This window comes from Mus caroli, unplaced genomic scaffold (assembly GCF_978045245.1).
Source record: "Mus caroli unplaced genomic scaffold, Mus_caroli_1 scaffold_17, whole genome shotgun sequence".
Classification (NCBI taxonomy): Eukaryota; Metazoa; Chordata; class Mammalia; order Rodentia; family Muridae; genus Mus; species Mus caroli.
In genome coordinates this window covers 1,109,263-1,247,977 of record NW_028227272.1, presented here as the reverse complement: position 1 = coordinate 1,247,977, position 138,715 = coordinate 1,109,263, and the positions used below count along the sequence as shown (strand labels likewise).

Below are 138,715 nucleotides of genomic sequence, written 5' to 3'. Positions count from 1 at the left end.
GAAGAACAGTCAGTGCTCTTAACCACTGAGCCATCTCTTAAGCCCCTGAGTTTTTCTAACCACTAGCACACTCTTTTTGCTGTCCATTCCTGACATCAGACTCCTCTAGCAGGGAAAGGAACAATGGTTCCATCAGGTTCATCTACCATGGACTCTTGGCTGAGGAACGATTTACTGTGTCATACCCTAAAATATGGGATAAACAGACTAAAGCTATGCTGTCTGCCTTGAGGAAACTTTTGTCCTTTGTGTGTGTGTGTGTGTGTGTGTGTAGCCGTGGCTGCCCTGGAACTTGCCCTGTAGGCCAGGATGGCCTTGAACTCTGAGAACTGCCTGCCTCTCTCCACAGTGCTGGTACTAAAGGTGTGCTCCACGACCATCCAGCTGAGGGAGTTATTTAGTAGGAAAGCCACAACAATATACATAGATATTAAAGACCTCAAGGTGCAAAGAGCAGATAGAAATAAATAGCAGGTGCCTGGTATGATGGGTTAGGGCTGTGTATGAAATTAAGATGTAGAGTGTGAATGCACAAGACCATAGGTTTCATCCCCAGCGCGCACACACACACTAAAGAAAAAGAAAGAAAAACTTAGAAATCAAGGGAGAAGACCGATCGATCGATCAGTGAGGAGGACAAGAAGCAATAACGATGCTGAAATCTGAGGGCAGGCAGGAGCTGTCTCAGAGGAATAGAGGGAAAATACAATAAGAAGTGAGGACTTCTGAACCCACTGGGTCAGGAAAACGCAGCAGGTTGTCTTAATGCCAGCATCACCTAACCCTGGAAAAAGCCACCAAAATCGAGGTCCAGAGTGGACGCCACCACCTGTCAGCTCCTCATCAGCATGTGGTGTAGCCCTGGCTGTCCTTGAAATCAGAGATCCACTTGCCTCTGCTGTTCAAGGGCTAGGATTAAAGGTATGCACTACCGCCCCGGCTGCTTGATCATTTAAGTACCTTGCACCCCAATTCCAGCTTAGATGCCACAAAGAAGTCTAAGATCAAACACCTCAGGAGCTATGTGTAGAAATGAATGCAAACTACGTCTGGAAATGAGCCTTCCCTTTCTAGATGCCACGTGACCAAGGCCTCAGCATGGTAATAATTAGTCCCAGCCAACAGACCCACGTTCCTTTCCCAAGCCTCCTCCCAGCCTGAGACCTATGCCTTCCTGAGAAAAGTGTCTACCCTCACTGCAGCTGCATCCTGTGTCTGTTTATTACCTTGTCCATTCTGCAGACAGCAATAGACATTTTATTGAAAAGAAATGTTGGTAAGTGTTCCAGGTAACAATGTTACCCGAGTCTTTTTTCCTCATCAGCTTTCCTCTAATCTCTTCCCCACTCAGCCCAATGAATCATGCTCATCTCAAAGCCTAATGGCTCTGCTGGGAGCCTGGGCTAGTTAAAAATACAAGAAGCAGAACCACATGTACTTTTTAATATGCAGTTTGGGTATATAGCCCTGGCTGGTCTGAAATTTGCTATGTCAACCTGGCTGGCCTCAAGCTCACAGATCTGCCCCATTCTGCCTTCAAGTACTAGGATTAAAGGCATGCACCATCACACTCAGATAACAATAAGCAAAAACAAACCTACAAGAATTAGGTCTCTCTTTCCACATTGGGTCATAGCTCATGGCTTGCTAGTACTGCTTCCCACTGAGCCATTCTGCCATGTCCAATTTTGGGAGGTTTTTGTTTTTCAAGCCTGGGTTTCTCTATGTAGCCCTGGCCATCCAGGAACTTACTCTACATCAGGCTGGCCTTGAACTCACAGAGATCTGCCTGACTCTGCCTCCCAAGTGCTGGGATTCATGGTGTTGTGCACCACTACCTCCCAACTCAAAATTGTTAATATGGGGGCTGATGAGATGGCTCAACAGTTACAAACATTTTGCTGCTCTTGCAGAGGACTTGGCTTGGTGGCTAGCACCCACATGGTAGCTAATAAGCCTTTATAAGTTCAGTTCCAGTCAACCCCTCTGGTCTCTATGGGTACTACATGCAAATGGTGCACAGATGTGTGCAGACAAAATACCATACATATTGTCTTTTAAGTGTAATATAGGAAAATGCAGCTGAGGAAGCATAGCTCAGTGGCAGAATACATGCCTACCATGCCTGAGGTCTTGGGTTCATTTCCAGCTACTACCTTTACAAAAACTTACAAAGAATGTTTTTAGAGACATGGTGGCTTATAACTGTGGTCCTAGTACTTGTGCGGGGTGTGTGTGTGTGTGTTTGAAGGCAAGGGATCAGGAGTTCCATCCTGGGCTACATAGCAAAACAAAGACTGAAAACTTATTAGGGGAAACAGAACAGTCACCAAAGGGCACAGGGAGCACGTGTACATGTCTCAGCTGGGCTCAAGCTCACATAGAAGCACTGTCTCAGGGGAAGGACCTGCTCTGGAAATGAGAGTAGGGGTCTGCACTGGCAGATGCTGCCAGCTGACTCCTGTTGCCCTCAGCTGGGCAGCCTACAGAAGCTAATTTGAACTCTCAAAGAAGAAATGACCACAATGTTGATTTTTAAATATCTTTTGTAAGTAGATCATCTTATTTACATTGATACAGAATCACTTTACATTCTTAAATCAGACACTAATAAATGCTTTACTTTTGTAAATTATAAGTGAAAAGAAAGAAACTACAGAGAAAGTGTTCTTCCTGTCTTACACGAGCTCCAGAGGACCTTTAACACAGAAGCTGCAGCATGCTACCAGCAGAGGCTGGAAAGGAAGTTGTTCTGTCCACTGTGGAGGGCCTTCACTGATGGTATTATTATTTAACATTTACACAGGAAAAGACAATGAACCTTACCAGGGAGTAATTTAAATACACTGGAAATCAAATGTCAGCAGTGGAAATGGAGAACCAAGCCCCGGCAGGCAAAGCTCTGGGTCTCCAGAGGTTGAAGGCTATCCCACAGGACCATGGTAACTGGTCCAACAGGGCAGGAAACCCCACATACATCAGACTAGAACACTCTAAGTCCACTGCCAGGCAAGCTGCCATCTGAGGTGAAATGGAACCTGCTGTTGCTAGGTGTCCTCCCAGGGCCCTAGGTCCCACTTTCTAGCTATTTGGTACCAAAAACAAAAACAAAAACAAAAACAAAACAAAACAAAAAAACAAAAACAAAAACTCCAAGGGGAGTGACAGACACCTCACTCTGTACAGGAAGATGGCGCTGGTGGGATGTGCTGCCCTGGTCCTAGACAAGAGCCATGTCAGGACGGACATACTGTAGAACTTCCATGAGGTTTATAGAAAGGGAATTAATCACTTCACAACACTGTGCAGCTTAAAGCTTCATTTTAAGCTGTAAGCCGGGTCTTTAATTCTTTCAGCTCTACTACATGCGATTCCAGGTTAGTTTTAGTGCTGCAAGAAGAGTCCAAGTGTTCTCCCTGCCTGAACCAGAAGAAGCAAGACACCTACCAATGGCCAGGGTATTTTCACCTGTCTCGGTGTCCAGCCTGAGGCCATATGTCACTGCCTAGGGCACCATAACCTTTATGCAGAGAAGTGTTGTCACATAGTTTTGCTGTTGCTAGGCGGTTCAGAGGGATCTGTAAGCAGGGGCTCAGTGCTGCCGTTCCGGGATCCTCCTGTGTCTGATGCCCTGGCCACAGAGAGGAGCTGCTGCTCCATCTAGTTTCCAGTTGACCGCTTTCCTGAGCCAAGAAGACAAACAGTTACATTCCACATCTCAGAACACATCCCTGTGGAAGAGGCTCTGTTAATCCCTGGAGAATAGCTGAGCTTTGAGGGTCGAGAGCCCCAGGACCTGGGGGGAACATAAAACAACAGTGTGTTTCCAGACATACAAAATGTCCATCATTCCTCAGTGGTCCAAACGTGCACAGCGCCATGTTGCCTGGGCAGAACAGTGTGCTGAAAAGCAGGTGGGAGGTGGAGAAGATCTGAGTTCTAGGCATGGCTCCACCACAATTTGCCCTCTGGACTTCGGGCAAGCTGGTCCCACCACAGAGGGACAGAGTCCTTGGGAAATGACAATGAGGACTGTAAGGTACCTCTAAATCTAACCTCTTTAGGAAGGAATCTAAATTGAATTAAAATGAAGAGGCTGGCCACTGAAGCCTGCTCAACCCTGTGCTGGCTAAGTACCACATGCTCTGCCCCAAGGATTGAACGGAAACCATATTTACTACGCTCTCCCACCTCCTGCGATAGGGTAGGGTGAGGTGGGATCTGATGTTGGTTAAAGTGACCAGAAGAGAGATTAGTTCAGAGGTTTACACGAAAGCAAGCTCACAGGTTTTCCTACCTCAGCAGGGGTATCAGGAAGTAAATATTTTCTTAAGTTTGGAAAGGAATCCCTCATTGTCCTCCCCAGCCTCTCGCCTATCCTTGCTTCCTGCGGAGCTATCCATGGTTCTGCCACCTGGGCACAAACAACAGAAAGAACCGAGGTCAAGAGCACATACCTCCATGCAGCAAATGCCAGCCCCACCTACCCACCTAACTGCCCAAAGGCTGAGGAGTAGCCAAGGGCCACTCCAGGAACATAAGGGCCACTCTCAGGCTGGCAAGGGGTACCTCAGGTATTAGACTGAAGCAAATGGGACACTCAGAGCCTTAGGAGTCACAGACCCACAGAAGGCAAACAAGAAAAAAGGGAGGGGAAGGGACTGTCTATAATCTGAACAGTGACAACAACGGCAACACTAAGTGCCAGAGGCCTCAGAGCCAAGACACAAAGGCTATGCAGTAGCTCATCTTAGCATACTCTACTGTACAAGTTCACATCTCAGCTTCATGTACACAGAAGCAATGCTGTCAGGTCCACCTAGAGTCCCAAAGCCCACTAGAAAGAGGCAGACCCTAACTCAACCCCAGCCCAGACTCTTAACCACCAGACTATTGGCTACAATGTAAGCAATGGACCTCAAGAAAAGATCCAATTCCTAACCCACTGCCACATTTCACACTGCCTATGTTGTATACATGTCTAAGATAATCCAGGAGTGAGCTGCTCTCACCCAGGATCCTCTGCTGTACACCCCATCTTGTCTCTTCTCACAAGACCAGTGACATGTGTTGTACACGGGCGTCTTGAGAGAGAAGCAGGAGAATCAAGACTTCAAGGTTATGCTCCACTACATAGTGAGTTCCCTGTCTCAAAAAACAAAATATATAGGGCCTCTATGCAATTTGGTGAGACCAAGTGGTAAAGTACAGCCAGTGGCATGGTACCTGGCATGAATTAGAAGTGCCACCAGTGGTGACTTACAGTGTCAACACATTATGTCTGTCATCATTTACCAAAGAAATGAAATGTATTTTATCTTACAAGACTCAGGAGGTATAGGAAGCCCATGGTTTATAGATGTGTTGTGTTGTGTTAAGAGTCCTTTATGTTACTTAAACCTTTACATATTACAAAAGGAAATGCTCAGAACTGAGCAGAGAGCTGTGCAGGCTCTGGAGCTCAGCTGTTTCCTGGCAGTTTTGTCCACCACCCAGACTGTTTTAAAGCAATTTTTTTTTTTGAAAAAGAGAAATGTGTGTGTGTGTGTGTGTGTGTGTGTGTGTGTGTGTGTATGTGTGTGTATGTGTGTGTGTGTAGCCTTGGCTATCCTGGAACCAGCTCTGTAGACCAGGCTGGCCTAAAACTCACACATCCGCCTGCCTCTGCCTCCTGAGTGCTGGGATTAAAGGTGTGTACCATCACTGCCTGGCTACATTTTTCTTTTTCCTTAAAGATTATAATTACTTTTTATGTGTATAGCTATTTTGTCTGCATGTACATATGTGCATCACGTGCTTGCCTGGTGCCCATGGAGAAGACCATAATAAGTCATTGAATTCCCTGGAACTTGAGTTAGAAATGGTTCTAAGCCTCCCAAGTGGGTGTCGGAAACCAAATCCAGGTCCTCTGTAAGAGCAGCAATGTCTCTGAGTCACCTCTGCAGCTCCCGATAGCACCGACCTCACTCAGCACGTTGCTTAAACCACTCCTTTCCGCATGCCCACTCTGTCTGTCCTGCATCTAGATGCTGCATCAACTATCCCAGGGAGATGGATGTGAACAATGTCTACTCACCCCAGAGAGGGGACAGACACAGAAGAAGCAGTTCCAACTATGTCTGGCCTGAGGGAACCAGTGTGACTTTTGGGTTTACTTGCAGACATGGATGAGGGTTGCTTACAGGAACATTGGTGATGCCCAAATGTTCTCAATGCAGAAAAGTCCTACACGTGGTCAACGACCTAACAGATGCATCATGGAGTCCCCTGTCAGTTAACCTTCCAGAGAACACATGCTATGGAGTAGAATTAGATACAGCTAGCAGGAGGTGCTGGAGGGAGGGACAGAGAGAGCCTCATGACCCTCTCCCCAACCCATCTTTGCAAGATTATCAAAAAGCCCATTGGTTTTTGTTTTTGAGACCTCAGGGATTTTAGGCTAACACTTTATCAACTGAGCTGCTTTACAAAATCAAATCTGGGAGTCAAATTCCCAAAGAGATGCAATTTTGAAAACAATGACAACAGAGGTTAATGGAAGAAAATAGTAGAGACATTCTAAAAAGGATGGACTCTTCCTGTCCCCACCTGAGCCCCGCCCTGCAGAACAGAAGCTCCCTGGCAGGAGAGGAAAACACTGTGTACAGAGCAAATCTCGTGTATTATGAAACCTTGGGGACTTGTCATGAAGTTATAGGCACACAACCAGAGTTCTATGGAATAACTTGTCCCACTTCCTATTTAGCTTAAAAGAGAACACAAGAACTGGTATGGTGGACCAAGCCTTAATCACAGCTCTCAGAAGCCTAAGCAGTAGGATCTCAAGTTCCATGCCACCAAGACCATCTCAAACAAGCGAACATGAGTGAAAAACAAAGAGAAAAGTTTATGCATTATGCATCTAAACACTAAAATAAATATCATTTGGTGTTTGGTCAAGCTATAAACAGGGCTCTTGTTCTTAACAGGAGCTCAACAAAACTTCCAGGGAAGGCTGCTGGGATTTCCACTTCCACTACTGTCTCTTCCTTCTGAGAACTCCAAATCTTCCCTCTAATCTGCTGGAAAAGCTGCCCTAGCTCTGAATACTGGCTATAAACCACCACACACTAATATAAGGCCACTCCAGATCTGAGAACTCCGTTCAGGTTCCCACAAAAACAAAATGATGCAATGAGGTAGAAACACGTGCAGCTGGGCACAGCCTGTCCTGTCCTGTCCTGTCCTGTCCTGTCCTGACCTGTCCTGACCTGTCCTGACCTGTCCTGACCTATCTCAATCAACAGAAGCTTCACCTGAGAAACAGCCTCAGGGGCACAGGAAAGCTCCAGCCCAGACATCAACCACTTGTGTCTGAGTTCATGACATCTGAGCCTAGGTAGCAAATCTGTTCATGAAGTGGGAGATAGTATCTTTATACTGTTGTTACCACTGTTTACTTTGGAATCCTAGTAAAGTGTCTATAGTCAGGAAGGCTAAGATCTGTTCAATTCATGTCCCCCTTAAACTATTACAAAGATTTCTTGGAGATAATTGCCCGAAGTCACAGGGCAAGTGGCAGAACCAAGGCTAGAACTCAGGAAACACCTCTTAGGCACAGCTGCCGGGCAGCAAGTGCTCCTGGACTTTCTTAAATACATGGATGCAGTGAACATCCAAGGAGACGCACCCATGAGAGATGGCTGTATACCCACGAGTCCCCTCTTCCAATGACTTTTGGGGGCCTATGAAAACTCAAGTTCTGAAATATCTGTCAATAGAGACTCAAGGTCCCTCACAGCGCCATGTCAGTCCCAGGCCCCTTACCAGTGCTTGTGTGGGTGACTCCATTAACCGTCCCCTCCACGTCAGTCTCATCCTCAGCATAGCTCAGGATCAGGTTCTGCTGCCTACTGCTCAGCCTCCTGTGGACCAACAACAATTAGTGGCCAAGCACTTCCTCCAGGCAGCTCTTGAAAGCACATAAGGCACCTACATGTCTGACTCATGCAGAGGCACACACTGAGCCAGTGGTGAGAAACTGACGGCCAAGTCAAAGTTTCAGAAAAGGGCTCTAGCCAGCCTACACATGGCATGTGTGGCTCTGGCAGGCCTTACCCTTCACTATTCTCTCTTCCTTGCAAAACTGTTAGATCACATTCCTAAAGCTAGCCATCAAGGCCTATTCCCTTATCTGGCCACTTCCTCCTCCCGACGCTGACCACCAAGGTTTAACTATCAAAGTATTGGAGTCCAGCAATCAAAACTTCCCTTTTGGCTCCCTAATAAACATGTTCAATCAAAATTAAACACCTCATCCTAACACGGGGGGGGGGGGTCCCCTTTACCTTTATAGACAGCCATTTGCCTATGGCATGTCTGCCTCTATCCATGCCCCTCACCCTTATTCCCTTCCCTTTCTCTCAAGTCCTCTATCTCCTATCTTTGTCTTGTATTCCCTACCCTCTGTTTCTTTGGGACAGATAAACATCCTCTGTCCTGAGAACCTGGTCTTGGGGTGTCTTGTGCTAATGCTGGTCCTCTGAGCTTCTCTCTGAAGCCCTGAGTTGTTTAAGCTGTCATCACTGCTAAGCCAGATGCTCACAGGCTGGGGTGCACATGCTCTGTGTGTTTGTCAGGCAACAGGTGAGAAACTAATCTCACAAAGGGACAAGAGCTGACACTGGCTTCCTGAGAGGAGCAGGCACAGCACATGCTGGATGCCACAGCATTAAGCCCACAACACATCAGGAGTTCAGCAGCTCCTGTGTCATTCATTCCACAACTCAATGAGACCAACTTACTATAGCCAATGCTCAGATGGGAATCAGGTCAGACAAAAATGGTTCAAAGGAAGAAAAAACTTGCCCAAGCCAAGAGCTCAAAGGGCAACTGAACTGCTGGGTGCTGGGCCTGGCAGCTAAAAGGCTCAAAGGATACCTGTTTGCTGGAACAGTTTTGGCCATAGTCTTACTGAATACTTACTTTGGAACTCTGACCTTGATGTGAATGTAGTGGTCACCATAGCCATAGCTATTAATCCGGGGGATGCCTTTCCCAGTCAAGCGAATCTTCTGGTCTGTCTGAATCCCTGCAGGGATCTGTTGAGTAAGAAATATGCTGAGCCAGGCGTGGTGGCACACGCCTTTAAACCCAGCACTTGGGAGGCAGAGGCAGGCGGATTTCTGAGTTCGAGGCCAACCTGGTCTACAGAGTGAGTTCCAGGACAGCCAGGGCTACACAGAGAAACCCTGTCTCAAAAAAGAAACCAAAAAAAAATATATATATATGCTGATGTTTCCTGGTTCCCACTATTCAAAATAAAACATCTCACTATACAGAGATAATCCTGAGATGTCTTCAAAAAAGGACTTCCACCAGGTGTGCAGAACTAACTAGCCACACAGTTGTAGGACAGCTGAGAGCTGACCCTAGAAACAGATGTGAGAAGTGAAGCAAAGGCTTTAGAAGCAAACCATTGAGAGCAGGTGTGAGACTAAGATTGCTCTGTTGCTCTCAAGAGCTGGATAGCAAGGACCCTAGAGAAGCAGAGATTCCAGGTGGTCTCTAGGAGGAGGTGGAAGATACTCCCCAGTGACCATTGCCACAGCCTAAGGTATGCCCAAAGTCTCTGTACCCAGAGGCTGGAGAAGGCCCTGAGACAAATATAGTGGTATAAGTGTGGGTACAGGAAGCATCCATTTACAGCTGCAATTAAAAACTAGAGATGGTTGACAGAAAGTGGTAGCTCACATCTTTAATCCCAGCACTTGGAAGGCAGAGGTAGACCAATCGAGTTCCAGGCCAGTCTGGTCAACACACAAAAAACCCTGTCTCAAGTCCCCCCTCCCGCAAAAAACAACAAATACAAACCCCCAAACTAGAGGTGGTCACCAGAGTAGCACATAGTAGCCCCAGAGCCCCTGCTCTCCAGACATCCCTGAGTGGGAGTGTGTTGAACAAACAGCACCTTTTCCAAAGCATTAGTGATGCTGTTAGTCCCCGGGACACTGACATAGGAAGAGGAGGCACAGACCAGGGAGCAGAAAGGCATGGAGTTGTAATTACTCCTCACGGAACAGCCTGCAGCCCCCGGTGTCACAGGCTCCAGTGCCTCTTCTATTCAGAGTTCCTGACAGGCTGGACACTCAGATTTAGACCACCTCAGCTATTTCCCAATTTCCCATTAAAAAAAAATAAATAAACAACTGGGCACGGTGGAACATGCACACAAACCTAACACAGGGAAGGCAACTGGATTACAAGTCCAAGATCAACTGAGGATACATAATAGCCATCTCAAAAAATAAATAAGTAAAACAGAAGGGAGGGAGGGAGGGGAAGGGAAGAAAAAGGATCAACAAGCTGCCAGGGCAGCAGAAACAGCTGTCCTCATGCCCTCTTACCGTCACGTTGATTGTCTCATACAGGCCCTGGGCTTTGGCTGTGCCCCCAAGAATAGCTTGAGCTATTGAAATAAAGAGGTCCGAGTGGATGTCTGCACCGTCCCTCCGGAACACAGGGCTTTTCTGCACCTAATGCCAGAGAGAAGACAGGTGTAAACATGGTGGAAGTGCTGCCTGAGGCTAGACACCAGTCATGTGTCTTGTCAGACCTGACCTTGGAACCTAACACACTTTAACCTCTTTGCACTTAACTAGCACCGAGAGACCTACACCTCTCATCAATAGGAGACAGCACCGCAAGGCTCTGGAGGGACACAGCCTCCACGCACACTGCACTGCAGAGCAATGTCTGCACTGCTTCAGCCTCCATCACTACTTTTAATTACAGAAGAAAGAATGCGATTGGGCTTTTAAATGTTTTCCCCAAATCTTACTAAACCACAGACCAATACATCTACAGAGGTAAACGTGATCTGCAGAAGACGTGGAGGTGCCTGCCACACAAGATGAAGATCCACAGCACTCATGTAAAAACTGGGCATGGCAGTACACTGCTGGGAAGTGTGTGTGTGTGCACGCGTGTGAGTCTCTGAGCTTACTGCCCAGAAACCTGAGATGAATCACTGAGCGCCAGGTTCAGCCAGAAACGATCTCAGAAACTAAGGGACAAGGAATGAGAAAGGAGCCACACCAACCTGCCTTCCACATGCACAGACACAGGCTTACACACGGCTTTCCGTTGCTCACCTAACACAAGCTGCCTTCAGGACAACAGTCAGGACAGGAATTTATTTGGCTTACAAATACTGTTTTTCATATCTCAAAAATATCCTCTGCCTTTGACTTCTTTTTTTATTATAAAATGGAAAGTGCAGTTGGATCCGCTACCAAATTCTTATAAAATGCCCTCCAGGTTTCTGCCTTTATGTGGTTTTTAAATTTTATTTATTTTGCAGTACTGGGGAAAAAACCCAGGGCTTTGCACATATCAGACACACCACCACTAAGCTACAGCTCAGCACATCCCTTCATCTGTGAATTCTCCAGCTAGAAGATCTACCCCCCCACACTATTTTTATTTACTGTGCTATCTTTGGCTTCAGAGAAGATGTCACTATGTTGTCCAGGTAGACTCCAACTTCAGACTTATGTAAACCTGCTGCTTCAGCTTTTCCTGTACAGGTAGTGCCACTATAGCCAGCTTTCCTACTATTACTGGGGCCTTGCTTCAAATCCTCTGTGGGGTCCCCAGCCTCTGCCTCCCAAACACTGAGATTACAGGTATGCACCACCACCATGGCCAGTCACTCAAGGAACTTTACCTACATCCTCAGTCCTATTTCTTTTTTCCTTTTTTTTTGGTTTTTCGAGACAGGGTTTTTCTGTGTAGCCCTGGCTGTCCTGGAACTCACTCTGTAGACCAGACTGGCCTTGAGCTCAGAAATCTGCCTGCCTCTGCCTCCCGAGTGCTGGGATTAAAGGCGTACGCCACCACGTCTGGCTGAGTCCTATTTCTTGTTTTTGTTTTCAGTCTTGTTTTTAAAGACGGGGTTTTACTGTATAGCCCAGGCTGGCTCTGAACTCAGGATCCTCCTGTCTCCATACCCCACATGCTAGGATTGTGGGCACGTGCCACTTACTATCTCTAGTACTCGATTCCACATAGAAAAACCCTGTCTCGAAAAACCAAAAAAAAAAAAAAAAAAAAAAAAAAAAGGTTTTGCTCTCTAACCAACAATTTATACAGAAACAACAACAACAACACACATCAGATGTTCTGGGATTTGTGTTCTATGTTTCTTTCTTTTTTTTGTTTGTTTTTTTTTTCCTCCCCAAGATGGAGTTTCTTGGTGTAGCCTTGGCTGTACTGGAACTCTCAGTGTAGACCAGGCTGGCCTCAAACTCAGCCTCTCTCTTTGTAGTGCTGGGATTACAGGCATGCATACCACTGCCTGGCTGTGTTTTTAACTTGTCAGTGTTGTGAGAAAGCTTCATTCTCTACACATAAGCATGAAAGCAATTAATAATCATGCCAGGCAGCCTTTCCTTAACTGGAACAGCAACACCTGTGCCCATGAACTGTCCACCTTACTACAATGAACAATCTCAGCTGCACCCACTCCAAGACAACAAGACCCAACATAAGCTGACAGGCAGGCACCTACCCTGAATGTGACAAAAATTTCTCGTTTTCCCACTGGCATCCTTACAGTCTGACCATCTTCAACTCCTAGAACAAAAGTTCCAAATAGCAGTTATGGTAGGGGTCTCCCACAGCAATTTCACCCCAGGAAAAGCCACTTGTGCAGGTTTCTTCTTGTTTGGCTATGAGGGCCTCACTCTGGACCTCAGGCTGACCACAAACCTGTGCTCCCCTGCCTTAGTCACCTGAGTGCTGAGGTTAACAGTTTCACTATGTAGTAGCCTGCTTCCTGTTCATCGTGGTCCTCACTGAGTGAAGACAGAAGAGACAGAGGTCAGAAAACTGGGACAGGAGCTGCAGCACCCCAAGACGAGAACAGAGTGGGCACATTGTAAAGTTGACTGGTACACAGAAAACTTGAGTCTAGCTCTTGGGGGCTGCCAAGATGGCTCAGCGGGTAAGAGCATTGACTGCTCTTCTGAAGGTCCTGAGTTCAAATCCCAGCAATCACAGGGTGGTTCACAACCACCTGTAATGAGATCTTACACCCTGCCCCAGAGCTAGCAGGGTTAATCAGAGTGAGTAGAGGTCCTAAAAATTCAATTCCCAACAAGCACACGAAGGCTCACAACCATCTGTTCAGCTACAGTGTACTCATATACATAAAATAAATAAATAAATCTTTAAAAAAAAAAAAGGAGTCTAGCTCTTCCTTCAACCAGGGCGTTGGGGCTTTATCTCTAGCTGTACAATCATGCATACAACAGGCACACATGCTGGCCCGTCTTCGAGACAGTGGCCCACCTGCAGGCACAGGGATTGTCACGCGCTTCTTCTGCTTGGCTTGTCCTGCTCCCCTGCAAACCACACAGGGATTTGTAATGATGGAGCCCCGGCCACCACATCTCCGACATGTAGAACGCATCACAAAAGGCCCTGTATTGATAGTTTCCTGAAGAAGAGAAAAATGCTAAGGACGTAGATACATTGTTTTATCAAAAAACTGTTTCATTAAGACTTTATATAGCACAGGTCTATTATCTTAAAATATGGAGGGTAGAGACAGATCAGGAGTTCAATCAAGGCTAGCCTAGGTTACATGAGACTCTGCCCACACCCTACCCCCATTGGGGGGCGGGTGTGAATAACAATTTAAATACATTATATAAACACATAAAAACTTCAAAGAAGGGCTGGTGAGATGGCTCAGTGGGTAAGAGCACCCGACTGCTCTTCCAAAGGTCCGAAGTTCAAATCCCAGCAACCACATGGTGGCTCACAACCACCCGTAATGAGATCTGATGCCCTCTTCTGGTGCATCTGAAGACAAAGACAGCTACAGTGTACTTACATATAATAAATAAATAAATCTTAAAAAAAAGAAAAAAAAAATAAAAAACTAGAAAAACTTCAAAGAATAGAAATCTTAAATCTTAAGTGGGAGAGACAAGGGTATGAAGAAAGGGAGGGAGCATGGATGGACTGATTTTTTTCTCCTTATATGCTGTTCTAGAACACACTTCTTTTAGAAAACAGGGACAGGACCTCATACTGCTAATCTGAACTACTTTTTCTGGTGGAGGAAGAAAGATGATATCTCATGTAGCCAAAGCTGAAGAATAAACTCGACCTTCTGATGTTTCTGACTCCACCTCCTACCAAGTGCCCCATGGGAGTACAAGTACCTACAACCACACCTAGCACAGAAGTCAATTCCCCACCCTGACCCCCGCCCCTGGCTGTCCTGGATCCTGTTTTATAGACCATAGAGATCCACCAGCCTCTGCAAATGCTGGAATCAAAGGTGTACGCCAACACTCAAATATTTTAAATGAATATATGTATATGTGTGTGTGTGCATATGTACGTGCTGAGGACTGACTTCAAGGTTGGGCATGACGGCTCACACTTGTTTGGATAGCACTAATGAGACTGACAAATGAAGACTAACTCATACTCAAAGGCCGCCTGAGGTATATATTGAGTTCCAAGTCAGCCTAGATTAGAGTTAAAGCCTATCTCAAACAAAACAAAATATGAATTCAGAGCTCTGAGCATGCTAAGAACATGTTCACCAATTAGAAACAGCCCTATACAAGAACTCTAAATATAGAATGCCTGCACATGATATAGAAGAACAATTCTGAATTTGAAGCTAATATGGTCTAAACAGCAAACTCCTGCGCAGCCAGAACTATACACTGAGACTCGGTCTCAAGGAATAAAATTAAAAAAATATATATAAAATGGATGGCAAGATGGCCAGCAGGTAAAGGCACTTAAAGCCATCAAGCAAAGTGTCTTGAGTTCATCCCCAGGGTCTCATATGATGAAAGAGAAAAGAGTCCCACAAATTGTCCTTTGAATGCCGCATGTGGGCACGCATGGCACACATGAGCATACAATAAATAAATAAATAAAGTAATAATAATTAAAAAAGACTTTTAAGAACTATAACCAGGCATGATGACACATGCTTATAATTCCAGTATCCAAGAGCCTGAGGCTAGAGAGTTGATATAAATTCAAGGTCTGCCTGAAATAAAGAGTGAGACCCTGTCCTTCCTCTAATCCCCACTCCCTAGAAGAGCCAGGGTGGGACAGTAGCACTTGGAAGATAAAGGAAGGGGGATTACATGTTCAAGATCATCCTCACACATATAGGTAGTTGGAGAGCAGCCTGGTACAGTGCTAGGGGACCCAGCCCAAGCTCCAGGACTATCTAAATAAAGGATCTCTTGGAACAGGAAAGAAAAGGTTGGAGAGCAGCACAGGCAGGTGGGTAACAGCAAATCATTTCCAGGAGAAGTAGGGACAGGGCCCCAAAGCATCCATCCTTACCATGCCCGAGCCGCCACAGTAGTGGCAATGCTGCACTTTGGTTCCAGGCTCGTTCCCCTTGCCGTCACAGCGCTCACAGGTATCCATAATGTTCACAGTGAACTCTTTGTTGACACCCTTGGCAGCTTGATTGAATGTCAATTCCATGATGTACTGAAAGAGTGAGGCATGGCCTGTCACTTAGCTTTACAATGACTACAGTGATGCTCTGTTTCAGGTCAGGAGGGCACTGGCCAGTAGCTGGAGTTACCTCTGAAGTACCAAACATGTGTATATGTACACTTTTCAGGGGAAGAATGGGCAGTATTTACTTAGTTGGTCAATACATATAAAATACAGATTCTAAAATGTTTTAGGTAAAAATTTTCTCTTCAACTGAAGACATGAATAATGTCTGCATTTAACACTTGTTTTGGCCTAAATCTAGATTATCTCCCAAAGGCCCAACACTTGGTTTTCAACTTAGTACTAATGGGAGGTAGAGGACCTTGAAGAGGTGGAGTCTGGTGAGAGGTTTTATGACACTGGGGATGTGTCCTCTTTATTTTATTTTTAGAAATCAGTGGCTCTCAGCCTTCCTAATGCTGAGATCCTTTAATACAGGTGTGGTGACCCCCAACCATAAAATTATTTCATAGCTGTAATTTTGCTACTGTTATAAATCATAATAAAAATAGCTGGTTCGAAGGATATCTCATATTCAAGCCTTACCCGAGGAAGCCACAATCCATAGCTTCAGAAGCCCTGCTCTAGATGAATCCACCTACTGAGTAAGCAGCTATGGATAATGACATCACAGTGTACATGTTCATTACTACCTAAAGATTTCCAAGTATTCCTTCCTGTCAAATGGATGACACAAAAACTAAAAAAGACCCCTGTGTTGCACTTGAACCTAAAAGTTGATCCTTTAAAATAACAAACATTGGGTATGATGGCACATGTCTTTAATCCTGGCACTTGGGAGGCAGAGGCAGGCAGATCTCTGAGTTCAAGGCCAACCTGGTCTGCATAGTGAGTTCTAAGACAGCCAAGACTAGAATGTAAGACCCTCTCTCAAAAAATACAAAAATAAATAATAAGAAACGTACTTCCTGAGGCTGATCAAACACATTCTGGAAATCACCAAAAGGAGAAGATGAGAACTCCCCAAAGATCTTCCTGAACAGCTCCTCGGGGTCAACAGAGGGTCCTCCTCTCCAGTAGCCCTGCCCAGAGCTGCTGGTCCCAGGGTCAAAGCCAGCAGAGCCGTAAGCGTCATACTGCTTCCGCTTCACTTCATCACTCAACACCTGTGATGAAAGAGAGCACAGCAATCAGAGAGGTCTGAGTCGTCTAAGACTCAGGGATTCAGGCAACACAGCTCATGACAAGCAAGTCTGTCGACTTACTAAGTGCAAAACATTCTATAAAAGTCGGGCATGGTGGTGAAATCCCACCAGTGAGAAGGCTAAGGCAAGAGGATGAGTTTGAAGACAGCTTGAGCTGCACAGTGACAACCTGTTTCAACAAACACCACAATCACATTAGAGATCAGTGCTGGAGCATTCATTAAGCCTCTGCACATCCTTGGGTTCAGTTTTTTGTTTTGTTTTGTTTTTGAGGGGTTTTTTTGATTTTTTTTTTCAAGACAGGGTTCTCTGTATAGCCCTGCCTGTCCCGTAACTTACTCTGTAAACCAGGCTGGCCTCGAACTCACAAATCCTCCTGCCTCTGCCTCCCAAGTGCTGGGATCAAAGGTGTGCGCCATAAATGTAAAATAGCCAGGTGGTGGTGCACACTTTAGATCTCAGCACTAAGGAGGCAGAGGTGGGCGGTTCTGAGTTCGAGGCCAGCCTGGTCTACAAAGTGAGTTCCAGGACAGCCAGGGCTACACAGAGAAACCCTCCATGTCTCTAAGAAAAGAAAAGAAAGGAGAGGACAAGACTGGTAAAGCACTGTACTTTTTTGGTGTTTTGATACAGGATTTCTTTCTCTGTGTAGCTCAGACTGTCCTAGAAAAAAATGTGGAAAAGAAATATTTATTTTATTTGGTGTTTTGCCTGTATGTATATCTGTGTGAAGGTGTTGGATCCTCTAAAACTGGACTTAGAGATGGTTATAAGCTTCCAGGTGGTTGCTGGGAATTGAATCTAGGTCCTCTGGAAGAGCAGACAGTGCTCTTAACCACTGAGCCATCTCTCTGACTCCTTTCTTCAGCTTTCAAACGTACACTCTCATCAGGCCCTCTCAGGGTCCACAGGCTGCAGCTCCAGACTGGGCTACTGCCACTGCTTCCAGCTTTAGACTGAGCAGCTACCAGTTGCTCTGATGCTACAACCTGTAGGTGCCACCATGGGCTCTTGAGCAGCACCTTTCTTTTACAAATAATTTTTTTTTATTATTTGGTTTTTCGAGACAGGGTTTCTCTGTATAGCCCTGGCTGTCCTGGAACTCACTTTGTAGACCAGGCTGGCCTCGAACTCAGAAATCCGCCTGCCTCTGCCTCCCGAGTGCTGGGATTAAAGGCGTGTGCCACCATGCCCAGCACAAATAATTTTTATAAGCCTGGCATGGTGGTTCTTATTTTTAATCCTAGCATTTGGGAGGCAAAGGCAAGCAAATCTCTTAGTTTCAGCCATCCGGGGTACAAAGACACCCTGTTTTAAAAAAAACAGTAATAATTTTATGTGTATGGGTATTTTGCTTGTATTGATGTCTGTCTACCACTTGTGTACCTGGTGCTCTCAGAAGCCAGAAAATCATCAGGTGTGGTGTTGCATGTTATTAATCCCAGCACTGAGAGGAAAGGGCTGGTGAATCTCTGTGAGTTCGAGGCCAGCCTGGTCTACAGAGCAAGTTCCAGGACACCAGAGAAACCCTGTCTCAGAAAGAGGAAAAAAAAAAGCCAGAGGAGGGCACTGGATCCCTTGAAACTGGAGGTATAGATGGTTGTAAGTTACCAATTGGGTGCTGGGAATTGAACCTGGGTCCTCTAGAATGCTTGTAACTAATGAGTCATCTCTCCAGTCCCTCAGCAGCTGATCTTATGATCCAATTAATAAATCTCTGATTGCCTATATCCTATAGGTTCTACTTCTCTAGAAAGCTCTAGCACAGATTAGCTATGGCTGACAGGTAATAAAACCTTCATACTTACTGAACTGTGACCATACATGTTGCTATCTCGGCCCTTGAACACATAAACACATGCAGAACCCATTAGGGATAGTCAAGTCCAAGAGGAATGCTATGGTAATTTGAATGAAAATGGCCCCCACAGACTCACAGGTAGTGACACTATTAGAAGGTGCGGACTTATTGGAGGAAGTGTGTCACTAAGAGTGAGTTTTGGGGTTTCAGAAGCCAGCCCCAGTGTTGCTTTCTCTTCCTGCTGTCTGCTGATCCAGATGCAGAACGTGAAGCTACCCTTCTAGCACCGTTAAAAAAAAACTTGCTGTGGCCATGGTCTCTCTTCACAGAAATAAAACCCTAACTAAGGGGCTGCAGAGATGGCTTACTGGTTAAAAGCACTGACTATTCTTCCAGAGTTCAATTCTCAGCAACCACATGGTGGCTCACAACCATCTGTAATGGGATCTGATGCCCTCTTCTGGAGTGTCTGAGGAGAGCGACAGTGTACCTGTAAACATAATATTAAATAAATAAATAAATAAATAATAAAACAGAAACAAGAACAAAAAACAAAAACAAAAAACCTAGCTAAGACACATGGTCATTCTCCAATAATTCTGTAACTGGTCAATGGTTCCTTCACAGATATTTGGTTTCTTCCTATGTGCTTTACGGTCTATTTTTACAATTGCTAACTTAAGTCATCAAATAAGGACTGATTTGATCAGTCTAACTGGGATTTCCCGAAATCAGCTATCAATATGAATTACCTGAGGACATTTATTGATCAAATGTTCTTGTTTTGTTTTGTATTAAGGCAGACTATATAGCCCTGCTTAGCCTTAAACTTACAGAAATTCTCTTGCCCTCAGCCTCACCAGTGCTAAATTACATTTATGCTACCACTTCAGGTCTCTTTTCTTTTTAAAAAATTACACCTATTCCTTTTGTGTACATATGTGAGTGTTCAAATGCTATGGAACTCAGTAGGGGTCAGAGGACGATTTATGGAAGTTGCTGAGGATTGAACTTGTCATCAGGCCTGGCAGCAGATAGATCGCACCAGCCTATTTTCTTCATTTAGAGTCTAAGTTAGCAGAACTAGCAGGGATACAACACCACATTGGACTGTATGATATGCCAAGCTATCTTGTGCAGTACAGACTCTGATGTGTGCACAGAGAGCTGAATGGCCAGTGAATGCACCCACACAAGTCACATTACCTCATAAGCTTCTGCCAGCTGGGAAAACTTCTCCTTGGCTTTGGGATCATCCTTATTTGTGTCTGGATGATATTTCTTGGCAAGCTAAGGGGAAAAAAAGTAAATTACTATAGATATGGATAGTCACTAAAACAGAACCCAAATACTTGCTACAATTATGCCTCTTTATAACATCTGTCTCTCTTAAGACAGCAACAAATTCTTTTTTTTTATTATTTGTTTTTTTCCAGACAGGGTTTCTCTGTATAGTCCTGGCTGACCTGGAACTTACTCTGTAGACCAGGCTGTCCTGAACTCAGAAATCCACCTGCCTCTGCCTCCCAAGTGCTGGGATTAAAGGCGTGCGCCACCACGCCCGGCCAAGACAGCAACAAATTCTTAAGCAAGATTTAAAATTTGAAAATAAATCATTCCTTCACAGATGTCTTAGGGGCTAGAGAGATGACTCAGCAGTTAAGAGCACTGGCTACTCTCCCAGAGGTCCTGAGTTCAAATCCCAGCAACCACATAGTGGTTACCTATAATGAGATCTGACACCCTCTTCTGGTGTGTCTACAGTGTACTTATATATAGTAATAAATAAATCTTTGAGGCGGAGCAAGCAGAGGTCCTAAAATTCAATTCCCAACAACCACATGAAGGCTCACAACCATCTGCACAGCTACAGTGTACTCATATATATAAAAATAAATCTTTAAAAAACAGTAATAAGTAAATACTTGACTAGCCCTTTAGCATGCAGGCACTCATGGAAAGCCGAGAGTAAAACAGCATCCTGGTACTCTGAACCTATGCAACAGCGGAAGCAAATAACCTGCACAATTTTGGTTGGTTGGTTGGTTTGGTTTTACAAGTCAGGGTTTCTGTAGCCCTGGCTGTCACAGAATGAGCTCTGTAGACTAGGATGGCCTTAAACTTATAGAGATCCCCTTGTTTTTGCCTCTCTGAGTGCTGGGATTAAAGGCAGGTGCCAAACTGCCTGGCTTTGGGTTTTGTGATTTTGGTTTTTGGTTTCGTTTTGTTTTGGTTTTGAGACAAGCTGGCCTTAAACTCACAGAGCTTCGATTGCCTCTGTCTCCCAATGCTGGGATAAAAAGGCAGCACAAGCACACCTGGCCTGCCTGCTGTGCACGTTTTTGAAGAATTATGTAATAAATGTATGATAGTTACTGCTATAAAAAATAAAAAAATTAAGAATTAAGAAAGAATCATGAGGAGCTGGAGAGATGGCTCTGCGGTAAGAGCACTGACTGCACTTCCAGAGCTCCTGAGTTCAATTCCCAGCAGCCACATGGTGGCTCAAAAACATCCGTAATGGGATCTAATGCCCTCTTCTGGTGTGTCTGAAGACAGCTACAGTGTACCCCTATATATAAAATACATAGTAATAAAACTGCTTTAAAAAAAGAGTAATGATGTTTACCTATATAATTTCTATTTATTTATATATCTCATAATTGTGTGGACAGCATGGTGTACGTGTGAAATCAGTTCTCTCCTGACTTTAAATGGTTTTGGAGGAATTGAACTCAGGTCACTAGGCTTGATGTCAAATGCCTTTACCCACTGGGCCATCTTACCTGCCTCTTCTCTTCTTTCTTAAAACAACGTTAACTGATTGGTATCACATTCATTGCCCACCAAAGGCACCCCAAACTCCATCTTTCCCAGATCATTCCATAGGCTCAGCTGCTTGTGACCTGCCTTAGCAGGCTATACACCAAGGCAGTAAGGACCAGACAACATCAGCACCAATCTGGGTTGAAGAGATGGTTCAGTGGCTAAGAGCACATACCCGTTTTCCAAAAGACCTGAACTCAATTCTCAGCCATATTAGATGGTTCACAGCTGCCTGTAACTATAGTCCCAAGGGGATCCGTTACCCCTGTCCTCTGTGAACATCTGCAGTCACATGCATCATGTGCATATTCCACAGATGCACAATTTTAAAAACTAAAATAAAAGCCGGGCGTGTTGGCGCATGCCTTTAATCCCAGCACTTGGGAGGCAGAAGCAGGCAGATTTCTGAGTTCGAGGCCAGCCTGGTCTACAAAGTGAGTTCCAGGACAGCCAAGGCTACACAGAGAAACCCTGTCTTAAAAAGCAAAAAAAAAAAAAAAAAAAAAAAAATTAAAACAAAACACACACACACACACGTGACCAGCAATCTTTCTACAGTCTCATCAGTAAACCTAAGACCAATACAGACCTGATAATAGGCTTTCTTGATATCTTTCTGGCTGGCATTTCGGGGCACTCCCAGTATCTGGTAATAATCGTCTTTGGCCAAAGAAGCACTTGTGTGGAAGGAGGTGGTACAAACAAACGGGAAACTTTTTGTTCCTATAAATGAAACAAGAAAGTAAGTTAGTCTGGGAGTTTATCCAAAAAGAAGAAATTATAACTAAGTGACCAGCTACGAAATATCTGTAAAAAAAGCAAACAAGCCCCAGCTACAGGGCCTATTCCCACTGAGTACACTAGAGGCCAAATGCAATGTTCTTCAAATGTGGGCAAAGCTCAGGGACATAGTTCAGTAGGTACACTGCTTACCAGGTATGCATAAGGCCCTGAGTTTGATTCCCTGCACTGAACAAACCCAGCATAATCCTAACATGGGGAGAAGGATGCAGAAGATCAAAAATTCAAGCTCCATTCATAGCTACACAGGAAGTTCTAGGCCAGCCTGGAACATAGAACACCCTGTTTCCAAACTAAAAACAAAAACAAACAAACAATCAGCCAGAGAAGTTGAAAGTGTATAGAAAGGAATTAAAAAAAAGAAGGAGCAGGAATAGTCAGAATGAGATTGCGGTTGATTCTTCAGTCACTCCCAGAGAGACATTAGACCTCCATTCTTGGTGATCCTATATTGGATCTCTTTACTGCTACCTGCCTGGCTGTATTCCTGCACTCCTCACTCCTTCCAGTATCAGGAGCATGAGTCTATTAGTGGCAAAAGTTTGTCAGCTGTACCAGCTTCTACAACATCAGCAGACAGCCCAAGGAAACTGTGAATAACCCGCAGGTAACTATTACACAGCGGATGGATGCTTTTTTCTATTCTAAAGGCCAATGATTAGCAACTACTAGGAAATATCTGGGTTTTTTCTCTACAAAGTATGTCCAGTACATATCTTGCTTTTTGAACCCAGAATAGGATTAGTCTTCATGTTGTTCTAAGAATGCCTAATCCAGTAGCTAGTTGCTGATTTCTTTTTTATGATTTCTTTTTAGTTCCTATGTTTTGGTATTTTGACTGTAAAGAGGTGTCAGATCCCTGGAACTACAGCCACAGTCAGCTGAGAACTACCATATGGGTGCTGGGAATTGAAATTGAACCTGGGTCCTCTGGAAAAGCAGTCAGCATTCTGAACAGCTGAGCCATCTCTCCAGCCCCTGCTTGGGACTTGAGGAATGATCACAGACTAAAGTTTGGGGCCAAACTGATGACCTTAGATGTGGTGTCAGGATACACCACTACAGGATGCCATGTCCACATATATCGTCACTTGAGATAAAATATGCCCACTGTAGCCTATGGGCTGACTTGAGGAAAGCCAACTGCAGTTCTTCAGTTATGCTTTCACACAGAAGTAATACTTAGTAACTGTGTACATTCACCTCCATATCTCTCTCACACAAGGATACATAATTTAAAACCACTCTAAGGCAAGCATGAGGCCCTATGCTTGATCCCTAGAACTACCCAAAATAAAGTTCAGTGCTTGCTTCCTTCATTCTCACTGAAGATGAAGTGATAACACAGTATAAGGCACTATGATGACGGAAAGATGGCTCAGCAATTAAAAGCACATACTGCTCTTGTAGAGGACACAAGTTCAGTTCCTAGTCCCTAAGTCTAGCAGCTCATAACTTCAGGGGATCAGATGCCTCTGGCCCCTTTGGGCACCTGTACTTAAGAGCACATACCCACACACAGACACACATATACAGAACTCAAAATAACTTAAAAAATATTTTTTAAAGAGAAAGACAAGGGGCTGGCGAGATGGCTCAGTGGGTAAGAGCACCCGACTGCTCTTCCGAAGGTCCAGAGTTCAAATCCCAGCAACCACATGGTGGCTCACAACCATCCGTAACGAGATCTGTCGCCCTCTTCTGGAGTGTCTGAAGACAGCTACACAGTGTACTTACATATAATAAATAAATAAATTTAAAAAAAAAAAAAAGAGAGAGAAAGACAAGATCGTGGCTAAAACACTTCAAGGCTTAATGCACAATAACTTGACACCCACTTCAGCTATAAGGAAGGTAGGTACCATACCAAGACTACCAGTCTTTAGCTTTGTGACTTTTTCAAGTTTTTTAACATCTAAACCTGTTTCTCCATAAAATGGAATGGTTAACAATGCCTGTCACATTGAAACATTCTCCAAGGAGTGAAATCATCATCCTTCCTACACAATGTTTAATTAAATGTTAGACTCCATTATTACATTCACTGACTTAAGGATTCTAAAAGACTGATAAATGCCCTTCCATTACACCACGTGATATTTAGGATGAACGCTATGAAATGACAATTCATCACACTCTAACCTTAATGAGGGCAAGCACCTGCACCTCCCTTGATTTATGGGTGCCTAGCACTCACTAAATGGCAGTTACATCTTCCACTACAAGCTAGAACGTGAAGAAAAAGAGAAGGGCTATGACAAGGGGACAGCAGCCTGGACAGAGAGGTGAACTGTTGACAGAGGTGAAGGTTCATGGCGTTCGGAGCTCCACGCAGCTCTTTCCCCTCGACGGCTTCTGGGTAGCCAGCACCTTGGCCTCTCTGCCTCCTGCTTGCCTGTGTCCCCAGAAATTCCTCTCTTGGGCCGGAAGACCGCTCCATCCCGCTACCCTGGTCATCAGATGGAGCCGAGTCGCCCTTTCTAATCCCAGGAGCCTCTACTCCAGAGCTGGAAGCCTCCCTCACCTGTGAGGCGGACACCGGGTCTCAATGTCAGCAGCGCCCGGGGGCCGTGAGCGCCCATGGAAAGCCCGAAGGCAGAGACGCACAGCTTGCGACACAGGGATGTTGCCACTACGCCCCCCTGGGGCTGCTGGACCCCTCTCCCCGCTGCAGCCGGCAGCCGGGGAGTCCCCACTGCCACCCTCAACCAGCGTGGGGAACACCACGCAGCCATTTTGGCCCGGGGACACTGCGCCTGCGCAGACCGTCGCTGGTCCGCCTAGCCGGTCGCGTCTTCCGGAGGCAAGGCATCGGTAGCACGCAGAGCGTAAGCATTGCGCACGCGCCTCGGTCTCCGAACCGTAGAACCTAGGCTAACATGTACAAGTGCTAGACTATGAGGATGTCAGTTTGTAACTTTTGCCTGTATTGGAATTTTGTGATGTAGGAACGAGTGCTGCACTTTACTTGTGAATGTTGTCGCTGAGTGCAGCAGCCATAATCTAGCGAGCCTTGCCCTGGCAGGGACTACAAACCCCAGCAGACAACGCGGATTCAGTATCAGATTCCGGTATGCCCCGTGTGGATGCCCTCCCTTGACCCTGAAAATTACATCTTATTACACGTTCTCTCAGAAAGGCTCCACCCCGGTTGTTGGCTGCAGTTTTTCCGTGTCTGATTCCTTCGCAGCAAAACTTGAAACACTCAGGTCCGTCTTAAACACGTTAGCCTTCTCCAAACTTTAGCGAAAATTCAATGAGCCTATTATGTATTGTGCGCCTGCTGTTTGTTTTTTGTTTGTTTGTTTGTTTTTTTGGTTTTTCGAGACAGGGTTTCTCTGTGTAGCCCTGGCTGTCCTGGCACTCACTTTGTAGACCAGGCTGGCCTCGAACTCAGAAATCCGCCTGCCTCTGCCTCCCGAGTGCTGGGATTAAAGGCGTGCGCCACCACGCCCGGCTTGCCTGCTGTTTGTTATCCATGTTCTAGAATATAATGTTAGAGGAAACCCGCTCCAGGGGAGCAAACTCGCCTTACAGGGACAGACTTCTTATTAAGTAACAACGGTAAGAGCTACCAAAGGTGCACAGTTACGAGCATACTAGTGTACTCGATCTGTTTCTTACGAAATGTTTCTTACACGCATAAGGCTTGGCAGTTGGGGGTGGGGGGTGGGCTGTAAAACTTTCTGAGTCATAATGTCCATAATTGAACTTTGATGAAAAGTGCATCGAGTACAGATGTAGTATTCCAAGTGACGAAAACACCAAAAGCTGCCATACTAGACTGAGATAGGATGATCAGGAGTTCAAGATCATTTTCCGCTATAGAGCAAATTCGAGATAGTCTGGGCTACATGAGACCCCATCTTCGAGTTCGGCCCGAAGGAAAATCCAATTCCCCAAACTCCAAAAGGCAGTCCAAATATCCAGAAATAAGACTCAACCTGGAGTACAGGAGGATTTCTAGTGGTTAGATAAAAAACAGCAAGTCAGGCAATGGTTTCTCACAAATTTAATCCCAACACATGGGAGGTAGAGATAGGCAGATCTCTGAGATTGAGGCCAGCCTGGACTACAGAGCAAGTTCCAGGATAGTTGGGGCTACCTGGAGAAACCCTGTTTAAAAAAAAAAAAATTGTGAAGCTGGTTCCTATATCAAAAGGAGTCATTTTCTTTATCCCTGGCTGATGGGACAAGTGGCTATCTGTGGTGACTATTAGCATACCAAAGCACATCAGGCCTTCAGGCTCCCTTGTACCACAAGTACCTGTTTCAAATTTCAAAGTTCATGCTAGCACCCTAGCTCTTCTCACTTCTCCCCCTACTCCAAACTCTGCAGCTCATGGGTCCCCCTTCCCCAAGCTTATAACCCTGCAATTCTCTTTCTCTTTCTCTTTCTCTTTCTCTTTCTCTTTCTCTTTCTCTTTCTCTTTCTCTTTCTCTTTCTCTTTCTCTTTCTCTTTCTCTTTCTCTTTCTCTTTCTCTTTCTCTTTTTCTTTCTCTCCTCTCCTCCCCTCCCCTCCCCTCCCCTCCCCTCCCCTCCCCTCCCCTCCCCTCCCCTCCCCTCCCCCCCTCAAATTACCAGGTCTAGCATACTATGGAGCAGTTATGTCATCAGTTTATTACAAAAAAATTTTTAAAAAGCTATAAAAGCTGGTGTCTAAATGTGTAAAAGTATGTGCTTAAACCTTAAATTTAGTGTACATAACTGAAAATGAAGCCAGAAAGCTAGCCTGGGGCTGGTTAGTTAGGAAAGTGAAAATTTTCACCACCCTCCCAAATAAAAGGAAGAGAATCTGAGGGCTTATGAATGGGTTTAGGATGATCAATCTACATTGACACCACACACACACACACACACACACACACACGAGTGCACAAGAGAGAGTACACTGGCACTTTCTTTCTTTCTTTTTTTTTTTTTTTTTTTTTTTTGGTTTTTCAAGACAGGGTTTCTCTGTGTAGCCCTGGCTGTCCTGGAACTCACTTTGTAGACCAGGACACTGGCACTTTCTAACCCCCAGTTTTGTACACAAAATGTGTGTGCATGTTACCCTGGGTAGATATCCATAACCTTCACCAACCAAATTCTCAGTGGATTCTGAGACTCGAAGGTCAAAAACTACCAATCAAGCAGAAAGTAGTTATGGAGCTAGTGTAAAGTGCAAGGGCAGCTGGAGAGCTTGTGCATAGGTGTCAGTGATGGGAATAAGGAACATTTCAGTGAAACAAGGAGGAAGGCAAGGCACAGGGAATGAGAGGGGAGAGTTCTATAACGCATCCAGCAGCAAATGCATTCAAATATCTCCAGCACAATGACTAAGAGTATGAACTAAAAAAACAAAACAAAACAAAACAAACAACAACAACAAAACGTTGGAGCTCCTACTGCTCAAATCTCAGGCTCTGCTGTACGCGCTATAGCAACGTCATCAATCCTTATAGTGCCCAGGCTAGTCTCAAACTTGTGGGCTCAAGCCAGCCTCCCACTCACTCTTGAAATTTTCTAAGAATACAGATAGGCACCGCTGAGCCCTGCAAGAATCATTTTTATTGGAGCTAGAGAGAGAATCAGCAGTTAAGAGCTCTTGCTGTGCTTCCAGAGAGCCTACCTTTGATAGTCGACCGTTACAAGGAAACCTTGTCATAAGTGTCTGCTGTCACCAGTAGACTTTCTAAGGCCAAGACTGACTACATATTCTGTCATGTTCTGTGTCCCTGGAAATCAATCACCATAGAAGTCAGTAGAACGGCTTTGTATAGTTACCCACAATAAGCTTGGACCCGAACCAACCACCCAGCAGCACTTCCTGCACCTGCGTTTGAGCTTTTATGATATAAGCTGTCCCTGGGATGGACCCCAACATAAGAGAGACACCTTCACCAATATAAGAAACTATTTGGAATAAGACTTCCATTTAGAGTAGTGGTCTAGTAAAGTTTAAGTTCCCAAGACCTCCTTAGGAACTGACATCCTACTTGGCAGAAAAAGACATCCTGGTTGGCAAGTAAAGACATGAATGTTAGACAAGACCCATCCTGATTGACAAGTTAGGACATGAATATTATTAGACAAGGCAAGTCCCCTGCCTGCCACAGCTGACTACCCCAACCAATGGAGCAGGATAAGTGTACAACAAAGACACGTTCCTAAGGAAATCCCCTGTCTTTAAATCCGGATTGATGAAATAACTTGGCACAAATGTTTGTAGATCTTGGGCTTAAAAGCCCTGTAGTTCAGGGTAGTGGCTCAGTTCTGAAATCCTGACCATGGCCCTGGTCAACCAGTCCTGGAGCGTATGCTCAATAAACCATCCTTGTCTGACCGAGATCAATGCCTGTGTGGTTTGTGAGGCAATTCCTGGACCCCAACATTGTATGCACACAGATGAGTAGGCAGGAATAGACAGGTGAACAAAAGTAAATGTCCCAGCAGTCAAGAGTACTTGTTCCTCCTTATTCTCGAAGAAGACCCAAGTCTGATTCTCAGCACCCATGTGGTTTAAGACCCTTCACAAGGCCAGGGGATCCAACAAGTCTAACCAAGAGCAAGCACAATTACCCACTGAGCCATTTTCCCAGCCCTGCCTTCTTTCTCCCTTTCTTTCTTTCTTTTCTTATTTTGGGGGGCAGGGTCTCACTATGTAAACTATGTAAACCAAGCTGACCTTGAACTTCTGATCTTCCTCCTGAATGCTGGGACTATAGGACTATGTCACTGTGCTGGGGATGGCACCCAGGGCTTCATACATGCCTGGCAAACACTCTACCAACTGAGCTACATCCACAGCTAAAATCATTTTTAAGGGAAAAATGATGCTCACAGATATTGAGAATAAAGCTATATATCACTTGGTTATTATCATCATACACTTTAGTATGAAAAAAATTGCATTATAAAAGGTGTATTTTTGGCTGGGCAGTGGTGGTGCACATCTTTAGTCCCAGCACTTGGGAGGGAGAGGCAGGGGGATTTCTGAGTTTGAGGCCAGCCTGGTCTACAGAGTGTATTCCAGGACAGCCAGGACTACACAGAGAAACCCCGTCTCAAAAAACCAAAAATAAATAAAAATAAAAATAAAACTCAAAACAAAAGGGTAGAAAGGGAGGGAAGGAGAGAGAAGGGGGGTGAGGGAGAGAGAGAGAGAATTGAGTCTCAGTGGTCCTTATCCTTTATGGGTCGCGGGGATTATTCTCAGTTTTAGTCTAGTTAATTCTGTCCTGCTATTTCTCAGGTCATTGTAAAACCTCAGGGACCAGTATTGCAAGTCTAATCTTGCAGCAATTGAAGTGTGGTTCCTTCAGTAGGACAGCTGCGGCTCACATGACCTCCGACCAGTGTTGTAGTCCCCAGGCATCAGGGCGTGACTTCTCAGGTCGTCCTGGCATCTGAAGAAGGCGGGGCTGAAGGCCCTCGCGCTGAAGAAGGGCGACGTGGGGGCGTGCCTAGGCAGGCCGCAGGAGCTTCCGATTGGTTGTCATCAATAAGGGCGTGGCATCAGGCGACAAGCTGCTGAGGCGGCAGGCTGCGAGAGTCCAGGGCGGCTTCTCTTCATTCACCTAAGACCTGACGACCCTCGTTCTCCAGCCTGAGCTCGCTCTGTCCCAGCTGCCATGAATCGCTTCAAGGTGTCCAAGTTTCGGCATATGGAGGCCCGGCCATCCCGCCGAGAGGTGAGCCCGGCCAGTGGACCCCACTCCCTGGCTTCTGGTCCCGGATGACTGCCATTCCCAGTGCCTGCCTGTGCAGTGCACACTCTGGGTTGTGAAGACCCTCACCCCACCTCGCCCCATCTGTCCACCCGGAACTTCTCCCTTTAGATGAACCCTAGAGTCCAGGCCACCCCTTCACTGCTCAGAGGACAGAGTCCGGAGCTCTGATGACGCGCCCTAGTAGTTGGGTGATCCCGGAGGTCCGCCTGGCCGGTTCGCCCCCCCCCCCCCCGCCTCACCCACCCCCGTTACCCCAGGAGGCCTCGCAGCACTCCCAGACGCGAACAGGCCTCTGTTTCCGGTCGGCCTTGCTGGGAGCCTGGCTGGGAAACTGTCGACGCCGGTCTCCCCCTTCCAGCAGTTTAGGATCACCCCTGCTCCGGGCCGGGCTGGGGAGAGATGCATCTCTTTCTTGTGGTCTCAGTGAGAGGGAAGGTATCATCTGGAGAGGGAGCCCCTGGGGCCAGGCAGGCTTCCTCCCTCGGGTTTCTGCCACTCTTCCTTCTCTACTGGTGCAAGCTCTTCCTTTACTGGGGTGATGATACTAGCGGTTGTTGGGGCCCGGAGAAGCCTAGAGCAGGTGGATCCCAGATGGAGTGTCAAGAAGGACACTCCACTCGATGAGGCACTGGCCTTTCTCCCCCTGTGTTATTTGGACCTCTAGTGTCCCAAAGCAAGGTAGGACAACCGTGCTCCATTTTCATTCTCTGGACAGTCAGCCTTTTTGTACCTATTGTGTGCTGCTCAGCCTCTCTAAAACAGTGAACATTGTGACATTTCCCCTTCTCTGTGGAACTTAACAGCCAGCAAGCACAATCTAAATCCACTGAAGAACCAGAACACTCGGGGGGTATGTGGTGGGCTGTGATGTAAAGTATGAAGTAGAGTTGAACTTAATAGTATTGTGGAGGACAGTGCCCAGGTGGGTGGGCTTCAACAGAGGCTAGAAGAGTGACAAGAAAAAAAGCCAGTAAAGAAAAAGAAAGTGGCCGGGCAGTGGTGGCGTAGGCCTTTAATCCTAGCACTTGGGAGGCAGAGGCAGGTGGATTTCTGAGTTCAAGGCCAGCCTGGTCTACAAAGTGAGTTCCAGGGCAGCCAGGGCTACACAGAGAATCCCTGTCTTGAAAAACCAAAAAAGAAAAAGAAAGTGAACCCAGGGTGGACAGAGGCCATTAGCCAGGCAAAGCCTGGTGACAGATGAGTTACAGGGCAGCCCTTCAGAGGAAGAAGTTGAGTTTTGTTATGAGTATAGTATGGAGCCATTGAAAGCTTGAGAGGAAGTATACAGTGCTGAGATTTGGATGCAGACTATTACTAAGAGTGCAGTAATGATTAGTGGACGGATCTGGAGAGGCCTTTAGGGCTCTGTGGCTTCTCCCTGTATGGACCTCCTTCTAGTAAGTTAACAGACAGGCCCACAGAACCAGGGCCTCGGGAGTGCTTGTTACTGAGGCAAGAAGGATTGCAGATCCGTGCTTTGACACCAACAGAGGGAATGGGGTCCTTGATCTCAGTTGCAGGGCGAGCGCTCTTCTTTCCCACATGTGGGGTGTCACCATTACTGCCTTCACTCATCCAGAGAGGAGCAAGCTCTGAGGAAGCCAGATCTTTATCTTCTCTCTACTGAGTGTGACGTTCACAAGGGGTCTGTGGGCCCTGGCTTCAGCAGAGAGTAGCCACAGAAGCCACACCCATCTTCTGTTAGATTGTCACTTCTTTGCCACCTTCATACTCTTTTTTTGTTTTTTTGTTGTTTTTTTTTTTTTGTTTTTGTTTTTGAGGCAGGGTTTCTCTGTGTAGCCCTGGCTCTCCTGGAACTCACTCTGTAGACCAGACTGGCCTCAAACTCAGAAATCCACCTGCCTCTGCCTCCCAAATGCTGAGACTAAAGGCGTGCGCCACCACTGCCTGGCTCCTTCCCACTCTTTGAACTGACATATTCCCCCCAGAGACACAGGCACTTCCTCTGACAGCCGCCTCCTCATCTTATTAGGGAACTGATTTGTTAAATAGAATCACCCTCTGAGCTACTTAGATTATTTCAAGAACATTTGCTATTTTTTTAAGGGACTGAGTGGGACAGACCCCCCCCAAAAATCCAAATATCTATCCCAAAAAATACTGCTCTAATGGTGCAGCTTTAAGGGCTGAAGAAACAACTTTATTAGTAACATGTTTGCTATGCATGCATGAAGACATAACTTTGATGTCCAGAACCTAAGTGATGATGTGTGCTTACAATCATCACACACCCGCACAGACAGGAGGATGGCTGGAGCTCACTAACCAGCCAGCCTAGCAGAATTTGTGAGTTCTAGATTCAGGGAAAGACCCTGTCTCAAAAAACAAAGTGGGTGATTCCCGTGGATGACACCAGACACACACACACAGTTTCCTGGATTATGGCCGTGTCTAGGCATGAGGAGAGACCTGACACTAACCATGTTATTCCTCATTTGCAGGCCTGGATCAGTGATATTCGTGCTGTAACCACCCCCACATGCGGGAACCACATCAAATCAAGCTGCAGCTTGATCGCTTTCAACTCTGACCGCCCAGGTAGGGAGGTAGACATAGAAGAAAAGGTTCAGACATTATCATCATAGATAGGGTTAGGGAGAGGGCAAACTCCATTCATAGTGGGGAGTTGGAATGGCCTGGGCTGTGGGGAGGGGCAGGCCTTAGACCCCTATACACTGGTCAACATATAGCAGTCAGATCTTGCTTATATGTAAACTATGGTGGTGGTTCTAGCCAGGGAGGAAAGAAAATGGTGTTTCTCTTTTCAGCCATCCCTACAGACAATCCCCCTCCTTGTATTTGGACATTGGGCTGGGATTGATCACAATGAAGATTTGAAAAATCCTTGTGCAGCGTTGTGTTGCTATTTCTGCACTCCAGGAGGCTGAATCTGGAAGATTGTGAGATGCAAGCCAGCCTGAGCTACTCAGACTCCATCTCAAAGAAAACAAAAAACAGAAAAAAAGAAAAAAAAAAACCCAAAAAACAAAAACTTAAAAAAAACAAAAAACCAAAATGAGTTTTTGTGTTAGTTGAATTCCCTTGGCTGCTTGTGACAACATCGATAGACCAAGCTAGCACAGGATAAATGCCTCTTTCCTTACCAGGGCCTCTAGGCGGAGTTGGATCCAAAGCTGCTCAAGTTCTCTCCACTTGCACTCTCTAACCCCACCCCCATCCTATTGCTTTCCGATAGCATCTCACTTTATAGCCCAAGATGGCCTCCAACTTGCAGGATTTCTCTAGCCCTGTGACTGTGACTATAGGTGTAAACCACCTCACCTGTTCCCAGTTTTTCTCTTGGTCCCTCAACCCTGCTGCCTTGAGGTGCTGGCTTCCTTCTCTGGTGAGGATGGTGGGAGTGCCAGCTGATAGCCCAAAGCTGACCTCGTCCATGGTCTGTGTGAGAAAAAGAGCACCTCCTTTTCTAGTGTTCTATACATTAAGTGCAGATGGTTCAAGCTGGGGAAGACCCTAGATCACTTCAGTGTCAGGAAAAAAAGGGACAACTGGGAGAGGCTTTCAGGAGGTCACATGGCTTGGGGTCTGGAGTCCTTTGAAGGGAGATAAATGGCCACCATTAAGCTCAAAGTGAGAACCTCTGTGTTTGTTTAACAGGTGTATTGGGTGTCATATCTCTGGAAGGCCATGAGGAAAACAAGAGGCATGTGACCTACCTTGGCTGTCATTCAGGTGAGTGATGCCTGAGTCAGGAAACCTGTGACCAGGGATTCATTCTTGGTCCTGTCGCCTATGGCTTCTTGTCCTCACTGTATGTTCTGCAAAGTCCTTGGGGTCAGAAGCTGCATCTGGTTTGGGACTCTAGCCTGCAGAAAGGAAGGTAGATGTTCCAGCCCATCAGGGTGGCAGAAGGAAGTCCTGGGCCCCTGGATTTCCTTCCTGAGGACCAGACACACACCCTTATGGCTCTCAGCCGTACATGTTCTCTGGAGTCTAGCAGGGCACCTCTCATTTCTAAGCCCCCTTCCCAGCCATGCTGCTAAAAGCTACTCCAGGGAGTGGCTATGCTGAGCTGCAGGGTGGAGATGAACCCTTACAAAGGACTTTTGTCTGCTCCAGCTGCTTCGGGGGTCCTCAGCAGCCTGTGTGGCAGAATGCCCACTTTGGGGAACATTTATTATACTCTAGGCATTGGCCTAGTTGGCTTAGTCTCCGTAGCTGTAGTTTCTATGAGCTAGATCTCTTATTGAAGACCTGGGGTAAAGGAAGAGGATAAATTCTTACTCCTTAGGTAGGGTGGGTTGAAGGAGATCTGAAAGTAGGGTTCTGCTCATTGTCTGATGATGATGATTAGGTTGTTAACAACAAAAGCCAAGCTTTATGTAGAGTATGCTGAATGTTTTCTATCTAAATGTGCTTGTTTCTTGTTTTACAAGATAGGGTTTTTCTTTTTTCTTATTTTTTTTTTAAGATTTATTTATTTATTATATGTAAGTACACTGTAGCTGTCTTCAGACACTCCAGAAGAGGGCGCCAGATCTCGTTACGGATGGTTGTGAGCCACCATGTGGTTGCTGGGATTTGAACTCTGAACCTTCGGAAGAGCAGTCGGGTGCTCTTACCCACTGAGCCATCTCACCAGTCCCAAGATAGGGTTTTTCTGGGTAGCCCTGGCTGTCTTGGAACTTGCTTTGTAGACCAGGCTAGCTTTGAACTCAGAAATCCCCCTGCCTCTCCAGAGCTCCCAAGTGCTGGAACTAAAGGTGTGCACCAATATGCCTAGCCCAATCTAAATTTTGTATCAATTTCTTTATGTATGAATGTTTTACCTGCGTGTATGTCTGTGTATAACATGCATGCCAGTGCCAAGGAGGCCAGAAGAAGGCTGGGGTTGGTGTTACAGATGGCTGTGAGTGCCATGTGGACTGGGACTGAATCTGGGTCCTCTGAGAGAGCAACCTGTGCTCTTAACTGCTGAACCATCTCTCTAGCCCACTGATGCAAACTTTGAAAAAGAGTGTTGTGATGTCATTTGGATACCATATATAGACTTTGTTATAAGTGGATCATTGATCATTGTTTTTGTTTGTTTGTTTATGTGTATGGTTGTTTTGCCTGCATGTTTGTCCCACATTCATGCAGTGCCCTCAGAGGTCAGAAACTGGTGTTGGCTCTTCTGGAACTGAGGTACAGACGGCTGTTGGCTGCCTGTTTTTTACAGTTACAGGGTTGTGGGCTCCAGCGTCCTGTTTCAGAGCATTTCTGTTTATCAGGATCCCTTATGTTTAGTAGGAAGCATCATCACAGAGTCCTAGGCAGCAGTCATTTTATTCTTTACTTCTAAAACAAAGAACTGCACATGATTTTCATGGGCATAACCATCTGAGGTTGGCAGGAAAGCAGGCAGGAAACGGTTGGACCACAACCACCCAACCCAGTTCCTCTTAAGGTAACATATCCGGCCGTACCTCCAATTGTGGAAGGCTGCTGGGATTCACCCCACAAATGTCATTTTGGCTTAAGCAGCTGATCTCTCTCTCTCTCTCTCTCTCTCTCTCTCTCTCTCTCTCTCTCTCTCTCGTTTAACTGGGGAGAATATGGTGGTGCAGGATGAACCAATGCTAAGGGGATATCAGGGCTGGAGGAATGCAGTGGAGAGGAAACATGGAGGGTAGCGGGTTAAAGATGGGGCTGTGGCTGGGGCAACAAACTAGCATCACCACAGCAAGAGATGGCACTGCTGCCCTAGTGTCAGAGGAAGCAAGGAAAGTGAGATGGATGTGGAGAGGGACGCTTCCAGTGACTCATCTGGATTTCTAGCCAGCATGATAAGGCCGTAGAGCAGGCAGCTGGCATCTAAAAAGGAATTAACCTGAGTCACGGGAGTGTACCTTTACCAAGTCCTTGCACACACAGGCCTCCCTGAATCCCCATGACAACCCAGCAGTTAGTGCTGCAGTATCATCCCGACTAGAAAAATGAGGGTACCAAAACCCAAAGGGTAAGAAACATACTCAGAAGCACACAGCTGAAAAGGAGTGGGCTGACAGCTAGCTGCAGCCAGTCTTGCTTCAGAACCCGTGCTTGCCAGTGTGGTATCCTGCTGTCTTTTGTATGGTTGGAACTGTAGACGCCCCTATTACTCCATTCCTCTGGCTGCTGGGTGGTCCAAGCAGGTGTGCCCCAAGATGAATAGGCTGGAGGGCAGGTAGCTTCCAAAGAAAGAGGCTGGAGGGCAGGTAGCTTCCAAAGAAAGAGGCTAGAGGGCAGGTAGCTTCCAAAGAAAGAGGCTGGAGGGCAGGTAGCTTCCAAAGAGGCTGGAGGGCAGGTAGCTTCCAAAGTCAGGGCAGTGGCCAGGTCTTGTGTGCCCAGGGTCTCCCTGTATTGGTGTCTATGTGGGCCAGATAACACTTAGTATCTCTAGGGCAGACATTGCCCTCTGTATCTCACTGAGTTATATCCTTAACCTTTTTTATATTTTCATCACTGTTTATTTTTGAGACAGCCTCTCACTGGGTTGCCCACGCAGACTTTGAACTTTTTTATTCTTTCTGTTCCAATCTCCCAAGTAGCTAAAATTAACGGACTTAAAAGATCTATGCTACCAACCTCAACTTAGGGAGGGCTCGGGGGAGCCAGAGCTTAGTTACATGAAAGGGCAGCCTGACAGCAGGGATCCTGCAAAGAAAAACTCTAAAGTCACCACTGCACCAGAGCTACCAACTGACCCCACACACTGTTCTGGCTTCTGATTAGAGTGCTCTATTGACGGGGTTACTACTCTCCAGACATTAACAACTTGGAGTGGTTCCCTCATAAGTAAAAAGCATCAAGAAGCAAACATGAGATCAGGCACATCTAGATCCTGATTCTAGTTCTGAACCTCAGGGGTTTTTTTTAACCCAAAATGTGGGTTATTTTTCTATCTGTCTGTCTGTCTATCTGTCTGTCTATCTACCTAGCCATCTATCTATCATCTGTGATCTATGTATCTAGCTAGCTACTATTTGGGGCTTGGGGGACAGGGTTTCTATGTGTTTGTAGCCCTGGCTGTCCTGGAATTCTCTCTCTGTAGACCAGGCTGGTCTCAAACTCAGAGATCCATCTGCCTTTGCCTCCCAAATTCTGGTATGGGTTATTAGTGTTGTTGTTGTTGTGTTATTGGTGTTGGGGTGTGTGTGTGTGTGTGTGTGTGTGAAGGAGAGATACAAGAGTCAATGTTGAGGTGCACGTATGTCACAGCATGTATGGAGAACACAGCATGTATGGAAGAACAGATGACAGCTCAGGAGTTGGATCTCCTCCATTAGGAGTTCTAGGGATCAAAGCTAAGTCATCAGGCTTTGCATGGCAAATGCTTTTACCTGCAAAGGCATCTCACAGGCCCAATGTGGGCTATTTTAACACTCCTGCTGGGCTGGGGAGATGGCTGACCAGGCCGAGGCACTGTGTGCAGGCTTGACGGTATGAGTTTAGTCCTTGGGTCTCATCAAGGAACAGTAGTGAATTTACTCAATGGAGTTGACCTCTGACCTTCACATGCTGCCATGACATATGTATGCCTGCACATACATACACATACACTAACTACAATAAAATAATTAAAACACCAATATGTATACTTAACCACAACAATGTTTAAAATCAGATGAAAAAACAAGCTAGATTGGTGGCACATACTTTTAATCCTAGCACTTGAGAAAAAGACTCAGGAGTTCAAAGTCACTCCCATCAAAATAGTAATAATAATAATAATAATAACAATAATAATAGAAAAAGAGAGAGAGGGAGAGAGAGAGAGAAACTTGTTTTTTACATGTCACATCACAATGGATCTCAAAAATATAAGAAAGAAAGTCTGGAGAGAGTTAAGAGCACTGACTGCTCTTGCAGAGGATCCAGGATCAGTTCCCAATACCCATATGACTGCTCACAAGCATCTGGAACTCTAGTTCCAGGGAACCTAACATCTTCTGTCCTCTGTGGCAATCAGTCATGCAAGTGGTGTACAAACATACATGTAGGCAAAACACCCACGTGCCAGACAAAATGAATTAAGAAAGAAAGAAACAGGCCATCACTGGGAAGAGAGGCCCTTGGTCTTGCAAACTTTATCTGCCCCAGTGCAGGGGAGCACCAGGGCCAAGAAGTGGGAGTGGGGGGGTAGGGGAGCAGGGGCGGGGGGTATAGGGAACTTTCGGGATAGCATTTGAAATGTAAATGAAGAAAATATCTAATAAAAATTGAAAGAAAGAAAGACAGAAAGAGAGGGAGGGAGAGAGAGAAAGAGAAAGAGAAGGAAAGAGAGAAAGAAAGGGCTGGAGAGATGGCTTACTGGTTAAGAGCACTGACTGCTCTTCTGAAGGTCCTGAGTTCAAATTCCAGGAACCACATGGTGGCTCACAACCATCCATAACGAGATCTGACTCCATCCTCTGGAGTGTCTGAAGACAGCTACAGTGTACTTACATAGAATAAATAAATAAATATTTTTTAAAAAGAAAGAAAGAGAGAGAGAGAAACAAACTGGTCAGAAAGACTCTGTACTATACTGTGTGATTCTGCATGAAGGCACAGAGTAGGGCCATCAAACGTTTTCTATAAAGTTCAAGGGAGTTTGTATGTTAGTCTGCCAAGATTTCTGCCCCAAGTACTCAACTCTGGGTAGCAGTTGCATGGAAGTAGTAGAGGGTGTGCTTAGCACACACAATGCCCTGGGTTTGATCCTCAACACTTAAAAAAAAAAGAAAAGAAGCTGGGTAGTAGTGGTGCACACTTTTATCTCAGTACCCAGGAGGCAGAGGCAGATGGATCTCTCTGAGTTTGAAGCCAGCCTAGTCTACTGAACAAGTTCCAGGACAGCCAGGGATACACAGTGAAACCCCATCTCAAAAAACAAACAACAACAGCAAAACCTCCAAAGGTACGTAACGTGCAGTTTGTTGCTAGAAGCAACACAGACCACACACATGGTAGAGCTATACTCTAATATAATTACAGAAAGAGCAGCCAAAGGACTCACCAGGATATATGTTGTAGGAAGAGACCTAGATGTGTCTAGAAAGAATGTGGCTTATTAATGTGGGTGAAAGTGATGCCGGGCAGTGGTGGCACACGCCTTTAATCCCAGCACTTGGGAGGCAGAGGCAGGTGGATTTCTGAGTTCGAGGCCAGCCTGGTCTACAGAGTGAGTTCCAGGACAGCCAGGGCTATACAGAGAAACCCTGACTAGGAAAAAACAAAAAAGAAAGTGACAGTACTGGAACTCTGTAGGGAGCGCATTGGGTCTGAAAGGGATATTCAGCACGTCTGATTGCTTCTCCCACACAGACCTGGTCACTGACCTGGACTTCTCACCCTTTGATGACTTCCTCCTGGCCTCCGGTTCAGCTGATAGGACGGTGAGTGGGGCTGGTTCCAAGAGCTGCCTATGACCCACCCCTTACACCCTGGGGTCTCCAAGCAGCCCTGGCTTCTGTTTATGCCCTTGCTCGCCACAAGTGCCTTCTCAGAGCTGCTGCTGTGATCTGCCCTTACAGTAGATGATTGCCCTGGGGGGAGCAGGCTAGGGTGGTGTGTGAGGCCAAAGGGGAGTTCAGAACCCATGCCCTGACTCACAGCCCATCCTTGCTGTTCTCTGATCACGTCCTATGCTTCCTGAGTTGGGCTCTCTCCCTCTCCATGGCAAGATATGTGGTTACCTAACTCCAGCAGCTAAGGCAGGTGAGACACCTTGTCCTCTTGTGGACAGGCCTTGTTTCAGCATGGGACCTTTCTGCTAGGACCAGGATAGCTTTGGGCAGGTCTGGCTATTGTAGTGTCTCTCAGCACCTGGATCGTAAACTCGATCTTTCTTTCAGATAAAGCTCTGGCGTCTGTCTGGCACTGGAGAAGGGCTTCCCTCTGTGCCTGGAGTGGTGCTGGGTCCTGAGGAGCTGCCCGTGGAGGTACTGCAGTTCCACCCCACTGTAGACGGTGTTCTGGTGAGCACAGCTGGCAAGACTGTGAAGGTCTGGGATGTAGCCAAGCAGCAGCCCCTGACAGGTACGGTCGGTCACTCTGGAAGGGCTCCCCTTCTCTGGCAGCCCCTGTCTAGACAGCCCTCCCTTCTCTATTGGTGTTTTTGGTAGTGTTTAAAAAAAAAAGTAATCCCAGCACTTGGGAGGCAGAGGCAGGCGGATTTCTGAGTTCAAGGCCAGCCTGGTCTACAGAGTGAGTTCCAGGACAGCCAGGGCTACACAGAGAAACCCTGTCTTGAAAAACCAAAAAAAAAAAAAAATCAAGGATGGGGTACAACTCAATGGTGAGTGCTTGCTTGCCTTGCATTTCTGAGGTCCTGGGTTCCATCCCCAACCACCTACAAAAGATGACTAGCATAGGGTATACATTCTAAAGCCTTATAATGAGTAGTATATCACTGTCCGCTTCCAGCAGGCATCTATTGTACTCCAAACCCCCAAACTACAGAAGGAGGAGGGAGCTGGAAAGCAGTGGTGGTGGCAGTGCCGGGGTTGGGGATGTGTTAGAGCCAGCAAATGTACCTGGGAAATGAGAGCCACGCTGGGGAGCAGGGAATCTCGGAAGCTTTTTCCTGAGGGGGTGGGAGACCAGGCTGGCCTTTGCCCACTGAGTACTGGGATTAAAGGTATGCAGCAGCCTCGGAGGGTTATCAAATAGAGGCATATCCTGGTGAGGGCAGGCTTAAAGAAGGAAGCCTATAGATGCATCTGTAGCATGTCTGGATAAAGCTGCTGTCCCCACCCCCTGCAGGCTGAAAGACCATCATTGCTGCTGACTTTGCAACTGGGGTTGCCCCAAGGCAGGCCTCCCCTCACCTACTCCCCTGATGCTGCCCTCACCCCCTGGTGCTTAACCTTGGCTGTTTTCCTGCAGAGTTGGAGGCCCACACGGACCTGGTGCAGAGTGCTGCTTGGAGCCGGGATGGAGCCATTGTGGGCACAGCATGTAAGGTAAGCAGGCAGCAAGCAGTCTTTTTTTTTTTTTTTTTAAAGATTTATTTATTTATTATATGTAAGTACACTGTAGCTGTCTTCAGACACTCCAGAGGAGGGAGTCAGATCTCGTTATGGATGGTTGTGAGCCATCATGTGGTTGCTGGGATTTGAACTCTAGACCTTCGGAACAGCAGTCGGGTGCTCTTACCCACTGAGCCATCTCATCAGCCCGCAAGCAGTCTTAAAACGTCATGTGGGGCTGGTGTGATCAGCCTTGTATGCTTAACAATATGGGCTGAAGAGCCAAGTCAGGATTGGCATTTTGTTTTGTTTTGTTTTGTTTTGTTTTTTCGAGACAGGGTTTCTCTGTGTAGTCCTGGCTGTCCTGGAACTCACTTTGTGGACCAGGCTGGCCTTAAACTTAGAAATCTGCCTGCCTCTGCTTCCCGAGTGCTGGGACTAAAGGCGTGGCGCCACCACCTAGGTCCTAGGGATTGGCATTTTTGAGCTCCCTGCTCCATCAGAGGCCCCACTAGAGGGGCTTGAGGAAAGTTCATGCTGCCTCCTGCTGGCCTGTGCCGTTTGGTTTGACTTTGCCTATGAGCAAAGCCATATCAGCTGCCCGAATAGTTTATCCAAATAGCCTTCTGTAACATCCAACTTGCTTCAAGGACAGTACAGATAACTGGGCAGATATGACCTGTAACTTAACCTCTGAAAGGGACATAGTGCTTTGAACTGATCAGATTGGTCATAGGGATATGGCCTCAGCCAGAGGCAGAGGATGAAAACCCTGGAGAGTTCATTCCCGGGGCAGGAATGGCAGAGTGAGCGTGTGTCTGTGGAACATTTGGAGACACTGCCGAGCCTTCAGGAGTAAGAGCTGGTGGTCTTGCGGTGGCAGTGAACAGGAAGGAAGGTTAGGGCCTGAGGGGTGGGTAGCCTGCTGTATCTTGCAAGGCAAAGTTAGATGGAGAGCTTCCTCTTCAGGAAAACACCAAATGGCGGATTACGCCGGTGCAGTGGGAGGGCCAGGAGGACCCGGGGGCCCAGGATTAGGAGGCCACAGCGGCGGCTTCTGTGGAGGATTCGGCAGCGGTCTTAGGGGCCTCGGTCATGGCCGAGGCCGTGGCCGTGGTCGAGGCCGCGGGGCTCGTAGAGGTAAAGCTGAAGACAAGGAGTGGATCCCCGTCACCAAGCTGGGCCGCCTGGTTAAGGACATGAAGATCAAGTCCTTGGAGGAGATCTACCTGTTCTCCCTGCCCTTAATTAAGGAGTCTGAGATCATTGACTTCTTCCTGGGTGCATCCCTAAAGGATAAGGTTCTGAAAACCATGCCAGTGCAGAAGCAGACTCGGGCTGGCCAGCGGACCAGGTTCAAGGCATTCATCTCTATTGGGGACTACAATGGTCACGTTGGTCTTGGTGTTAAGTGCTCCAAGGAGGTTGCCACTGCCATCTGAGGGACCATCATCTTGGCCAAGCTTTCCATCGTCCCTGTGTGGAGAGGCTACTGGGGGAATAAGATTTGCAAGCCCCACACTGTTCCATGCAAGGTGATAGGCCGCTGTGGCTCTGTGCTAGTGCGTCTCATCCCTGCCCCCAGGGGGCACTGGCATTGTCTCTGCTCCTGTGCCCAAGAAGCTCCAGATGATGGCTGGCATAGATGACTGCTACACTTCAGCCAGAGGCTGCACTGCCACCCTGGGCAACTTTGCTAAGGCTACCTTTGATGCCATCTCCAAGACTTACAGCTACCTGACCCCCGACCTCTGGAAAGAGATTGTGTTCACCAAGTCTCCTTATCAGGAATTCACTGATCATCTTGTGAAAACCCACACCAGAGTCTCTGTTCAGAGGACCCAGGCTCCAGCTGTGGCTACTACATAAGGATTTTGTACAAGAAAAATAAAAGAATTAAGTCTGCTAAACAAAAAAAGTTAGATGGAGAAAGCCAAGCCCAGGAGACTCACGCTAGTTCCCCACAGGAAGACATTTCCTCTCTGTACCCAGAGCTCATAGCTGTTTCCCAGGCAGAAGGCACAGTAAAGTTATGAGCTTATAAAGTGACCCGTGCTCCTTCCCCTCTTTTCCAGACCTAGGTGTGCTACCTGTGGGGATGTACCATCTCTTCCAGGCTGGCCCCTAGCACATGCTAGGACTAGAAGGTACCTTGATCATGTGCCACTTCTGCTTTCCTTTGCTGGAAAGGTGTCTTGAGACCCTGGGAGGAAGTATTAGCTTTACTGATATAGTACTGATAGCAGGAGGCTGCCCCTTATGACCACAGGCTGGGTGGAGATGCCCAGAGTGGTAGGTAAGCTCACCCCATGAGACAGAGTCAGAGCCCCTCTTTGCCAGCAGTTGTAGACTAGGCTTTGGCCCAACAGCTTTTTGCTGTTGCTGCTTGTGCTGCCAAAATGGCATGACATTTTCCATCAGGGGTATCTGAGTCCTGTCTTACCACTGCTAAAGCAGGGCAGCTCAGCCTCCTCTCTGAGCACTCAGGCCAATCCTAATGACTGAGAGAAGAAAACAGAGCCACTAGAGGGCGCACAACCATCACACATGGCAGGCTTGGCTGCTGTGAGCGCAAGGCCAGCCTGCTCTGAACCTGGTTTGCACCCAGCCTTAAACTGTTAGACTTAGTGGTTCTCTGTGGAGTTTGTTGCCTCCCTCTGAGGGAAGCTGCTGGGACCTGGTCATTGCTCAGTGGACCTTGTTTGCACAGGTCACAAAGCTGGTCAGTGGTGGGGTTAGCATTTGAATGTATGCATGCAGCTCTCCTCAGCAGTTGTAGCCCTGCTGAGTGAGAAGTGTTTTCTCTCCAGTTTAGGAACTTTCCATCTCCCATCCTGTTCGTCCTTGTGGCTGTTTCCCCCATTCTGAATCTCTAACATTCTTCTCTGCCCTCTGCTGTCACTGTTGTGCTCACCCTTACTCTGCCTCTCCTCCTCGTCCTCCTCCTCCTCCTCTTCGTGGCTGATCCCATGTCGCATGGCCCCAGGAGCCCTGACTGTTGGGGGCAATGCTGCTCAGGACCCAAGCCCCAAACTGTGCTTGGTGCAGAACAAAGTGCAGTTGCGAAATCTTTTCCAGAAGACCTTGGGCCTCCCTGACTGCCCTAGCAGACCTAGGTACCCAGCCCTGTCTAGCCACTATGTGCCTCCTGCAGCTCAGTTTTGCCCTCTGCTCCTCCATCTCCCCTATCTGCTTCACTGTGTGTCTTCCCCTCACACCACGCACCAGCAAGCCTGTCTCAGCATCTTGATGGGATTTTCCACCTTGTCTCGTACTTGTCTTTTGAGCTTCAACTAAGGTTTCTTCCAGGCTTTTTTGTGAGTCTCCGGCTGGAGACCACAGCCCTTTGCTGTGAACTTCGTCCTTACTGGAACTGGCTGTTCACTGTTCCATCTCAAGCACAGACGCCAGCTGTGCACAGAGCAAGCATTAACTCGGCTTCCCTTATATTTGACCTTTTATTCATTTATTGATATGTTTTAAGATCTGGTTTTGTTAGGCTGGGCGTGGTGGTGCACGCCTTTAATCCCAGCATTCGGGAGGCAGAGGCAGGCGGATTTCTGAGTTCGAGGCCAGCCTGGTCTACAATGTGAGTTCCAGGACAGCCAGGACTATACAGAGAAACCCTGTCTCGAAAAACCAAAAAAAAAAAAAAAAAAAAAAAAATCTGTTTTTGTTTGCATATTTTGGTTTTTTATGTGTATATGTGTTTTGTCTGTATGTGTGTCTGTGTACCTTATAGGTGCCTGGTGCCCATGGATCCCTGGAACTGGAGTTACAGATGGTTGTAAACAGATATGTGTGTGCTGGGAATTGAACTTGAGTCCTCTGGAATAATATCCAGTGCTCTAAACTGCTGAGCCATCTCTCTAGCACCCTCAAAATATATTCTGAGGCAGGGTCTCAGGTTATAGTTTAAGCCTTAGTCTGTAGCTCAAGCTGCCCTGTAACTTCACTTACATAATCCAAGTTGGTACCAGAGTCCAAGTGATCTGCTTCCACTTTCTGACCACCAGGATTATAGGTGCGAGTCACCCTTCTTGGCAGTTTTAGTTTTATTTAACAGACTGTTTTGTAGAGGAGATATAGCAGGAAATACAGAAAGTTCATATGCTTCCCCCCCACACCAACTTCCTTTGTCACCTTGTTGTGTGGGATGAATCGTTTGAGTTGGGTTCTTACCACACACCCCTGACTGACCTGGAGCTGGCTCCATAGCGCATCAGATGGACCTCATGGGCAGCCGCCTGCCTCTGACCTGGAGCTGGCTCCAGAGATCAGACAGACCTCATGGGCAGCCGCCTGCCTCTGACCTGGAGCTGGCTCCATAGATCACACTGACCTCATGGGGCAGCCGCCTGCCTCTGACCTGGAGCTGGCTCCAGAGATCAGACGGACCTCATGGGCAGCCGCCTGCCTCTGACCTGGAGCTGGCTCTAGAGATCACACTGACCTCATGGGCAGCTGCCTGCCTCTGACCTGGAGCTGGCTCCATCGATCACACTGACCTCACGGACAGCCGCCTGCCTCTGCCTCCTGAGTGTTGGGGTTAAAGGTGTGTGCCTCCATGCTCAGATCTGTTACTGTAGTTTATATAACCCAGGCCGACCTTGAATTTGGAAACCTACTGCCTCAGCCTCGCAAGTGCTGGGATCACCAAAGTATCTCAGGCCTGCTTCTCCTTACTACCTTGTGCATTAGTTAGATACATTGTTACAATTATATAAACATTGATGAATTATTAGAAGCTGAAGTCCAGTTTTCATGAGGTTGTTTGCTGATGTGTTTCCATGTTGGAGAGGGGTGTGCAGTACATGTAGACCGGACATTGGTGACTTTCTCTATCACTGTCCACCTTTCCCCCAGTATATATTCATTTTCTTATTTTCTTTTCTGTGTAAGAGTTTTGCCTGCATATTTGTATGCTCAGCAGTGCATGCTTGGTGCTCATGGAGGTCAGAAGAGGGCAATGGACCCCTGCAGTTGGAGTCAGCAATGGTTGTGAACTACCATGAGAGCTGGGGATTGTTGAACCTGGTCCTCTTTGACATCGATAAGAGCACTTAACTACTGAGTCAGCATTTCACGCCCCCAAACCGGGCATGATGCATGCTTTTATTCCCAGCAGTCCTGAGGCAGAGGCAGGGAGGTCTCTCCAAGTTCAAAGCCAGCCTGGTCTACATAGTGAATCCCAGGACAATTAGGGCTAATATAGAGAGACCTTGTCTTTAAAAACTGAAAAGAAAGAAGTTATTTTGTGCTTGTGCCACGGTACACAAGTTGGGTAGGTCAGAGGATGACTTTATGGAGTCAGTTTCCTCCTCCCACCTGTACTATGGTTCCAGGATTCAAACTCAGATCTTCAGGCTTACACGGTATCTTAGTTAGGGTTGCTATTGCTGAGATAGAATACCGCCTTCAAAAGCGACCTGGGAGGACACTCATTACATCTCACTTGTAGGTCACACGCATCACTAAGGGGAGTCAGGAGTAACTCAGGGCAGGGACTATCACAGAAGCCATGGAGGGTGCTGCTTGCTTCCTGACTTGCTCTTCATGGCTTGTTCAGACTGCTTTCTTACACCATCCAGGACGATGTACCCAGAGGAGGCACCACCCCCAGTGAGTTGGGCCCTCCCATGAGAATCATTAGTCAAGAGAATTACCTACAGGAAATCTGATGGGAGACTTTTCTCAAATGAGGTAGTTCTTCCCATGTAACTCTTGCTTGTGTTGAGTTGACTAAAAACCCAACCAGGATCCATAGCAAGTACCTTTATCAGCATGCTGAGCCATCTCACCAACCCCTCTACCCCATTTTATTTATTTAGGTGGGGTCTCACTCTGTAGCCTTGGCTGGTGTCTTAGTTAGGGTTTTACTGCTGTGAACAGACACTATGACCAAGGCAAGTCTTATAAAGGACTACATTTAATTGGGGCTGGCTTACAGGCTCAGAGATTCAGTCCATTATCATCAAGGTGGGAACATGGTGACATTTAGGCAGGCATGGTGCAAGAGGAGCTGAAAGTTCTACATCTTCATCTAAAGGCTACTAGCAACAGACTGACTTCCAGGCAGCTAGGATAAGGGTCTTAAAGCCCATTCCCACAGTGACACACCTACTCCAATAAGGCCACACCTCCAAATAGTGCCACTCCCTGAGCCAAGCATATGCAAACCATCCCAGCTGGTCTGGGGCTCACTGTGTAGAACCACTGTGCCCAGCCCATCCATCACTGTCTGTCTCAGTGAACCTAAAGCTTACCAATTGGCTAACCTGGATCTTTCTGCCTCCATCTTCTGGTGCTTGGATTATAGATGTGCATTGCTGTGCCTGGTTTCCTATGGGGTACTAGTGACCTAAACTCGGAGCCTCAAGCTTGGACAGCAATAGCTTTACTCATCCAAACTGATTTTATATCCATAAAAATGGACTATCCAATCGTTAGTTTCTATCTTTGGTTTCTTTCATCGGTGTTTGTAGCTCACCTCATGTTTTGTGGATACTTACTTTGTAAGATTTATAAATAAGCATTTCATTTCCTTGCTGCTGATGCAAGTGGTGATGTTTTAAATTTGTAAGTCTGAGTATCATTTTTCAAAATATGAAAACAGGCATCTGTGTTGATGGAAACAAAGCTGAACTGTACTAAAATATAGAAAGGAAATGCGGCTGGCCTCCACTTCCTTACCCCTCACACCCAGCATTAACTCACTGGTCTGAGTTCAGTCTTTTCTCTCTGCTTAACTCCAAAAGTGTCTAAGAGCATGATCACTCAAATGGAGATTTATATTTATTATAACCATAGTAGACTCACACCATGGCATGTTATCTTCAACTCCCTCTTTGCACCTAACAATTCACTATGGCCAAACCTATGAATAGTGAGTAGAAACTCTACTGAATTGTTTTTTCTTTGAGTTGTTGATCCCAGGATCTTTTGTATGTTTGCATGCTAGGTCTGGGCTTTATTACTGAGCTTCACGGCCAGGCATACATGCCAGCTTTTATGCATTTGTGCTTGGGCGTGTTGATAGCATGTAGACACCCAGATCATCTTGCAGAAATAGGACCTGTATATAGGGCATGAGCATTTGTCTTTTTTCATCTGAGCCCTCAGGTAATCATGATCGGTTGGTGCACTGAAAGAATGGTTAGGAAAGATTAGCTTTTTTAATGTTTAATAATCCTTTAGGGCTGGTGAGATGGCTCAGTAGGTAAGAGCACCCGACTGCTCTTCCGAAGGTCCAAAGTTCAAATCCCAGCAACCACATGGTGGCTCACAACCACCTGTAATGAGATCTGATGGCCTCTTCTGGTGCATCTGAAGACAGCTACAGTGTACTTACATATAATAAATAAATTTTAAAAAATCCTTTAATCTGGGCTGAAGAGATGGTTTAGCAGTTAAGAGCACTGACTGCTCTTCCAGAGGTCCTGAGTTCAATTCCCAGCAACCACATGGTGGCTCACAACCATCTGTAATGGGATTGATACCCTCTTCTGGTGTGTCTGAAGACGCAGTGCCTTCAGAGGCCAGTTGGATGGTTATAAATGGTTGTTAGCCACTATGTGGATGCTGGAAATTAAACCCAGGTCCTCTGGTAAAGGAGCCATTACTTTTAACCACTGAGCCATGTCTCTAGCCCTCCCCTACTTTATTTTGTGAGATAGTGTCTCTTACCGAACCTGGGTCTCTTTGTTTTGGGTAGGCTGGCTAGCAGTGAAAGCTGAGTGCCCTTCTGTTCATGCTCCATGGCTAGGCTTACTGATGCACACCTCGTTTTATGTAAGCACTGGGACTAAACTCAGGTCCACATGCTTGCATGGCACACAGTATCAACTGAACCATCTCTCCAGTCTCAGGATGAAGTTCTTCAAGTGCAGAAGTAACATCTTTGCATAGGACCTGTCTCAAAGAAGAAAGAAAAAGCGAAAGAAAGAAAGAAAGAAAGAAAGAAAGAAAGAAAGAAAGAAAGAAAGAAAGAAAGAAAGAAAGAAAGAAAAGGCAAAAGAAAGAAAGAGAACAGAAAGGCTGTGGAGAGGGCATACATGTGATTTGTCTGATAGATAATAATGATTAAGAAGGTGGAGGATAAGCTGGGCAGTGGTGGTGCACACCTTAATTCCCAGCACTTGGGAGGCAGAGGCAGGTGGATTTCTGAGTTCAAGGCCAGCCTGGTCTACAGAGTGAGTTCCAAGACAGCCAGAGCTACACAGAGAAACCCTGTCTCAAAAACCTAAATAAATAAATAAATAAATTTTTAAAAAGGTGGAGTGTTGTTGTTGAATATAATCTTCTGGGAGTCTGGGCAGGAGGGGACCTTCCAGGTAAGAAGGAAGTAAGCTCTGTTCTTTGGAGCGCGTCTGTGTAATACAGGACTCACTGAGAGCCTGTAGTGTGAAGGCAGGCTGCCCCCCCGCCCCCCCCAGCAACCCTCCGGTTAACTGTATCATTTGGTTCTTTCTCTCTTCTTCATTTAGGACAAGCAGCTTCGGATCTTTGACCCCAGAGCAAGAACCCAGGCTTCTCAGGTGAGTTGTGTGCACAGTGCTGCGTAAACACCCTACCCAGGATGAGGACCACACAGTCCAGCATGTGAGAGACCTGGCAGTGGCAACAGCTGCTGCCGGAGTTCAGGGTGCAGAGGCCTGATGTCTGGGTCCTTGTAAGGGCCTAGCTTTGATCACAGGGTGGGACCCAGCCAGGCTGCCCACAGACAGTCATTCCCTGACTGCAGAATGTAATTTGAGATTTCAGTTTCCTCCCCTCCTTTGATACCCATCTTTCCTTTCTCAGCATGGTCAGCAGAGACCAGCTACTTAGGAGTCAGAAAGAATCTTCAATTCATCACTTTCTGTATCTAGGTCTTTTAGTAAGCCATGGGATGGACTCATGTCCCATTCCTACTAAACCTGGGGACTGTAGGTATTTTGTTATTCTCTGTTTACTTGGTGCCTGGAGGCCACATTGTCATGATTTCCAAATGAGGCAACAGGCATAGGGCCACTGGAGAGTCATTTATTTCTCAGACTGAGACCCCTGTAGACAGCAATCAGCTAGCCACACATCTGGCCTTGCCCCTGATGTTGCTGAAGGTTCTCTGTTCGGGAGGGCTTGGTGTTTGTCCTGAGAAACTGGCTTACAGATTAGGACTCAGTTTTCCATGAGGCCCTAAGCAGAGGGACTGTGGTGGGAAGACTGTTCTAGAAGTCATTGGAGGGGATCGAGGGAAGGCGAGAGCTGGCTCTAGAAACCATCTGGAAGGTCCAGAGGAGAGGCAGGCGTTTACACAAAAGTCCCCTGGGCTGTGGGGACGCTAGAGAGTGGTAGGCAAGGAGGGAGACCAGTGAATTTCTATTTCTAGTTCCTCTCTCTTTCAAGAGTTTTTTTTTTCAAGGATTTATTTATTTATCTTGTATATGTGAGTACACTGTCTTCAGACACACTAGAAGAGGGCATCAGATCTCATTACAGATGGTTGTGAGCCACCATGTGGTTGCTGGGAATTGAACTCAGGACCTCTAAAAGAACAGCCAGTGCTCTTAACCACTGAGCCATCTCTCCAGCCCCTCTCTTTCAAGATTTATTTATTTTTGTGTGTTGGGGGGGTAGGGGGAGGGAGAGAGAGGGAGAAGGGAAGAGGGACGGGGAGAGAGAGAGGGAAGGAGAGGGAGGGGAAGAGGGGGGCAGACTGTGTGTACACATATATACATGGGTGCCCACTGAAGACAGACAGGAGATTGGCTGCCTAGAGCTGGAGTTGCAGGTGGTTGTGCGACACCTGTTGTGGGTGCTGGGAACTCTGCCCAGACCCTCCGGGGCTGAGCCATCTTTTCTGGCCTCTCTCTTTTGCTCTCTCGCATGTTGCCCCAGCTGGTATTCTATGTACACCATGAACTTAGGCAATCCACCTGCTTCTGCCTCCTGGTGCTGGAATTAAAGGTGTGCACCACCATACTTGGTAGTTTTATATTTCTTTTCTTTTTAAAAAAATTATTGTCACATATATGTATATATAACTAAAACAGTTATATATATGTATATATATAAAACACACACACACATGTGAGCTGTCTAACATGAGTACTGCAAGCCAAATTGGGATCCTCTGCAAGACAATCATGCACATTTAACCCCGAACCGTCTCTAACTCTAAGATTTCTATTTTTTTTTTTTTTTTTTTTTTTTTTTTTTTTTTTGGTTTTTTCGAGACCGGGTTTCTCTGTATAGTCCTGGCTGTCCTGGAACTCACTTTGTAGACCAGGCTGGCCTCGAACTCAGAAATCCGCCTGCCTCTGCCTCCCAAGTGCTGGGATTAAAGGCGTGCGCCACCACGCCCGGCTCTATTTTTTTTGAAAAAGGATAGTTTAAGAAAAAAAAAAAACTTTTATTTTATTTTATTTTTTGTTTTTGTTTTTCTCGAGACAGGGTTTCTCTGTAGTCCTGTCTGTCCTGGCTGTCCTGGAACTCACTCTGTAGACCAGGCTGGCCTGGAACTCAGTGCTGGGATTAAAGGCGTGAGCCACCATGCTCAGCACACTTTTATCTTATGGGTATGAGTATTGTCCACATATGTCTGTGGCACCCCATGCATACCTGATTCCCTCCTAGGCCAGAAGAGAGCATCAGACCCTCTGGGATTGAATACAGAGAGTTAGGAGCCACCATGTAGATGCTGGGAATCCAATCCCTGTGGGGTCCTCTAGATAAGTAGCCAGTGCTCTAGACAGCTAAGCCATCTCTTCAGCCCTAAGAGATGAACCAGAATGTGATGAGGCTTTGCCCACCCCCCACCCCCGGGGAGGTGTAGTACAAGCTCTTGTTTCCTAGTAAAGACCTAGGCCCATCGTAATCGGCTTCCTCTTGTTCTGAGGACTGGTTCCCCATGGGAAGTTAAGGATAGCCTGGGGCATCCCTTCATCCTCAAAAATCTGTTCACATGGTACATTGTGCCAAAAGAGGCCCCACTGGATAGAATTGCAGAGAGCCAAAGTTGGCCACACCTTAGCCCCATGTCCCTGCTGATCCCATCCCAGGGTTATTTGAATCTCAGGGTGATGTAGGCTTTCTCTGATCTCTAAGCTTTAGATGTCCCCAGATTTGTTTTAAGGTAAGATAGAAGCCCCTTTAAGGGTGACTTGCCCAGGGTTTGGGGGCACAACACCTGTACTCACGCCTACCCGGCCAAATCCTTTAGTTTTTTTCCTTCTCCATTCTCCTTCCTTTCCAGTGGCCTCTTTCCAGCCTGCCTTCTCCCCCATTCCCCTCCCCTTTCCCTTCCCTCCTACGCCTCCCTAACACCCCACAGAGGTGGTCTGTGAGTGAGGCTGAGGTGGAGCTGCTGTGGCTGCTAGCCAAGGGGCTCCAAGTTGTTGAAGAAAACAGGCAGGCGTTGAGGACTGGGGGGACTGGGGGGGGGGCTGCAGGAGCCCCCTGGAGGGGCTTTAGCCAGGAGATCTGGGAAGAGCGTGGGCAGCTCCACTGGCCGCCAGGATGGTGCCTGTGCTTGGCTCTATGGGATGCGGGGGCAGCAGCAGGCCTGGAATGCTGCCCTCCAACCGTCCCTGCACACACCCCCCCCAACTTCCGCCCAGGGCATCTGGCCCACACCTGGCTTCTATTAGGAAAACCACGGCTGTCGGCCAGGGTGGTGAGAGCTGAGGGGCCAGCTCAGCAAGACTCCTTCTGAATGTGCTTTCTTTGAGTTCCCCCTTCCTGTCTAACAGGAGTCAAGGTGGGGGGGTGGATACAGTGTACTGCCCTGCATCCTCCTACCTGTGCCTGTTCTGGGCCTCTCCTCATCTGAACCCCATTGTCCCCAGAGATTGGAGGCTGTACATACCACTAGAGTTGTACTCAACTTTGCCCTGTTCCTCTAGGCACTTGGTCTTGGAGCAAATGACCCTTGGGTGGCTCCCTACTGGTTTTTGTTTTTGTTTTTGTTTTGTTTTTTTGAGACAGGGTTTCTCTGTGTAGCCCTGGCTGTCCTGGAACTCACTTTGTAGACCAGGCTGGCCTCAAACTCAGAAATCCGCCTGCCTCTGCCTCCCAAGTGCTGGGATTAAAGGCATGTGCCACCACCGCCCAGCTCCCTACTGTATTTTATACCCCTACTTAGTTTTAACTTTTTTCAAGATAGGGTTTCTCTGTTTAGCTCTGTCCTGGAACTGGCTCTCTGTCCAGGCTGGCCTTTGACTCATAGATCCACCTGCCTCTGCCTCCTGAGTAGTAGGATTAAAGAAAGGCAAGCACCACCGCTAAGCTGGTTTTTGTGTTTGAGACAGGGCCTCATGTAGCCTAGGCTTGTCTTGAACTTACTACACAGCTGAGTCTGGTCTTGAACTTCTGATCTTCCTGCCTTTGGCTTAATTTTATTTTTGAGATGAAGAAGTCCCCACTGTCACTGGCCTAGGACCCAGAAGTCTCTCTGAGTGCCCCTTAGACTCTCTGCTGTTCCTTAAGACAGAGCTTAGGGTAGAGGCGAGCAAGGCCCTGAAGCCATTGCCAATCCAGAGAAGCAGCAGCTCTTATTTTTAAAGTATTTATTTGTATATATATGAATGTTCTGCGTGTATGTAAGTGGGACTGGATTACGGATGGCTGTGAGCTGCCATGTGGGTTCTGGGACCCAGGCTTGTGTCCTCTGGAGAAGCAGTAGTACCCTTAACCTCTGAGCAATGTCATGCTCTTGAGTTTGAACAATGATGGCTGTCAGTGGTGAGGACTCAAGACCTGAATTAGGGGCAGGAAAGGTCAGGACAAGCCCTCTTATATGCCTTTTGGACGATGCTTTCTAACTACCTCCTAATGTCAAGATGCTGGCTAAAGAGGAAGGTGGTGGTAGTGTCATCGTGGCTTATATAGTGATTCCCTATTTCAAAACTAGAGCTGAGGAGAAGGAGGAGAGTCAGCCAAGAACCACGTAGGTATCTGCCGGTAGTTGTAGTTGCTGAAGAAATCACCCCCACCCCCCACCCCGGGAGAAGTTCCCTTCCAGTCTCTGCAGTGCTAGCTCTGTGCAAACAAAACATCATTTATAGTGTTTTCAGATACATTCTGTGCCCTGTTACCTTGTAAAATGCATATCTGTAGCTGAATGTGGTGGTGCACATCTGAAAACAAGTAAATCCAGCACTTAGGAGGCTGTAGCAGAAAATCAAGTGTTCAAGATCAGCCTGGACTAGACTTGGCAAGACCCTGTCTCAAAAAATGTGTGCCCCCCCCCCATTCAAACAGCAAAATATAGGTTCAGTGCTGGGCATTTAGGAGATTTTAATACTTAGTCCTTGAAGTAAATGTCCAGGGATGATGTCTTTGTGCTTCTCACAACCTTCATTTTCTCTGTGGCACTTAATAGCCGCAGCAGTGGAGTTACCCCGTTTAGTCTTCTTGGCCTCCTGGTGTGTAAATGTCCCATGGACTTAGGAACTGGACCTGCTTTGTCTCCTGTGTCTCCTGCTCCTAGCACAGCATATTCACATTGCTTGTCTTTGAAACCTGTCCTACCCCACTGTGAGCTCCTAGCACAGCTTTTGCCATGGCAAGCCTCACGTGCTTGTTAAATGTGAGCGAGTGAGTGAGATGCAAACCAGTTACAAACCATCCAGTTTCCACCTCACAAGGGATTCTGCACACTCGTGAGGAACAAGAGCTCACACACCACTTCTGACCCATAATAGTGAGTGTGTCAGCTGTGGGGCTGGCCAATGGCTTCACCTTTGTCCTGACCCTTAAGCCCCTCTTACATGGAGAGAGAAGTGTGGGGCCTTAGTTCTCAGGCTCTAACTCCAACTTCCTGTGTCACTGCGGCTGGGTGGGCGGGAATAGTGGGAAAAGCCCCTTGAAGGACAGGCAGAGCATTCCCAGTGGTCTCCCACGCTGGGGTCAGCCTCTGTGTGCTGGGGAGGGGGCCCAGGGACAGCTTCTCCAAGATGCTTCCGTCCCTCGTTCATTCCCAAGGACAAGATCGTGGGAAGTTTGGAGGAGGCTGGCCACATTTGGGTGAGCTATTTTTGGTAACAGGGTCCTTGTCTCAGGCTCTAGGGGCCAGGGTGACTGGGAGAGAGCTGTTTGCATTTCCTCTGGCCCCTGGATTCCCTCCTGCCAGGGCCCAAGGGGGACAGGACCATTTGCTCTGCCTGTTATGTGAACTTCTTCCTTTCTTGAGGCCTCTAGCCTTCCTGTCTGTCAGATGCTCCAACACCCTGAAGGGCCACCAGGGGCACTGCTTTACCCTTCCCAGGATGCTACCCTGAGCTTGGCCCCAGGCCCTCCCTCTGGCCTACTGACAGGAGGCAGAAATAATCCCTCTAATCCTATGATTTGCACGGGGCTTTTCTCAAGGCCCAGTCCTTCTGTGTATGCTCTCAGTTGATCCTCTAGGCAGCCCCAAGGAGTGGGTGGCACGGGCACTGTAAGCCTCATTTACAAGTGAGAAGATGAGCTCAGTAGAGGGTGTGCATTCCCCAGGTTCATACAGCTCCCAAATGAGGACCCTCAGCCATCAGCTTCCTTGGGGTACCTACAGAGGTGGCCCCACCACACCAGCCCTCTCAGAAGGAGGGAGAATGAAGCTGAGCCTGCTGTCCCCTGCATGCAGGGACCCTCAAGGCTCTTCCTGTGATTCCTGTGGCCTTCAGGACCTCCCCTGTTCTCTGTGGGTGCTCAGACAAGTAGGCACAGAACATCTGAGCTCCCAGCCACTCAAGAGATCCTTGTCCCCAACAGGGGGCCCTGGTGGCTCAGTGCTGTCTCTTGTCTTTTGCAGAGCACACAGGCCCATGAGAACAACAGAGACATCCGGTTGGCGTGGACAGGCATTCAAGAGCACCTTGTATCCACTGGATTCAACCAGGTAGTGGTTCCTCAAGCACTCATGGTACTGCCAGCCAGGAGCTTGTCTAGTCCTTTAGGCCCTTGCTTCAAGAACGTTGGGTGAGGCCATTGGGAGGTGAGGTGCAGACAGCCAGTTATAGGCCTGTCCATATACGGCCTGACTGCAGCTGGGTCTCAGGGCCCCAGGGAACTGAGGGCTTTAGAAAACTGGCAGATTCCATTTGCAGTAGCTAAGCTTGACCTCTGGAGCCATGGCGGGCCCCATAGGGACCAGAGTCCATGGAGGGAAACGCCCCTTGTCCTTGGTCACCTAAAAGTTCTTAAAGGGGCAGGGCAGGAAATGAAACCCAAACTCTCCTTCCTTGCCATGACTCCCTTGTGCTCTGGGGCAGTGGCTATGCCAGGCTGCACCCTCGGGCACTAGGTTCCCGAAGTAGGGAGACCCCTCTGAGCCTTGCTCTGGCTTCCCCACAGATGCGTGAGCGAGAAGCGAAGCTCTGGGATACCCGGCTCTTCAGCAGTGCCTTGGCCTCCGTCACCCTGGACACCTCTCCTGGGTAGGACTTTTGACAGACTGGGAGCTGGGAGCCTAGTGTTTAGAAGGTGTCCCAAGTGACCACTAGTGGTGGCCCCCTGACATTGAGGCTGGCTGATCCCTAGAGAGTGACAGATGCTGAGCCTGGGCTGGTCCTGGGCCCAACCCTCCAGGATCCCCAGCTTCTCCAGCAGGTGGTGCTGAGGCAGTCCTAAATGGGCCAGTACATGAACTCTGTCAGGCATGTAGTCTCCTGGCCGTGGGCACACTTCACTCTCTAGGGGTTCATTTAAGTGTGTTTTTAAATTTAGGGTAGGGGTTATGACCTTGAAAATGTGGGGGGGGGGGGCGGGTGACAGGAATGAGCGTGGTTTTTGCTGTGGATGTTTTCATGGAGCTGAGGGCTCCATGAAGGATACTTGAGGTTGTGGTAGGAAGAGAGACACTAATAGATATGAGATCTGAGATGCTGTTTGCCCGTGTGTGTGGCAGCTACAGGTGGGCTTGCAGTCTACTGACATATGTGTAAGAAGCTTGCTTGAGACCTGCCTCACATATGTTCCCAGACAGCACAGGAGGGTAATGTGTGCTTATGCTCTCATTCTTCCCTCCCTGCCTCCCAGAAGAGCGTGGAAGAGAGTTTATGACTCTTCCTGGTGGGATCCCTGGTCAGGCTGAGCAACTTTGTGGAGAAATGGCCTTGGTCTGTAATGGCTTATAAACCAGTCACTAGCAAGCTGGCACTTAGGATAAGCATTATATTCACAGTCTGCATGGCCGTCAAGAATAGCTGAGGAGAGGAAGCTTCTAAGAGGATCAGAGACTCTGACAGGCCAGGCATGGCTGCTGGGGACGGAGGGAGGGACTCAGTTCCAGCTCTGAAGCCATAGCTGTGACTAATGGAAGGGCTGTCCAGAGACCCGTCTAGATCCAGGGAATACTAGATCCAAGAAAGGCGTCCTGCCCTTCGCTATGTTGTCCAGCACATCCTTTGTAGGATGTCTCAGAACTGAAGAACCTGAATCACGAGGGACAAGGACTTCTCAAAGGCCCAGAAACAAGAGCACCATATGTGGGGTCAGGAAATGCTTGGGAAAGAAGTATTGTTTATGCCCTCAGAGAATGAGGTGTGGTCAGGGAGATCCTACCCTCTAATGGATGAGGAGAAGACAGGATGTTTGTTTTGTTTTTCGAGACAGGGTTTCTCTGGGTAGCCCTGGCTGTCCTGGAACTCACTCTGTAGACCAGGCTGGCCTCAAACTCAGAGATCCACCTGCCTCTGCCTCCCAAGTGCTGGGATTAAAGGAGTGTGCCACCACGCCTGACTTGGTGATATCTATTTAGAGTGAAGAAGGCAAAGCTGAGGCATATTCAGGGTCAGGAGCTAGGTCTCAAGAAAAAGGTATCATCAAGATGGCCATGCCCTGGAGGAGACAGAGGTGCTGGCCTTGGGGCTGCACAACCAGAGTTTGTCTTGTCCATCCACCCCAGGCCTGGCACTGTCCTTCCTAGCATCTTATCTTCCAGACACTCAAGCCAGATGACCTGTTTTCAGGCCTCCAGCAGAGGTGCTGTGGGGCCCCTGGCACCTTCAGTCCAGTATTCTTCACCTGCTACTTCCAGCCGATCAGCCTGTAGTGATGAGACTATTCCCTCCCCCACAGGGCATCTCCTGCCTAGCCTTAAGATGGCCCTTGGAAGAGTTAACCATGCCCAGACCCCATGGTGCCACTGGCCAGGGCTGACCCTGTAATTACAGCAGTTAAGAATAGCCTCGAAGGACCAACAAGGACTGGAATTTGTCAAATTACTCCCAGATGGGCTGTCAGGCCAGCATTCCTTCCCTCAGTCCCCCAGTTCTGGCCTATGCCCTGGCAAGCTGACACCCTTGGCAAGGGAGCTAGGACTCTCCAGCCTCCACAAACCTGGTAGACATTGGCACACGCCAGTATCCAGACTGTTGAGAGAGGTGGTAGGTCCCTATGTCCTCCTAGGCCTATCATAAAGCAGATCCCCTCCCCCATTTGTGAAGATGGAAGGTTTACAGAGTGCCAACTCTGGACACAGCCATAGGGGAGTTTGGCAGCTGTGTCTCCTTGCCACCCTTGATCTCTCTGTTATAGACTTTCCATCTTAGTTTAGGCAGAACAGTGTGTACTCACAAGAGCTACAGGGCTCAAGGGTCAGGCACGTGCCTTTCCCCACCAATCTCTGCCAAGGCCTTTGCATGGTTCCTGTCTCTGCACTTTCCTGGTCATTTCTAGAGTGTCTGTGAGGATCCTTGCACCGTGCAGAGTGGCAGAGCATTGCCAGGCTTCCTCATGCCTTGTGGAGGGCTCAGGCTGACATTTAGAGGATGTCTCAGCATTTCCCATGTACCAGATCCCAGGTTCAACATGGGGGGGGGGGTGCATGAGAGCAGAAAGTTCAGCAAAGCCCCTACTAAAGAGCAGCTTTGGTCCAAGAGGTGAGGAGAAATGCCTGCTTCATGTTCCTTGCTCCTGGGTGCACTGAGGTGCTGTATCTGTGAAGAATGTATGGAAGTGTGGGTGAACTACAAGTCCTGCTTTTTATAGCAAGAGAGTGAAGGCTCTCCCTGCAGCTGCTCACCTCGCCTTGCTGGAGACCAGGAAGCAGGTGTTAGGACCCCATCCATCTTGCCACTCACTATGAGCTGTTACTGTTGTCTCCCATGGGATATTCTTCTCCTCTTCCCTAAAGGAGATTGTGGCTTGGAACTTGAGTTTCCAAAGCTCTAAGGAACTGTGCTCCTGGTGAGAAGAGCCCAGATTTCCTCCCCACATCCGTCTGGTCTCACGCTGGGAGAATTACCTTCAGTGGAGGCTGGCATCTTGGTCTGGACCCCACCAGGGATGACATGATCTGGATATCTTTCTTGGAGGGCTCCTCCCCCTTCTCTAGGTCTTGCCATCCTACCCTGCCATCCCTCTAAGCCAGGTTTGCTTTGCAGCAAAAACATTTACTCGGCAGTCACCGCTCTTCAGCAGTGCCCCACAGGCCCACAAAGGCCCCTTTGATGGGGCTGCCGAGAGGGGCAGCCTCACCACGCCTACTGTCCTAATAGAACCCAGGCCTACAGGAAATCCACCTGGGCTGCTGCCGCCACACTGCAGCCTCAGTAGAAAGGAGTCCCACCCGGGCCAGTGCTACCACCTACTGCCACTCATGACCCACCATCCACCTCCTCCCTCTCCCAGAGCCTCAGCAGCCACTAATTGAATCCAGAGCCTCATGTGGCTCAGCCTGACTTGATGCTGACATCAACACCCCAAACCACAGGGCCTGTTCCCCAGGCCTGGCTGGGCCTCCTCCTTCCCTTCAGGGGTGAGACTTGGTACCAGGGCCATGACCCACAAGAAGACACTGATTGGCATCGCAGCCTGTGAGTGACTGGCTTCTGCTTTTGCTGGGCCCTTCTACTCTGCCAGGGCCCAACTCCTCTCTCAGCCCTAAGGGTAACAGACAAAGATGATCCATCAGTTTTTGGAGCTGCCCACACCCAGTCCAGGCTGCAGCTGTTCTTGAACCTAGTCTTGCTGCCCCCACAGCCTGTAGTCTTCCTAGGAAACAATCCTTTGGGGTTCTAGAATTGCCGGGCACATCCCAGAGCAGGAAGTTAAGGAATACCCAGGGCCACCAAACTTGGCACCGTCTGCAAGGCAGGCAGCCCTTTTAGCCCTGTCCTTACTGCTAATGTTCTGTCTGGCCCTCTTTTCCACCCACTGGGTTTCTTGCCTTGGTAATCCACATTTCCCCCACCACTGCCCTTCATTAAAGCTAGGCTTGTGCCAGAACAGTGTAGACAGCAGGAAGGAGCCAGGACACACATACCTAGCCAGCCTAAGACTCTGTGGTCCAGTCTGGAAGCCACCTGGTCCCAGGATCAGCCGTTGTTAGGCTCTAGAATGAGGAAGCTCCAGGCTGTCTTCTCTAGTTGAAGATAGTGGACTGTGCTTTCAGAATACCCAAGGAGGATGTGACCTCCCTTTGTGCTCTGGGTTTTCTATGAGCCCCTTCCTGCTTTGTACATTAAGCCCCGTGGTTCCTGCTGGCAGAAGACGAGGCCTAGCCTAGGGTAAGCTACCCTAACAAGTCCATTTTCCTGCCCCACCCATGGTAAGTGAAAGCCTTACCATGGTCAGGACCCATGGTTAGAGCATTCTAATGGCAGGGCAGCAGCCCCTCCAATCCTGTGCATGTCCATAGACCTTAAATCTCAAGCCCAACCAGAGAGACAGGCAATTTACTTTATTTTTTATTTTCTTACAAAAGGCCTTCATATCATCAATAGTCTTACAAAAACCAAAGTCCTTGTCACTGAGTTTGAAAAACACTTTCCCAGCATAAATGGGAAAAGATCTTTTATAAATACATTAGAAAAAACAAAACAATAGAAGCAAATCCACATGTGCCCAGAGCACCTTCCTTTCCAGTTTCAAGTGTGCCTGCACTTTTGAGGCCAAGGCCAGAGCCCTAGTGCCTTCCCCATTCATTATTTCTGGGGGCTTCCTTCACTGGTTACCAGACTCCATGGTTTGGGAAGCCCAACATGCCTAGCCATGTTACCAGCACATGGCAGGGCTCACATCCCAGGGTTGCACATTGCACAAGATGGCAGGCGCTGTACTGGATGCACTGGCGGCTGGCAGAGTTCATCTGGGCTGTAGCAGCTTACAGATGAGACCCAGCCCAGAGAGGGTCCCACAGCACGCCATCATGCATGTGCACTGTGGTGTATACTGAGAACTTCCTTCTGTGGCAGCAGGAGGGTGGTGACTGAAAGCCTGACCCCCTGGCTGCTTTTTCTCACCGGTCTAAATGTAGTGCTTAGCAGGGAGGACCCCCTGAAGGCTGGGCCCTGGGTAGCCCATAAGAGGCACCTCACATTCAGGACCACCTGACAAAGCCTCCCCACCTCCCTCTGTTGCCTTGGAGCCTGGCTCCAAAGGGGCTTTCACCCCCTCTAGTTCCAGGGGTCCAGTCCCTGGTCCCACCTGCCCTTTGTCCTGAGCTGTAGAAGTTGCCCGCGCCCGTCGCACACAGTAGGCTGCCCCTACGGCAGCCAACACAGCCAGAAGTACAGCAGCCAGGGCAGGCGCAATGAGGAGTGGCAGGTTGCCCTCACGAGCCTGGGTAACTGGGGCATGGTTAGAGCGGACTGCCTGGGAAGTGTTGGCCTCCCCACAGGCCTCCTCACCTTCAGGTGTCCGTCCAGCTCCCAGGGGTGTGACACAGATAGAATAGGTGGCATTGGGTCGCAGCTGGGTGACTGTATACTCTGCAAGTGAAGCAGGCAGCCGTAATGTCACCAGTCGCTTGTCAGGGCCAGACAGGTTGCGATAGGTGAGCCGGAGGCTCCGTAGCTGCACAGTGTTACCCTGCAAGTAGCGCTGCAGCTTCACACGCAAGGAGGTGGGGCTCACCGGCTCAATGCTGAGAGGCAGCAGTGGAGGGGGCCTTGGAGTGTCTGGTACGGAGCTGGGCTTCATCCCTTGTTCCACTGGACTTTCACAGTACAGGCCAATGAAGCCCTCAGGGCATAGGCACTCCCAGTGGTGTCTTGCTCCCAAACGGCAGCTACCACCATTCAGGCAGATGGATGCTGGACAGTCCTGGGGCTGAGGAGCTGGCCTCATGGTTGGTGGGGCAGTCGATAGTACGGTGGAGGCCTGGGTAGTTGGCTCCGTGAGGCTGGGCCAGGTGGTAGCTTGGCTAGAAGTTGAAAGTGTGGGCTCCCTGATAGTAGACCTTATAGTAGGTACTGTGGCCGTGGTAGTGGTGACTGGGCAGCCAAAATCTGCATAATCCAGATCCAGGAGCAGTCGGCCAGCATTCTTGGGTGGGAAGTGACAACGCGTCTCCTCAGGGCTGGCCAACACAACATGGTTCTCACGCACCCAAGGACCAAACCAGCTCAAGGGGCACAAGCAGTTGAAGGGGTTCCTGGCAGCTGCTAAGAGGCGCAGGCGGGGAAAGAGACTGGAGAGGTCACTGGGCAGGGCCTGCAGGCTCAGGTTGCTCACATCCAATTCCTGTAGGGCAGTCAGGCCAGCGAGGTCCTCAGGCCGTATCTGGGCAATACGGGTGTTGCCAGCCAGCCGCAGGCGTGTCAGGCCGCGCAGGCCTTGGATCACAGATGGTACATGCTCCAAATGGTTGTCAGCGACATCCAAGTCATGGAGGTTGAGAAGGCGGCCAAAGAGCCCCTCATCCAGCTGCCGCAGCCCTAGGCCAGCCAACCTCAATGCCTCCACATTGGCGGTATCCAGTATTCCGGCTTCCAGGGCTGGGATGCTGTTGTGGCTGAGGTCAAGCAGCAGCAGGCGGGGCAAGTGCAATGGGGGCAACACCCGAAGCTCATTGTCTGGCAGCTTGAGCTCCAGGAGGCGATCAAGCGCATCGAAGGCACCGGGTTGGATGTGGCGAATTCGGTTCTTGCCTAGGTAGAGGCGCTCCAGGCGTCGCAGGCCACGGAAGGTCTCGTTGGAGATCTCGTGCAGTTTGTTGGCAGTCAGGTCCAGGTTACTGAGGTTAACAAGTGGCTGAAAGATGCCACCAGGCAGGCTGGTGATCTGGTTCTGTGACAAGTCCAGAAGCTGCAGGCCTGGAAGGCCAGCAAAACAGCCCACATCAAGGGTAGTGATGCCGTTCTGAAAGATGTACAGGCCCACTGTGTCAGGTGGCACGTCTCGGGGCACTGTGGTTCCCTGACGTGCAGTGCAGAAGACTGTCTGTGGCTGGTTGCACTGGCAGCCTGATGGGCAACCCTGTACTCCAGACCCCAGGAGCACCAGGAGCAACAACAGGAGAGGTGGCAGGCAGCTCCTGGAGTACATCTTCTGTCCCTAAGAGCAAAGAGCTTATGAGTCAGGGCTGAGGGCAGACACATCAGGAAGCCAGAGAAGAATTCTCCATTCCCCACCCTCAGATCCACTGGAGCCCAGAACGTGTGAGTCAGGTCCCTAGTGCCCTTGGCCAGTTTCTGGGCTATCTCTGTCATCTCTTCTCTATGTGATCATACCACTATGGTGGTGTTGTCATGAATGAACACACAGCAGGCTGATCATGTGGAGGCTAGCTAGCCTAAGGACCGTCAGCCACCGCAATAGCTCAATGACAACACAAGGTTCTCTGTCTTGAACCCAGACCTCTCTGCCCCAGCCAAGCCCAGTCCCTCTAGCTGGCTGCATGCAGCGGGAAGGAGAACTGTGGGTCCTGAAGCCCCTCCCTGTAGAAGCTGGAGAGACAGGATGGGCAGTTGGCCCGGGCGTAAGCAGAGAAGCTGACTGTTGAGGCTGCTGGCCCTTGCACCACACTCTTGTGTCCCTCCCTCCTCTGAGGGAGGAGAGACCGCAGCAGGAAAACTTCACATGGAAACTATGGGATCTGTGTTTTTCCACTTGTGCTGTCAGACCTGCCCAGGATGGGGGCTGTGGGCCACCAGGATGTGGCTAAGTGATGAGGTTCTTAGAGGAAGGGTAAAGGCTGGCTGGCTGTCCTCGCCTGTCGGGTCCCCGTCTGGGGAAAGGGGTGGCTGGATGAATTGAAACTCCTTTTCTTCCCCTATCATCAAAGCACAAACTAAAGATGAGGAACCCTGTGGTTCAGGTGAGGGGAAGGACATTGTCCTCACCGTGAACGGTGGCCTGTAGCAGTGGACAAGAATATCAGGCTAACTCTTCAGATAATTTTTGGAGGTTCTGCTCTGGGCCCCTAGAACAATAAACAGCATTGTCCCCCAGAAGTGACAGTGGCCCGTCCTCTCCACATGCCAGTGCTTGCTCAGCCACTGCTGTCTCAGTCCCCTCAGCAGCCAATTGAGATCATTTGTCACTCCAGAGTAACAGAGAAGGGGCTTTTAAAGGTACAGTGCGTTTGAGCTGGAGCCCAGGACTTGAGCATAGCCAGTGTGATAGGGTCTGCCCCTGGGAGGCCCATGCCCTCTACGGCTGCATGTCCTATCAAACCCCACCAAAGCTGGGGCTCCCGCTCTTGTCCTGGGATGAGAGAGGTCAACAGCTTGCTCACTTCACTCAGGCTCCTAGTAGAGGGCTGCACTCAAGCACAGTCCTCACTCTGGGTGCCCCAGAGGCCTGGGCCTTGCTGGTATGTAAACCTTCCCCCAGGCAGGTAGTTCTGCCTAATGGCTGACAATCCCCTCCCGTTCCAGGCACCTGCTGTTCACACAAGGGCCTTTTGTGCTAGAGCTGGGGCCTCCCTTCCCCCACGTGTGGCTACAACAGGTAACAAGACCCCCACCCAGTCTGCCTTTACCACTATCCCATCTATGGGTTCCCCTTTTCCAAAGTACAAGGGCCCCTGGTGTGAAAGGGAAGAAGACAGACAGCCTGGGTCCCAGGACAGGTGAGTTAGCTGCCTGGGGCCTTATGCCAGCTCTAAGTGAAAGAAAAGTCTTTGTTGCCCAGGTTAAATCCACTTGCCTGTCTACTACCTGCAGTATCCCTTTGTCAGGGAAGGGAATCTTTCCCCTTGGTACCTCTAAAAGCCCCTTCTCTTCTGTTACTCTAAGCTACAAAGCATCCCTCAGTGAAGAACACCTTGGAGCTTTCCCAACCCCTGACCTGCTCTGTAGACAGCCCACAACTTCCTTAGGCAGAGTCCTGCTCACCTTTCTCCTTGAGCTGCAGAGCTTGTGCAGTGCTTTTCTGCTGAGGGAGCACTTAGATAGGGGCTCCTATGAGAATCAGCTGAGACAAGTACCAGAACCTCGAGGATCAAGGGTCCCTGATCTACCAGCACCATGGGGCTCCACAGTTAATAACCTAAACCTGTTAGCCATGCCGTACCCCTAGCTCCCATACCTATAGGACCATTTCTATTCTCTCTAACTCAAGGTAGCCTGTTTGGCCTGGCTGCCAGATATGGGCTTCAAATGGCCTCCATCCACACAGGAGGTGAGAGACCTACCCCCAGTCAGTCTTCTCAGTGTAACCAGGCCAGGATCAGACAGGAGGGGACCCTGCACATGGCTATCCTGGCCACACTGCTGATTTGTAAGAGCTCATTGCAGGCAGGTGGCCCTACGGTCAGTTGTCCAAGCTGTGAGGCCTCAATTGGGGGCACCAGCTTAGCACTTGACTCTCTTCTGTATGTCCTCCCCATCTTAGAGCTGTGGGGATGAATGGGTGCTAAGGAGGGGCTCCTTACTTTGCACAAAGGGAAAAGGGATATGCAGGAGTGGCTGACCATGGGATGGATGCCTGGCTAAGGGCTGAGAGCTATGGAATAGCCATACAAATTGGTAGGAGAGAGATTAGCGGTGACCAGGGTTCTAGGCCAGGAAGATCATACAAGGAATAGCTAATCCAATTCCATTCCTCCAATAATCATGTTAGTTTCTTTGCCTGACCCCTGGCAAAAGGTAGATCTAAAGCTTTGGAAAACTCCAGTTTGCAAGCGATAGTCTGTTGTGTGGGAGCTCTGTCATGGGTGGTTCTGGGAACAGTGTGGTTAAGACAGAGGCTGACCATGGTGAGAAGCAACAGAAGATAGGCCTGACTTGAGATTGGGTGTCTTGGAACCTTCTCCATACACCAGGCTGATCCTCAACTCACAGAGATCCTCCTGCCTCCACCTCTGAAGTCGTGGAGTAAAGGTGTGCATCACCAATGCCCAGCTTGGGTCCCTTCTGGACTGAGCTGCGTCTTTCACCTACAGAGCTGGTGAGCTGTTACGGGCAGTCCCGTGGACGGCGGCTGCTGCTCCTCCTCTTCCTCCTCCTCTTCCTCCTCCTTCTCCTTTTTTTGGTGTGGATTTTAAACAGGGAGTTTATTCTTTAATATGTAAAGTTGTCTTGCCATTTTGCCTCTGTGTGTGTGTGTGTGTGTGTGTGTGTGTGTGTGTGTGTAGGTGTGTACAGTGCCTGTGGAAGCCAGAAAAGTTGTTGGATTCCCTGGAACTGGAGTGGAACAGGTGGTTGTGAGTCTCCTTGTGGGTGCTGGGAATCAAATCTGGGTCCTCTGGAAGAGCAGCCTGTGCTCTCTACCACTGAGCCACCTCTCCAGCCTCAAACAAGGAGTTCTTTTAATAAGTTCTGAAGGACATTTAGCTTGTCTGGGATCCCCGTCCTTGTGCCTGCCGTGTGAACAGGCGGGGGCAGGTAGCTTCTCTAGAGTTGCTACTGGCCTGTGCTTTCAGCTGATTGTGCTCTGACAGAACTACCGCTTTTGTTTTGATATCTGATCCTTGTGGGGTTACAGAGTGACCATTTCCTTTGTGAAAGTTATGGGAGTTCTGAAACAGCCTGGGCTTTAGGGGTCAGGAGGGCAGCATCTATGAAGGGTCAGGCTGCCTCTTCTTAGATTCCTCACCTAGGTTGGCCTGACTCTATCACAGCAGACAGGCCTGGCTCTCTCAGTACCCAAGAGCCAGGAGGAGGTATTTAGGTCTGGCTCTAGAACCAGACCACAAACTCCACCTCAGCATCCACTGGAGCTATTCACAGCACCTGCTTCCCAAAACAATTGCCAGATGGTCAGTAAACATTCTTAGCTACTGGAGGTATTGCCTGTAAGCCAGGAGCTCTGCCTTCCTCAATGAGCAGGATCTACTGTGGAGACTATCACTTTCATGCTAGCTAGGGACCCCTGGGCCCAGTCTAAAGCTGCATGACCAGGCATCCGTCTACTCTTAAGGCAATTAAGGTGGGGGTGTGGTCCTTCGTTTTGTAAAGGAATGTGGGGTCAGCGGTCCTTTGGTCCAACCTCCTGAAGCACATGACCTCCAGCAGGGGATCTGTGAGTCAGGACAACCAAGGGTATTGGTCATCTAGTTCTCAAGGGCTAAGGATGCCCTCCACACCCAAGTGTGTGACACACTTGTGGGCACCCACCCATACACATGCCTGAGGTCAGGCAGGGACGGGAGAGTGGGTGGGGTAGGACCCAGGCATTTAGTGAACACAACAGCCCTGGAGCTGGTCATGTGCCCTTCGAGGTGGAGAGGACAATTGAGACCCACCCCTCTTCACACACTTCTTCAGGCTAGATATAGATAGGGTCTGCAAGGTCTGCCTCTCAGCTCTGGGCTCCAAGCCTCTGTCTCCTGGGGCTGGACTGAATGGGCTCTACTCTGCTTGCCAGGCCTGGCAGCAGCCCAGCCCCAGGAGGCTGCCAACACCACCCCCCCAACCTCCTCCTGCAGGCGGGATTGTGCTGGCGGCCAGAATAGCTGGCTCCAGTTTCGCTGACGTGTCCGAGGCAGTTCTGGGCTCTGGTTTGGTCCACCCCATCTTGCCTCTCTAGAACAGCAGTCCTGGCCCAACAGAGAAGATGAGTTGAGGGTCTCTATTATAGGTTTTCAAATAGAATTCGAGAAAAGGAGGCAGAGCCCAGACTGGTAATTAAGTCAGGGGATCCCAAGCCAGTTCTGTTCATTCTGCTTTGTGGCCTCACCCCAACTCCCTTCCCTGTATTGGGTCCCATCTCTGCCTATAGCTAACTCAAGGGCTTTCCTATCTAAGCTGCAGGGATAGATCACCTAGGAAGCTCTCTTAAAGTTGCAATTCCCTAGGCTTTGTCTATTGTTTTTTGTTTTTTGTTTTTTAAAGTCATTCCTGTTGGGGAGAGTCAAGCAGCTATATTTTGAGTAAAGTTCTCTGTTGGGTCTTCTGCACAGCTAGAGGGACTGCTAAAAGGACCATGAGAACATTCACTGGGCAACTGCTGTGTTTGTCCAGGAAAGGATTCTGGGTCTTGGAGTTGGTGTGGCCAAGGTGGCCTGTCTCCACCCAGGTGGGTGACCTGGCTGCTGTCAGACCTGTCAGCCAAGGGAGATAGATCAGTGACTAAGATCAGTCTCTGGCTTAAGTGAACCCTTGGGGTGGCAGGTTGTGCCATCTTAAGAGAGGTGCCACCTGTTGGGCAAGAACACCTGTGGCCCCAGGAGCTATGTGGTGGCTGTGGCCCAACTAGATGTGGGCTAGGGGAAGGACACTGTCAGCACGCGTGGCAGGTGTGCCGCTCCTGGGGCTCGGCCTCCTACTGCCTTGTCCCTGCCCAGGGCCTGGCACCCACTGAATGAGCTGTAACCCTGCAATTAACCCCGGAACTTCCACAACACCTTAGTCACCACAGAAGGCCACCCACCCCAAGCTTCCCGGGCACAGGAGTCTGAGAAGGCAGTGGCCTCACAAGGGTCTTTTCTCTATTCCATTTGTCACACCACTGTCCTACAAGTCACTCAGCAGTCTCAGATGAACCCTCAGCTATTGTATGACACACAGAAACCCCTTCTGGGGTCTATGAACTGGCCATTGAACCACAACTCTGCCCCTACAGTTGTCACTATTGTCCAGTGGCTGAGGCTGAAGGCCAGCAAGGTTCTCAACCCACCCCAGCTCCCTCAGGCAAGCCAGCTCTGTCCTTAATGAAATCTCTTAGGCAGCCTCCAGGAATGTCAGAGTCTTATTGCATTCCCCAGGAGGAGCTCGGGGGTGGGGAGTGGGGGGGGGTGTTCCCGACCTTAAAGAAGAACTGGCCTTCTGCCTTTCCCCAGCCGCCCCCAAACTGAGGTGGCCTGAAGAAGCCTCCTCACACCCAGGGAGACTGGAATGAGGAAAAGCGGGGGAGGCCTGCTGCCTGGACAGCAGGCTGAGGGGTTGGGGAAAGCAGCCGGGCTGACTCTGGAATGTGGAAACTGATAAAAGGAAGGAGGGCTAGTCCTCCCCACGATGCCAGAGCACCCCTACTGGCCTGCTGCCGTCACGTGTACACACACACCCTCTGGGCCACACTCCTGCGCGCGCGCGCGTGTGTGTGTGTGTGTGTGTGTGTGTGTGTGTGTGTGCTCGAGTGTGCCTCTGCTGCTGTGTGTGTGAGCGCACACACCTCTCCCTTCTCCAAAAGCACACACAAATTCCATAGCCGTGAGGGGAGCTGGTTTTCTTGCCAACACAAGGGCCTTAGGTTTCCCAGCTTGGGGGGGGGGGGGCTCTAAGGGATCTCTGGCGAAGGTGACTGGTCCCTTCACATAAGATTAGGCCCTGCCAGTGGTCAAGAATGACTTTAGGCACTTACCCAAGAGAACTGTGCTGGGGATAGTTAGGTAGGAACCACTTCCTGCTGCCAAATGGAGCCCCACTTTCCTGGGACTCCAGTTGAACCTAGCCACAAAAATCCTGGCTCTTCCTTAGCACTTATCCTAACTAACCCAGGCTGGGGATATCTGGAATGGCAGTGACTGTGTGTGTGTGTGTGTGTGTGTGTGTGTGTGTGTGTGTGTGTACCTAAGCATGTGCCTGTCTGTCTGCCTGCCTGCCTGCATGCATGTCTGGCTATCTCTCTTGTCCCCAGGGCTATCTGCCAGAGAGGACTTGCTTAGGAAAGTATAAGTCTTACAGTGTCTGAGAGGCCTCTTGTACTCTCTCTTCTCCCACCACTTCCAGAGGGTGGTCTCCAAACACTCTGCCACAGTAGCCTTCTACCTAGTGCCCTCTTTACCCACAGATCTCAGGTGGCTGTTCTGGTGTGCAACTCTGAGGCTTGGCAAGTTGGGGACAAGCAGTGCCTGCCCCCCTCCCTGGGCTGGCATGTGTGCTCCTAGGTCCTTTCCTCTCGGGATGGGAGATGCTAGATAATGGTCTGGAGGGAATCCAGTTGGGCTGCTCATTACCAGAGCCCTCTTCCTGCCTCTGACACTCTGTTTACAGAAGTTCCCCCGGGGGCTGATTCCCCTGGGAGAGGACAGTAAACTCTAGGGACTACCCTCCCATCCCCCACCTGCCTGCTCCAGCTCATGCTAACAGCTGGGTCCATACTGGCCTTCATTGCCCATACCAATGTAGCCCCTCACAAGGCTCCAGCCCACCCACATCTCTGCTTTCCCAGCAGCCTAAGGGGAAGGGACCTTTTACCTTTTAGCCAGACCCTCTCCCCTAGGAACTCTTGACCCAGATAGGGAAGAAGGCTCTCTTGGTGCCTCTTCCTGGAGCATCACCTACTATTAATGCAAAAAACAAGCAAGGGAACTCCTGAGCCTTGGGTTTCTTCTACTGCAGAGGCTGCTTCTGGGATCCAATGGAAGCAGTAAATGACCCTGGTATGGTAATCGTTAACGAATGGGGGTGAGGTAGTGTGGTTGGCACCAATCAGCTGGCTTGCCAGTGACCACAAGGAACCTAAGCAGTCCTCTGGCCCTAGAGCTGCAAGTTGGGGAACACAAAGGACTAGACTGGCTATAGACCATTGGTTCTGCAGCCCAAGCAAAGCCCATTACTGGTAGAGATGAGATGCGCTGATACTGGAGCACTAAAAATTATGGTTAGCCAAAGTTCAGCCCTCACCTGGGGGCACACCTATCAATCTCCCCATTCCCGGTCCTCTCCAGGCTTGCCTGCGTATTCGTGGCTTCTGCCATGTGTGACAAGGCCCAGAGGATCCCAAGCAACCATTCTGCACAAGGGCACCAGACTGTCTGACCCCCGTGAGGGAAAAGTAACCAGACTACGGCTGGGCCATCCCCTAAAAGAGGGTTGATTCATAAAACTGGTCACGCCAGAGGGCCCAGTCGTGGGAGGAGGAAGCAAGGGAGGGGGTGTTTATTTTGTCTACTCAGAGCCTCACGGGTAGGTTAGCCATGTACAAACGCACGCAGTGGTTCTCCCGAGGGTCAACGGAGGCCCCTGAACCCACTCAGGAAGGGGGGTGCAACTGGACGTGCCCGCCCAGGTAACGGCCCGAGGCCGGGATAAGCCCCTTGCTCCGGCAGTCGCAGCCCCACTAGAGAATGTGCTAGTGTGCTGTTCCAGTGTGATCAGCTCCGCCTGTCGCCCCCACCCTCGCCCCTAGACACTCACCGGGAGACGACTGCGGCTGAAGGAGCCGGGCAGTGCGGTCCAAGGCCTCAGTGGGGCCTCAGTCCTTCGCCTCTGGCCGGTCCTGAGAGGTCCCGGGTCCCGGGATCCAGAGGCTGTTGCGTCCCGGGCTGGGGTCTCCCAGCCCCGGTCTCTGGCTCCGGCTCCGACTCCGAAGTTGACTCGTAGGAGGCTGGTCTCTGCTTAAGATGTAGGAGTGGGTGGGACCGTCTCTACCGAGGGCGGGGCTTCCTCCAATTGGCTGAGGCGCGGTTTGACCAAGCCTATACACACCCACCTCCTCTGAATGGGTCATTGCACTAAGCAGGCCTAGTTTGCACCTTAGATACCTCCAGATCCCAGTGAGGAGTGATTTTATTAGGCTGGCTTAAGTATCTTTTGCTGTGTGACATTTGGACAGGTTCCTGCTTTTTAACTGAAAAATATCTAGTGACACAAATTCAAGAAGTGGACATTCGGGTCAGTAAAGAGCTGAAGAAGCAGAGGTAGATTGTAGGGATGTAGCAGGGATGATGGTTGAGTCCCCATGACCAACCCAGTCTGCCAAAACTGAGGATTTTTTTCATACAAATCTAGATTTTTTTAGGCGTAATCTCACAATGTGTTTTTGTTGTTAGCTAATTACAATTTCAAAAGCTAGAAAGGCCACATGAAGTGGTTCCAAGAGCCTCTTATATAAAATCTCTTAATGCTGGACTTGAGATCTTTGTACCCATGACAGCATCCCTGGTCACCTTCCCCAGCTTTAAATGAGAGACTGGGACCTAGGAACTTATGTCTGCTCAAGCCCCTTGAGTTACTGAAAGCTTCAAGACTAGAATATGCCTGGGATGGGAGGCAGGATTGGGGACTTCATCAACAGTAGGAGGGACCTAGGTGTTTGTTGACAGCAGCCCTTGATTAAGCAGGAGGGTGCTGTGCCAGGGGCTGGTTCAGAAAAATCCCCTGCCTTGCAGGATTCCAGGAAAATGATCATTCTCTCCCGCCCCCCCCCCCCCCCGTGGTTTGTGGTTAGAGTCAGGCCTCAGGGCCTTTGGGGACCCAACTCAGCGCCCGGATTTCACCATCATATCCCTTTTCTGCCGGGTCTGTATCGAAGGCCTTGTCTGGGTCTCACTATCTGGAGACTTATCTGGCCTCAGCTGGTACTTGTGCTGTAAATGCAGGGCATCCACACCCCCACACTCGGGGGCAGGACTGACCCCAGGTGTTTCATTTGGCCTGTGTGGCAGGTTTGAAAGTTGGATGTCATTTCCAGAATTGAAAAGTCGGGTGGTTTCATGTGATACTTAGTTTTCTTAGCTTGTCTTAAACAGGAAGTCTTCGAAGGCTGGGTGGCAACTGCCCCCAGGTTCACCAGTTACCCCAGGCACAAATCTGCTGGATGGCAGGCTCCTCAATCCCCGAGTGTTGTAAGTCAGGTCTGTCATCTCAGCTGCTCTGAGACTGAGGCAGGAGGATCACAAATTCAAGGTCAGCCTGAATAACTCCATAAGACCTTTTTCAAAATAGAACTCTGAAGGTTTAACTCAGTGGTAGAGCACCTGAGATAAATAAGGCCCTAGATCAATATCCAGTACCAGCAAAACCGAGGGAATACACAAGTGCTCTGTGACTTCCAGTCAGACTGTCTCAAGCCACTTCCCATGAACCATGAGGCCTCTGAGGCCCCATCCTCCTAGAACTCACAGCTTCCAGTATATCCCATCTTGTCTAGTCTCTCATTGCTCTCCAGGTACCACCCAGGTCCCCACAAGGGAAGAGAGTGTGGGATGCTTTTGGCCCAGCCTGGATGGCAGTGACAGATCTATGGGATATATGGCATGAATGGAGGGGATAGCGGAGATGTTCAAGAGCTGCTGTCCCCCAGCAACTCCACCCCTGTTCTTTCACAGTATCATCACAGGGCACTTGGCAGGCTCATGACATTGTCAGACCGTAGTCACTTCTTACCATCTAGTAGGTGGCAACATCCTTAGTCTTCTAGTTAGGAATAGCTCCAGGCCTTTGCCTTTCTCCGACTTTGGATCTGGGGTAAACTCTGGACAGATGTCTGTGAAACCCTTCAAGGCGGTAAGCCTAGTGACCACAGCAGCAGCACAGGTATGGGCACAGTATCCCTTCCCGTCTGGCCTTCTGTCAAGTCAAAGTGTGTTCTGCATCCTGACCCAAACACAGCTTGGCTCTCTTCACAAGGCCTAAAGGCAGGCCTGTGCCAGTTATTGGCTGTTAGTGCCGGATGCTGTGACCCCATTTCCCTGCCCATTCTGGGCAGTGGGCAGCAGGATGCTTCTGCCTAGCAGAGATGTCCAGATGGCTCTACCTGAGGCAAGGAGGACTGGCCTGACCTGTCAGAGGAGCCAGCCCTGCCCTCTCTGACTTCCTGCTCCTGCCACCCAACACCTGAGTCAGTGGGCAGGCTCTGAGGGGGTGGCATGAGGGGAGGCCTAAACAGGCTTCTTCAGGAGGTGTTTCAGAGAGCTGGCAAACTGTCTGTGCTCCAGTGGAATTCTTGGGGTTCTTCTCATGCTCTCTGCTGGGCAGTACAGCAGAAGGCCACAGGGTTGTCTCCAGCTCTGCTCCAGTGCTGTGCTCCTTTAGTTCCCAATTTCCCAACCTTTCCTTCCTCAAAAGTCTGTGCACCCATCTCAGGGCCATCTTGTTCCCTCCCTACTTTGTTTAAATCGTACCATCTAGCTTGGGATGGTAGAGTGATTCGCCTAACATGTATAAGGCCCTGAATCAGAATTCCCAAGTTTCACAAAACAAACAAAAATAACAACCTTCTAATTGTTTATCACCTACTGCAGAGAGAAGTTCTGTTTCACCTGGCCCTGCCCACCTGAGTCTCAGCCATCTCCTCACTGCATAGGGTCACCACACACCACATTTCCTATCCCCAAAAGGCCTTAATTCAATTCCTGCTATAAGCTCTTGGCATATAATGTTCTCCTTGTCTGGGACTCTATCCCCCGTCATGTCTGGCTTCTGCCTAACACTGGAATCAAAGAAACACCCATTCCCCAGTGGCCCAGCCAAAACCAAGTCATCCTGCCTGCTTCTGCACAGCCCCAAGGAAGCCTTCTTGCAGCATTTGTCTAGTTCTGAGACTGTGTCTGCCTTGTGCACAGGCAACTGAGTGCCTTGAGCATTGTACTGGGTTGCAGCTCTCCTCTATTCACATGGTCAGGCTGAGCTGAGGACTAAGCACAGATTAAATGATTATAAACGAATGAGGAAAACCAAATGGAAGAGTGTTAATGTCAACTCCAGTCTTGTAGGGTGACCCTAAGCCACTGGCCACCCTTTATATGTCTTACATGCCTTCTGCTGTGGCAGGCAGGGGTCAGGCTGAGTGGAGAAGGCCAGCAGTGAGGCCAGCTCACCCTGCCAGCCTGAGGTAATGAGGGCCTGGCCTGTGTTACAAGTTACCAGCTTTAGGGCCCTCCAAGAAATTACAGATACACTTCGGGGCCCCACCCAGCTCTCTACCCACTCTGTGCCTCCTGGCAGAATACTAGTAGGCAGGGGAGGAGGGGACTGGACAGCAGACACCACTGGGGGACCACAACAGGGATGGAACACTGTTTGGGACCAGGAGCAAGGGATAAATTCTCACAGCCAGGTATGGGGCAAGCACTTAATCCCCAGCACATGGAAGGTAGAGGCAAGGGCATCTCTGAGTTTAAGGCTAGCCTGGTCTAAGTAGCAAGTTCCAGGACAACCAGGGCTACATAAAGATACCCTGACTCAAAAAATAACCAGAAGATTCTCAAGTTCTCTTGGATGCCCCTCCTTCAACGAGAGGTCATTGCAAGGCAGGGTGCCTTGGGCCTGGGGCTTTTATGTAAAGGGTCTCCAGGGCCCAGAGAGGGGAGGTGGAAGTTCTTGGCCAGTGAAAAGGTTGGCCTTGGGCTGTCATGGTTCTGGGCTCCCAGCCTACCCCAACCCCCTCCCCCATGTCCTCACCTCAGGAATGTGCTTTCTGCTGCTCTGGGCTGTCGCTGCGGGGTGGCAGGGGCGGGGGGGGGGGGGTTGTCCAGGAAAGCCTGGCAATATTGCAGCCTTTCTCACTGCTGGGCACAGCCGGTCACAGGCAGCTTGAACTAGTACAGAGGCCATCTGAGCTTCTAGGATATAGAGTGATGAAGAAGACAGTACCACCCTATCCCTGGAGCCCCCAAAGTAGGCTCACTCTGCGTAGGCTGCACTGGAGGTTGGAGAGTCCCTGGTTGGAGCAGCTACCCGCTTAACCTCCTTGCTTGTTCTGGTCACATACACTGGTTGAAGTAACGTTGTGTATGTTCTCATGAGTGCCTGGAGTAGAATCAGGCCTGAGCTCCCAATGCCCAGGCCAGTGCAAGTGCTGCAGGGAACAGAGCAGCTGGATGACTGTGGCTTAGTACAAGGGCAGCGCCAAAAGAAGAGATTGAGGATTTAGAGGCCGGCTAGGTCCAGCTAGAACCTTCCTGGTCCCTGCTCTGAGGTCACAGCCTTGCAGACTTCCTGCTGTCATCCTGTCACCCAGCCCGCTGGCCCTCTCTCCCCAGGCCTCTGATACCTCTGCTGGATCCAGACTCTGGGCTGTTGGTCCTGGCAGGAAAGGTGAGCAAAAAGTTGAATCACCCCCACCCACTGCCCTCCATGTGCACTACTCAGAAATTAGGCCCCTGGGCTGTTTCCTGTGAGCGAGAACTGTACATCCCACGTAGGCAGCCAAGATGAAATGACCTCTAGGTTGTCCTTAGGAGGAAAAGACCACGGTGTTTGGTATGCCGTTGGTGTGCCATAAATGCTGATGGTTCTCACCACATAAAGTAATGAGTGCGGAGGGAAGGCCTGAGGCGGGTGCAGCTCAGCACCCAGCAGAATCAAGGCCTCTGAGTGGTTGCTGCAGTTCTACAGCACATGGTCAGGTGGAAGTCAGGCTGTGTTTGTTTCAGGGTGAGAATCAGCTATACTGTTACGAGGTGACCCCACAGCAGCCTGCACTGAGCCCAGGTGAGTCCTTGCTTTCCTTGACGCCCCACCACTGAATTGCTTCCCTTGCTGACTGTCCCCTATGATGTCCTTGACAGTGACCCAGTGCATTCTAGAGAATGTACTACGAGGAGCAGCCCTTGTTCCCCGGCGAGCACTGGCTGTCATGAGTTGCGAGGTGCTCCAAGTCCTGCAGCTGAGTGACACAGCCATCATACCCATCAGCCACCACGTGCCCCGAAAAGTGAGAGGGGCCCTGGCAAGGGATTGGAGAGGGACCAAGGGGATTTGGGCCTCGTTAGCTCTCTGCCTGTCCCTCACCAGGCTGTAGAGTTCCATGAGGACCTGTTTCCAGACACAGCCGGTTCTGTGCCTGCTTCTGATGCCTACATGTGGTGGGCTGGGGATAACCAGCAGGTAAGGCCAGCCCTGCCTCATGCTGCTCCCCTCTCATCCCCTGGTCCCAGCAACCCCTGGGAGCTCCCATTTGGTTCTCTCAACCTCATGTCTACCCTCCAAAGGGCCCCTTTATACCCGGCAGCATGTGCCTCCCTCAGTGACCAGCCTACCCACAGGTTCAGAAGGTCAGCCTCAACCCAGCCCGCCGACCCCATCCTTGCTTCACGTCCTCCCTGGTGCCCACTATAGAACCAGCCCCTGACATGGTCCAGCCTGCAGAGATGCCCAGAGCTGACACAGACCTGAGTGTAAGTACCAAGTCACCTCACCTACAGCTAATGAGATACCACAGTAGATAGTGAAGAGGTCAAGAGGCTATTCTGTTCACCTGCCAAATAGCCTTTATGATCTTTAGCTGTCAGGCATAACAGAGGTGTGTGCAGCATAGTAAAGAACTTAGCACTGTGTGCTAAGCTGAGCAGGTGTTAAAGAGGCAGGGTTGTTGAAATGCTGGCAGCTGTACTGTCCCCCACCTACCCCCCAAGAAAACTGGGAGACAGGAGCAGCCACCTCTGACCCCATGACCTAAAGCTCATTTCCCTCTTTCAATTGCCACCTGACTCATGCTTCAGCAGGCTCATGCCCAGAGCATTATCCCAAAGCCCAGAGGAGCCCAGACACATTGCCCAGGAATTGGCCATCTGACCCCTTTCTGCTTGGTTAGTACACCCAGGGACCATTGGCTGACCACATCCTTCTCTCCAGGAGGGCTTTTCTTCCCCTAGCTCACTGATCTCACCCTCCACACCATCCAGTCTGGGGCCTTCACTCTCCAGCACGAGCGGCATTGGTACCAGCCCCAGTCAGAGGTCCCTTCAGAGCCTGCTGGGTAAGCTGCTCATAGCGGGAGGGCCCTGTCTTCCACCAGCCCTAAGCAGAGACCTTATATAGACTAGCCCAGGCTTGTGCCTCTAGGACCACCAGCTTTCAGGCTGTAGAGGAACGTGGGCAAGCTTCATAGACTAGCTGTGCATGGCAACCCCACCCACAGTAGCCTAGCTGGACCCACACCAGACTCCTTCCAATGACGAGGGCAGTGGGTGGCCATAACTAGGTACAGGATGCGCAGGCACAGCTTTCTCACACTTGCTTGTGTCCCCCACTGCCCACCAGGCCCCAGTTCTAAATTTCGCCACACTCAGGGCAGCCTCCTCCACCGCGACAGTCACATCACCAACCTTAAGGGACTCAACCTCACAACACCTGGTGAGAGTGATGGCTTCTGCGCTAACCGGCTGCGTGTGGCTGTTCCCCTGCTCAGCAGTGGTGGGCAGGTAGCTGTGCTTGAGGTAAGGGCCCTGCCCCATCAGGGTTACCCTGACTCAGGTCCCTGTAGTGGGCAAGAACAGGACACTAAGGTCTACCCCGACTCACTGAGCACAGACCATGCATGCATTAGGCTGCTGCCCGGCATAACCCTGACCACCCCTGCAGCCTCGTGTGGTAGGCTCCTTACCCCATCTTTCAAATGAGAGTAAAGATCAGAGAGGTGTAGTGACCTGACCCTGTCATACAGCTTCCTAAGTGGAGCAGGGTTCAAACCCAAGCTACCTGAGCTCCAAGCCTGACTCCTCTCATCAGTCCACCTGACTCCTCCCACCAGTCCCACCTGACTCCTCCCACCAGTCCATGTTGCTATGCCCTCACTTTCTGGGGCCTCACAGTTGGCACTTGGGACTTATCACAAGTTGGCTAAGGCAGAGAGCTTGGGCCACCCAGTAGTGAGGCTGTCTGTTTAAGAAGGTGGGTCCCAGGCGCCTGTTTTCCTGGGACTGGCTCTTGTGCTTGGCTCTGATATGCCTTGGATGGGGGTTTCTCCTACAGCTGCAGAAGCCAGGCCGCCTGCCTGACACAGCATTGCCTACACTTCAGAATGGGACAGCTGTAATGGATCTGGTCTGGGATCCCTTTGACCCACACCGGCTTGCTGTGGGTAAGGAGCCTGGGTGCCCAGGACTGAGAGAAGGCTCCAGTCCCTCAGTGAGCAGGGAAGCCAAGTATGTCTGGCCCTGCAGTGAAGATACACTCCTCTCTCCTAGCTGGGGAGGATGCCCGGATCCGACTATGGCGGGTGCCCCCTGGTGGCCTCGAGAATGTTCTCACCACACCTGAGACTGTGCTCACAGGTTAGAGGGACCTGATAGACAGAGCCAGTTGGGGCAGTGGCTTCCCAGGGACTCAATATCACTTCCTGGTCCTCTCCAGGCCACACAGAAAAGATCTACTCTCTGCGCTTCCACCCCCTGGCTGCCGATGTACTGGCTTCCAGTTCCTATGACCTAACCATTCGCATCTGGGACCTTCAGGCTGGAGCTGAGCGGCTGAAACTGCAGGGCCATCAGGACCAGGTAGGACAACTGCAGAGACAGGGGCCCAGAAATGAGAGGAGAGGCTCCCTCTTACGCCCTTGTCTCTCTCCAGATTTTTAGCTTGGCCTGGAGTCCAGATGGAAAGCAGCTGGCCACCGTATGCAAGGATGGGCATGTGCGGGTCTATGAACCCCGCAGCAGCCCTTTACCCCTACAGGTAAGCATGCTTGATCTGGGACAGAGACAAAGTTAGGGTCTACAGCCCTTTGAACATCCCTGCAGGTGCACATGCATGGGCTGGGGGTGGGGGAATTTCAAGGTCTTACTGTCCCTGAGCAGCTTTATGGAACTGGGGGAAGGGAACAGGGTCTATGAATGAGCCTTGGGGCAGCTCTGCATCCCCATAGGTGGGCACCTTTGGGCTAAAGGTGAAAGGTCTCTTTTACTGATTTGGTAAAAGGTCTCTTTTACTGATTTGGTAAAAGGTCTCTTTTACTGATTTGGTAAAAGGTCTCTTTTACTGATTTGGTAAAAGGTAAAAGGTCTCTTTTACTGATTTGGTAAAAGGTAAAAGGTCTCTTTACTGATTTGGTAAAAGGTCTCTTTTACTGATTTGGTAAAAGGTCTCTTTTACTGATTTGGTAAAAGGTCTCTTTACTGATTTGGAGGGGGCTTTGACTGAGTTTCATGTGACGTACCTCAACAGGAAGGTCCAGGACCTGAAGGTGGCCGTGGAGCCCGCATTGTCTGGGTGTGTGGTGGTGGTTGTCTGCTGGTATCTGGCTTTGACAGGTGAGGACTTAGGGACTACCATACCCTGGCTCCATCAGCTGTCTTGGTTCCTTTTTCCCAAAGTCACAGCTTGCAAAAACTTGCCACAGCCATGTGTGATGGTATGTGCCTTAAGTTCCCAGCACAGGTGGATTTCTGTGAGTTTGAGGACTACATTAGGAGTTCAGGGACATCCAGGACTGCATAGTAGAGAGACCCTGTCTCAAAATAAAACAAAAACTGTTCCCACCCATGATGGGTGATTAAATGGAAGAATGGATAAATGAGGTGGTAGGTGTATGTGTGTGTGTGTGTGTGTGTGTGTGTGTGTATACATTCAATGGATCAGTGGATTATAGAGTGATGGGTAGATAAATTGGTGAATGATTAGACAGATGAATAGGTAGGCAATTGGTTGGGTGGGAGAAAGTGTTGGAGAAGAAATATGTCATAACGGGGTTCAGAGGGTGAGGTCAGGCCCAGGAACCCGTGCCTGATGGAGACCAAGTAGAACACAGGGAAGAGAACCAAGCCTCAGGAGAGGCCTGAGGGGTAGGCCTCGGGTACTTTGCATGATGGATTGGGGAGGGCATCCCAAGGAAGGTATCATATGATCTGGGTCATCCAAGCCTGAGGAGAAAGGCTGAACTGCAGGGGAGATGTCCAGCCCTGCTGGAGCTGAGGGTGCAACACAGACCATGAGGGAAGAAGGCCAGACAGGAGGCCGCAGTAGATCAGGCTAGTCACTGGGGTCAGGGTTGTATAGAGGACAAGTGGAAGCCAAGCAGGAAGTTGGACACTGTTTCCCCCACCAGGCCACTTTTAAGGGCTCATCTCTCCTTTGACTACTGGCCCTTAGGCTATGCAGCCCAGAAAGGAGTAGGGTCTCTGTGGGAGTCTTTGCCCTACCTCAGGCCTCTTCAGCTCTAAGAATCTGCTCTACCCCTGACTCCTTGGCAGCCGGAGTGAACGCCAGCTACAGTTGTACATAGCTGATGCCCTGGCACAAGGCCCTTCAGCACTGCTGGGCCTTGATGTAGCTCCCTCGACCCTGCTTCCCAGCTATGACCCTGACACAGGCCTGGTGCTTCTCACTGGCAAGGTTAGCTGGAATGGACTGGCTGGGTGTCGGGCAGGGTCTGATGAGGCTGGGTGCTTTCCTTTCACACCCTTCCCTCTGTCCCCCAGGGCGATACCCGTGTGTTCCTGTATGAGGTGCTCCCGGAGGCCCCTTTCTTCCTGGAGTGCAACAGCTTCACATCACCTGACCCTCACAAGGTGATAATCACCCTCACCACTGAACCTCCTGTCCCTAAGCTGCACTGCAAGGTTTCCGTGCCCCCTCGTGGCCGTGTGCGGAAGTGCAGGAGCCAATGGGAGTCAGGAGAGCCGAGGTCCTGTGCCCAGCAGCAGATAGAGCAGACTGTAGTAATCCAGGAGCTTGGAGAGCTGGCTTTATATTCAGCCACTACTACAAATTAAACCATATAAGGTTAAGTTAAATGAACCAGGCATGGTGGCACATACCTGTCATACCACTTTTCTGGAGGCCAAGGTAGGAGGATCATGAGTTGAGACCAACTTGGGTGCTATGGTGAAACTTTGTCTCAGTCAGTCAAATAGAAATCCAAGGAAACAGATTCTCTTTAGTTGCTTGCTTATCTTTTGGTTTTTTTTTTTGTTTGTTTGTTTTGTTTTTTTTGTTGTTGTTGTTTTTGAGACAGGGTCTCTCTGTTTAGCCCTGGCTGTCCTGGAACTCACTTTGTAGACCAAGCTGGCCTCGAACTCAGAAATCCGCCTGCCTCTGCCTCCCGAGTGCTGGGATTAAAGGCGTGCGCCACCACGCCCGGCAGTTGCTTGCTTATCTTGATGTGGTGTGCATGTGTGTTAAACTCTCAGGGGACTGTCCCACAGTGGCATGCCCCTCCCACAGTAGCATACCCCTCACATCTCTTTTCAACGGCTTGAAGTAGGACTTGGCGGGACTTTGTTCTCTGTAGAAATAGGCCAGTGCTACATATCTGGTCTTTTTCCCTTAAAAGCACGAGCTCTTCCCATTGACAGCACACCAGTACTGTCTTAGTTACTGCTCTGTTGCTGTGGAGAGACACCATGACCAAGGCACCTTATAAAAGAACACATTTAACTGTGGGCTTGCTCACTGATTCAGAGGGTAGTTTGTGACCATCGTGGCAGGGAGATGGGCAGCAGGTGGGGAAGGAGAGCCGACTGTGGAAAGGCATGGGTTTCTAAAACCTCTAAGCTCGTTCACAGTGGCAGCCTCTTCCAACAAGGCAATGCCTCTTTAGCCTGTTTAGCTCCACCGTCTGAGAATCAACCATTCAAATAGATGAGCCCATGGAAAACTTCTCATTCAAAGAACCATGGCTACCTGAGGGTAGGCTTGTCTGGGCCTAAGGAATTCTGCTACTCCAGGATGCTCCACCCAGGAGGATTGACTCTAGCGCCTGCTTCCTCACTCCCCCTAGGGTTTTGTCCTTCTGCCCAAGACTGAGTGTGACATTCAGGATGTGGAGTTTGCCCGATGCCTGCGGCTGCGCCAGACCTCCTTGGAGCCTGTTGCTTTCCGGCTGCCCCGGGTCAGAGTGAGTTTGGGTCAAGGACTCAAGCTCCTCTTTTAGTGGCTGGCCAGAGACCAAGGAACTCAAGTTCTTGCCCCCAAACCTCCCAGCTGTCTACTTTTGGGGAATATCTGCCTTCGTATTCTACTGAAGTTCTGCAAAGTGTGTGAATGCCAGCATGGGTGGGGCCAGGTCTCAGACCTTCTGTGTCCTGGGCTGCTGCTGGTCAGTGTCTCAGGACAGCCCTTTCACCCTCTGCAGAAAGAATTCTTCCAGGATGATGTGTTCCCGGACACAGCTGTGACCTGGGAGCCAGCACTCAGTGCCAAAGCCTGGTTTGAGGGTGCTAATGGACAGCCCCGGCTACTGAGTTTGCAGCCCCCTGGCATGACCCCAGGTAGAGTAAGGAATAAAATGGGGAGACAGCAAGGGCAGGGAATCTGGACAGGGGTGGAAGGAGGAACAGAAGGCCCAAGTACAGTCCTTCGTTCCTGCTGCCACAGACCTCCAGCTCTCCTAAGGATGTTGGACATGTCTCCAGACCCAGTCTCTGAAGCCCTGGAGAGCAAGTTCTGTGGCTTATGTTTTTATCCTAGCACATATGCATATGTACACACACATGCATGTGTTGTATACTTAACACATGCAGTATCCTTACATATACATATCCTGGTGCTATGGGCAGGCCTGGTGAACAGGGGCTTTAATAACTTGTTAATGTCACTTCTTTGATTTGTGCCAGCAAATCCCCTGAGGGTTGATTCTAAACAGGACCTTCTTTGATGCCTGTCCTTGCTTTACCCCAGTGAGCCAAGCCCCCCGTGAGGTCCCTGCCCGAAGAGCCCCATCCTCAGCACAATACTTGGAAGAGAAGTCTGACCAACAAAAGAAAGAAGAGGTGAACCTCGGGAGAGAGCTGCTATGTGGTACAGGCAGTGTCCCCCATGTGCTTAGTTATCTGCCAACTCAGGAGCCCCAATCCAGATGGCAGGAAGAACCACGTGTTACCCTTGTCTCCACACCAGACTCTGGGTAGGGAGTCACACCCAGGGCACAGGAAGCCAGGGAGGGCAGCAAGAGGCACATATGCTAGCCAGCCCTTACCCAACCAACATTAAAGATTGGAGACCTAAGCCCTTGGTGAGCCTGGTGTCCACTTGAGCCTTTGAGGCAATGCACAAGAGATGGCAGCTCCTCGTGTCAGGTTCCATGTGCTACAGTCTCTTGTCTCTGACCCCTTTTTACTGTGTTTCACAATGAAAACCCATCAACTTAGTTCTAACTGAAAGGGCGCTTTTTAGCATTGTTGGGGTTTAAAATGGGGTTTTAAGTTCTTGAGGTCGGAGAGTCATTTCTTTCGGTGCCTCTCCTGTCCACTTTCACAGCTGCTGAATGCCATGGTAGCAAAGCTGGGGAACCGAGAAGACCCACTGCCACAGGACTCCTTTGAAGGGGTGGATGAAGATGAGTGGGTGAGTGGCACTTGGCCAGGCTCCCTCAGCCAGCAGCACTGTCCTCCTGGAGACACTGTGCTGCATTCTTTCACCTCTCAGGCCTCTAACTCCTGCTTCCTGCTTCCTCACCCCAGGACTAGCCTGCACGAGAGGCACGCCTAGTCACAGCTGCCACTGCCACCTCCTAGAACCACCTGCTGCCCCTCCACACCTTAGATCTCTGCAACCTGGACAATGCTGCACTGGCCCTGGCACGCACATCCAGCTCAGAAGCCCTGAGTGTCACGGAAGCCTCAGGCACTTCCACAGCTGCTGGGCCTCCATGCAGCTGCAGAGACTGTCTGCACCTTGGCCCTCTGGAGCCAACTGTTTATCTTCAGCTGCCTGTTAGCATGTGACACCAGTGGGTGGGAGGTAGGTCTCAGTAGCATGTCTCTGGGCCAACTCGGGATGCCCTGTCTCTCCCAGTCTTTCTGCTGATTTCCTCTAACATCTTCAGTTACTACAAGCCAAGCTATCTTGCCTACTGCACCAGCCTCAGTCAAGGACACTGGGGGCTGGTCCCCCACCAGGCTGTTGGGAGCAGCTTTCTCCTTAGGGGCCTAGGACCATTTGTCCTGCTTCTCCTGGCTTGAGGAGAAAGGGTCTCATGGAGCTAACAGCCTCATTACAGTGGTGTGGACCCCATAACAAACAGCCTATATAGGATATGCTCTGGATGTTTCCAGCAATTAAACTTTTCTAAGCCGGCTGCCTCTTGTGCTGTTCCACTCCCTGGGAATATAGAAAGAAGGATACAGGGATATAAGTGAACGAGCAAGATTCAGGTCTGTTCCTGTTCGTGCTGGTTTCACTTTGCTACACATTCCTTGTAATATACAGGAAAGATGGCGCTTCCGCTGACTACAGCTCTGTTACACTAGGGAACCAGACAGTGCATAGGAAAGCAATATGAGGAAACAGAAAAGGAGCTGACTTGGGCTTACGGCAAGCAGGATCAGGGCCTGGGGGGGGGGGGTGCTTCCGTTCCTAAAACGAAAACTAAGATCTGAAGGACCCAATGGCAAGCAAATGGAAGGTCAGTAGTGTACTCAGGGAAGGGAGAATGTGGAGGTAGGTTGGGCAGTGGTCTAGGTCCGAGGTTCTCAGGCTGTGGGTCACAAACCCTTTTGGGAGGTCAAGTGACCCTTTCACAGGTGGCCTAAGACCATTGGAAAACACAGATATTTACATTAAGGTCCATAATAGTAACCACAAAAATAATTTTATAGTTGGGGGTCACCACAACATGAGGAACTATGTTAAAGGGTTAGGAGAGTTGAGAACCACTGGTCTAGAGGCATCTGACTTAAGGCCATTCACCAAACATACATGAGTACCCAAGCCAGGCAGCTGTCCCTGTGCTTGATAGCTAGGAGTAAAGGCATAAATGTCCTGCCCACTGTGAGTGCCTACTCTAGTAGGAGACATGGCAATGATAATAAATGTTAAAAAAAAAAATTATGTCATAGAGCAGCAGTTCTCAACCTTCCTAATGCTGCAGCCCTTTGATACAGTTCCTCATGTTGTGGTGACCCCAATCAGAAAACTTACTTTCAATGCTACTTCATAACTGTAATTTTGGTACTGTTATATATCACAATGTAAATATTTCTGGAGGTAGAAACTTGCCAAAGGAGTTAAGATGCACAGGTTGAGAACTAAGGGGGAAAAGGAAGCATGAAATAATAATGGAGTTACAAGACCATGTGTTGTTCTGATTCTGATTCTGTGGACTGTTCATGAGAAGCCCAGACACAAAGTACAGATGAGTAGATTTCAAAGTAGGGACGTGCGTGGCGGCTGGGCAAGAACTGGTCTGATCTGGATGTTGGTCATGGCAGAACTGAACTGTACACTCCAAAAGGTGGAACTGCTTGGTGTGTGAATTATGGATGTCTTGATGGAACTGTCCCAACACACAGACCAGAGAAGGTCTTGTGAGGACTTGAAGAGAAGCCTTTGCAAACCAAGCAAAGAAGCTTGACTAGAGACCAAACCTGGCATAAAGATTCCAGTAGCAGCTGGGCAGTGGTGGCACACGCCTTTTGATCCCAGCACTCAGGAGGCAGAGACAGGCAGAATGCTATGAGTTCAAGGCCAGCCTGGTCTACAGATCGAGGTCCAGGACAGCCAGGGTTACACAGAGAAACCCTGTCTCAAAAACAAAACAAAACAAAACAAGCCGGGCAGTGGTGGCGCACGCCTTTAATCCCAGCACTCGGGAGGCAGAGGCAGGTGGATTTCTGAGTTCAAGGCCAGCCTGGTCTACAAAGTGAGTTCCAGAACAGCCAGGGGTACAGAGAAACCCTGTCTCGAAAAACCAAAAAAAAAAAAACCCAAACCAAAACAAAACAAAACAAAAAAACAAAAATCAGAGAGAAATAAAATAAGCACCTGTTGTTTAAAGGTCACCTCAGACCTTTGAAGTCAGGACAGCATGCTTGGCGTGCCACTGTAGTAGGGAACTTGGTGGACCTCACTGAGGAGATGGCATTAGATTACAGAGTTGACTGAACATGGACACAAACAGTTCCTCAGGCGGCTAGGAAAGAGCTTCACCAGAAGGGGAAATGTGAAATAAATCCTATTTTGAAATACCTGGTTTTCTTAAATATTCTAGCGATTTTGACCTCCAACCCTATTATACTCTGGTTTATTTCATATGATGGCTTCTTCCTAAATGTTTTGGGAAAATGAAGGGAAGGCCACCAAACTGCACCAAGTCTGGGGCCGCCCACTGGTCCTCTGGCCCCAGGCAGGCTCCGCCCACATGCGCGTTGCCGCGAGAGTCACGCCTCTGGAAACGCGTCGCGTCCTTGCGCACGCGCTCTCCGGTCTCCCTTGACCTCTGACCCACCAGCAACCCTTGAGCTGGTCCCACTGGGTCGGGAAGCGGCACCCGTCCTCCTAAAGTGGAGCGTCCGCCATGGTGAGGCCCGGAATGGGGTGTTCGGGAAGGGAGGTCTAGTCAGAGTCCAGCAGCGGGCTCTGGTCCTGATGCCGTGAGCCCCCCGGGTTCCTCACAGGAAGCAGGGTCTGTAGCGTGGCGCCGGGTCGGTCGTTGGTGCCCGGGCAGTGACGACCGCGGACCCGGGAACCGAGGCTCGGTTGGCGGAAAGCTCCCGGCCAAGCCCGGCCTGTGCGTTCCCTGCCTCGGCGTGCGCGGTCCGCTGCGGGCAGTGGGAGGAGACGATCGTTGACTGGGCCGGCTCCTGAGTGGCAGGACTCGGCGATATTGGTGGTGTGTCGCTTGGCTTTTAACAGCGTTTGACAGTTGGCTCGTCCAAGAAAGTGATAGACCTGACTGAGACATGCTAGAATTGAAACCAGAAAGGCCGAGCGTTTGTGGCACCATTGGCACCTGAAAGTTGCCCGCAGGTTCTTGAGATTTGCCCCTAAGTGATTGGAAGGTTAGGGAAGCCTATTTGTTTGAGACTGAGTGTCACTATGTATATAGATAGTGTGGCTCGCTCGGAACGACCTATGTGCTCAGGCTGGCTTTAAACTCACTGAGATCCTTTTGTCTCTGCCTCTGGCTCCCAAGCGCTGACAGTAAAGGTGTGCGCCATCTCACCCAGCTGGGAGCATCTTCCTTGGTCATGGGAAAGTAGGTAGTTAACCGCTCACAATGCGTTGTCTGGAGCTGAACCTTTATGTAGATTGTCATGTAAGCCTTCTCAATCGTCCCCATTTTAATTTAAGGGATCTGAAGCTCGGAGAATTTGACTTTTCCAAGCTCATCTTTCCCACAAGAGTCAGTTTGGCCCCAGCTTTGTTCGTGTTCTGTTCTGAGACTAAATAAACATTTGCCACCATATTATTCCTTGTAATTAGGTCACTGCCATTTAGTAAGAACCTTTGTTGATTCCTCGTGGAACTCGGTCTTTAGCGTGCATTCTCCACATTCAACCTTGAACTTACCTCAGCTGCTCGTGTAAGGCTTATACTTGTAAACCCAGCACTTGAAAGGCTGGGCCAGAAATGATGAAAATACCTAATAAAAAATATTAAAAAAGAAAAACAAGGGGGGGCTGGAGAGATGGCTCAGCGGTTAAGAGCACTGACTGCTTTTCCAGAGGTCCTGAGTTCAATTCCCAGCAACCACATGGTGGCTCACAACCATCTGGAATGGGATCCGATGCCCTTTTCTGGTGTGTCTGAAGAGAGTGACAGCGTACTCATATGCATTAAATAAATAAATAAATAAATAAATAAAAAGAAAGGCTGGGCCAGGAAGATCAGGAATTTGTGAGTTCCAGGGCAACTTTAGTACATAGAGCTGAGGGTATAGCTCAGTGTTGCAGTGCTTGCCCACCACAGGTAAGGCCTTAGATCCAATCCCCAGTACTACCTCCAAAAGAGGATGAGAAAATACTGTTGGAAGGTGAGGTAGGAGGAGCCTAGAAGATTACCCCTGGATTATATCTAAGTTTGCCAAGTCCTTAGGAATGGCCCAGGTTTGGGTTGGGGCACTGTCATGCTTTATAACTCAAACCCTCCTGCCTCCACTTCCCAAGGGCACTACTACCACCACGCCTTGGCAGTGTTGAGTCTCTGACGGTGTCTAGATAGGAAGGAGGTCAGTGCAGTGCATCAGAAGTGGGTCACTGTGTAAGAACTGGGCCCCCCGCCAGAGCCTCTCCTCAGAATTGGAGGCATACAGAAATCCTGCCTGGGGAGTGGACTGTATGAGACTGTAGCTTTGGCCAAACAGAGCTAAGAGTGACTTGATTAAAGTGTTGATTCATGGACAATCATGTTCTTTCAGATATGTGCTGTTCAGGCCAGTAGGGACCCAGAAACACTGTCATAAATGCCATTGTCGTACCCACCTTCCTCCTGTCTAGCTGGGACACCAGTAACTATTTGTAGGGCCTGCCACTGTGCACTGGAGGAACACTGTACACGGACTTGAAAGCTAGGCCCCTTCTAGTGCACTTCCATGACTTAAGCATCATTTTTGGGATCCCTGCTCACCACCCTTGTTGAGGTCCTTTGTGCCATATTGCTTCCCAGTTGGGAAATGAAGTGTGGTGGTCGGCATCTCCACCTTGCCACTGGGGTATTAGAAGGATGCCTGGGGTAAACTCAGGGATAAACCTGCTTCTTGATGGTGGCGTGCTGGGTTCTTGGGTCACCAACATACTGCTCAGGAGGTGAAATGCAGTCTAAGATGGGGCTCATGTTGATAAAGGTGATAAGCACCCACACATCACTGGGAACCTCAAAGAGTTGATAACAGGGGCTGGAGAGATGGCTCAGCAGTTAAGAACACTAACTGCTCTTCTGAGGGTCCTGAGTTCAAATCCCAGCAACAACATGGTGGCTCACAACCACTTGTAATGAGATCTGGTGCCCTCTTCTGGGGTGTCTGAAGACAGCTACAGTGTACTTACATATAGTAAATAAATCTTTAAAAAAAAGAGAGAGAGAGAACAGGGCCTGCGATGAGCCCTAAGGTGTGGGGAATCCAGCTTTGCTCAGGGTAGTGCCAGGAGTGCTGAGGGAGCTTCTGCAGGAGACTTAGGCACTAGGCACTGCTCTGTAGGACACAGCCCCCACCCTCCACCCTCATGGTGGTCCTTGATGAAGGTGACAGTTCTTGCTTGTCCAAACTGCTTTGTTAATGGTGGATGAAGATGCATGCGACTTCCTCGGGGTGAACCAGAGATTAAAATACCTTTTGCAGGAAGGGATACCCAGGAAGAAAAGCTCATTGGCTAAACACTTGGAGTCCCTAGATAACTCATTAGCAAGAGAACTGTAAGTGCCAGTTGTCATGGTCCTCTTAGTGGGGTGTCCCTGGACAGGACTCTGATCAGGAGCTAGTTTGAACTCCTGCCATTCTCCATTATAAGTTTTATCGGGGTTCTCAACTTTGCTGCTACCTTAGCAGTCCTCTATCTGATGTCACCGTCCTCGGCCCTACAGTAGCGTGGTGCTGACGGCAGGTTTCAGGGTCGGAGTCCTGGCTATGTTGCCTGCCCTCAGTTACTGCTTGGTCTGATGTTACCCACCAGGTGAGCTGGCAAGCTTGTCAGTGAGTTAGTTATTTAGAGGCCTTCTTAGAGGGGCCTTAGTTATGGCTGTTTGAATACCCTTGGAGTGGGCTGTAGCTGGTAGAGCTCTGCACCGGAAATCTCCAGCTGTGAGCAAAGCTTCGACTCCGACCATGAACACCAAGCAGGTACTGTTTGGGAACAAAGCCAGTTGGAGCTCTGATTCTAGGACCCTCCTCCCCGCAGTGCACTGGCTTTTGTCTTCAGTGCCTCCCACGGCTTTGCACCTCTCCTGCAGATATTATTCTCCCCACTTTGCAGTTTTAAGATGTGGTTCAGAAAAGTTGAGTAATTTGTCCAAGGCTACAAAGCGAAGGAAGGATTCCAGTGGGCTTCAGCCTTTCTGGCTCCTTTCCCTTCTCCATTGCTCCTAGAAGACCATTGTGGAGATTTTACCTCTGAGGTACCAAAGGGCCTGACTGGAAGAAACTGTGTTTTTGTTCTTTTCTTCTTTCTTTTCCCTTCCTCCCTTCATCCCTCCCTTCCTTCCTTCCTTCCTTTCTTTTAAAAACAAGCAGGGTCTCCTTATATAACCCTTGCTGGAATTTACTATGTATACTGAGGTGACCTTGAACTTGTGGCTGTCCTACCTCTGCCTCCTGAGTACTGGGATTAAGGCATGAACCACCAGGCTAACTGCCTGACCACTGAAAAACTTTTTTTTTTTTTTTTTTTTTTTTTTTCCAGACAGGGTTTCTCTGTAGCCCTGGCTGTCCTAGAACTCACTCTGTAGACCAGACTGGCCTCGAACTCAGAAATCGGCCTGCCTCTGCCTCCCAGGTGCTGGGATTAAAGGCATGCACCACCACGCCTTGAAAAACTTTTGTTAAAACAGAATAATGATACATGCAGACCAATATTTGCTGGTTACCTGCTGTGTCATTTCGGCTCCACGGTAAGCATCAATCTCTGATAGCCACTTGTGCTGTCAAGAAACTGAGGCACATAGGGGTTGAGAATTTGACCAGGGTAGGAAGCTGGGATGGGTACAGGAGATAATCCCAATGATGGCCTGCATAAATGCTGTATCAGTCTGCCAACCTCCAGAGAACATCTCAAACATGAGTAGTTCTGTCTGCAAATCCCAGGTGGCTGGTGAACCTTTGCAGGCATTTTTTTTGCCTTCTCTAATAGCTTCTAGGCCTTTGGCTTGAAGTGTTTGAGGGTGGAGTGGGGGTTCTGGAGTTATAGCTTGTTTTATTGTTTTTGTTACGCTGCATAGAGATCTTTCTGAGTGTTTGTATAGTTCTGGCCATCCTGGAACTTGCTATGTAGACCGGGGCTGTCATTGGACAGACAGATCCACCTGCCTTTGCCTCCTCAGTGCTTGGATTAAAGGTGTGCACTATCATGCTGGTCAGCCTCAGTTCTTTTTTTGTTTTGTTTTGTTTTTGTTTTTTTGAGATAGGGTTTCGATGTGTAGCCCTGGCTGTCCTGGAACTCACTCTGTAGACCAGGCTGGCCTCGAAACTCACACAGAGATTCCCCTTGCCTCTGCCTCCCAAGTGGTGGGATTAAAGGCGTGCGCCACCACCGCCTGGCTCAACCTCAGTTCTTAACATACATTATTTAACAGTAGTCATGGACCTTATCAGAAAAGTACATCATTGCTTCCAAGGCCCTGGGATGGGTATGTGGCAACAAAAAGGGCAGACTTGCAGATCGCCTGAGGGGGGTTGTAGGTCCAGGAGCCCTCTAGAGCCAGTCAGAAACTGAATTCCATCTCAAAGCTTCCTGTCCTACTTGGCAGTGGTTCTAAGTGAGCAAGGCACAAGTCAGGTGAGATCACCAATTAGCAAGCACCTTGTTACTCCTGTTTCGTGCCACAGCTGCCCAACCCCATGCCTGTCTTTGATCACAGAAGGGACTTCGGTGGGCCATGCTTTCTCGTATGGAAGGTAGGGCTTATAAAATTCCAACCTACTGTGAGGTTTCCCTAATGACCCATAATTATATCTGCTTGCTAAAGAAAGGACAGAGCCTAGAAGCCAGAAAGGCAAATTCTAGAGTCTGAGTTCCTGATGCAAGGCCACCTTGTTACTCCTTTGGAGTAAGGTGCTATGGGTAATAGGACCTCAACTATCTCATATCACTTCACAGACATGGCATCCAGTTGTGTATGTGTTTTTTTAATCCATGTGTAACTTTTTATAAAAAGAATATTTTATGTATGTGAGTACACCACTGGCTGTCTTCAGACGCACCAGAAGAGGGCATCGGATCCCATTACAGATGGTTGTGGGCCACCATGTGGTTGCTGGGAATTGAACACAGGACCTCTAGAACAGCTGAGTCATCTCTCCAGCCCCCATGGGATCCAGTTTTATGAATACCATCTACAAATCATTTGTTTCACAATAAAAAGCTTACTGGTTCTCCACAAATCCATCCTCCCTTCTGTGGTTTTCCAGCCTAGGATGTTCCCAGGGTGTCTAATCCTAGACCTGCCTGCTTCACTTGTGGCTCAGTGACATGGCTCCACCTGCACCTTAAGACCCAGCCTAGGAGAAATGCTGTCTTCTCCTAGAACTTCCACCCCATTCTTGATTATTCCCTCATTAAACTCTGCTGCTGGTCAAGTCTCCCTAGGGCCTTCATGTTATTTTGATTTACATAGTATTGGGATCTGGGTAGCAATGCCATATGGGAGTTGATTTTTCTGCTTTAACAGTGGGTGTACAGCTTGCTTTGAAAGTAGGAATTGGGTCCCATGCATCTTTGTCCAAAGCGAACTGACTGAATAGACCTGTGAACCCAGTAGCTTAACACAAGACTGTATTCTTCCAATTACTGGGTTCCTACCTTACTATATTACTGAATTCCCTTGTAAGATCTTCTCTCTTGAGCTTTGTGGACCCTTAGCTCTCCCTGCCCCTTTGTATAGGGGTGTGTGTGTATGCACGCCTGTGCATGGCTGCATGCACAGTGGTGTTAGGTGTCCTTTTTTTTTTATCACTCTCCACCTTTTTCCTTTGAGACAGGGTCTCTCTCTCTCTCTCCCTCTCCCTCTCTGAACTGAAACACTTGTTTTTGGCTAGGAAGCCCCAATGGTCCTCTTGCTTCCACCCTACTCGGTGCTTGGATAACAGGTACACCCAGGGCAAGACCATTCCTGGCTTATTACAGATACTGGGATCTGAACTCGAGTCCTTATGTTTGCATGAGCAAGCACTTTTAATTGCTGAACCATCTTCTTGGCCCCCGTTTGACAGGGTTTTACTATGCAATCCAGTCTCATGATCACTCTGCCTCAGCCTCCCCGATGCTAGGATTATAGGCATGCGGTATCACACACAGACCTTTAGTGATTTTTGTTGTTGTATTCATAGACGGATTTCAAGTCATAGGACTTGAATAGTCTTTCGAGAGTTAGGATGGATCTGTTTTCCCTGGTGATATAAAAGTTGGGCCAGACCATTTCACATGTACAGGAGAGCCATCAGTGGCCTTGGACTAATTAAGCTGGTGGCAGTCCCAAAAATAATGTCTTCATCCTATCCAGCCTTTTCCTGAAGGCTGACGGAAGCCAGTCTGCCTCTGGGAACTCCAGTGTGTCTGGAGCCACCAAAGAAAGGATGTTTAGAAGAGCTAGTCCATAGATTCTCTGCTCAGTAGCCATCAACAAGGTGCCTCTTTTGCCCACAGGCCAAGTACCTGGCCCAGATCATTGTGATGGGTGTGCAGGTGGTGGGCAGAGCCTTTGCCAGGGCCCTGAGGCAGGAGTTTGCAGGTAAGCCTCTATTTCCTTGTATGCTTGGGAGCCCTTACCAGTTTAGGTTTCCCATGTGTTGTGTCAGTTGTGAATAAAGGGATCTCTTTTGGGTAGAGTTCTGTGGCTTGGGTGGCCTGGCGTACTTTCCCGTGGTAGGAGGCAGTGCCAGACTTTGATAGTTTCCTATGCTTGGGAAAAGTTAACTTCCAGTTAGGCCTGGCTAGAGTGTCCAAGGTGAGCAGCCCTTTGGCAGCCCATTTTGGTAAATAAAGTAAGAGTCACATCTGGCTGCCTTCAAGAAGCTGAGTAAGCCGGGCGTGGTGGCGCACGCCTTTAATCCTAGCACTCGGGAGGCAGAGGCAGGCGGATTTCTGAGTTCGAGGCCAGCCTGGTCTACAAAGTGAGTGCCAGGACAGCCAGGGCTATACAAAGAAACCCTGTCTCGAAAAACCAAAATAAATAAATAAATAAATAAATAAAATAAAATAAAATAAAAAAGAAGCTGAGTAATCCCAACAGACTGACTGGCTGCAAAGTTCAAGTTCTATTCTGTCTACTGCGGTAGTCTAGGCACTGGCCAGGCCATTGTGGAGGCTCCACACACCAGCTATTGCCCCTCCCCTGCCTGTAGCTTCACTCTAATCCCCAGGGTAGCTTAAAGCTCCACATTTGCTAGGCCTCTGGGACAAGGAGTGAGGGAAGGAAAAGGAGCAAATCTTGCAGTCTACATTGGGGGACCAAAAGCATAGTCTGGCCGTATCCACTATTCAGTGTGGAATGTTTGCCACTCCTGAGCCGATTGTTTCTTTCATGTCACTTAGAAGGCTTGGGGGAAGCTCTGGGCCACCAAAAGGGCTAAGCAGTCACCTGTGTATCCACAGCAAGCCAGGCAGCCGCTGATGCTCGAGGGCGTGCTGGGCACCAGTCTGCAGCTGCATCCAATCTCTCTGGCCTCAGCCTCCAGGAAGCCCAGCAGATTCTCAATGTCTCCAAGCTGAGCCCCGAGGAGGTCCAGAAGGTGAGGCCCCTATATCTGCCATGGGGTGGTAGTCCACTAGCAGGCAGAAGAGGGAGGGCAAGTGTGCAAGTGCTGACCACAGCCAGTGGGAGCTTGAAAAGCCCCAGGCAGAACAACTAAAGAAACATGGCAGCTACCTGTCCCTCTGGATCCTTGTGGTCATACCAGCTTCCAGCATGACATAGATCAGAGGTCAGACCTTCCTAATGTCTCACCCAGAGACTAATGTGCACTGTCTCATCTCCTGGCAGAATTATGAACACCTATTTAAAGTGAATGATAAGTCCGTGGGTGGCTCTTTCTACCTGCAGTCAAAGGTGAGTTGTTCCTTAACTCTCTGAGGAAGGATGCCACATATTTCCCCTCCTACCCTGGGGTGCTATTAAAGCTGTTTTAATCATGTAAGTCCACTGTCCTCTGGTGGTGGGGGGGCGGGAGGTGTCCTCCAGCCAGGCAAAGAGCAGACTGTCAGAACCTGATCTCCCTCCTCCTCCTCAGGTTGTCCGTGCAAAGGAACGTCTAGATGAGGAACTCCGAATACAAGCCCAGGAAGACAGAGAGAAAGGGCAGAAGGCCAAAACGTGACTGCTGGGCTCTCCACGCCCCAGCCATTGCCTCATAATTTATAGCCTAGTAATAAATGTCTTTTGCGTGTTTCTCCACTGCATATGTTCCTGTTTGAGAAGCTTTGCTCACTCACTGCCTACTTTAGGCTGCGATGGAGTTAGGAGGTAGCCAACTTTACAGCCTTGGGGATGGAATGTTGGTGAACAGCTACTTGTTCCCACCTATGTATCCTACCACGGTCCTGAGGAAGCCTAAGGGTCTGCCCCTGCCTTCCCTAAGGATAAGAAGTACTAGCCCCGAAACTTCCAGCTAGGATTGGATAGTGCTCAGTAGATTGCTCAGAATGTTTGTGTGTAGCTAGGAAGCAGCTTTGGTTAGCTTCTTGCTTTGGACCAAGGTGTTGATCAACAAACAGGCATTGACAGACCAAGACCTGAACCTTGTGATATGACCTTCAGAATAACCTCTATCCACTTGTCCCTTACTACCTACCCTTCTAGTCCCACATAGGAGGCCTTCGGATCACTTTCACAATGAAGGTGGCCTGTGGCAGACTGAGGTGAAAGCTCCAGACGGCTTTCGGGAGCTCTAGTTGGGAGGTCAACAACCAGGCATGAACAAAAGCAGGTATCCCAAGCCCTGGCACGTGCATCTTTGCAACTCACTTTATTGTTTCTGTATAAACTTCCTCTCCCATGGAGGAATATATTGTTATAGTCATTAGCTTATCTCTCTTTTTTTAAACTCTATGCTAACAGCCATGGAGCCAGAAGGAGGAAAACCATTCGCTACAAGAGAAAGGCACTTAGAACCTGTTAAAATACTGAATCCTGGAATGTGCAACAAACTGACAGGAAGTAACCAGCCCTTCTGAGCCTGGTCTATCACTTGAGTCACATGCTGAGCTAATGTCCAGTGCTCTGTTCTTCTCCTTGGCTTGAGTCTTAAACCCAATCCCCCAGCCAGGGACTTAAGGCCTAGGGCCTTAATAGAGCCAGGAGTTGCTTGGATCCTAGGCAGACCCAAAGGTAGGAGACCAGCTCCTTAACTTGCTCACAGCCCCATCAAGGAGAGCCGGCACAGCAGAGCCCCATCAGGGCTGGGGTTCTAAGGCCAGCAGTCAGGTAGGTCAGGGAAGGGTGACCCTTCTGAAACAGAAAGGCAGTCTGAGAAAAAGACCAGGCAGAACTGCTCAGAGGAACCAGAGCCAAGGACCCACTACCACCTCAGCAGCTCTCTTGTTCTACAGATGGGGACATGAGGGGCTTAGCCACTGCAGCATAGTACAGGGGACAGCAAGAGGCCCAAGCTGGGGCAGCTAGCCTTTTGGAGCTATGGAGCACACAGTCCTCCAATGTCCTTGGCTTGTTGCACAAGCCCTGGGGTTGCTGGCTTGGGCAGAGCTCATGGGCAAGAGAGGCAGCACCAAGAAACGGGTTCAACTAGAGTCTGGAAAGAACTCTGCCAGATGTCCAGGCCTTTCTCTAGCTAGCTTTTTCCCAAGCTAATGCTGTGCTTGGCTGCCTAGCCTCCCTTAACACGCAGGGGCTTCAGTCAGTGCTTTCTAGAAAGCGCTTTCCAATGAGTCTTCTTCCATGCATCCCATTACTTGGTAGCCCCCGAACCTGTAGCTGTATCCCAAGCCTGAGAGCCCACGTGGTGTAGACTAGTGCCTTACAAGCTTCTGCAGAGTAACACTGCCCAGGCCAGGTCAGCACAGTGACCCTTGTACCTGCCTGCACATCCCCAAGGAGAAGGTTGAGTGGTCAGCTACCCCTCCTCTTTGGAAAGTATTGCCAACCCTCTGGCAGTGCTAATTCTGGCAGGAAAGAGAAGTGCTGGCAGAGCAGGCTTCTCTGCTAAGCAAGCAGAGAAGCACCTTGTCATAGCAGCAGGCAGGAGAAGGCAGCAGTGTCTGTCTTGCTCTCCCTCTAGAGGTGGACCAGAGGGAAAGGGGTCTAAGGAATTCCCAAGTGTGGGCCTATCTATGATCACTGGGGGCTCCTAGTTGACAAGCAGGTAAGGCAGGGAGGACTGGAACCCTGCCCAGCCAGGCTGGCCATAGAGAGGAACACACCAGAGCAAGAGGCAGGACTGAGCGTCCTGGGAGGACAGGCAAAGGCCTCACCCAGACTATGGACTAGGGAAGTGGAAGTGATTGAGGCCTTAGCACCCAAGAGAATGGCTCTTCTTGGACAGCAGGTCCAAGCCAAGTCCTCACTTTGGAGCCAGGAGGCCAGCACAGACCTTCTAGCACCATCCTTGCCACCTTGCCACCCAGCTTGTCTGGGGCTGCAGCTTGGCCCTGGGGCAGTAGGATATTATTGCTATTTCGCAGAAGAGTTTCTGTTCGTCGGGGGATGAGCCCACGGTAGGTGGCTGGGCTGTCACAGCTGGTAGATGGGTTGCCCAGTTTCAGTTTACCACAGCTGGTTTGAGCAGCACAGACCCTGGTGGAATGACCACCCAGCCAGGAGTTAACACCTCTGGACTGCTGGCTGCTGAGTTGCCTGTGGACAGGTCCAATACAGTGCCTGGGAGCAAAGGGAGTCCATCAGGGCTTGGCCGGGAGCGGCTGCGCTCCGTCCTTTCCAGGGGGGTCTTGTGGTCTTCCAGGCCCAGGACCCTGGCAGGCACTGACCCACGACCCTTCTCCCCCTCGGCCTTGCTACCGGCAGAGCCACCCAGGAGAGAGACCACAGGCAGGCCTAGTCCACCAGCCCCAAAGGGTGAGGGCAACAGCGGGTTCTTGGCCAGATTGAGGGGCAGAACAGAGCCTGGCAGCCCAGGGCCAATACCCCCACCCCCACCTCCACCATTGCCACAGGCCAGAGCACTGAGGTCAAGGGGGCCAGGAGGTAGAGGTAAGGGCAGGCCAGGCAGACTGGGGCCTCCAAAAAGGGCAGCAGGGTTCGGGATGATGATCTGAGCCCCGCTGACATAGGAGCCACCGTCAGGGGTGGGCAGTGGTGGTTTAGGGGGTGGGCGCAGCTGCAGGAGCTCCTGCTGCTCATGTGACACAAAGTGGCCATGGGCCTTGATGTGTTTGCGCAGTGAACTGGGGTCCGTGTAACGCTTGTGACAGCCGGGCATCTTGCAGTAGTAGGGCTTGTCTACGTAGTGGGTACGGGTGTGCTTGAAGCGGTCACTGGAGTTGGAGTAACGCTTGTTGCAGCCCTCATAGGGGCAGACGTAGGGCTTCTCACCTATAAGGATGGGTTGCACTGAGTGCTGGCAACTGCCAGATCTTTCACTATTCCCTTGCCTCTCCCAGGACCAGAGCTCCTGAAGCAGACTGACCCAACTAAGGGCAACAGGCAGAAAACAACCTGAGGAAGCTGCAGCTATGCGGGGGGCCTCCTGGCTGTGCACCCTTCAGGTCCTTTGCTGTAAAGCCTGTGAACACTGTTAGGCAGAACCTGACCTTGAAGAGTGTACCCATACAGGTAAGGTCCACCGGCTGCTTGGCTTTCTTGTGTGGGCTTACTCAGAATGGCTCACAGTTTTCTTTCTGGAGATATGGTTTCTCTGTGTAGCCCTGGCTATCCTAGAACCAGATCTGTAGATCAGACTAGTCTCAAACTCAGACATCTGCCTGCCTCCTGAGTGCTGGGATTACAGTGCACCATGCATGGCTTAGATCACAGAGTCACTATGCTGGCCAGCACAGGAACCACCTGGAGCTACTCAGCCTTTGAAATGGAGCTGGGTCCACAAGGAGATGCTGTGAGGTTAACACATGCTAGATCTCTTGTTTTGGTCATTGTTTCTTTTTCTGTTTTGGTTTTTTGTTTTGTTTTGTTTTGTAGACAGGGTTTCTCTGTATAGCCCTGGCTGTCCTGGAACTCACTCACTTTGTAGACCAGGCTGGCTTCGAACTCAGAAATCCACCTGCTTCTGCCTCCCGAGTAGAGTACTGGGATTAAAGGCATGCACCACCACACTCGGCATTCTTTTTCTGTTTTTAAGATAGGGTGTCATTGTGTTGATCTTCCTGCTTCAAGTTCCCAATCATTTGGGAGTACAGACATTCATCTCCATTCCTTGGTTTGCTGGCATTATTTAAATGTGTACACACACACACTCATACATATATACACATGCATATTTATATATCGGGTTTCATAGAATATAGTTATAATTAATTTCACCTATCTCGTACTGCTTTTTTAAATTTTGTGGGGTTTTTTTTGTTTTGTTTTGTTTTTTGGTTTGGTTTGGGTTTTTTAAGACAGGGTTTCTCTGTGTATCCCTGGCTGGCCTGAAACTTGCTATATATATACACCAGGCAGGCCTTGAACTCACAGAGGTCCTCCTGCCTCTGACTCCCAAATACTGAGATTAAAGGTGTATGCTACTGTGCCCGGCTTTTCTCCTTTTAATGTAGTGCTTGAGTAACTTAAGATGGTGTGTATGGTTCTGCAGGGCTCAGGGGACAGTGAGGAGGAGCAGGCCCAGTCCGTCTACCGGAAGGTGGTTCCTTGTAAGGTGTGGTCCCCAGCAAGTGACATCAAGGTGATGTGAAAGCCATGCCTGTAATCCCAACACTTGGAGACGAAGGCAGGAAGATTGTCAGTCCATGGTCATCATTGGCTACAGAGTTAGAAGCCAGTCAGGGCTACAAGAAACCCTATCTCAAACAAGGGGAACAGGGTGTGAACAATGGATTTGTTCCTCTTTCCGGGCCCTCCCTGCAGTCCCCTGCCCCTCCACAAGAGGCTCACCTGTGTGGGAGCGGTTGTGGATCTTCAGGTTCTCCAGGCGGGAGAAGCTCTTGTTACAGGTGGGGCATCGGTGCGGCTTCTCGTTGGTGTGTGTCCGGATGTGAATGAGCATCTTGTACCTGCTCCAGGAAGAGCCCAGGGGGCACACTCAGCTCAGTGGGAACCCAGCCCCTCCCTTCTCCCCTCACCCTGCTTCCTCACCTGGCATTGAAGCCACGGCCATGGCGGGCGCAGCCCTCCCAATGACAGCAGTATCGAGCATCCTGTTCAGGCTTGACATGATGGTCGTTGACATGGTCAACCAGGTCTTGGAGGAGCTCAAAGAGCTGGTTACACTGTGGGGCCAGGCAGGGTTCTGAGCCCAAGTAGGGTGCTGGCCCAGGCCCCACCACTTTCCCAGCCCCCACTCACCTTGGCCCATCGACACACCAGCTGCTTGGCCAGGGGCAGCTCTGGTGAGAGGCACTTGTCCTTGGGGGGAGGAAGGAAGGAGGAAGCAGGTAGGTGCAGAGCCCCACCAGAACCCAGGGGCAAGAAGAACTGGAAGGAACTGGGGACACCATCCAAATAGCGAAGTGGCTGGAAATCCTAAGGAGTAAAGACAGGAGCGGGTTAGTGCCCCCATCGGCAGACCCAGACACCCCCCATTTTTGCTCTCCTGTAGACAGTGTTAAATTCTATCAACATGTCACATGCCTTTAAATCCTAGCACTTGAAAGGCAAAGGCAGGTAGATCTTAAGGCCAGCCAAGTCTACAGAAAGTTCCAGGGCTAGGTAAAGAGACCCTGCCTCAAAAACAAAAACAAAAAACCCAAAAAGACAAAACAAAACAACAACAACAAAAAAATCAGCTCAAAAGACGAACAGAAGTACTGATTCATGGTGTCCACATGTGAGCTTGTTTGGAAACAGTTTGTCCTAGGTGACGGGGTAAGTTGATCCTCTCCTGTCTTTATGACAAAGAGGAGCGAGGCCTGGACACAGACATACACACACAGGGGGAAGGGCCAGCTGAAAGATGTAGGCAGAGACATGGGATGCAGTTACCAGCCTGGGAACAAATGCTAAGGATTACAAAATCTACAACAGCAAGGAGTGAATTTCCCTTGGAATCTTCTAGGGAGCGCAGCTCTCTCACCATCTTTACTTGTTAGTTTGTAGAATTGAGAGAATTCCTTTCTCTTGTTTTAAACCACCTAATTTGGGGACACTTGTCAAGGAGCCCTCTCTAGAACCTTCCCTTTCTTTTTTGGGTTTCTCTGTGTAGCCCTGCCTGTCCTGGAACTCACTCTGTAGACCAGGCTGGCCTCGAACTCAGAAATCCACCTGCTTCTGCCTCCCAAGTGCTGAGATTAAAGGCGTGCGCCACCACGCCCAGCAAACCTTCCCTTTCTTACCACAGCAGTAGGCAGTGGGGGCAAGTCCCCATTGCCCTGGCGTTCAGGAGACAGGGAGCTGCTGCCATTGGGAGAGTCCAGTCCAGAGGGTGGTGACAAGCTGAGGTCCACCAAGGGGGCTGCAGAAAAGCGTCCGTCCACCTTCTCAGGGAATTTGGGGTTCAGCAGGAAACCTGAAGGAGATCATATTTCAGAGAAGCCAGCCAGCATCTTGGTGGACCAAGTCCCACCACCTCTGGATCCCTGTCACCACCTCCAACTCCAACTCCTCTGGGACCCCAGACATCCAAGGAACAGCTAGCACAGTCACAGAGATGACATCATCTTGTCTGACCTTCACCAAGAGAGCTGGCTGCCACAAACAGGAAACTGACTTTATACTGTGGTGTTTATACCTGTAATCACAGCACCCAAGAGGCTGAGGCAGCCTACACTACACAAGATTATCTCAACAACAAAGAAGAAAATTATAAATACCCATCTTACAGATGAGACCTACCTCCCACATGGGATAAACAGCAGAACTGGAACTGAAACACAAGACTACCCTACTCCCTATAATATTCTGCCTCCATGTTCCCTTCTATAAAATGGGAAAATTGGGATAAGTTTGTAGCTGCTTGTATTCAAATGCTAATTTGGGTTCTTCAAAACTGTCTGCACATAGCTTCTAGGACCCTGCCCCCAGTTAATTCTGAATGGTAAATAAAGATGCCAGCAGTCAATAGTTGGGGAGGAGAGAGGGGTGGGGGTTAGGTTTCATGAGGAGGAGAGAGAAGGCTGCCTAAGGCTGCCATGCCTTAGGAAGTGTGCAGGAGAGGAGAGGAGAGTGAGAGGCCATGGAAGAAGACTGCAGGAGGGAAAAGCGGGGCCGCCATGTAAAGGAGCCAAGAGAACGTGGTGCAGAGGGCTGCTCAGTTGGGTCAAGAGCAGCCAAGATGGACACAGAAACTACTAAGCAGGAACTCGGAGTTCTGGGTGGGAGGTGATTCCAGCAGCATGGAGGTTAGGCCCTGCTATTGTGCTGCTTGAGGCTGTGTGCGTGGCTTTTGTTGGGGAATGTAAACGGTGTAAGGTGGGAAGGATCCTGCACTGAGATTTATTAAGATATTCATACTACATGAGCTGACTGACTTCCACCTCAAGCACATGGTAAACTGGTTCTCGGAAGGTTAAAGAGATGAGGTGTGGCACACCCCCCAGGTGTGGGCACAAAGCAGCTCTAAGACACATCTGCATGGCTATCCTCAACCACCACCCATGCATAGAATAACCTCAGAGCCCACAGCTACAGTCTCGGGACTTTAGCTTTGCCCGCTCCCCTCCCACGTCTTTCCAGATCCTTCCATAGGCTTTGTTCGGTTGGAGCTAGTTCTGCATGCATGCCTGCATGCCGTGTGAAATTAAGCAGATCTCATCCACTTAAAGGATGAATGGACACGCATGCCGGTGGCGCTCTCAGCTGGAACCTGTAAGCTCCTTCCTGTTGGACACACATGGAGCAGTCCCACCTGAGGCCCAGCTGACCGGGGAAGTACCTGGTGGTGGAGAGCCTGGGGAGCCAGGGGTGGGGCTATCATCCACCAGGCCCAGCTCCCGATGCAAAGCATGATGCCGGACCACACCCAGTGTCCTTTCTCTCTTCTCTCTTGCCGCTCGGAGCTTGGTGATGCTCAGCTTTAGGTCGAGGGGCTCGTCCAAGGAGTGCATGGTGGGAGGGAGTGTCAAAGATGTACCCAACTGGTCTTGAGGCAGGAACCTGCAGGAGAGGTCATGCAGTTACATTGTAGCCTTAGGTTTCTCTTTCAGCTATACCCACTGAAACTTCTGGGAGCAGAGGAGTAGAGAGGACAGCCTAAATGGCCTGGCTTACTGGTATCCTGGAGAATCAAATTACATTCCACTGCCACTCCCTATGAGCCTTTTGGGATAAGCCAAGTTTATAGTCTCTATTTAATCATGGGAGTGTTAGAGATTGCCCCCAATCACGCAGAACTCACAGTCTGGCAGAATGGCCAGACTTGAAGCTACATCTCCCAGAAACTAGCTGGCTAAGCCCCAACCGTTGCTTCTGATAGAATGGGAAGTTACGCTTAGGAGGCCTGCCAGTCTGAATCTGGAGACCTAAAAGGAGGCCAGGAGCAGCAAACATCCTCCAAAATGCAGGTGGTAGTCCTTGGTGACCAGTTAAGCACTTACTAAACGTGCCAGAAATGCCCGTTCAGGGCAGGGGACTATCACCACCAAGGAAAGCAGCCTGAGGGGTGGTCCCAGGCAAGGCTCTTCAGACTGAACCTCTCAGGTAAGAAGGGGCTGTGACAAAAACCAGGGCCAGTGAGCTTTGGCTGCCACCAGGGGGCAGCTGAGGACTGTGGCCAGACCTGTTCTGCAGGACCAGCAAAGGACAGACAGTAGGTAGAAAAAGCTAGTGGTAACATTCTTAAAATTTCATACTGCGGCTCTCCTCTCGTGCAACTGAGGGGTCTTCACAGCACAAGGCCAGCCCTTCCACACCAAACACCTCACCTTCCGCCCTCGAGAGACCTCCCACTTGTTTCTCTGGCCTTTGTTTGTGTAGACTGTCACATTGCAAAAATCTTTTTACTGAACACCCACACTAAGAGACTCTACTATGTATTTAATACAGAGTGAGCATGGAAGGAAAAACCTGGAAAATACCTGGAGCAGCTGAGTGTGTCCTCGGGGGCTTGTAAGACCTTGTGCCCTTACATGGGGCAGAGATGGCAGAGAGGACAGTCACTCACTGTGTTCCTCCCATCTGTTCTCCAGGCCAAGGCTCTAGGGCAGCTTCTCCTACCTGGTCCTCCCTTGCGTCCCTCTTATGCCCTCAAACTCCAAGCTTCAGTGGCATTCCCCAGTACACAGCGTGCTCCCTTCCTTGGCCTGCAATCCTGCTTGTAAGGATGTATCTCCAGCTCCCACTACATGTGGTTACATGGAATCTGGGCACACAGGGCTGCAGCATCAGAGCACAGGAAGCCTGTTTATTGTGAGATTCAGGTCTGTAACTTGTCCCCACTGAGGCTGTCAGATGCACTTGTTACTGCTCAGACCATGCTTGGACCAGAGATGCTCACTGACACCCTGGTGACCAGAGCACCTGGGACTCTTGGGAGTCCCAGACCCATGTAGGTGAGTGGGTGACAGTGATGGCCTTAGTTAGACCTGCTCATCCATTCCTGTCTAAGCAAAGGCTGCCCTCTGCCTGACCTGTAGCCCGTTAAATCTGTCTGTCTGTCTGTCTCTACCTGTTTATTTTTAGACCCAGGCTCAGTCCAACCTCCCTGAAGCTCCTCTATGCTGGGAGCCTGGAAGGGGAGGAAGGAAGTAAATATTTATGCTGATTAAGAATTCAGGAGCCAGGAAGGGCTGGTGGCCTGGTCCCTCGTCTGGCCCAAAGCCACAGGTTTCTCTGTCCCCACCACCCACCATGGAGAAAAGACCCCTGGCAGGGCGCCTGAGCTAGAGAGTCAAGCACTGGCTCTCAGTCACAGTGCCAACCAAGCAGTAGCCTTTGGCACCTGCTCCTGTCTCATGTCCTCCCACCAGAGGGAGCCTAGGAGGAGCCTCTGATCTGCCATCTGGTTCTGAGGACCTCCAGGGAACAGCACAGCGTTCACCTAGGGTCCATCTCCCTGGGTGAGGAGGCCAGCACCCAGAGCAGGAAAGGGGACGCCAATGACTGCCCCACCCCCACCATCAGCAGATCCAGTCTCCAGGGACACTCCTTCACTTCCTGTCCCTTGGTTCTGTCCAGGGAGGTAGGGATCATTCTTGGAAGCCAGGATCCAGCCCAGGCTCTGCACTCCTCCTGAGAAAGGAGGAAGGAGATGCCGCAGAGTCCTGCTAGATCCTCCACCCCCAGGGAACAGATGGCCTATGACCCCACTCATGCTTTGACCATGGCCAACCTCAAAGACCTCTTCACTCCTACTCCCAGCCAGCAGCAGCCTATCTGACTTCAGCTTGGTTTTGTCCTAGAGCTAGGTGAAAGGAGCAGGAGAAAGGCAGGTCCCCCATTCTTCTAACTGCCTCTGCAGCTCAGCTCTCCAGCTAGACTTAAATGCCTGGAACAAGGACAATGGCAGGCCATGATCCTAGGAAAAATGAAGCCATCACCTCCTTAGCTAAGGTCCAGCAACAGCTTGCCCTTACAGTTCAGGATATCTGGAACCAGTGGGTCTCCGGAACTTACTGGTCCAAAGGGACGGGATACCACCCTCTCTCGTGGGTACAATACCAAGGGATAGGGAGTGCACCCGCCTGAAAAACTTGCCGGAGAAACCACCGGTGCCTGTTTTCCTACTAGTCAGATGGCTGAGTGACTCTCACCCTGGGCTGCAGGGCTGTGATCAGGGACCAAAGGCCATGGTTTGTAGCACTCACTCCTGGTAGGCTAGGTGTGTCCCGTGACACACCCACCTGCAAGGGCTGTGAAGGGAACCCGCAGCAGCAACCCCAACGGTGCTGGGCCAGCCCTGGAGGCTCTTCCAGCTGCAAAAGGAACTAATTAGAGCAGAGGGAGCTGGAGGAAGCAGCAGTGAGGGAGGAAGCGCGCAGAGACCACCGGGGTGGCAGGGGTGGAGACAACCCTCCCACAACCCGGGCGGGGGTCACCCTGAGGGTGGGCTGGGCGCCTCCAGCCAGCCATGCCAAGACAATGACTGCTATTGTGCGCCCAGCAGACCCTGCGTGCAGACGGTCCCCAGCTGCAGCTCCTGCAGGTCACCAGTCCCCCTATAGACCAATATGGACCGCCATCCCTCCCTCTTGGGGAAACTAAGCTTCAAAGACACCAAGCTAAGAGAAGGGGACAAATTCCTGCTGGGGTATTCCTCCCTTCCAGAGGGAGGTCTACCTTCAACAAGGACCTCAGCAAAGGCGGACTGTCCCCACAACCCACAGCCGTATGTATCACTAATATGATGAACATTCCCATTTCACCAGTGGTAGTCTTGAAACTGCACATTTAGTTAACTATAGCAAAACCAGCCTAGAACTTGGGGACAGTGGCCCAAGATGCACCTCTCCACACAGTCAGTCATGCTCACTTGGGAGATGGAGGCAATTAGATTAGTAATTCAAGGCTAGCTTCACAGTTACACACACACACACACACACACACATTAAAACTGAGTCCCTGGTCTCCTTTGGCAAGACCACCATGTCAGTGACTGCACCAGCCAGAGGCTGATAGTCCATCATACCAGCACCTGTCATAGCAGGTGACACTTCATCCCACTTTATAGATGCAGAAACTGAGGTTCGGGAGAGTGACCTGTCCTGGGTCACAGGGTTTGTTATCAGCCCCACTTGTGTCCCTGGACTTGTCTTAGGTTGGTTACTGCCTCCCCACTCAGAGGGTTTATGGAGGGATAAGGAGGTACAGAACCCAAGAAAGGCGGCAGGGCAGGCAATGGTAGGCACTGGAGGGGACGAGGGGACTGGGGGCCACCAGAAGGCTGGGAGAGCTGAGGGCAGCAACACTTGGCCAAAGCAGCCGGCCCATAACCCCACATTCCTGGAAACCGCCTGTGCTCCCTACTCTGGCCAAAAGCCCCACCCTCCTTGGCCGCCCAGTGAGGGAGACTGGAGGGCAACGGCAAGGAAGGACCTCTCAGGGCCCTTCCCAACCAGGCGGCAGGGCAGGCAGGGTTCTAACGGGTCGGACCACATGGAGCCTTAACCCCACTCTGCTACTTCCTGTCGTTCCCTGACCCCCTTCTCCCCTTCCCTAAGTTGGGATGTAATGTTCAACATATAGAACAGGGCTGGTGAGATGGCTCAGTGGGTAAGAGCACCCGACTGCTCTTCTGAAGGTCCAGAGTTCAAATCCCAGCAACCACATGGTGGCTCACAACCATCCGTAACAAGATCTGGTGCCCTCTTCTGGAGTGTCTGAAGACAGCTACAGTGTACTTACATATAATAAATAAATAAATCTTTAAAAAAAACAAAAAAACATATAGAACAGAGCTAGACACACAGTAAGCACTGTAAAGTAAAATCATCCTGTCACCCCTGCTGCGGTCCCTAGCCTATAAGAACAGTCCTGAGGTCTGGTTCTCCCTGTTCCTCCCTGCGTACAAACATTAAACTCTCACTGCAAACCAGAACTGTGGCTGGCCTGTACCGCTTCCAGAGCCTCTGCTGTCCTGTTCAGTGACCACAGAGTTGGGAGGGTACCCTCTGGGGGGGAGCCCCCTGCAGAGCCTGACAGCACAAAGAGGCCCTGGAAGGAGGGTGTAGAAGCCAGAAGCCTCCTAGGCCTAGGAAAGGGGCCAAGGCCACTGTCCTGGAAGGGACTGGAGTCCGCTTTCCCTGGAAAGCCATGACTATGTGTAGCTCCCTCCCAGTCCCAAGGGGGGGCACCTGGCCTATTCACACCACCTCACTAGAAACTCAAATGTCCCTAGACAACCAGTCCAGCTATGAACTCTTCTCTGCTAAAGAGCACTGGGGACTGGGGACTGGGAACTGGCTGAGCCACCCCTGAGGACACAGCCTGCAGAGAACCTGACCACTGCAAGTTCATTGAACAAAGCCAGCAAACTACCTGGCTGTAACCTCCCCTGGCTACGTGGCTCCTGACAGGTCCCAGTCACTGTCTAAGCCTCCACAGGACAGTTTCTTCACTGGTAACTCAAGCACCACAGTATGAGCCTAGATACTCAGGACATCCTAGAGGACAAGCCTTGGCCTAGAGGCAGCCACATGGGAGATGCCAGTAACTCGTAGCCCTGAGGGTCCTCATTTCTGCCCTAGGCTGGGGTGACCTACACAGAGACTCTACCAAGGTCTTCCAGAGCTGAAACTTAAAGACCAGGAGGTTTACTCCTTCTGCACCCCTCACCAGCCCCACCATAGGCCTGTCCTTGTCCCAGACCAGGAGGTTGGGTTAACAGAGCCCTGAGAACCCTGACACCCACAAGCACTCGTGCAAACATGTGGCCCTCCAGCTGCAAGGTCTGTCTGGTCCAGAGGCCTCCAAATGTTCTGGGCCCCCTTCTCAGGCCCCCACCTCCTGCTGCCTGCCCGCCTGCAGCCACCTTTGCACAACTATGTCTGGTATTTTCCTGTCTGCCCAGCTTTGGGGGGGAGGGTATGGGGCCTGCACCTGGGCCTCAGCCAGAGGCAAGCAGGCCAAGCAGCCCCCACACAGCCTGCTGGGTGAGAAGGGAAGGACGCAGGGCTGGGCAAGGCCGGCCACTGCAATCCCTGGGAGGGGTGGGCAGTTAGAGGCACAGACCCAGCAAGATCGAGCACAGGCAGAACCGTTCTGAGTAAGGGGCTCTTCTGGTAACATGCTTGCCTAGCAAACACAAGGCTCCAATTTCTGTCCCTGCACAAACCAGGCATGGTGGCAAAGGCCTGTAACCCCAACACTCAGGAAGTGGAGGCAGGGGGATCAGAAGTTCATGGTCAGCATGGGCAACATAGTGAGATTCTGTCACAAGAAACAAAAAGCCAGCCAGGAGGTGGTGGCACACACCTTTAATCCCAGCACTTGGCAGGCAGAGGCAGGCAGGCTGATGTCTGTGAATTCCAGGCCAGCCTGGTCTACAAAGTTCCAGGACAGCCAAGGCTACACAAACACCAAAAGACAACCAACCAACCCACTAAGACAACTAACCAACCCACTAAGACAACTAACCAACCCACTAAGACAACCAACCAACCCACTAAGCTGCTGCGTGGCTGTTGGGGGGGTTGGGAGGGGTGCAGTGCTCTGAGGCCAGCGCAGGCACTGGCCAGTCTTTCAGTGTCGGTGGACAAGCAGAGTGTGTTTTACCCTTGTGCACAGCAGCAGAGGCCTGCCCTTGGCGTCAATGGATGGTGCTGCTGCTACTCAGGAGACCAGATAAGTATGGGCGACCAATCCACAAAAGCAAGAAAACTTCACTTCCCAAGCCAAGCCCAGCCATTTCATGAACACATCAGGAGGCTCCACACATGTGACCCCCCTCTCACCTCCTCCGGACAGACACCCGCCATCCACTGTGAACAACCACACCTGCCAACCCAACAGCAGGGGGTGAAGGCAGGCTCTGGACTTTGGCCCTTCCCTCCCACTTCATTTATGCATTCCAGCACCGGCTGGGGTCCAGGATAAATCAGATGGAACAGGGCCTGAAGGTCGCTCAGTTACAGCCGGAAAGCAGTGTCAGGGGCACACAGCTCTGCTAAGGGTTGGGAGGGGCAGATCTGATAAGGCCATGGGGACACAAAGCAAACCTGGGAGCTGCCTACACTGCCAGGTACTTGGGAGGATGAGGCAGGGGGATTACAAATTCTGGACTATAGAGTGAGCCCAAAGCCACTGTGGGTGACACAGTAAGATCCTGTCTCAAAATGGACAGCAAGAAAAGAAGATAGCCCTCTCTCTGAGCCTCTCCCACTCTGGGCTTTCTCACATTTCCTTAAGCCTACATTTGCTCTGAAAAGTCAAAGTGGCCCAGGGGACGAAGAAGTCTGGGGACAGCTGGGCGGTGGTGGTGCACGCCTTTGATCCCAGCACTTGGGAGGCAGAGGCAGGCGGATTTCTGAGTCCCGGGCCAGCCTGGTCTACAGAGTGAGGTCCAAGACAGCCAGGGCTACACAGAAAAACCCTCTCTCGGAAAACCAAAAAAAAAAAAAAAAAAGTCTGGGGACAAGGGGACCAAGTCCTCCCTGGCCAGAGACAAACCTACAGGCCTCCTATGTCCCATCTTACCCTGCCACCTGTGAATGAAGTGCTGGTCTCCCCATCTCTAAGTTACAGTCCACTGTCAAGGTCACAGCTTGTAAATAGGGAGACTGGTTGAGATTCAACACCTCTCTCCAAAGTAGTCTCCCTGAGCCTAAGGTTGCAGCAAGGACCCAAGGTGTGGCCCCCAAACAGCCTAGGACAAGGCAGCAAAGGGAGAGGCTTCTCAGAGAGACTGGACCTAAAGCTGTGGGGCACTGGGGAGCCATAGAGTGCTCTACACAGAAGAGCATCACCCGCCCCTCAGGCTCAGAGCCTCCTCTCCTTAGCCTCTCCTTTCGTAGGATCCTTACCTCCCCAAAAGCCTGAGGGTTACTTATCAAGTAGACAGCTACCCATATTCTCCTGCAGTTATCACTTCCCCCAAGCCCCTCCTCTGTCTGACATGTCTTCTGGGATATATCCTCTCAGCCCCGGCCTCAAAAGCCACCTGAACAAGTATCCAGCAGGACACTCACCAAGCCCAACAGCAGTGGTATGGGGCCCGCCATACCAGCCCTAGGTCTAAACCCAAGTTAACGCATCACTAATACCACAATGTCACCAACTCTCAAGCACATTAAGTGTGCCTAGCCCTTGCTGTGCCCTGTGTCCTGCTGCCTGCCGCCTGACCTTCAGCCTCAAGCCTTCTCTGGGCATAAGGACCTCCTACCAAGAAGGAAGGCCTGAGGTGGGCAAGGCCTGGGGCTCCTGGGCAGCTCCAATCCCACTGAGGAAGAGAAAGGATAGCTCCAATCCCACTGAGGAAGAGAAAGGATTCGCAAAGCTAGAGAGATGACTCAGTTGATAAAATGCTTGCTATGCAAGCGTAAGGGCCTGAGCTCAACCCTCAGAACCAAAAAGCCAGCATTAATGACACATGCTTGTTATAATGCAACACTGGGGTTCCAGCCGGCCTAACTGGTGAGTCCCAGGCTAATCAGAGACCTCTCAAAAAACAATATTATCAGCTTCCAAGGAAATACACTGAAGATTAACTTCTGGCCTCTACATACACACACACACACACACACACACACACACACAGAGGGAAGATCACACTAGCAGACCTTTCCCCTGCTCCTGCTGACCCAGAAAATAATCTTCTTTCCATACTGAACTGAACTGAGCAGAGATGTGAAGACCCTGAGCTATGGGTTTGGAAAACCAATGTGTCTTGACTTGGCATGAGGCAAGTCTTTGGCTTTAGTTTCCCCCTATAGCAGGATGGAGCTGCCCTGGAGTGGGATGGGAGCAGGGACCCCTACAATACCCAAACCTGTTTCCTCACATGGCTCTGTTGTGTCTGACCTTCTCTTCTCCCAAACACTTGGTCTCTGATGGATGTTTGTTGAGTGAGTGAATAAGTGAATTCAACTGTGTTTATAATCCACGTGAGGTGGCAGGTGCCCTACGGCTGGAAAGTGACATCCAAGGTCAATGTTGGAAGCAGGACCTAGGACACAGAACTCTTTTCCTCCTGTCTGGGACACACACTTGGAACCTACACACTGGGACTAGGTACAGACTTGAACAAGGGTCGGAGAGGCGGGACAATATTCCCATTTCTGGTCGGTGGGGAAGGACTCACTCCTCAGATTCATCTCCTGGGATTCCCACCGATCCAGGCCACACCAGTGGGCACATGGAATAATCCCTGGCCTCTACCCCTCCTCTTTCCTCAGTTATCCCTTTCTGCCTAGTGGGTACACTCTGGACTACAAAGCAAATCCAGAAGCATCATCACAGGGAAATGCCCACCAGATGGGGCCCTGCCAGACCTGACCTGACCCACGACCTGAGGGCCCATGGTCTGTGGAACTGAGCAGGGTAAGGTATCCCAGTGACATGGCTAGGGGCACTCAGGAGGGAGGGAGGGACTTCAGAACAAGAGGACGAGGAAAGGTCCAATACCTTTCTCAGTGAGGGGCTGCACAGCTTTTGTAACCTGGCCGAGTAGGCTCTGAAAAGTGTGGTTCAAGGGAGAACTAGCTCGAGCAGGCTGGGATGTGCCAGTCAGATCCAGAGGGCAGTGGAGGCAAAGGACAGAGTCTTCCACAGATACTGGCAGTGGAGTTGGGAATTAGGAGTGGAACTGGTCAGGTTCCAGGCTAAAGTAGCATTTCGTGGGTCAGAACCAGAGAGTTTTCTAAATGCCAGCTCCCTTCTACCCTCCCCTCATTCAGAGACCACCAAACCTCAGAGTCACCAAACCTCAGAGCCTCCCTTTCCCCCACTAGCCTTACTGCTGGGACCTCAAGGGGACAGTGAGCATGGTGAACCCATAGAGCCCTTGTCTAACGGGAGGGGCTGTTTCCCTCAGGCTCCCAGCCCAGGCTGAGACAGGAGGCGCAGCAGCCTCCTGCTGAGGGCCTTTGCTGGGTTTCTACCCACTGGAGGAAGACACCCAAGGCTAGATGTGAGCCCCTCCCCTAGCCATCTGCTAGGGCACCTACACTTCACTCTTGGAGGCCCAGACTCCTTCCTGTGGTGGATACTACCTAATCTCTCAGGCACCCAAGACAAAGAACTCGAGGAGTCCCCCTTACTCACCCCCAGTCCTGGCACTGGAGGAGTCTCAGCCCATTTACCCATCCCCCACCGAGGGCATCTGGAGCAGATGGGAAGCCCCTGCTCCCGAAGCAGACTCATTCCCACCCTCACGCCCCTCCCAGCCCAGCCACCAGCTAACTAGAACCTCCCTCTCCAATCTGGGGGATGTGGAATGACCAGCCACAGTCAAGGGCTGTGTCTGCCCAGCCTGGAGATGCCTAGAGGAAGGTGTCCCAGCTGCAGTGCCAGAAGGGTCACCCAGATTCAATCTCCGGACTCCTAGGGGACCAACCAGATGTAAGTGAGGTTTCTAGAGGCCTTCTGAGGATGGCCTCCAAGCCCCAGGGCAAAAATGGGGAGGACGGCCAGGTCTAACCTCTCATCTCCCATCTCCCATAGAGAGGCAGGGTGAGGCAGCTGTAAAGGAAAACTGAGCAAGGGGCTCAGGGCACATGGCCCTAGCTATGTCCAGACTAGAAAACTAGCTGGCATACCCATCCCATGCCCACATGCCCACTGGCCCTTATCCATTCTGAGCCTCAGTCTCCTCGCTATCAAACTGGGATAAATGAGTCTCAGTCACAAGTTTGGCAATTTCAGGTGAGGATACACACACACCCTTTGTCAAGTTAGCCAGGCAAGTGGAAGGCATGTTGGTTGGGGTTTTCCCAGGGAGGAATTTTAGGAGGGTATCAGCGCTACCCCTCAACACCGTACTGGGGAACTTGTGCCATTTTTATTAGCCAGAGTGAGTAGGAGGGCTGTCTCTGAGAGGGTGGAAGATAGAGGTGGGGGCAGGCAGACAGTCATGCAAACATGGCCTCTTACCACTAGCAGAGCAGGCTCCATCCTGTTCCTGTGAACAGCCGTGGAGGTGCTTGTTGAAAATGCCCAGTTCCCAACCTGGCCACGCTTGTGTGTTGTGTTAGAACTCTCCAGGGTGGGGCCCACTGCAGCCACCTAAGAAAAACACTGTCCCACAGGCCTAGCTGGGGCCCCAGTCCACACTCCCCTGGCAGCAGGCTGGACCAGGGATGGATGACTGGCCCATCACCTGGCTCTGCTATCCTGAGAGGTGAATTTCCATATGCTGCTTGGATTCTAACTCAGGCTGGTGTGAGGATGCTCCACAGCTCCTGAGGGAAGAGACTTCTAGGCAGAGGTTGGAGAACCCAAATGCTCTGTCTCCGCCCAGAGACCCTTGTGTCCGATAAGAGAGGGTACCTCATTGCTTAGCACACATCCATACCAGCCATAGGGTCCCCACCATCCTTGAAAAGAGAAAGGGCCCTCCCACTCAGTAAGGATGGCCTCCAAGTGACAACCATTGGTGACCAGTGAAGGGATTCAGGGATAGCCTTGGGAAAGGCTCACTCAGCCCTGACTGAGAGAGTCTCTCCTCTGGAATCCAAATTTCCCAACTGGGTACAAGGCCCAAGGGGGATCAAGCCAGGAGCAACACAGCACATGCACGCGCGCGTGTGCACACACACACACACACACACACACACACACACACACACACGTGCGCGCACCCCAAATGCCTCCCCAAGAGCAGAATTGCAGGCCCCAGCCTCAACATCTGGTCCCCCAGCCACAGCTGTTACCCTTCTCCTCCCTCATTCTGGGATTGCCCCAAACCCTGCCCAGCACTGGTACCGCCCTCTCCCATAAGTGGGAAATTCAGATTCCAGGAGAGTCCAGCTGGGGAGACGGAAATGTGCATGGGAAAACCACATTCTTCCCTCCACGCCAAAGCCAGCACAGACCCTGGAACAATTTAGGTGGCCAGTGCACCCTCCCACTACATAGGGCCAAGGCTGAGCCAGCCTTGGAGGACAGCCTGAGATGCAGAGGTGAGGTCCAGCTTCCCTCCGGGTCCTGAGAAGTGGCCCTGGCAGACTTTTGTCTGTCTTGTGTCCAATTTGCCCTCTAGCCCCTCACTCACACTCACACTAAGCAAAGAGGGCTAAAGAAGAAATGACTACAAGTTCCCTTTTGCAGCTGAGTTTTTCAGAAACAAAAGCTTTGCGGAAAGAGGTTTCTACTATTGTTTAAAATGAGGTTTTGGGATGTCTGTGGCATCCAGTTATTCATGCTGGCTCCACCCACGGATAATTGAGAGTTGGCTTTTGTTGGACATATCCTTTCTCCCTGCCCCCACCCACAGGCCAGCCTCATCTTAGGACTCAGCTATCTCACCTTGCCTGACCCTAAGTTTTACAGATGAGGAAACTGAGGCCTGGACAGGGGAAGAGTCAGGTCAAGCAACACTCAAATGCTGATGGTTGTACCAAGATTTGAACCCAAGACACAAAAAAAGGATTTCTTGGCCAAGAGCTTTCCCCCATATGCCCTACACACAGATTGTGTCCTGGATCCAGCAAGTCCCTTAACAGCCAGTGACCCCCAAAGCAGCAGTGCCTGGAAGTGGGGTGACTCATTGTCTGGCTTCCCACCCACCCCCAATCTAGGAGGGAGGGCTGGCAGGTGTCCCCGCATAGAGAGCCAAGAGCTGGATTGCCCCAGGGGGCCTGGGCTAGGGTCACTCTGGGGCTGGAGAGACCCAGCTGGAGGGATTTAACACCAAAGGTCAGGGGTCACAGACAGGGAAGGACAGGCAGGCATAGGGGGTCAGGGGGTCAGCACTAATGGTAGCTCCGGAAAGAAGGGGGAGGGGGGAAAGGCTAAAGACACAGGGCTACTTCCAAGGGTTCCCCACCCCACAAAACCACAGCCTGGCACTGCCTCCTGCTTGACTGATGGCAGACAGGGACATATTACTGGGTCCTGAAATGAGGTAGACTGCAGTTCAGCAAAGGGTGTCTTAGGAGACCCCTCCCCCAGTGCAAGCCAGGGCCAGCTGAGAGGCCCAGCCTGAGCCCAGAGGGAAGAAAAGAGAGAGAGGGCTCTGAGGTCACTAGAGAGGGATGTGTGGGCTGGGGCTGGGACAGCTGTGGTACTGTGCCACCAGAGCGGGGCCTGGGGAGCTGGGCACACTGAAGGGGACAGTTTTACATTCCCTGAGCCTAGGGGCTTCAGAAAACTAGCTAAGATAGCAGTTGTCTCCCTAGCCATGCCTCAACTCCACCTTTCTTCCTGGGTGCCAGGACAACAGGGAGACAGCCATGCAGGGTGCCTGCCACCAAAGCCCAAGACGCAGGCCCTAGCCCTGGCCAGACCCATGGGAGCTCATGTCTTGGTAGGGCCACTGGCTAGCCTGACTGCCCCCTTGGTGTCAAGCATTCCCTCTAGAGCCAAGATCTTGGGCTGTGATGGCTGGGGGCCCAGGGCTCCTCCCAGCATCCCTTCCAGCTTCCCAGGCCCCAGGGCAGGGCTGGGCAACTCCCTGCAACCAGTGCTTCCCCGCCACCCTCTGGCTGGGCTGGGCGGGCCCTCCGGGGTAGGCAGACAGGCAGCATGCTGCCCTGCTGTGGCCTGAGTACCCCACTGGGTAGGGCAGTGTGCCAAGGCGTCCAGGTGCCAGCCTGGATTCCAGCCCCATCCTAGGGGGCCTGCGGGGAGGTGCAAGCATCACCCTGGTAGGAGGGGGATGCACCTGCCTCGTCACCTCTTTTCCAGACCCATCCTTAGGATGCAATCACTCACCCTCTCCATCCTGCCAGGTCCCTCACCTGCTTCCATCCACCCTTCAGGAGTGGACCAAACGCTACACAGTATTCCAACTCCTGGTGCTGAACCAAGGGACGGCCTCCTCCCTGCCTCCCCCAAGGCTTGTTAAGGGTAGTGAGAGCAGGACTTTACCCAGAAAGGGAGGGTACCTTCCAAATAACCCAAGCTCACCGGTGAGCAAAGGTGGCTGCCAGATGCCCCATACAACTTCATACCCAGGAGTCGGGTGGCCCCCTCTCACCTCGCAGAGCACCCCTACTGAAGACGCCCAACTTCCCCAGTGAAGTTTGCGCCCGCCCCGGGCCCGGCCACAGTTCAGCTCGGCCCCCAAACAGAAGGAGGGAAGGAAAGATAAAAAAGACGGTGAGATCGAAGGACCCAGTCAGGGAGCCGGTGAGAAAGGGAGAGCGCAAAACCAGCGAGCGCAGGGGCCTCAGCGAGGGCTCACAATGGCCCGGAGCAAGGCGCGGACGCGGGAGGGGGAGGCGACCCTCGGGTTCCGCGGCCCCGCGCACCAGGCAAGTCCCTGGCCCAGCCCGCGTCCTCCCGGCGCGACGCCCGGGGGCTTCCTACCTCGGCTGCCGGGCTGACTGGCTCCGGCTGCGGGTTCCGGCGGTCCTGGGGCAGCGGGGAGCGGGCGAGGGGGAGGGCCGGGGCGGGCGGGGGCCGGGGCGCGAGGCTCACGGGGCACGGGCTCCCCTGGCGCCGCGCGGCACCCGGCCGCTCCGCCACATCTGCAGCTTGGGGCAGGGAAGGTGGCCGCGGCGGCCGGGCTGTGCGGGGATGTCTTTGCAAGGGAGGGAGGAGAGAAGAGGAGGGAGGGGGTGGGAGGAGGGACTGGCGGCCTTGGAGGAGGGCGAAGAGGAGGGGCGCGGGGGGCGGCCTCCCTCCCTCCCTCCCTCCCTCCCTCCCTCGCGGCTCGCTCGCTCGCTCCCGCCCTCCCTACAAACCCCTCTCACTACTGCGGCCCCAGGCCCGGAGCGCCAGCTGCCAGACGGAGCGTGCGCGGGGGGTGGAGGGTGGGGGTGGGGGGAGGCTGGGCCCCGGGAGGGGAGGAGAGCGGACGGCCGCAGGAGCGGGCACCGGAGGGAAGGGGGAGCGAAGGAGGGAGCCCCGCCGCGGCAGAGTCGCGCGTCCTCCTCGACTCCCCCACCCCACCCCCGCCTGCCGCGGTCCCGCCCCCCAGCCCGAGGGCAGCGCTAGGACAAGGCCTGGGGGGCGGGGGGCAGGGTAAGATATCCCGCCCCTGGGGAAGCCTGGGAGAGGGGCGGGCGCACCGGCCAGGAGGAAAAGCCCCAAGGACCGGGAAGATGGAGGCGGCGGCAGCGGGCGAGGGGCGGGGACCCTCGCCTTCCCCTGCGGGGTCACCTTGGCCAGGGCCCCCGCGGCCCTTGGCTGCTGCGGAGGTGATAGAAATGCCTCTCCGAAGGCCCTGATTTCCCCGCCCAGTCCAGATCCAGGACCGCGCAGGCAAAGGCCTTTCAATTCCGACAGGTTCGAGGCCACGCTTCTCTCTTCCAGCTTTGCCTTGTCTTCAACCTCAGTTGCCCTCCTGGTGAAATAAGCATAAGGCCTGGCCACAACCAATCCAGGATCTCGTTATCTTGGTGACAGCCACCTGGACAACCTGGGTCCCCTAATCTGAGCGCCGCCGGGGTCATCGCACTTGGCGTCAGTAAGTTCAATGAGTTGGTCACTGAAAAGTGGATTAAGTCAGTAACGCTTGCACACCGCAGCCAAGCTGTTTCCCACCTTTTCCTGGGAAGCACCGACTTGGCGTTCTTTAGTGTTTTCTTTGGGCGAGTCTTGAGTCCACGCCTAATATCTTTTTACCTGTCTGGTGACAAATCTCAGTTCAAAAAGACAGCCCTCCTGATCCGAAGTTGGACTTGAACTCAGGAAACGAAAAGGCACTTCAAAGTCAGCATCACCAGTAGGTGAAGTGCTGACTCCGGGTTGGAGAAATCTGTTATTATTCGGCATTTGATGCCTCGGTCTGCGCCAGAGCCACATCAAGACATGAGTCTTGATCATGGGGCATCCCCATCCCCAGGCACTGCTCTTGGCACACGCTCCTGGTCTGGTGTGAAGGTAGGCACATAATTGGTGCTCCTGATGTGGTGATCAAATGGATACGTAGTCAGTGCTCTTAACTGATTATGTAGTCATGATGGGTGCTTCGGTTTGAACGAAGACACATATTAGGTTCTTATGATCTTTTAATACATGAAAGGGATTTAGGAAGGTCGGTTCACCAGGAGTAAGGCGGGGATAATGCCCCCCCACTCCCATTTCCCCTGTGTGGATAATGTCGCAGTGCTGCCGGGTTAAATATTAGCTGGCAGATGGACCCGGGGAAGGCCAGCTCTGGGACCTAAAGCTTGCTAACAGGAAGAGGCTGTTAAGGGCCGACTCTCTGGTTCACTAGCCGAACATCACTAGAGTCTGAGGCGAGGGACTGCAAAGCGCCCTCTCCCGGCATCTTGAATCTGCAATTTAGTTATTCTGTTAACCCAGCCCTAGTGCAGTATCTCACCTAAGCTGACTACAGGTACTGAGGCACATCGGTAGTGTGAAACTGGTTTACTAGTTAGTATAAATCTGTTTAGAAAAAGGAAAAAAAATTTAAAAAGCTTATTGAGGAGCTAAGGGCATAGCTAAAGTTGTTAAGCACGTGGTCCTAGGTTCAGTCCCTGATAACAGGGGAAAAGTATCATTGTGGGATGCCAGGCGCTGTGTAATTTTAGCGACAAAAAGCCAACAACCCCAGTTGAGGAAGACTTGAGCCTAAGAAACTTCAGAATGTTTTTCTTTGTTTTGTTCCCAGGGAGAATTCAGACTCGGGAATCCAAGGCTGGGTGGTAAATACTAATGACCCCTCCTCACTGCAATCTGGGAACATGGAGGCACACTTACTATAAACTAGGCAAGTGGTCCCTTGGATGTCAAGCCTGGTCCAGTTTCACAACCTAGCTGGTGTTCTCGTAACTACTGACAGAGAAAAAAGTAAACAAAATTTGGATGTTTTCTGCAAAACCAACAAGATTAAACACAGAAGCCTGAAATCCCAGCACTTGAGAGGACCACCACAAGTTGGAGGTTGGCCTGAATTACATAGTGAATTCCAGGGCCACCTGGGCTATGTATAAAGCGAGATCTTTATCTTTATCAGCATTTAAAAAATAATGTGTTCGAAGCCAGCCTGGTTTACATAACAAGTCTGGTCCTCCGTCAGTGAGCTAGGAGTACCTGGATTTTAAAGCTGGCTGGGGATACAAGATTCTATCCCAAACACCCATCCTCACAGAGACCACTTCTATCTCTATACTATTCTCTCTACATTCTTCACTGTATTCCCAACAACTTCAAGAGTTAAGTCCCATTATTCCCATTTTACAGAAGTGGAAACTGAGGCAAAGGGCCATTGACATAGCCAATGGTTTTGTTGTGGTTGCTTGTTTTGTTTTTCAACATAGGGTCTCTGTGTAGCTGGCCTCAAAGATGGGCCTGCCTCTGCTTCACTAGTGTTGGAGTTAAAGGTGTGCCCCCCCAACTCCCCCCCCCACTCCACCTCAACCTTCATTGATAACGAGGTTTTATAAGTTAGTAGGAGGCAGCCAGCTGTGGTGGCACATGCCTTTAATCCCAGCAGAGGCAGAGGCAGGCAGATTTCTGAGTTTGAGGCCAGCCTGGTCTAAAGAGTGAGTTCCAGGACAGCCAGAACTATACAGATAAACCCTGTCTCAAAAAACCAAAAAAAAAAAAAAAAAAAAAAAAAAAATTAAAAAAAAAAAGAAAAGTTAGTAGGCATAGTTCAGGTTGCAGTCTCAGTGGTTTGATTCCAAAGTATGCACTTGAAACCTACTGCCTCCCTAGGACATCAGGTACTGGGAAAGGTAGGGAAGGAACTGTAGAGGTCAGGACAGTGTTTTTGGAGTTCTTCATGATAAACAATGAGTAAAGATCCTCTCTAATCTTAGTGTCTTGGTAGTGGCCCTCTCCTCTCTCAGAGCCCTTCTCTAAAGAGGCGTCCTTCCTCTTGTGCCAAGGACATGGAAGGAGGGTTGTCTCCTAGTAGATGGTAAGCCCCCAGGTAGGATTCATGTGCTTTCCCCTTCGCAGGAGGAGTAAATGCCTCCAAACTATGACTGGGTGGTATGTCAGAAGGATGAATTTGGTGTCCTAATCTTTTACTGGTAAACATGTATTGAACTGGGGGTTTGGCTCAGTGGGACAGTACGTGTTAGCATCCACCAAGAACAAGCACAGCAAGGAAACCATGTGTTGAATATGTCTTCAGCCCACATCCATTCAAAAAATGCTTATTAAGATCTTTTTGTTTGTTTATTTGTTTGCATGTTAGTTTTTAAAACAGGGTCTCACTCTGTGACCCTAGCTGATATGGACTTGTTTTATAGACCAGGCTGGTCTTGAATTCAGAGAGGTCTGGGGAGATGACTCAGGTTAAGTAAGTACTCCTTGCTCTTGAAGAGAACCTAGGTTCAGTTCCCAGCACCCACATATGGCTCACAAACACCTGTAACTCCAGTTGCAGAGAATCCAATGTCCTTCTGACTTCCACAGGCACTGGGCATTCATGTGGTATACATTCATATAAGCAAAACGTTCATGCATTTAAAAAATGAATATATATATTTTTTGAGACAGGGTTTTTCTGTGTATCCTTGACTGTGCTATAACTTGCTCTATAGACCAGGCTGGCCTCCAACTCTGAGACCCCAGATTAAGGGTATGTGCTACCACCATCTGTCTTGTATTGTTTGTTTGTTTTTGGTAAATAAATTAATTTTTACAAAAAAATAAAAAAAACTCACAGAGATCTGTCTCAACCTCCCAAGTGCTGAGATCAAAGGCTTGTGACACTGTACCTGACTGGTTATTAAATTATTATGTGTCCGTTTGCTGTTTATTGAAGGCTAACTGTATGTGCTAAGATAGGCAGCCCCACCAAGGCTTTAAGGAGATCACTGAGTCTAGAGGAACCTCTTACCTCTCATATCCCCAAAGGATTACTGCTCATGCTCACAGGACCTCAGAGAGCGTCCTGTACCACATAGGAGTTTAATGACTGGGTTCTTCAGTTAACATCCAGGGTTAGGGCCATAGAGACATCAGAGGCATAGGGAAGATTCTGTCTTTTCTGAGCTGGAAGCCGAGTGTAAATGGTACAAAGCAACATCAGGGAACCTTGAACTAGGAGTGGAGCTCACAGGTAATGCATTTTCCTAGCATTGGGAAGACCCAATCCATGCCCAGCATCACCTAAAAGAATTGAAATGTTGGTGTAGAGGCATCCAGGTCAGAAGTTCAGGTCATACTAGGCTACACAATAATTTTGAGCCAGCCTGGCATGTATAAAATCCTGTCTTAAAAATTAGGGGGCTGGAGAGATGGCTCAGCGGTTAAGAGCACTGGCTGCTCTTCCAGGGCCCTGAGTTCAATTCCCATCAACCACATGGTGGCTCACAACCATCTATAATGGGATCTGATGTCATGTCTGAAGACAGCAACAATGTACTCACACATAAAATAAATAAAAAATCTTTTTTAAAAAATTAGCCGGGCGTGGTGGCGCATGCCTTTAATCCTAGCACTTGGGAGGCAGAGGCAGGTGGATTTCTGAGTTCGAGGCCAGCCTGGTCCACAGAGTGAGTTCCAGGACAGCCAGGGCTACACAGAGAAACCCTGTCTCAAAAAAAAAAAAAAAACCAACAACAACAAAAAAATTAATGATTTATTTAATCTTGCTCGTCTCTTGCTGCTTCCCCTCCCCTCTCTCCCCATTCCCTTCCCTCCTCTCTCCCTCCCTGTGCTCATGGCTGGCCTCTACTCTACTCTCTTTCTCTGCCTTTCTCTGCCTCTACTACCCTCTTAACTCCCCTCCTCATGCCCTTAATAAACTCTATTCTATACTAAAAAAAAAAAAAAAAAAAAAATCTTTGTGAGTTTGAAGCCAGCCTGGTCTACAAAGCAAGTCCAGCACAGGCTTGTTACACAGAGAAACCCTGTCTTAACAAACAAACAAACAAACAAAAACCCAAAACACAAAAACAACAACAGAAATGACATAGGTGCTTGAGAGATGCTGGCTCGGTAGTTAAGATGACTTGGTGCTCTTACAGAAGTTCTGGGGTCTAAACCCGGCACCCACTTGATGTAGCCCAACTCCAGTTCCAGGGCACCAAGCATGCACATGGTGCACATACATACAAGTAGATAAAACCCATGATAAAATACACATGAGCTGAATAATAAAAATGAACATAAATAAGAATGAGCATTTAGGCTTATGGTGCAAAGCCAGGTGTAGTGGCATGGACCTTTAATATTAACACTCACAAACAGGTAGATCTCTGTAAGCTTGAGACCTTAGGCTGGAAAAACAGCCAGGCAGTGGTGGAGAAAAAGATGACAGACAGACAGACAGACAGACAGACAGACAGACAGACAGACAGACAGATAGATAGATAGATAGATAGATAGATAGATAGAAAGAATTCTGACTTCCTGCCTGTAGCAAAACCCTGCCTCTCTAAGCCTCACTCCCCACCTGTGGACCAGCAGTCTCCTGGGATTCCTTGGGGCTACAGGAGGCTCAGCTGAAAGCTCATGGAAAGACTTCCACAGGTGCAGCTGGAAAAGATAAGGAAACAAATGGTTTCTCTTGTTCTTAATGCTACAAGCCATGTTGGCAAGGCCTAGGTAGAAGGGGTGATAGGAGGAACAGGGCAGATGACTGATTAACCTTCTGGAATGGGCACTGTGAGCAGTGAGCAACACTCCAGCAATTTGTTGGTTGCTGCTGGCCCTGCTGAGTCTGCAGGGCTGGTGCTGCCTATGGGTGGGGTGTTTATTCTGGAAGTGGCCCTGGCTGTTCCTCATACCATTATCCGGGAGAAAAAAAGCAGGCCTAGAATAAGAATTAAGACCTACCCTGGGCCTGACTATACAGTGCCTGTAGGACCAAGGAGAAAATGTCCAGGACACATACCCTTAACCCCTGGCTAAGTCTGGTAGACTCAGAACACACTCTCACTAAAGGCCCTGGATGCTCCAAGGGGAGAATAACACAGCAAGTAGGGCTATCCACAGTGGCTACTCCACCCTAGAAAAGACCCTGGCTGGGATCTTTCAGCAGTCTGGCTTCGTGGACATGCAGCCCATGCAGTTACTGAGCTGGCACACTGAAGTGACAGCCGGTTGGAATGTCTGGCTGCCCCCAGCGCCTGTCTTTTTATTTTGCCTAAGAAGTCTGTCCTTGCATAAGAAACCTTGGTGCTTTGGCTTCCCTGGGACTTGAACACTGAGACAAGTTGCCCCTTGGCTGCACACAGCAAAGCAGGAGGGCCTTACTGAAAGCCTTGGTTATGAAGGGATGCGAGGAGGTCAAGCACCAGCTACCTGGAGGGCCACTGTGTTGTCTCATCAAATCTCAGCGGTCCTTGAGCTTCTTGTGTGAGAACGCTGTATATCAGTGAAATAGTGAAGTTTTAAAATTTAATTGTTGATTTCTTGTTGGGAGGTTTAAAAGGTAGTTCATATAGCGGGTACGGGGCCTGACAAGAAAGGAAAATACAACCAAAGGTCTAGCTCAGTTGTAGAATGCTGGTCTAGCATGCTTGAGGTACTGAGTTTGAAACCCCTCTCCTGAAAAAAGAAAAGACTAATTACAGGCACTAACACGGCTAGCAGCGGGTCTGCCCAGCGTTTTCTCTGTCCTTTCCCAGGGGAGAGGTGCAACCTTTCCTTAGCCTCTTTGCTCCTTCCCTCGCAAGGAGGAGACCCCACAGACACACCCTGGGGCAGGGAGGAGCGGCCGCGACACATTTTTGAGTCGTGACCAAGTGGAAACTCCCTCCCCAAAGCGGAAGCCGGGGGCGCCCCGCTGGGGCTGGAGCCTCCGCCGAGGCGGGATCCCAGGCCGGGGGCGGGGCACTTAGAGCGAGCCGGGCCCCGCCCCCACCGGCTCATAAATATGAATGAGGCGACTGGGCGCGGAAGTGCTAGCGTATCCCAGCCCTGCTGGCTCCGCCCACACACAGAGAGCCTGCAGCTGGGGGCGTGGCTAGCCTCGGGCGTCCCGCCCCTCCCGGCCTCCTTCCGGCCGGGAGCGCCCCGGAGCTGACCTCGTGTGTGTTCTCCACTGCCTGTCGCGGGGAGGAGCTCGCGGCAGTCCGTAGGTTTGGAGAAGCTTTGTCCCGTTGTCCCTGTCCGCCCCCCTCACGCAAGTCTCACTTGCAGGAGAGGCCATAGGGATTCCTTCTTTCGGCTCCAGCGTAAAAAGTAGAGCAGCCCTGGGGCTTTGGTTCCAGTTCCAATGGACCACCGCCCAAGAAAATACAACCAGTAGGCTGGCAGAAACAAGACAGAAACGGAAGAGTAGCTGAGAAGGTGACTTAAGGAAGGAGCTTAGAGATGTAGCTCAGTAGTAAAGTACTGCCCAGCATCACATAAAACCAAGGCTGGCCACGCGCGTACCTGTAAAACCAGCTCTCTAGAACGTAGAGGCAGGAGCACCAGGATTCAAGGTCAGTCTCCGCTGTGTAGCGATTTTGAGGGCAACGTGAACCACATGAAATCCTGTCCAAAAAGACCCGAAGGAAGCAGGAAAACAGACTACCTGAATGCATTTGGTCGAAAGTGCTGCCTGGTGTGGCTGGAGTGCAGAAAAAGAATGGACTTACGATGCAATGGCTTATTGTTTTGAGCAGGTGATAAGTGTTTTATGGGTTTTGGTTTGTTTGGTTTTTGTTTTGTTTTATCAAGACAGCTGAAAGTGGGTGCTCTCTCTTGTTATCTGGAAGGAAATCAGGCTCAGGAAGATTAAGTTAGTCGCCTGAGGTCACATAGCTTTATAGGTAGATATCGTCCAGGATTGATACTGATGGCTGACATCACTGCCTGAACCTGGTGTGGAGACCAGACTTAGATGACCTCAACCAGAGAGAGACCCTCTAGTCCTCCCTTACTACCCTCAATGCTAGGGCTAGGGGCAGAGATTGACCTATCCCCAGAGATGAAAGATGAGCAGGCACTGCTTCTGTGGACCTGTCCCAGTAAAGGGCACCCTACACAGAATAAGGGTGTGGCTAAGCCATTGTACTGGCTAGTTTTGTGTCAACTTGACACAGCTGGAGTTATCACAGAGAAAGGAGCTTCAATTGAGGAAATGCCTCCATGAGATCCAACTGTAAGGCATTTTCTCAATTAGTGATCAAGGGGGAAAGGCCCCTTGTGGGTGGGACCATCTCTGGGCTGGTAGTCTTGCGTTCTATAAGAGAGCAGGCTGAGCAAGCCAGGGGAAGCAAGGCAGTAAAGAACATCCCTCCATGGCCTCTGCATCAGCTCCTGCACCCTGACCTGCTTGAGTCCCAGTCCTGACTTCTTCAGTGATGAACAGCAATGTGGAAATGTAAGCTGAATAAACCCTTTCCTCCCCAACTTGCTTCTTGGTCATGATGTTGTACAGGAATAGAAACCCTGACTAAGACAGCCATCATGGATATCTTCTTCTGGGAGATGCTTTTATTGTCTGGAAAGAGCTGTCACCTCTCCAGGGTATGCAGTCAGGTAAAAGTAGCTTTAGGGAGGGAGAGAAGAAGAGTGGGAGTGGGGAAGTGGTGGGGACACTAGGGCTAGAGGGATGGCTGGCTGGTTAAGAGTTCTGTTTGCCGGGCTGTGGTGGTGCATGCCTTTAATCCCAGCACTTGGGAGGCAGAGGCAGGCAGATTTCTGAGTTTGAGGCCAGCCTGTTCTACAGAGTGAGTTCCAGGACAGGCAGGGCTACACAGAGAAACCCTGTCTCAAAGAAAAAAAAAAAAAGAGTTCTGTCTGCTCTTTAGAGGAACACTTCACTCACACGAGTGATTCCCAGCCCTGACAGAGCAGCTCACAGCCATCTGCAGTTTCAGTTTCAGGGGATCTACCGCTGTCTAGCCTCAAAACACCAGGAATGCCTGTGGTCCACGTGCATGCAGGCAAAGCACCCATTCATATCACATCAAAGTGAATAAATGCAAAATCTATAAGAATGTAATACCAGGGCTGGTGAGATGGCTCAGTGGGTAAGAGCACCCGACTGCTCTTCCGAAGGTCCAGAGTTCAAATCCCAGCAACCACATGGTGGCTCACAACCATCCGTAACGAGATCTGGCGCCCTCTTCTGGAGTGTCTGAAGACAGCTACAGTGTACTTACATATAATAAATAAATAAATCTTTAAAAAAAAAAAAAAAAAAAAAGAATGTAATACCAGGAATGGAGGAGGCAGGATTGCCTTTCGAGCCCCCAAGAGGTTCAAGGCTACACAAAAGAAGAGTCATGAACTCCCTGGTGAGAAAGATGGGATGAGAGGGCTAGGGACCTGGATCAGAGAGAGTTGGTAGCACTTGGGATCTCTACACTGTGGAGGTAAAGACAGATAGGTCCTGAGGGCTTGCTGTCTGGGCAGTCTAGCCTTCTTGGCAAGCTCCAGGTCATCGAGAGACCCAGAAAATAAGCTGGGGCCGGCGGGATGGTAAGGAGAAGGTGCCTGCTGCTGAGCTGGAAGACCTGACTTCACTGTCTGGAACCCAAGTAGTGGAAGGAGAGAGCTGAGCCCCACACTCTGTTCTCCCATACCTCTGCCATGGCATGTATCCACACATGCCCCGTATATATGATAGATACGTGTATAAAATACACCTGAGGTTGACGTCCAGCCTCTAGACAAGTACACACACACACACACACACACACACACAGGCTTAGCAGCAAGCACCCTTATTGACCGAGCCATCTCGCTATCCTCTGTGGTTTTTCTTTGCAGTGCTGGAGATAATGATCAGATCTTCCCACCACTGCTTATCACTCTCTGTCTCTCTCTCACCATATCACGGAGTCTGTAACATCCAGCCTTGAGTCTGTAACATCAAACCTTGTAGCAAGGGTCCCGTTTCTCCCTCCTCCCTTTTTAAGAAGTAGAGTCACTGAAGCTAGCCTAACCCTCAGGAGGTCCTTGAATATGAATCTCTTCTGCCTCAGCCTTGGGGCTGCTGGAATTGCCTGCGTTTGCTACCATACCTGGTTCCAAATGTCCTACATCATCAAGTCTTAGAGGACTGGCCTGTGCCAATCAGCAGATGCAGGAACTGCAGTCTACTGATAGAGTGAATTTAGGAAGGAATGAATCACTGACTGCTACAGGAAGGAATTGTGAAGATATCAGAGTTTCCTTTTAAAGTTGTTTTCAGTTTTGGAGAGATGGCTTCGAGGTTACAGGCACTTGCTGCTGTTGCAGAGGACCCGAGTTCAGTTCCCTACACTCACATGGCCGCTCACAACTTTGTAACTCCAGTTCCAGAGGATCCAATACTGTCCTCTAGCCTCCTCTGGTACCAGAAACTCAAGTAGTCACACAAAGCAGGAAAAAAAAATCCATACGTAAAAATAATAAATCTTGCCGGGTGTGGTGGCGCACGCCTTTAATCCCAGCACTCGGGAGGTAGAGGCAGGCGGATTTCTGAGTTCGAGGCCAGCCTGGTCTACAGAGTGAGTTCCAGGACAGCCAGGGCTACACAGAACAACCCTGTCTTGAAAAACAAACAAAAAAAAATCTTAAGCACACACAAAAGTAGACAGACTCTCTTGTGCCCTAAGCTGGCCCCAGACTCATAGAGACCCACCTGCCTGTGCCTCCTGGGTGCTGGGACTAAAAGTGTGTGAGCCTCCAGGCCAAGCTTGCTTTGGTTGTGCTTTGGTTGCTCAGGTATATGGAAGCTTTGCTGCACGTGTTTGTACACCACGCAAGGGCAGTGCCTGAGGAGATGTCGGATTCCCTGGAACTGGAGTTTCAGCGAGATGTCAGCTGACATGTAGGTGCTGGGAATTGAACCCCAGGTCCTCTTAAAAGAACAAACCCTGTTCTCCTTTGTGGTTTTTTGTGTGTTTGTTTTTGTTTTGTTTTTTAAAGATTTATTTATTATATGTAAGTACACTGTAGCTGTGTCTTCAGACACTTCAGAAGAAGGAGTCAGATCTTGTTACAAATAGTTGTGAGCCACCATGTGGTTGCTGGGATTTGAACTCAGGACCTTTGGAAGAGCAGTCAGTGCCCTTAACCTCTGAGCCACCTCTCCAGCCCCTGTTTTATATGTTGGTATAACATCATGCTTCTTTGGGTGGCTTGTACTGGCCGTGTAACCTAGGATGGCGTGTGTACTGGCTAGTTTTGTGTCAACTTGACACAGCCGGAGTTACCACAGAGAAAGGAGCTTCAGTTGGGGAAGTGCCTCCATGAGATCCAACTGTAAGGCATTTTCTCAATTAGTGATCAAGGGGCAAAGGCCCCTTGTGGGTGGGACCATCTCTGGGCTGGTAGTCTTGATTCTATAAGAGAGCAGGCTGAGCAAGCCAGGGGAAGCAAGCCAGTAAAGAACGTCCCTCCATGGCCTCTGCATCAGCTCCTGCTTCCTGACCTGCTTGAGTTCCAGTCCTGACTTCCTTTGGTGATGAACAGCAGTATGGAAGTGTAAGCCGAATAAACCCTTTCCTCCCCAACTTGCTTCTTGGTCATGATGTTTGTGCAGGAATAGAAACCCTGACTAAGACAGCGTTGAACTTAACAATTCTACCGCCTCCACTTCCCAAATGCTAACCTGACAGGTGTGTACCACTTTGCCTGGTGTATGTGGTGCCGAAGATCAAATCCAAGGTTTCATAAGCTCTAGGCAGGACCTCTACCAAGTGAGCTACAGCAGCAGTCCTCTCTATTTTATTCATGCGTTTGTGTATTTTGTTTTTGTTTTTTTGGTTTTTCAAGACAGGGTTTCTCTGTGTAACCTTGGCTGTCCTGAAACAGAGTGAGTTCCACTCTGAACAAAAACAAAAACAAAAAACAAAACAAATAAAAAGAATACTGGCTGCTCTTTCAGAGTTCTGGAGTTCAATTCCCAGCAACCACATGGTAGCTCAGAAGTGTCTATAATGGGATCTGATATCCTCTTCTGATGTGTGTGAAGACAGCTACAGTGTACTCACATACATAAATAAATCTTAAACAAACAACCTTCAAGCTCACCTATATTAATGATGTTGAAAGCCGGTCATTCAAGAAGCTCGTGGAGGGCTGGTGAGATGGCTCAGTGGGTAAGGGCACCCGACTACTCTTCCAAAGGTCCGGAGTTCAAATCCCAGCAACCACATGGTGGCTCATAACCATCTGTAACGAGATCTGACTCTGTCTTCTGGAGTGTCTGAAGACAGCTACAGTGTACTTACATATAATAAATAAATCTTAAAAAAGAAGCTTGTGGAGTCTCCAGCACCAGTGGTTTTCTGTATGTTCAGTGGCAGAGGAGTCTCTGGGAAGGAAACTCAAAGCTTAGTCTGGCAGATAAGAGGAGGCAAAAGGAAGGAGATTGAGGCTGCAGATAGCAGAGGAAGACTGAAGCCCCAGGCTGCCTCAGGTGTGTCCCTGCCTTTGTACCTTTGGAATGTGACTGATTCAGTCTGGAGGGAGACCACTGCTGCTGGCCACTGCCTTGGACCTGACCTGGAAGCTGAATCCCTGGAGGAGAAAGCATTTCTACTATGCAAGCAAGCTGGGAAGGTCAACAGAGGGGCTGGGAGAAAGATAAGACCTAGTTCTTCTCCTTGTCCCAACCCCTAAACTACTATTAGATTCTCCACTGGGACAGCTTAGGGTCAGGACAGATTAAGTCTGAGTTAAAAGTGCCATTGCCTATGGGTATTGCAATTGCAAGAGCCAAAGAAGGAGTAGCTTCCTCATTTGCTTTGATCTCAAACCAGTACTTCCAAAGGGGAGGCCGTGAAGGGGAGGCCGTGAAATCACAGGTCTGCAGCTTCCAATGGGTTCTAGCAAGACCCCAGGCTGGACTCATCAGCTCCTAACTCATCCCTGAAGAGGTCTCCAAGCAGGTGATTAGACTGCTGTGGGGGACTCAGAAGCTCACACCGACACAAAAGCTTTATCGCTAAAACAAGAAATTGTGAGTAGGGGCCTTCCTGAGAGGCACTCAGCTCTGCTGGCTGTGGCCATGGGACTGGCTATAGGAGCTTGTACGCAGCACTGTGCCCAACTGTGCACTTTTATCCACCAGGTCCATAAGCGATTCACTTTCTTCATCTGTGGCATTTCCTGGGGTTCCCTTCAGGACTGAATGAAATAGTGCATCCAGATCTCTTGGCATTTGCCTGGCCCAGAGGACACACAGTGAAAAGGATCATTTCTCTCTGACTTACATTGTGGCCATGTATAGTCTACAAAGGTGTTCTCCCAAGTAGGGGCCTTCTTTCCCTTATTTTATTATTTTTTCTAATGTGAATGCATATGTCTTTGTACCATATGTGTGCCGACTGTCCTAGGAAGACAGGTGCTGAATCCCCTGGAACTGGAGTTACAGAAGGTTGTAAGCTGCCATGTGAGTGCTGAGACTTGAACCCACGTCCTCTGAAGAGCAGCCAGTGCTTTTAACTGCAGAGCCAGCTCTCTAGCCCCTATGTTTGTTTTTTTTCCCTAAGATTTTATTTTTTTAAAAACTACGTGTATGGGGCAGGGGGGAATTTTGTGAGTGTGTGCTTGCATGTGTAAGTGCAGGTGCCCAAAAGAGGCCAGAGGAGAATATCAGATCTCCTGGAACTGGAGTTGCAAGCAATTGTAAGTTGCCTAATGTGGGTGCTGGGAACTGAACTAGGGTCCTCTGCAGGAGCAGCAGGTTCTCTCTCTCTCTCTCTCTCTCTCTCTCTCTCTCTCTCTCTCTTCAGATTTATTTATTTTATGTATTCATCATTGCTCTCTTGAGATATACCAGAAGAGGGCATCAGACCCCATTACAGATGGTTGTGAGTCACTATGTGAATTGAACTCAGGACCTTCAGAAGAGCAGTCAGTGCTCTTAACCACGAAGCCATCTCTCTAGCCCACAGCAAGCTCTTACCCACTGAACCATCTTTCTAGCTCCTACTGTTTTGTTTTGTTTCATTTGTTTTGTTTTCAATAGTGGGCATTGAACCTAGGGTCTTGTGCCTTACAGACAGGCCCTCTATCACTGAGCTGTGTCCCCATCAATGTCCCCCATCCTTTTAAATTAAGACAAGGTCTTATGTAGCCCAGGCTAGCATCAAACTCATTATATAGCCACAAGAAGTGAAGCCAGGAGGATCAGAAGTTCAAGGTTGCCTGGGGTGACAGGTGTGTGCTCTCATACCCAGTTCATGTAGTGTTCAGAATCAGCCCCAGAGCTTCATGCTTGCTATGCAACCGTTTTACCAACGGAGCTGTATCTCCAGATGCCACCCAGGCCTCTTTTTACTTTTTTTTTTTTTTTTTTGAGACAGGGTTTCTCTGTATAGCCCTGGCTGTCTTGGAACTCACTTTGTAGACCAGGCTAGCCTCGAACTCAGAAATCCGCCTGCCTCTGCCTCCCGAGTGCTGGGATTAAAGGCGTGCGCCACCATGCCCGGCTCTTTTTACTTTTTATTCTGAAGCAAGGCTTTAGTCAGTTGCCTAGGCTGGTCTTGAACTTGAGATCCTTATGCTTCAGCTGGGCTGTCAGATGGTATGCACCAGCAGGCCCACCCAGCTCAGCTTCCCTTTTGCTATTCCAAGAGCTTTGTAAGGTCTGACTCCCCAGCAGAGGGCTGCCAGGCTGCACAGGAAAGCTGATGGAAACAGTGGGCAGGAAGTGGGCAGGAGGAAAGCAGATCAGTCCCAGCAAGTGTGCTTCAGCTGCAGGGCTGGAAGGCTTGACCTGGCCCTGAGATTGTCCCCTTCCAGGCTGCCCCTGGGAACTCCCTAGGCTCTACCTGAGGTTGGAGGAGGGGCTGGAAATCTTCTAAGGAGCTTCTACATCAGATGCATGTGTGGTCATTTAATAGTGGAAGGTTGGGGTTGGAAAGATGGCTCAGTGGCTAAGAGTCCTGGCTGCTCTTCCAAGGGTCCTGAGTTCAATTTCCAGCAACTACATGGTGGTTCACAACCATCTATAATGGGATCTGATGCCCTCTTCTGGCATGTAGGTGTACATGCAGATTGAGCACTCATACACATAAAATAAGTAAATAAATCTTTTTTTAAAAATAGAGCAGAAGGGGGGCTGGAGAGATGGCTCAACGGATAAGAGCACTGAGTTCAATTCCCAGGAACCACATGGTGGCTCACAACCATCTGTAATGGGATCTGATGCCCTCTTCTGGTGTGTCTGAAGACAGCTACAGTATATATTATGAGGGTCACTGAATCAGCATTCAGGTGATCTCTGCCTTCCCTCCTGACACCTGGAGGCTGTTGGTGGGTCAGGATCAGGAGGCTGGCCCTGACTTCTCCAAAGAGGAGACTCAGTGCCCAAGCAGAGCCTCTTAGATGCCCTGTCTAAATCCTGTAGGAGCAAAGGCCTCCTCTAAGTCTTGTTTTAATTTTTTTTTTTTCAAGACAGGGTTTCTCTGTATAGCCCTGGCTGTCCTGGAGCTCACTTTGTAGACCAGGCTGGCCTCGAACTCAGAAATCTGCCTGCCTCTGCCTCCCGAGTGCTGGGATTATAGGCGTGCGCCACCACGCCCGGCTCTTGTTTTAATTTTAAAACAAGACTTTTTTATTTCCTGCCCTGGAAACAGCACCTCCTGGAATTTGCTGAAGGTAGGTTACGCTTTTAGAAAGAGCATGCTGTCTCCTGGCTCAGTGACTGACTGCAGAGCTGGTTCATTGGAGAGCACTTAGCACCTGCTGCTCTTGCAGGAAATCTGTTGATTTGCAACACTGGCTGGGTCACATCCACTGCGACTCCAGTTCCAGGGGATCTGACTTCCTCTTCTGGCCTCCACAGGCACGAGACACACAGGATGCACAGACAGACATGCAGACAAAACAGTCCTATGCATGAATAAATCTTTTAAAAACTTTTCTATTTTAAATTGTATGTGTGGCTGTGTACACATGAGTGCAGGGGCCCAAAGAGGCCTAGGGCACTGAATCTCTCAGAGCTGGAGTTACTTGAGTCACCTGAGGTGGGTGTTAGGAATTGAACTGGAGTCATCTGCAAAAGCAGGATTCAGTCTCCAAACCTTGGTCATCAGCCCATCCATCTGAGCTCAGTGATTTTCATTTTTTTTTAATTATTTATTTTATATATATGAGTATGCTGTAGCTGTTTTCAGACACACCAGAAGAGGGCATCAGATCCCATTACAGATGGTTGTGAGCCATCATGTGGTTGCTTGGAATTGAACTCAAGACCTCTGGAAGAGCAGCTAGTGCTCTTAACTGCTAAGCCATCTCTCCAGCCTCTCTCTCTCTCCCTCCCCCCCCCTCTCTCCTTCTCTACTTTTTTGGGGGGGCAGGATTTTTCTGGGTACTCCTAATAGTCCTGGAACTTGCTCTGTAGACCAGGCTGGCCTCAAACTAGATCAGCTTTCCTCTGCTTCCAAGGGCTGGAATTAAAGATTTACATAGCCAAATTATCTAAGCTTTTAAAGTGTTTTTTTTTTTTTTTTATAATACTGACCTGGGGGCTGGAGAGGTGGCTCAGTGGTTAAGAGCACTTGCTGCTCTTGCAAAGGACCCAGGTCTAGTTCTCAATGTTCAAAACCATTCGTAACTCCAACTCCAGAGGGTTCCAGTGTCTTCTTCTGGCCTTCAAGGGCACACATACATACCTACAGGCAAATCTCATAAGCATAAAATGAGAATAAATTTTCAAGATGCTGACCCGGAAGCTGGAGTCTTAGCTCAGAGGTAGAGTGCTTCCCCACCACTTAGTCCCAGCAAAGCAAAAGGCAAGCAATTTAAACAGGGAGAAAGGGAGGCTTGGAGGATGGCTTGGTGGATGAGAGCACTTCCTCTGGGTAATTGTTGATTGAGTCAACTAAGAGAGAAACTGACAGGCACACTGTGAGAGAAGGCTTCAGTAGGGTTATCTGAAGTGGGAAGATGCACCCCAAATGTGGGTGGGGTCTTCAGTTGCCACTTCAGATAAGGCTTCATTGCCTTTGTGGGTGACTGTGAGTTCATCTGGCCTATTGTCTATACCATGGCATTCCAACACCGCATAAGAACTCAGCTTTGGGCCGGGCGTGGTGGCGCGCTCCTTTAATCCCAGCACTTGGGAGGCAGAGGCAGGCGGACTTCTGAGTTCGAGGCCAGCCTGGTCTACAAAGTGAGTTCCAGGACAGCCAGGGCTACACAGAGAAACCCTGTCTCGAAAAACCAAAAAAAAAAAAAAAAAAAAAAAAAAGAACTCAGCTTTTAGTGTGGACTGAAAGCCAGTGGCTATCCAGGAATCCTCCAAGCTTATAGAACCAAGTCAGGTTGACTAAGGCATCAGCCTCATGGACTGAGCAGCTATGGGGTTCTCAGCCTTTCCCATATGAAGACAACCATTGTTGGGCTACCCAGACTGTATTGTCGACACTGCCAATCTAACCTTCAGTTCATTGATTCTGCTCCTTTAGGGAACCCTGACAGTGCATACAGACCTGAGTCCAAATTCGCAGCACCCAAGACAAAAGCTGGGCTTGGCTGAGTGTGTCCCCTTCTCTCAGGATTCTGGGCAGAGACAGATGGACCCGAGTTCAATGGCCAGCCAACCTAACCAAAACATCAAGCTTTCTTCAAGTTCAAAGCCTGTCTTACTTAAAGCATCAAGGTAAAAGTTAATGAAAAAATATACTCAGTTTTCTGCTCTGGCCTGCACATGAGCACGTGCACCCACACACTCACCTGCACATCCCAAAAACATCACACATACAGATTTAAAAAATAAATAAAATGTTAGCTGTGGAGAGCCGTGCCATGAGCAATCGCCATTACAAGATGGCGCTGGCTTCCGCTGTGCCCAACTAGTAAACAAGCCTTGTGCGCAGGTGCGAGAGTGAATTCACGCCAAGTCACTGCCCATCTCGGGGCATAGTAATGAGGTGATGGGTGAGCAACAAATCAGGTGCTGACACGCCACACTGAGGGCTATATAAGCAGCACCATTTTCCGGGTTCTGGGTCTTCCCTCCTGAAGAAGCAATAAAGCTTGCTGCAGAAGAATCCGGTTGTCCGAGTGTGTTCTTGCCGGCGAGAACAATAGCTCGGGACAAGTGGCGCCAAGAAACCTGGGAACTTCAGACCATCACTGGCGCAAGGGAGATTCCCCCGTTCTCTGGGCAGGTTCAGAACTGTGGGACACATAAGGCTCTGTAAGGTATGTTCGGTCTTGAAATTTCTCCAGTGTTAGAGGCCTTTTTGTATGTTTTCATGGGGCTCGTTCTTTTTCTTTTGATTATGTACTGCTTCCACCGCTGGAACTGCTGACTGGTTCTCAGTCGTGGTCAGGCATGGTTAGATAAAAGGACATGGAGCAGTATGGGAACCTCCCATTCCGTGGTGACCGCCTTACAGTCGGTCTTGAGGCAGTGTGGCCTAAAAATCGCCACTAAGACTATAGAGGGTTTTGTTAAAGAGATAGATCGAGTAGCGCTGTGGTATGCGTGCTCAGGGTCATTAACTATCGCCTCTTGGGAGAAACTGAAAGGAGATCTAATTAGGGAACAGCAGAACGGCAAACTTAAAGCAGGGACCATGCCGTTGTGGAAGCTGGTAAGATCGTGCTTAAAAGACAAGGATTGTCAGCAAATGGTTGAGGCGGGGCAGAGGGTTCTGGAAGAGGTCCAAGACAGTCTATCAGAGACAGAGAAGGGAGAGAGGTTAAGAGTTGAGAGGAAACAAGGTGCACCGAAGAATAAAAGCCTTTCCACGGGCCTTGAGCCCGAGGAAAAGAGAAATAAGGGAAAGAATGCCCTGGGAGAGCTTAGAAAAAGGGATGGAAAGGGAGAGGAGAAGAGAGATCGAGCTGGGGAGGCACATAAGGGAAGGAGCCTCTATCTGCCATTAGACGAGTTCAAGGCACTAGCTGTTAGTAGCTCAGAATCGGATGAGGAGCTTGGCCACTCTGAGGAAATAGATTTAGAGGAAGAAGTGGCTCGGTATGAGGAAGAAAGATACCATCCAGATGAAGGACGAGCTAATCAGTCACAGAATAAGACAAAAGCAGCTAGAGACAAATGTCAGCTCACTGCGTGGTCTCCGGGCCCTCGACCTCTGGGTCCTACTGCACCTCCGCCCTATGTGTAGAGGTATCATTCACTTCCACCCTATGTGCAGAGGTATCATTCAGACTCATTCATTCCAAAAGAGGAACAGAGAAAAGTGCGGCAAGCGTTTCCGGTCTTTGAAGGCACCGATGGTGGACGCGTTTACGCTCCGGTGGAGTATATACAGATTAAAGAACTTGCTGAGTCAGTCCATAACTATGGAGTCAACGCCAATTTTACTATAGCTCAAGTCGAAAGGCTTGCTACTCTGGCAATGACTCTCGGGGATTGGATGACTGTAGTGAAAGCTGCAGCTCCTAACATGGGAATGTATCTAGAATGGAAAGCTTTGTGGCAAGACTCCTGCCAAGCACAGGCAAGGGCCAATGCCGCCGTTGAAGGGAACCAAAGAACATGGACTTTTGAGTTGCTTACAGGTCAGGGACAACATGCTTCTAACCAGACAAATTACCATTGGGGAGCATACGCCCAGATCTCAGCTGCCGCCATTAAGGCATGGAAGGCACTCTCTAGGAAGGGAGAGGCAAGTGGACATTTGACAAAGATTACTCAGGGCGCTCAGGAGTCGTTGTCAAAAGGAGAGTGCCAGAACTGTGTACTAAGTGTGGGAAAGGATATCACTGGGCCAGAGATTGTCGCTCAGTCAAGGACATTCAAGGCAGGCCCCTGTAGTCAGGATTTCCTCAAGCAGTAGAGAATGAGGCCATTCCAAAAAATGGGAATCCGGGCCCCAGGTCTCAGAGCCCCAAAACATATGGGATCCCGGCAGGCAAAAGGTGGACCACACAGTCCGCAGAGCAACAGAAGGATCAGCTGGATTGGACCTCCGTGCCATCACCCGATTCATGCTGATGCCCCAAATGGGGGTGCAGCCCCTTCCTACTGACTACAAAGGGCCTCTGCCATCCGGAAGTGTTGGCCTAATACTGGGCCGGGCCTCCCTTACCTTATAAGGCCTTATTGTTCACCCTGGAGTCGTAAATCAAGATTATGAAGGGGAACTTCAAGTTCTCTGTTCCTGTTCTCAGGGTGTCTTTTCTATTTCACAAGGGGATAGAATAGCTCAGTTAATAATTTTGCCAAGCCTACATGGCTGTTTTCCTTCCTCTGGTGTCCCTTGAGCTGCCAGAGGGATTGGTTCTACTGGAAATGATTCTGCTTACTTAATAATGCCTCTTGACTCCAGGCCATCCTTAGAATTAGTTATAGAAGGGAAACAATTTAAAGGGATTTTAGACACAGGAGCAGATAAAAGTATCATCTCTTCCCACTGGTGGCCAAAAGCCTGGCCCATCACTCAGTCATCACATTCTTTGTAAGGGTTAGGTTATCAGTCCTGCCCCACTATTAGCTCCCGTTCTTTGAGCTGGACAGCTCCTGAAGGTCAAATGGGATGATTCACTCCCTATGTTTTACCACTCCCAGTAAATCTCTGGGGGAGAGACATTTTACAGGCACTGGGAATGACCTTGACTAATGAATACTCGCCATAAGCTGTTCAAATGATGAAGAAAATGTGCTATAAAGAAGGAAGGGGATTAGGGAAAGGAGAGCAGGGTAGACTGGAACCTATCCCTCAAGAAGGTAATAATGGGAGACAAGGTTTGGGTTTTTCCTAGGGGCCATTGAGGGCTCCATGCCCATACCATGGCTTACAGAAGAAGCTGTATGGGTTCCTCAATGGCCTCTCTCCTCTGAAAAATTAGAAGCAGCCACAAAACTGATCTCTGAACAGCTACGCTTGGTTCATTTAGAGCCCTCTACCTCACCCTGGAATACACCTATTTTCGTAATTAAGAAAAAATCTGGCAAATGGCGCTTATTACATGATCTTAGAGCAATTAATGCACAAATGTGCCTGTTTGGGCCAGTTCAGCGAGGGCAACCATTGCTTTCTGCCTTACCCAAAAATTGGGAAATTATAATTATAGATATTAAAGATTGTTTTTTCTCTATACCTTTATGCCCTCAAGATAGGCAAAGATTTGCATTTACCATCCCAGCCATTAATCATTTAGAGCCTGATCAAAGATACCGATGGAAGGTCCTACCTCAGGGGATGGCAAATAGCCCCACCATGTGTCAATTGTATGTGCAATTGGCACTTAAGTCAGTTAGAGAGCATGTTCCAGCATTACTTGTAATACTTTATATGGATGACATTTTGATTTGCCATAAAAATTCACAGTTATTGCAAGATGCATACCCTATATTAATAAAAACGTTAGGGCAATGGGGATTGCAGGTGGCCACCGAAAAGGTGTAAATTGCTCGAATGGGAGCCTTCCTAGGGTCACTCATTTATCCTGACAAAATTGTTCCTCAAAAATTAGAGATTCGCAAAGATCAACTACATACCTTGAATGATTTCCAAAAATTGCTGGGAGATATTAATTGGCTAAGACCATTTTTGAAAATTCCCTCAGCGGAATTAAAGCCCTTATTTGATATATTAGAGGGAGATACCCACATCTCCTCCCACAGAGCACTTACCCCAGCTGCATGTCAACCTTTACAAACTATAGAAAGGCCTTACAAGATGCTCAATTACACCGCATTGACGAGTT

The 138,715-nt window shown here is 49.8% G+C and overlaps 5 protein-coding genes, 1 long non-coding RNA gene and 1 pseudogene across 7 annotated transcripts; 4 read left to right on the top strand and 3 right to left on the bottom strand.

Moving 5' to 3' along the window:
- Window positions 1-3,317: 3,317 nt before the first annotated feature.
- Dnaja3 (DnaJ heat shock protein family (Hsp40) member A3) lies at window positions 3,318-24,903 on the bottom strand. Of its 2 annotated transcripts, XM_021184933.3 has the most exons (12): window positions 24,653-24,903; window positions 21,917-22,050; window positions 19,708-19,791; window positions 16,461-16,661; window positions 15,370-15,522; window positions 13,333-13,480; window positions 12,551-12,615; window positions 10,386-10,514; window positions 8,965-9,080; window positions 7,807-7,904; window positions 4,298-4,414; window positions 3,318-3,683 (listed from the first exon to the last, which is right to left on the bottom strand). In XM_021184933.3, exons 1-11 carry the CDS (start codon window positions 24,861-24,863, stop codon window positions 4,311-4,313), a joined length of 1,443 nt encoding a protein of 480 aa, XP_021040592.1. In that variant the 5' UTR covers window positions 24,864-24,903; the 3' UTR covers window positions 3,318-3,683; window positions 4,298-4,310. The 2 variants fall into 2 exon arrangements, with proteins under 2 accessions (XP_021040592.1, XP_021040593.1); XM_021184934.3 differs by lacking the exon at window positions 4,298-4,414.
- A 4,701-nt stretch (window positions 24,904-29,604) lies between these two features.
- Window positions 29,605-84,335, top strand: Coro7 (coronin 7). Its single transcript, XM_021185519.2, has 28 exons — window positions 29,605-29,802; window positions 32,304-32,400; window positions 33,481-33,555; window positions 39,154-39,224; window positions 39,684-39,867; window positions 40,717-40,793; window positions 49,286-49,336; window positions 55,573-55,659; window positions 56,115-56,197; window positions 75,580-75,634; window positions 75,973-76,030; window positions 76,108-76,253; window positions 76,334-76,426; window positions 76,585-76,716; window positions 77,174-77,297; window positions 77,582-77,757; window positions 78,293-78,401; window positions 78,508-78,594; window positions 78,674-78,816; window positions 78,890-78,994; window positions 79,484-79,569; window positions 80,509-80,650; window positions 80,737-80,826; window positions 82,038-82,154; window positions 82,392-82,527; window positions 82,937-83,028; window positions 83,516-83,602; window positions 83,719-84,335. Exons 1-28 carry the CDS (start codon window positions 29,743-29,745, stop codon window positions 83,722-83,724), a joined length of 2,769 nt encoding a protein of 922 aa, XP_021041178.1. The 5' UTR covers window positions 29,605-29,742; the 3' UTR covers window positions 83,725-84,335.
- Window positions 41,696-42,757, top strand: LOC110311940 (small ribosomal subunit protein uS5 pseudogene; annotated as a pseudogene).
- Vasn (vasorin) lies at window positions 60,430-71,191 on the bottom strand. The gene is made up of 2 exons (XM_021185521.2): window positions 71,012-71,191; window positions 60,430-63,041 (listed from the first exon to the last, which is right to left on the bottom strand). The coding sequence occupies exon 2, from the start codon at window positions 63,030-63,032 to the stop codon at window positions 61,011-61,013; it is 2,022 nt and encodes a 673-aa protein (XP_021041180.1). The 5' UTR covers window positions 63,033-63,041; window positions 71,012-71,191; the 3' UTR covers window positions 60,430-61,010.
- A 2,073-nt stretch (window positions 84,336-86,408) lies between the features above and the next one.
- On the top strand, window positions 86,409-95,082 carry Pam16 (presequence translocase associated motor 16). The gene is made up of 5 exons (XM_021185522.3): window positions 86,409-86,555; window positions 93,331-93,415; window positions 94,279-94,415; window positions 94,667-94,732; window positions 94,914-95,082. Exons 1-5 carry the CDS (start codon window positions 86,553-86,555, stop codon window positions 94,998-95,000), a joined length of 378 nt encoding a protein of 125 aa, XP_021041181.1. The 5' UTR covers window positions 86,409-86,552; the 3' UTR covers window positions 95,001-95,082.
- A 92-nt stretch (window positions 95,083-95,174) lies between these two features.
- On the bottom strand, window positions 95,175-116,675 carry Glis2 (GLIS family zinc finger 2). The gene is made up of 7 exons (XM_021184976.3): window positions 116,609-116,675; window positions 102,642-102,862; window positions 101,104-101,276; window positions 100,118-100,294; window positions 99,908-100,041; window positions 99,707-99,825; window positions 95,175-98,188 (listed from the first exon to the last, which is right to left on the bottom strand). The coding sequence occupies exons 2-7, from the start codon at window positions 102,811-102,813 to the stop codon at window positions 97,398-97,400; spliced, it is 1,566 nt and encodes a 521-aa protein (XP_021040635.1). The 5' UTR covers window positions 102,814-102,862; window positions 116,609-116,675; the 3' UTR covers window positions 95,175-97,397.
- On the top strand, window positions 98,153-101,621 carry LOC147000570 (uncharacterized). The gene is made up of 2 exons (XR_015045714.1): window positions 98,153-98,428; window positions 101,109-101,621. It is a non-coding gene; the product is annotated as an uncharacterized LOC147000570 (long non-coding RNA).
- Window positions 116,676-138,715: the final 22,040 nt, after the last annotated feature.

Excerpts from the sequence above, each read along its gene's own strand:
- Dnaja3 (XM_021184933.3), bottom strand. The coding sequence starts at position 24,863 with ATGGCTGCGTGGTGTTCCCCACGCTGGTTGAGGGTGGCAGTGGGGACT. Across the intron at positions 22,051-24,652 it reads ACCCGGTGTCCGCCTCACAG|GAACAAAAAGTTTCCCGTTT; the intron begins GTGAGGGAGGCT and ends TTTCATTTATAG. Across the intron at positions 13,481-15,369 it reads ACTGTGGCGGCTCGGGCATG|GAAACTATCAATACAGGGCC; the intron begins GTAAGGATGGAT and ends TCTCTTCTTCAG.
- Coro7 (XM_021185519.2), top strand. The coding sequence starts at position 29,743 with ATGAATCGCTTCAAGGTGTCCAAGTTTCGGCATATGGAGGCCCGGCCA. Across the intron at positions 40,794-49,285 it reads TTGTGGGCACAGCATGTAAG|GACAAGCAGCTTCGGATCTT; the intron begins GTAAGCAGGCAG and ends TTCTTCATTTAG. Across the intron at positions 79,570-80,508 it reads CTGGTATCTGGCTTTGACAG|CCGGAGTGAACGCCAGCTAC; the intron begins GTGAGGACTTAG and ends ACTCCTTGGCAG.
- Vasn (XM_021185521.2), bottom strand. The coding sequence starts at position 63,032 with ATGTACTCCAGGAGCTGCCTGCCACCTCTCCTGTTGTTGCTCCTGGTG.
- Pam16 (XM_021185522.3), top strand. Across the intron at positions 94,416-94,666 it reads GCCCCGAGGAGGTCCAGAAG|AATTATGAACACCTATTTAA; the intron begins GTGAGGCCCCTA and ends ATCTCCTGGCAG. Across the intron at positions 94,733-94,913 it reads CTTTCTACCTGCAGTCAAAG|GTTGTCCGTGCAAAGGAACG; the intron begins GTGAGTTGTTCC and ends CCTCCTCCTCAG.
- Glis2 (XM_021184976.3), bottom strand. The coding sequence starts at position 102,813 with ATGCACTCCTTGGACGAGCCCCTCGACCTAAAGCTGAGCATCACCAAG. Across the intron at positions 101,277-102,641 it reads CCCAGGCTCTCCACCACCAG|GTTTCCTGCTGAACCCCAAA; the intron begins GTACTTCCCCGG and ends GATCTCCTTCAG. Across the intron at positions 100,295-101,103 it reads CCCCACTGCCTACTGCTGTG|GATTTCCAGCCACTTCGCTA; the intron begins GTAAGAAAGGGA and ends TTTACTCCTTAG.